The sequence below is a fragment of the Mangifera indica genome, chromosome 6 (genome assembly GCF_011075055.1).
Source record: "Mangifera indica cultivar Alphonso chromosome 6, CATAS_Mindica_2.1, whole genome shotgun sequence".
NCBI classification, from domain to species: Eukaryota; Viridiplantae; Streptophyta; class Magnoliopsida; order Sapindales; family Anacardiaceae; genus Mangifera; species Mangifera indica.
Genome location: NC_058142.1, coordinates 9,663,692 through 9,782,738, shown reverse-complemented (window position 1 = coordinate 9,782,738; position 119,047 = coordinate 9,663,692). Strand labels below are relative to the sequence as shown.

Below are 119,047 nucleotides of genomic sequence, written 5' to 3'. Positions count from 1 at the left end.
AATTAGATCTTCATATCAATCTCTGATCTCTAAAACCTTCATCAATAAGGTGAGAATTGCACCATCTTTTAGTAAGGATAATGAATTTTCAAATGTATGCATCCAACTTTCACTTTTGAATTTCAATTTTTAGTTTTCATATATAGTTGTTCCTCGTTTTCATGGCATTTACAAGCAAGGTTAATTTATAAAAGATAAAGCAGCTAAAGAAAAAGAGATGACATACTATAAATTCTTAAAATTCTATTTCTATGCTACTTTTTTAAATTGTATATAAAATTACTATTGCTATTATTATGTATTGATGTAATTCGAAGGGTTTAATGATTTCACTCTTGCTTATTCACAGGGAAAGATATTTTTTATAGGGAAAAAAACTATTTCCCACCTAAGATTTGCTGAAACAATAAAATCACATCCTTTAAGTTTAAAAAAATAAAAACCAGATTTTCACTCATTATCCATTTTCATTAGTGAGTTCCATTAAGCAAAAATGTAATAATACCATTTTGCACAATTTTTTTTTATTTTCTCTTTTTCTTTTTCTTTTTTCTATTTTCACTTTTTCCTCTTATTATTTTTATGGCCAAACAACTATTACCCACCCAAAGTATGCCCTTTTGTCAAGTTTCCTCCCATTAACTTTGAAAATACCATTTATTCACCCATGGGCTGTTAAATTTAACAAAACCCTAACCCCTAAAATTTTTTTCTCATTTTCCCCCCTAAAATTTTGAAAACTATCAATTTTTCCCAACCCAAGTTTTAAAAAATAGCATTTTTCCCCTTAGGGTTTTCAATTTTTCAGAGTTAGTTTTCTGGTGCCGTTTCTTTCTCTCTAGCAACTCCTCTTCCTCTCCGACGCGGCCTCCTTTCTATGATTATCCTAGGCATGGTCGTCGACTTGTCTTTGTCCAGAGACGAAAACTCGGTCTTCATCGACTATGAAGACTCTTCATCAACGAGGAGTCTTCATTGTCGATGAGGAGTCTTCGTCTTTGACAAAGACCTTATCTTCGTCTCAACGAAGATGAAGGTTTTCGTCTCGATGAAGATGAGTGGTCTTCATCTACCACAATTCTCAAGACAACCGTCGAAAGGAGGTTGCACTAGAGAGAAAGAGGAGCCGTCTGGAGGTCATTGAAGAGGAAGAAACGGTGCTAAAAAACTAACTTCAAAAATTGAAAACCTTAGGGGAGAAAATGTAATTTTTTAAAACTTGGGTTGGGAAAATTATTAGTTTTTAGGGCTTAGGGGAAAAAATAAAATCAAATTTAAGTTTATTTTTCATAATACAGACAAAATGACAATTTTATCCCTGAAATCGTTAATTTTAACCTGCCACAGGTGGGTAAATGGGATTTTCAAAGTTAATGGGGGAAAACTTGAGAAAACTGCATACCTTGGGTGGGAAATTATCCTTTGGCCTATTTTTATTTCCCTTCTTTTTTTTTATTTTTCCTTTTTAAAAGTTTTTAGTGAACCATAATTTTTTAATTTTAAGGGTGTTAATGAAATTTTTAGGGGAGTTTTGAAAATTCAAAAAAGTGTGAGGTGTTTTTTAAAATTTTAAAATTTTAACACATCTCTCTATAGTTTCAATAATGACAGTTATACCCCTAAAGAAAGGACCAAAAATAATATTTAAAAATCAGTTAGAATTATGATAATATTTAGGAGTTTAAGTGATAAATTTTTAAACTAGTAAGGATATATTGTATAACACTCACAGATAAGTTCAAAGGCATTTTAGTCTTTTTCTCTTAGTTTGTATGTTTTCAGAATTGTATAAATCAAGTTTTTGGCAGGGATAGTCGTATGCCACATCATGATGCGTATTTATGCCTTGAGAAGGGCATAAATGCCTTTTCACATTAAGTGTAGAGGGATGAATGTCCATGCATACAAGAGTGCATGTTTGTTTATTTGATGCATCAAATTTGAATTTGGATAAAATATATTTCTCGATGATTTTCGAATGTCTTTTAATGAGATAACGGTATGAATGACCATTTGTGGAGGATAAACGACTATTCATTGAGTTGGTTTGGCAAAATAAAAAAAGCAAAAAGAGGTACAAGGCCTAACGTTTTATTAATATGTGTATTCAATTTTAGTAGCCAAATAGTGCAAGTGAGAGCAATAGAAGGTGAACTTGAGAGGCAAGAAAAGGTCTTGGATCACCGAAATCATGTTGGTCATGCAAAGAATTAGCAATTGTTAAAGGAAAGGTAAGTAGATAACCTCTCTCTTTCTATTAAATGGTTTTTGTGAATTTTGGATGATCCGATTTAGTCTATAAACCTAGTATATGGAAAAGTGCATAATATGGATGACTTTTGATGTCATGATGTAGAATAAGATGAGTTTATATGAGAACTGCATATTGGTTTATGATATGCTTTATTATATTTTGAGGATCTGAGAATGATAATCATGTTTGTTAAATAAGAGTACTAGAATCATGTTTAGAGACAATTAGGAATTAATTGGCATGATTTAGAGAGTACAAATTGCGATGTCTTGCCTAGAAAACGTAGAAACTAGTAGGGTGCTCATTTCCCAAATGGTGACGAATGTTGATTCATGCAAGCATGAACACTCATTTATCTCTTTCGGTAAAAGATGAACTCCTTATTCACATGATGAATGCCCATTTCAAAGGTTTCAACTTTCATGATTGTTTAGTATTGTAACACTTCTTTTTGGGAACTTACCTCGATCTAAAATTTGCACCCCAAGAGACGATCAAACTTCTATAGTATGTTATTATAATCATTAAATGCAAAACATTCAAATCAGACTCATTATCCCAAAAGTGTACTAAAATATAGTACCATAATTCAAACATTACTTGGATAACATGAATGAAAACATCTAAACATAAGTTTGAGTTCATACAAATCAATCCAAAACAATGATAGTCAAATTCAAATGCATCAATACTTATAAAAAAAATCCATAAGAGTGTAATAAATGGTTTGTGAATGATAACGAAAAACATCCAAGTGCCTTTACCCTTATAAGTCATAACGAACCATACTACTATTCTCCCCGCTACTTTAAAACCTTACCTATAAAATCACATAGAAAACATGTGAGTGGATTTACACTCAATAAATAGCAAAAGTAATATATGTAGTGGTGTTACTTCCTTTTCTAAGAAAATCCATGGATGTACTCTCTAGCAACCTAGATACCCATCCGAATTATTTTGGTAGCTAGCACTCATATTCATATAATGGGGTGTCATCTCGAATGACTAACCCTTATAGTGTACATCGACATCCCAAACATCATGTGAAAGTTTATAACATCCTAAATGTCATTCTTATGTGCAATCATACATATATCCACTGGACTTGGGTTGTTGAAAAAATATTACTCATATAATGAGTCCCTGGACCTCTCCTGTCTTTGCACATGTATCCCAAATGCTATGACCCCTTCATCGATATGAAATCACATAGATTTATTAGCTTTGTTTCTTTCACTACCACTTTACACATAGTTTAATGGCCTATAACATTATTGTACACCTTCTTGGACTTTTCAATTTGAACAGGATTTAATCAAATATGTGTCATCATCCACATAATCAAGCACACCTTTATGAATTTTCATTACTAACGACTCTTATTAGGGTCTTATTATTAACTTTCTTCCATTAATATCCCTCATAGGGGTAAGTTTGTCATTTCTTTAATCTATATATTCAAGCAAAAGCTTCATACATTTTAGATCCATTTCAAGGAATTACATTTCCAAGTTTCCCTAAAACTAAACAGGTATGCATTCTTTACACAAGAGTGTGTATTACCCAATCTACACAACATATGACAGAAACATACAATAGTGTATTCTTAGTGTAAGGCACATGCCCATATGTCTCATACCACATGAACGTGTGTTCATTCCTAATTTCACACCCCTATACACCCAATCTTAGAGGGATGAATATTCCTAAATACATATGGATGTGTGTCTCAGACACACGAGCATGTGTTGTTGAAATTCCAAAATTTTTAGAATTCTTATTCTAAGTTTTTTACACTTTCACACTTTCAAATACTACTAAAACACTTTTAAGAGAGACATTTCATAACCACACCTTACCATTCAATCCTATTCTGCATTACACATATGAATAAATGAGTTACATGTTATTAACATGGTACAACACACACCCAATATGTCTATCGCACTTTACACTACACATCAAAGGTTTATTAATCCACATATGAATTTCAACGAATTTTTCATCCTTCTCCCAACCCAAATAGTCCATTAAAATTAAATTAAACATTCATACATAAATGAAATTATTACTAAACCAGAATAAAACAATTTTTAAAACATGACTCTAGCACTCTCTAATCCTCCCTTCTCTTCTGTTTGGCTAAAAGAATTTTAGAGAAAAAGTGAGTGTTGCATCTTCCATGATCGTTTTTTTTTTTTAAGATTAAATAGACATATACAAGTGTGTATGTTAAACACATAGGCAAGTGTGCTAGTTATGAGACATTAAAGTCATATCATGTGATTCCAATGAAATATATCCTTATCCCAAAATTCAAAATTCACTAACTAGACATGACCATGTATCCCACTTATACAAGCATGTATCCCACTTACACGAGTATGTATCTTGGCCAAATTTGATCAAATTATATAATATGCAAAAGACCATTTTGTCATCTCTGCCACATCATACACAAGGTTTAGGGTCTCATAATAGCTTCTCAAGCACAACTTCATATAGGAAAAAAATACTAAAAAAAATACTAAAAAATACTAAAATAACTTTAAGCATACCTACGGATGTTACAAGTATGAGATGAACATCCATTCATAATATTTTAGGATGACCAATGAAATTAAGAAAGGAAATAGCATTGACTTAACAATGTTAGTCAAACATTAATAGACTGTTAGTCAACAAAAGGGTGAACACATATTCACAGTAAGATGGATGTTTGTTCATGGGCTTAAAAAGATGAATGATGAGCAAGGGCTAATGACACATGGTCACTTGGATAAAAATGACTATTTTACCCTATATTGTGTGCTAAAGTGAGAAAAAAGTTAGAAAGGCCTTTAAGAGAAAAGATTAAGACAACTAGCTAATAGTAGGTGTCCAACTATATTGAAGATGACATAGACCTTGAGTGAGGTAGATTTAGGTTAAAAATAAAGAAAGTTAAGTAAAGTGGTGTACACCTAGATAACTATCAGTTATGCATAAAAATGGCAATACATGTGAAAACAATATAGTTATATGAGAGATAAATACTTATGAGATGAATTATGCAGTTAGCGTTAATGTGCATTAGCCATTTGTTTTTAGTTAAGGTGTGCATGATAAAGGATAGTGGTATCATTTAGTTTCCTCACATAGTCAGTAGGATACATCACATATGCTTTCATGGTAAAGGTCATCCAAGATGGTAATTCATATAATAGTCTCATAGCTATGCTATGTGGTAAAGAAAGGAGTGCAACTAGTTTTTTTGTATGACTAAGGCATCATTGTTAGTTAGCCTAAAAGATCAGTCAACATTATGCACAAGGCACATAATGAGTAAACATCTAAAATGTTGATTACTTTCACAAGAGTATCATATATGTCGAGTTCAATTTAAGCTTTAGTCCTTTGTGTGACGTTGCTATGTATTTAGGGCATAAGGGTGCTAAGAGTAGATCGATGGGTATAGGAGGTTGTCAGAAAACATCTAATTAACCATATAGTGACTTAGTGATAGAACATGATAGTTTATGAGTTTTATTGTGTGCAGGGTGTCGAAAGATTACCCACTTACTGAGTATTTTTCACTTACGTGTTTTTTTTCTGTGGTTTTATAAGTATAATCGAGCAGCGAAGCATATGAGAAAGCCAATGATCCAGCTTAGATCGTTGCATGAGGTTGAAAGCATTTTTGTCAGTTTAGCATAGATTATGTTTATGTATATATTTTATTTAGTTTTGAGACAATGTTCATGTTTATGCATATGTGTTCATTGTTATGGATTTAGACATAGTATTTTTTTATGTATAAGGCTCTTTAGATGTTTTAATTGCTCATTTTTGTATGCATTTAAGTTTGAGTATTTATTATGTAAGTTTGAGTGTTACTTATTGAATGTTTTTCATTGATGTGTTTCTTTCTGTCGTTTTGTAGGTATAGGTGAATGGCAGGGCATGCAAGAGAGCCAATGATTCAACTCAGATCATTACATGAGGTTGAGAGCATTTTTGTCAATTTAGCATAAATTGTGTTTGTGTATTTATTTTATTCAGTTTGAGATGATGTTGATTTTTATGTAATGCGTTCATTGTTATGGATTTCAGACATAGTGTTTATTTATGTATGAGGTTCTTCAAATGTTTTAATTACACCTTTTTGCATACATTTAAGTTTGAGTATTTATTATGTAAGTTTGAGTTTTACTTACGAAGTATTTTTCATCCACATGTTTTTTTTTGTGATTTTGCAAGTGTAGGTGAGTTAAGAGGCATGCGAGAGAGTCAATGGTCTAACTTAGATTGTTGCATGAGGTTGAGAGCATTTTCGTTAGTTTAGCATGGATTGTGTTTGCGTATTTATTTTATTTAGTTTGAGACAATGTTGATGTTTATTCATATGTCTTCCTTGTTATGGATTTCATACATAGTATTTATTTATGTATGAGGTTCTTCAAATGTTTTAATTGCACATTTTTGCATACATATAAGTTTGAGTATTTATTATCATATTGTAATTCTGTTAAGTCTGGGAAGAAAGTTAAGTTGTGCATGTTTTTTCAGATCATATTCTATGTAAGAATATATATCTAGAAATGGATGCTACATATTGGTCATTTGGTATTTATATCAAGTGTTAATAATGGTTTTGTACTTGTAATAAGAAGGGTAAAACAATCATTCCCAATGAAAACCAAACATATTCAATACAAGAAATGAATGATTAATGGGAATTTAGTTTTTTTAAAACTCAAAGGTAGAAAATTTTCATTTCATTAAACCTTGGGTGGAAAATAGTTAGTTAACCATTTTTATTTATGTTATTATAATAAATTTTTTTATGTTGCATAACAGGGTTTTATGAAGTTGATACAAATGGGTAGCAACAAGTTAGTAACCTTTCCAACTCTAAAACCCATGAAAGAAGATTGAAAAAAATGAGAAAAGAGACTAAATTATAAATAGGATGTAATTTGTTTGTACTATTGGAGTTGTAAATGATATTAATCCTATTATTTATTTTACAAAATTATAAAAGTACTACAATAAATGAGTGAAAATTTTAATTTTGTAAATTTAAAGGGTGAAAAATTCTTCTCATGAAAGTCCGGGTGACAAAAATCATTGAACTGAAATTGAAGTCTAAGTACATGAAAATTAACTAATTAATTAATTATTTTTGATGGCTCAAAATGAAGCCATATCAGCCGGAGCCCTGGCAATGACTTTAGCCACCAAAATTCAAGTTTTCAACCCTCTCCATCATCATCTATCTCTCTCTCTCTCTCTCTCTCTCTCTGAAACTCGTCTATAAAAAACTAAACCACCATTATTTTCTTAGCAAAGAAAGTGAGCTCTCTCTTCACATTCTCACATATCCATCTACTCTCTACGTTTCGCTCCCTTCTCTCTAAGTAACAGTCGTTTTGGGTCCATCAACAAACCACAAGAAAATAAATTAAAAAAAATTAGAACCAAAACCAAAGCCTGCCCATCGTCGGTTGTGACACAGAGAAGCTACATAATAATAATAATAATAATAATAATTTCGATACATATATATAGGAATCATGGGGTTTCTTCATAAGATCTGGGACGAAACGCTTGCCGGGCCTGCACCGGAAACGGGGCTTGGCAAACTTCGGAAGTACCATTCATTTTCCGGGACAAGATCTCAACTTTCACCGGCTGTTAATGGAGCCGATGATGTTGTGGTTACTAGGAGTATTATGATTCTTAAAAGTAACTCTAATTTTAGAAGCTTATCCTTGGATCCTGGTTCTGCTTCGGAGTCTCCCGCTGTTCCTCCCACTCCTAGGACTCCTTTGTCACGTAAGTTCTTTGCTTCTTTCTCCATCAACATGAAAATATCTGTTGTTTGTTTCCTAATAAGGAAAATAAAACTCCAAAGATCTCGGGATTTTTTTTTCTTTCTTATTTTCTTGGTAGTTTTGATTTGAATTCATGTGAGCGCCTTTTGCGTTCATGTCCATTGTTTCTTGTAATATAAACTATGAAATTAATGTTATTTGTGATGCATTTGTGCAGCCGGGACACTAGGCGGGGATTTCAAGAAATTTACGAGAAGAAGAACATCAACAGAGGCATTAGAACGCGAAGCTGAGCCTAGAAGTCCGACTATTTACGATTGGTTATTTCTCTTTTGTTGTTTTTTTTAATGAAAAGCAACTCATGATGAATCTCTTTATAAAGCAAACCCGATCTATGAAAACCGATAATATTATTTCACGTTCCTAATTAAAGACTATTTGTGGTATGATGTTTGTGTTGCAGGATCGTCATAAGTGCTTTGGATCGTTGAGGAGAGTTAAAAATGGCGATTTTGCAACAAAAGGATCGGCAGCAGCACACTCTTGTGCATAGAGAACCGTACCTTTGTGGAAATTACTATATATATTAGCAACTACATGAATAAGATAGTTCAGGCGAGAGGATCAGCCGTGGCAGAAGCCAGCCATCTGAACCAATCAACGGTGCTTCTTGGAGTTTCAGAGAGAGGGAATTCAGAGTTAATTTGATTCCTAATTAATTGGGAGTTTAGTTTTCTTTCTTTCTCTCTCTCTCTCTCTCCCTTTTGTATAAAATGTTGTGAGGTCTGGTGATTTGCAGTTTGGTTTTGGTTTTGGTTTTCTGTACGTATAGATTGTGTACTCTGAACCCTCTTTCTATGAGACTAGACTGAAGTTTAGTTGCATCTGAAATTAATTATTTGTGTGAAATTTGCCACTTGTTTTTCATGTATGAGTTATTCAGAGACCTAATTAGAATTCTCTTCGTGATCTTTGAGGATTTTAATACTCAAAAGCTTACTTGATAATTTAACGGGTTCCAGTTTAGGCTTCCTGCCATTCATCACTGTACTCGGAAATAGAGGGGTGGTAGGAATTAACAAAATACGATTAAAAATAACATGATATAAAATAGAATCAAGCAATTCTTCCATGTTCATCGCCATAAACAGACTTACTAGGAAGCTAACAACATAACAAAAATAAATGCGCTTACTTCTGTCCCCAGTGAGATGAAGTGCTATTATGGATCTTAGCAAGTAGCTGCAAGTCTAGTCCAAATATATAACACATAAATTAATTTTCTGATGTTGGAAATTAAACCGATGAGAAATATATTGAATAACGATGAAATTCAGTATAAGTTACAGTGAGTCATTTTGGATTGGGAGCAAGAAAATAGCTCGCTCAAGGATGGGATGTAGCCAGCAAATCCCACTCACGACTTCTGAACAGAGGTTGACTACTCTGCAGTAGAGCCAAAAGACTGTGGTTGACGCTTTGTAGCTTGAACTTGCTGCCAAGGAAGAGAGCACTCCAACCCAATAACCATGACATTTTTTTAAAATGAATTTTAGTGTTATTAATAAATGTTACTATTATTTTTAGCACTATGTAAACAAATGTTGTTGAATATTATGTCTATATAAGTTTTAACAGTAATTATTTGTAATATTAGTATAAATACAAAATAATTCTCCGTACAAGTTAGACAATAGAGATTTGTACGGTCTAATTTGATACAATTTAAAAAATTTTTTAAAGTAAATTAAAAATGTGGTGTGAGTAAATTTCAAACCAAATTATTTTAGTTTTCAAGTCAAACCAAACCAAACTTTAAAAAAAAAAAAATAGTTTGATTCAATTTATATTATAATTTAAACCTATTAAAAATCATTCATTTTCAAATATTTTTTACTTAATAAATAATATTGAATTATAGATATCTAGAACATAAAATAAATATGTAAAATAAAGATGAAATGTGTATATAATAAAAAATGTAATGAAAAATAACAAGAAAAATATAAAAAACAAATGATGTAAATCTCTAATTCATTACATTGTGTTCAATTTTTTGGGAGAGTAGCTATCATTTATTAAACCATTGAAAGACATATTAAAATTTTAAAAATTTAAAAACATTGACAAACTTGTTTTCAAATTTGCCAAAACCCTGAAAAAATTTATTAGCACCCTTAAAATTATAAAAAATTACAAAACATGTTCAAATGAAAATGGTTTAACTTGAGTTCGACACAAATGGAAAATGATTCAATTCAAGTTTGGTTTGTCAAGTCAAATTAAGGTTGGCTCGAGTTTGGTTCAAATAAAAATGATTCGATTTGACTAGGATGAGTTTGACTTGAATTTATGGATATAATTGATAGTTTAAATTTGTGGCTCAGTTTGATTTAAATTCACAGTTTAAATTAACTGTTCCAATTTGTTAATTAAATTCATAACTTGAGTTTGTAACTCATTGACTAAGAATGTGCATAATTTAGTTCAAACCGTAAAACTGAACCAAACTATTTAAAAATTATAATTTAGTTTGGTTTGATTTGTAAAATGATTTGGTTTAGGTTGAAATTTTTTAAACTATTTTTTTCAATTTTGACTATAGTTTGAATGATTTTCAATTCAAATTAAACCGTAAATCGTATTTTTTTAAAATACATATATATAACTATGTTTAACAGAATTGTTTAATAAGTAATTAAATTTATAATTTTTTTTTTCATATTTATTTGGTCACATATATATATATATATGACACAATAAATATCAGGGTATTGTTTAGATGATTTTAAAAGCACATCAGAGTATTGTTTCTCTCTTGATAGTGTAGTGTTCAGTTGGAACTTAAGAAAACAAGAGATGGTTGCACAATCTTCTACTGGGGCAGAATATATTGTTGTTGCAAGTGCAGCAAACCAAGCCATATGGTTGCAAAAACTCCTAAATGTGACTATTTTTGTGGATAACAAGGTTGCAATTGTCATCACTAAAAATCTTGTTCATCATGGAAGAACTAAACACATTAATGTGAAATTTCATGTCATTTGTGAAGCAGAGAGGGTTGGAGAAATCACTTTCGTGCATTATAACTCTAAAGATCAATTGGCTGATGTCATGACAAAGGCTATTGCTAAACTTCAATTTGAATCCTTAAGAATGAGACTTGGAGTTGTCAAAAAAATCTTGAAGGAGGAGTGTTAGTGACTTGAGGTTGTTTGTGTCTTTTAATATAATCCAAGTTAGCATAACTATTTTGTTAGTTCATGTTTTGTTTAAAATAGATGATGATCCATATTTTATAGTACTTTTGCTAATACAAGTATGGTTTGCCTTAATTCTTGACATGTGAATTTTTATTTTGATGTGTATAAATGACTTTATTTGGGAATGAAAATAGAACTCTTTTTACTCACTTAGCTCTCTGTTTTCTCCACACAAAAAAAAGCAATATTAGAAATCTGTTTTACATCCTCTTTTCATCCAAAAATTGTTAATCTTTTAGTCTAGCTAATTTTTCTAGGTTATGCAACAATAACAACCAATAGTTGAAAGGGGACCAGCATGTTAGAGGTGTTGGTTATATCACCAATAATATTATTTAATTGCACTGTTGTGTAAGTGTTATTAGTTGTACTTCAATTGTTGGGACTAGTTGGTTTTCATCAAAAAAACATGATTAGGTGACTCAATAGGAGATACATATGGATTAATTTCAATGACTTGAATAATTAAGGTGTTCTTTGATCATATTTTATGGGAGTCGTAAGTAGAAGATATTGATTGAGATTGATGGAAAGACAAACAAAGGCTTTCTTGTGTCTTCTTTTTCTTCCATAAGGGGCCATTGGAAAAGGGAATCGTTGAAGATAGGAGATCTTGTTGGAAAGTCAAGAAACCTTTCTCGGGAGCCTTCTTCTGACATTAAATTGTTGAAGTTACCAATGAGAAACACATTAAATAATGTTGAAATTCAGCAAGAGATTATGAACAATAAGTCATTTTTAATGTGGTTTAACTTGCTACTTGGAAGCTTACTTTCACAATTGTGTTATTAATATGTGTGTGTGTGTGTATAAAAGTAATTATTGACAAAGTTTCAATTTGAATGCTAAAAGTGTTGTCTTTAAGCCTTTATGGTCTTGAATTTATAAAGGAATAGACTATGGTTACATGTGTACAAAACAAAAATCTTAATATAATAAATCATGACATTTTTCATTATTATTGGATAATCATGTGCTCCCAAAACAGTAAGACGATGAATGCACTTCACTTGCACTATTGTGTCAGGTTTTGTTGGTTGTACTTCAATTATTGGGACTAGTTGGTTTTCTTAAGAAAAACATGATCAAGTGGCTCACCAAAAGATATACTTGGATTAATTTCAATGACTTGAATAATTGAGGTGTTCTTTGTTTGTATTTTATGGGAGTCATAAGTAAAAGATCTTGATTGAGATTGATAGAAGGACAAACAAAGGCTTTCCTATATCTTCGTTTTCTTCCATGAAAGGCCGTTGGAAAAAGGAATAGTTTAAGATAAGATATTTTGTTGGAAAGTCAAGAAACATTTCTCGAGAGCCTTCTTCTAACATCAAATTGTTGAGGCTACCAATGAGAAATACATTAAATAATGATGAAATTTAGTGCAAAAGATTATGAACAATAAGTTATTTTTAAGGTGGTTTAATTTGCTATTCGAAAGTCTACGTTCACAATTGTGTTATTAATGTATATATATAAGTAATTATTAACAAAGTTTTAATTTGAATGCTAGAAGTGTTGTCCTTAAGCCTTTATAGTATCTTGAGTTTATAAAGGAATACACTATGGTTACACTTACACATGTATGTAATTGAAAACAAAAATCATAATATAATGAATCATGACATTTTTTGTTATTATTGGATAATCATGTGCTATCAAAATGGTAAAATAGTGAATGCACTTCACATGTAACTTTTAGGATCATGGAAAATGATCTCGTGATAATAGAAACTAACAGTTGTATTTTAAAGAGATTGTGAGAACAATGATACCTGGTAAGTCTTGCTCTTGTCACCATTTTTGAATATGAAGGTTTTTATCTACACTTGAAGTCAACTTGCATACATGTAATACATCTCATCATTGATCATGTAGTTGATCACTGTCAGGGTGGTTTGTCAAATTTATAAGCATCGATTTATGAAATTGATCAAGAAGGAGTTTTACCATACAATAATTAAAAAAAATTCAAAGATGAGCTCACTATTCAAGCAATCTCAGACTATTTGTCTTCCACCTAAAAAGACACTACCAATAGATGCCCTAATCCAGGAAATCAATGTTTTCAATTGAATTCGGAAGTTTTGGTACGTAGTAGGCCCTTTGTCCCCTTTGCCAATTCAACTACTTCATCAACTCACTTACATTTTTGTACTAGCATTACAGCAAGAACATAATGTATTTTAGGGTTTGAACTCCTTATAAAAATTGTTCTGATAAATGTCATTTTTGGATGGCAATGGCCGTCCAGTCCATATAGATTTTCTATTATTAGCAATGGTAGATTTTCAATGTTTTCAACTCGACATATTAAGAACTCAAAAGATTAAGAACATATTAAGAACTCAAAAAAGAGTTTTAACATGAGGGATCCCAGAGAATTGAAACTCTTTAGTGATATTAAAATGGGATTGACAATTAATTGATTAACATATTGAAAAAGTAAGGTGCTGGATTGGTCATTAGTCACAAAGCAAGTCAATAATTTAAACAATGTGGGCAACAAAAATAGGGGTTTTAAAAGTAAAGAAGCTTTAGATTTTAGGAGGTACTTTAAGCTAAGTTTAAGGTAAGACAAGATAGATAAATTAGGTTTATCTCCTTTGTTTGTTGTTGAATGGCATTGGAAACAAATGCGAATCCAACTCAATCATCACTAAATGTTGTTACTTTTGATGAATGCATAGATAGTCAAACAAATTAATATATATGGTCTAAATCATGTTAAAAAAATGAAAGTTTAGAGGCCTTTGCACATTTTAATATTATTGTAAATTGGAAAGCATGGAAGATCTCAGACATCTTGAGCACAAAATCCATGTGGGTACTTGTAAAAGCCTTCCAAGTCCAAGTTGAATGATATCAAGTGATTGTCGGCAACATAAAGAAGGAAACCAAATTATGATTGCTTGAGAGCAAAAACAAATGAAAGTGAAAAAAAAAAATTTGGTACTTGGTGAGATAAAATTAAAAGTTAGTGTTATTTAAAATATAAATATATTAGGTATATATTATTGGATGGGATTCTAAAACCATTTAAGTTCAATGTAAATAATGATATAAATAAGACCAAATAGACCGTTTGAGTACCAAAATAAGAGATTTTATATATAAAAGAATATAAGTTCAAATCTTATTTAATGATGTATTAAAATCAAACTCTTAACTTACATAATTAAATAATTGTAGGATCATTTACTGAGCTTAAAATTTATCCTACTTGATATATTCGGTTCAATTATAAAAATAATGATTCGATTCGAATAAAATTTCTTGTTAAAAAAAAAAAACAATGATATGAATAAATTTATGTCATACCTTCTTCATTGAAAAGTGATTATATATATAAAGAAAATCTTGCAATGTAATGAGTTATCATTTCAAAAGTTTTGAAAACATATTTAAAAGAGATTTTGATATTTATAAAAAAAAAAAAAAACCCTCTGGAGAATCCTAGACAAACACAAACTTAACCATGACATGCAAGCCAAATTTAAAAAGTAGCATGATTTCAAGTTTTAATTTAATATGAAAAAATTCAAGAAAGTTTTTTTATATATATAAATGAATTTACTTGAGCAAGAAAAAATTCGTGATATTGAATCTGATGTGAGAGATAATACTAACTATTAAATTTAATTATGTAATTTTGTATATATTAAATGACATCGGTAGATATAATATCAAAATATTTGTGATACAAGTGTGAATCAAGAAATGTATTTTTATTCTAATTATGCATAATTATATTGACTACATTATTCTAATTTTACATTTTATTCTAATTATGTATAATTATATTGATTACATGATTTGTTTGAAACCTGAGCAATGTTGTACTTATTACAGTTTATGTTGTCTAATAAACCACAACCCAAATCTTTTTGTCACGTCTGTCAGTTCCAACCCGACCTTTTCTTCGTTTGTTTGTTTTCATCCTTCAATTTCCAATTTTTTTTTTTTTATAAATTAACGCTTTAAGATAGTTGATTAAAAGAGATTAAAAATTATTTTAATAATTTATTTTTTATTATTTATATTATTTTATTTATTTTATAAATAATAAAATATTTTAATAATTTTTTTATTATTAATGATAATATTATAAATAATATAAAGAATAATTTGATTATCATTTTTATCTTAGTTATTAAAATATTATTAAGGCAATTTTAATTTTATTATAACTATATCCTTATTTATTATTTTTTTATGGATAAAAATAATCATATTTTTAATTAATATAACAAATAATATAAAAATATTTTAGAATAATTATACTCAATGATATTTAAGTAAAATAATATAATAATATTATTTTATTATCTCTAACAAAATATAATAATTATTTATACCTATCAATTTTTATCAAATATAATAATAATTTATACTCAATAATTTTTAAAATAATTTATCTATAAAATAATTTTTCAATTTTAATAATAAAATATTTTTTAAATTAATCACTCCATTAAGTATTCCTCAAATATATCGAATTAGAAAAAAGTTTTTAATGAATTTATATGCCACCAATGATTTTTTTGTTAGAGTTGGATATATATATATATATATATATATATATATATGAAAACAAATATTTATTTTTTTAGATCATATCTTTGGGTCTTTTTCAATAAAAGAAGTTCATGATCAAGATTTTCAGGGTTTTCTCAATACGAATTATATAAATCATTTTGTTCATAATTAATAGTTTATTGGAAGGATATAAATAAGATCTTTAAAGTCTTATAACTTAATAGTTTCTCTTGAAAAATTCTGATCTGTTTTCAACAAATTTCTTCCTATTTTCTCTCTGTTCAGACACCCTAAAAGACCATTCATTATGAGGACTTAAATGAAACGTATGTTCACAAAGTGAAAAACATCCACGTGATGTGGCCAACCAACCCACTAATCATGTGGTGGACCATTCATCATGCAATTTAGACCCTCGGATCTTAAATCATTTTCCACGGCCCTACAATCGATTGACAATGCCTAGTGGTAGACACATAAGACAACGCACGTCTCTACCGATTGGTCTTGAATTTCTTCATGGTGGGGACCTCCTCATGTAATTTAACACCTTCCCTCAAATTGGATTAACATCAAAATCAAACCAAACGCTCTTGCTTCCCTAATTTTGTTACTAAAAATCATACATTTAAGTCTTAGATATTCATACGAAATCGCACGATCCATTCTTTCAAGGCTTATCCACTAAAACTAACATGGAACCTCTACAACCAAAAGCCCATTTATAAAATTGTCCTACGCAATTACATGAGTAGATGATATAATTATTTATATTTATCTTATATAAAGTATTAATGATTGATATAAATATAATAGTAAAGTAAAGTTGGTGAGCTCTGTCGAAGTTAAAATTCAATTTTAAAGTGACCAAGCTAAATTTTTATATAATAAAATTAAAAAAGAAAGTTAAATATGATGCTAATATATCAAAATTCATATATAAATGTATTTGTAAAAGTTAAAGGTTAAACCGAAAAAAGAAAAAAAACTTGAATGGTATGTTTTCAAATTGGATATAGAACAGTCGATTTATCTTCATATAGGCATAGCGTCATATAGTTGAACTTATCAATGAGGGATTCCATATTAAACTTCATCGTAATTTACTTTTCAATATATATGATTAGACTATCATTCAAAAGTTTATCTTTCATCTTGGTTTAAAGTTTTGTTTTAATTATTTTCATGATGGAAAATGTATATCCAATTGTTGTTATTGATACAAGAAAAGGTTTAGATTCAATTTGAGTAAGTTGGTCTTAAGAGCTGACTTAACTCCTTTTGATTTGGTTCGAATATATTTTATTCGAATTAGTTTGGTCTTAAGCTCATTATTCTAATTCCAAGAATGTCATGTCTTGAGATTGATGTTGAAAAAATAAAAATAAAGAGATAACAAGGTAAGAAAAACAAATGATATTACTAGATAGAGAAAAATCTTACCATGATGGAAATAGTTGAAATCAAGAGCTACAAAAATGTTGAAGATGTTTTATTGACACTGATAATGGATGTCTTTCATCTTGTTGATTCACATGTTTCTTCAAAATTAATAGTTGTTTTCATGGATCACTCTCCTAAAACGTAATATCAATTTGTTTCAATTCAATTTATTGAATATTTTGAGAATGATCAATAGTAGAGTTGGCAAACAAGCAAGCAGGTTAGATATAGATAAAACAGGTATTGATAAAAAATGGGTTGAGTTATACGGATAATAATTTTTGAAACTCGTACCTGACTTTACGAGTATGAGTTAACCCGTGGGTTACCCACTAATATTAATTTCATACTATTTTTATTTTGTTTTTATTATTGTAATATATTTTTTTTGTAATTTTTGATTTTTTTTAATTATATAAGTATTATGTGAAGGAACAAAAAATTATTTCAAATTATAAAAATGTTTTTTTAATAAATTTAAAGAATTTTAATTTTAAACATAGAATGAATATTTATAACAAAGTATTTAACTTTCATATTTTTTAATTTGTTTTCAACACAATAAATTCTTTTTATTTTTGGGTAAATTGGAATTGATTTCATGTCAAAAGAAAGGAAAATATGTGAAATTTTTGTTAAATGTGTTATAAGTTTGATATTGAAATAGAAAAAGAAAATGAATAGAAAAAAATAATGACGGACCTAAAAGTACCCACACGCATACCCAACTTGCTCATAAAAATTCATTGCCCGTAGGTCCGGGGTCTAAACATTTATAACCTATGTTTGTATTTAGATGAATTACCAATGGGTTATGTTGGTGATCTACCCATTTTGTCACCTCTACTCAGTAGTCATTTTAGAACCAATTTGAAATAGATGCTTAACTATCACGCGTGTTCATAATACAAAGTTAAAATATACAAATGCATTACTTAAAATTTCTATAATTTATTTCTAAAATAATAAGTAATAAATTTGGAAATGCACAATACAAACATATGTTAATTGAAGGCTCACTTACAAATGCCATTCATTAAAATCCAGGCAGAAATCACTGATCACCAATCATTTATAATGAAACAAAATAGTAATAAAGCAACAATAAACAATTGTCTATTAAACATTCCTAACTCTAATTTAGAAGTGAGCCTCTTTTTTTCACAAAATTGAAAAAAAGAATATAAATGTTTAATAAAGACAAGTCAAACACTATTATATTTTCTCTATTTGAAATTGTAATTAATTTAATAAATAAACAAATAAAATAACAAGCTAAAGTAAATAAATAAATATGGATTTAATTTTGAGTCCGCAATTATTTCTAATTAAAAAATAACATTGATTTTGGAGAAGAGCATATGGATTTTTTTCATTAGGGTTTTTTTTTTTTCTCGAGTTTTATTTATAACTCTACGATAAGAGTTTTAAAAATTATCAAACCTTGCCTTACAGATATTAATCCACCAACAAGTCACACAAGAAGTTTATAAATGTTAAAAGGGGTGTAACTTAGGAATGAGTACATTTACTTAGCTAATTATGTGAAAAAGATGAATCAAAATTAACATTAAAAAAGGAAGTCTAAATATGAACAAAGATAAAAAAAATAATGATTACAAGTCCCATAATTAGTTGTAAATAAATGAAGTAATTAATGCTCATAATAGAGACAATTTTTCTTTCTTTTGTATGCTCTTAAGTGTTGATGAGAAGATGTGAAATCTTGTTCTTTAGAGAAAACTACTTTGCCACCAAATTCATAACTACCCACCATTAAGTGTTTCTCTATTTTGGGAAGGAAGTTAAAATAAGAAAGAAAGAAAGCAAGCAAGTATAATTAATGAGAACATGATTTTTTATTTGCCCATGTAATGGGCTTTTCACTTTTATTTTTTGCAGAATTATTTGTCTCTGAATTTTCTAAGGTTTCAAAAAATATCAACATGACATTTAGGTTGCATTTGGTTAACAAAATATTTTGATAAATTTACTACTTATATTATTTTATTTAATTAATAAAATATTTATATAATCTTTTATTATTAATTATTTTATTTGGTTTGTTAAATAATAGAATATATAAAAGATTCTGATAATTATTTGTTATCAAAAGTAATGTGTGATAAGGATGATGTGACCGAAAATATTAAAAGATAATTTGATTACCATTTAAAATTATCGAGGTAATTTTGATATTATTATAATTATCTCTTTATTTATTAATTTTTAAGATAAAAATAACATCATTTTTAATTAATATAATAAGTAATATAAAAAAATATTTTTGAATAATTAAACAAAGGTATTTAATAAATATTATTTTGTTATCTCTAATTAAATACAATAATTATTTATATCTATTAATTTTTATCAAATTTTATTAAATATAGTAATAATTTATATCAGTAATTTTTTAATAATATATTTTTATGATAATTTTTTATTTTTTATAATAAAATATTACCCAAACTAAATATACCTTAAAATATAAGAAATTATCGAAAGCTCCTTTTAGATTTGACAAAACCATTGCTTACCAACCTTAAATAAGAAAAAATAATTGTCAAAGGTGATAAGATATTTTTTAATTCAAACATTAAAAGAATATATAAGAAATAAATAATCAAATTTATATAAAGTTGAGATTACAACTTTAACCTACAATTGGTGTGTAAGCGAGACATAACACAAGTATTGCCACTAATTAACCATTAACCAATTAGACTATAAAATAATGTGAACATATTCTTGAGCGCACATATAATAAATTATTATATAATTATGTATTATTTATATGATTTTAAATTAATAATAAAATAATACATAATTATATAATGATATGTTATATATATTAATATATTTAAAAATGTATATATATAATATTATTCTTAATTAAGAAATTCCATTTATTTTGAAGGGTTACTATGAATAGAATTGTCCATTTTGGCATAAAATCAACCTGGGAAAATAGACTTAAAATGGCACGATAAGAAGAAAGTCATGCACGAAATTCCATTTATTCTGAAGGGTTACTATGAATAGAATTGTCCAATTTGGCATAAAATCAACCTGGAAGAATAGACTTAAAATAGCATGACTAGAAGAAAGTCATGCACAAAATCCAATGGCACCTAGCATAATATGTGAACTTGACATGCACGTCACTCCATTCCATTCTATCAAATAAAAAAGCAAGTGATTTTGTTTCATTTCACTGTCAATCCACACTATAAATAATTATCAGGCGAAGGACTTGTTCCCACCCAAGGTTAACTGTAATTTCAAACTCCACCGCCTAAAGTTTTAAAAATTCAAAGATTAATTTGTCAACCAACTTCTGTTAAAATCTTTAGTCAAAATTAAGGGTAAAATCATTATTTAACATAAATATTTAAAAAAATAAAAGTTTATATCATTTTTTCTCTTGATTTGAAAAATAACACATTTTTTTATGATTAAGTTTTAAAAAATAACATTTTTCTCTTAGAATTTTAAAATTTTTTAACAAATGGCGATTGCTTTCTCTTCCTTCTGGTGATGTCTTTTCCTCCGATGTTTTATCTTTGTCTGAAGCCCTCTTCCTCTGGCAATGTCTACATGAAAAAATTCAGACAAAATCCAAGCCTTTGTTTGGACAATGACAACGCTTAAGGATTTTTCGTCTGGATGTTTGGAACGTGTCATTGTTGTCTAGATGTCTAAAATGTGTCGTCGTCATTTGGATGTCTGAAATGTGTTCCAAATGAATTGTCGATGCTTTATGACAAGTGAAATTAAGTTTGAATTTTTGAATGTTCCAAACGAAGATCGCTCATCATTAGAGGGAAAAAAAAAAACTTAGAGATTTAGAGGGGGAGAAATGGTCACTTTTCAAACTTTGAGTGAGAGAAAATTGTGTGATTTTTAAACTTATAAAGAAAAATATGATAAAACTTTTATTTTTTAAATTTTTTTAATAAATAATAATTTTATCCCTAATTCTAACTAAAATTTTTAATAAAAATTAGTTTCTAGATAAGTATTTGAGTTTTTAAAAGTTAGAGTACAACTTTGAGTTTTCAATAAATAATGTAAATTTATTTATACAAATAAAAATAATAATTTATAATTATATGATATGATTGTTTATTTTTTCTCTTACTTAAAAATTACTTAATCAAATTTTATCATTTTAATTTACATAAATATATTTATGTATTAATAGAAAGTCCTTCAAATTATATCACGATGTCATTAGCAAGTAAAGAATGCTTAAGCACAATTAGTCGTTGATCAATCCAAAATTACAAACAATGCCCACTGTCAAACCGCCAGCGCAGACAATTATCAAGAATCCCTCCAATATTATTTTAAATTCACCCCAGATCTTTTTCTTCCTCTACTTTAATCCTTTTATACAAAAAAAAACAAAAAAAGCTCAATACATGGTGGTAGGAGAAACATGTCAACTTTTTAGTGGACAAATCACAATAATACTACGTGGTGGACTTTTGTAGGAGGACAAACATGTAAAGTGATACCGTAACTTAAATTACAAGGCTATGGACTTTTTGCAAGTTCACTCCTTAAAACTTTAGATCCACTAAAATTTGAAACTAACACTTATACCCATATGTATCAACTGTCATCTATTTCAAAAACATTTATAAAAGTCTAAAATAAGCCTATTATGTTAATTTTTAATGTGAGTTACATTTATTATAAAATCTCATTAAAAAAAAAAAATAAAACAATTGTTAATTGATAAAGATCTTAGTATTACTTTTTAATTATACTGGATCTAATGTTATTATGCTAAAACTTAGGGACCAAAAGTATTTGACTGAAATTTAGGTCTATCTCTCACTTTCACTTCCAAAACTTCATATTATATTTTGTTCCGTTAAATTTAGAATATCTTATTAACAACTTAGACATTATGAAAATGTGGACATTTTACCACGCCCTAATTTTTATTTATAATACCCAAAATACCCTTATTGCTTCATGTGAAACGAAGTTAGAATGACAATAATACCCTCCAAGGAAGAACTTTTGTCATTCTTTAAGAAAGTAAAAAAAAAAAAAAAAACAATAATAAAGCATGGGGATTTTAAAACTTTCGGTTGGTCTTTGATTTTCTATAAAAAGTAATAAACTGGGATTGCAAGGTAATATTTTTATCTTAAAAACTATTTATTATTATTATTATTATTTTTTAGCGGTGGTTTGAATTTCAAAATCACTCATAAAAATAGATAAATGTATTAAGTTTAGGATCCTTTTTTATAGTCAAAGAGGTGCTTTCAAAATTTGAATTTAATATATATAATTTAAAAAAATAAAAAATTTTCAGTTAGAATCCATTTAATATTTTTAAAATTTATTTTAGGAATTAAATTTAAAAATAATATTTCACGACAAGGATATGATGGAGATTTGAAGCAAAGAGGAACCAAGGGCAAAGAGGTAAATTCATGGAAACTTTAGTTAGAAAACAAAAACAATCTCGTAATAATGATAATAACAATAATCATAATACCAGAAAACTTTCGTCTGAAACAAAACAAAATTCTCAAACCAAAACACACTCTCAGTCTCTCTCTACTGTGTCTTTAAGACAAGAGATAGAAAGATAGATTTGATAGAGAGAGAGAGAGAGGGGGGGTGACTCAAGGTTATGTAGAACTTAAAAGTGAGAGAGAGAGAGAGAGGGAGGAGTAAAGCAAAAACAATATTTTCATTGTTATAGGGTTTTGTTTTTTCATTTTTAATCTTCGATTTTCATTTTTTCAAACCCAAAAAACAAAACCCACAAGCACCAAAAACAAACTTTGTGCCAGTGGCATTTAAATACACAAAAAAAGAGTTAATGCAAGCTGACTGCTCAGATAGATCTTATTGATTCTCCTCGAAGGTGCGGTTTTTTTTCTACGATCCAACCTACATTTCTTGGAATTTTTGGTAAAGTTGTGATTTTTTGTGCACGTAATTTTTGTTCAATTATGTGGTTTTTGAATGGTGTGGTGTTGGATTATGGTTTTATTGGTGTAAATGCAAGTCGGGAGTTTGGTTTTTATGGAATCAGATCTGATTTAATTTTATGTAAGATGCTGGTTTCTATTTTTGTGCATTTTGTGTTTTGAGTTGGGGATTTGGCTTAAGATCCAAAATTGAATTTTGGTTTTCATTTGGTTGGAAAAGTAGTGGCTTTTTAGCTATTGATTATTCAGTCGTTTTTATGTGTACTTCTGTTAATGTAATCTAGTTCTGATTTGAAATGTGGGTTAATTCAGTATTGATTTCTTCATTTGATTGGGATAAATTTGTAATCTGTAATTAAAGTACTTAGTTTTAGGCGTAATTTTGGGACATTTTTGGTTTTATTTACTTTCTTCTTCAGAGTTTGCATTGTGACGTTAAGTTTATTTGATTTAAGTGTTGTTGCTTTTGGGAATTGATTTCTCAATAATTTGGAATCTGGGCTCCTTTGTGCACTGAAGTATATGTGGGTATATGAGGAGTTTAGGGAAGAAGTAGTGTAAATACGGTAGAGTTAGAGAAGAGAGAAAAAGATGAAGGCGGATATCCCTCTTGATTATGCGGTGTTCCAACTCTCACCAAGGTGCTCACGGTAAGGAAAATTTTTAATGAACATATATTTTAAAATTTCATGGTATTTAGCTTGGTATGTTTTACAATATTTATTACTTTCCCATTTGGGCAGATGTGAGTTGTTTGTATCTACTGGTGGGAACACCGAGAAGCTTGCCTCAGGGTTAGTGAAGCCATTTGTGACTCATTTAAAGGTTGCAGAGGAACAAGTTGCAAGGGCAGTTCAGTCAATTAAGCTTGAAGTTGGAAAACATGACAATGCCGAGACCTGGTTCACCAAAGGAACACTTGAAAGGTTACAATTGGTGCCAGCTTAGACATTTGTTGGTTGGTTGATGAATTGCTTGGATTCATATTTTAATTTGATTGACACTTCATATTTCTAGGTTTGTGCGGTTTGTTACTACTCCAGAGATCTTGGAGTTGGTCAATACATTTGATGCAGAGATGTCTCAATTGGAAGCAGCTAGGAAAATATATTCTCAGGTATTAATTGCCTGATTCTTCATTGAAGATATTAATTTAAAGTACCATTGCCTTCTATATACGCTGAATGTGGGTAATCTTGTATTTCAGGGTTCCAGGGACCAACTTTCTGGTGCAATAGGTATCTTTGTTTTTAGCTTTATCTGGTTAATCCTATCCATCCTTGTAGGATTAGTCTGACCACATTGCATCTTAAGCCTGTTATTTTTAACTGGCACAAATGATATAATATCTTAATATACTAACCAATGATATTCAATAGTTGTTTGGAATGTGATTGAAAAATGCCACTGTAACTAGCATTTTTAATAACCGAGGTTTCACTGCTTGTGATGATGTGATCAATCAGAAGATATCAACGGATTTCTAATATAGAGTTAGGCTATTGTTTGAATGTGATCATGCACTTAAAATGGAAATATCCATTCAAGGAAAAGTGAAATTTGTCATTGAGTTTCTAAGAATTTGTGTTGGACATTGTATAGCTATGATTTGTATAGAATTTGTGTTGTTTTAAAACATGATTTGAATTTGGTAACACATGCTGTATTTATAATGGCATGGTAATCTTGTCGAGAACATTTATCTATGGAAATAAGAAGAAATATATCTATGTACTATGAGTTAAATAAGAAGAAATATATCTATGTACTATGAGTTGCATGTAGTTTCTTTGAATTTGTACATTATTGGTAAACATATGTCCAATTCATAGTCATGTAGCAGCTGGGTAACTGGTCATGGATCACATTTTTTTTTTATCACATATTCTTGTTCCAAACTCTTAGTGAGAAATTTTCTTATATATTGTAATACCCAAGAGATTCCTATTTGAAATCTGTGACAGTAGCCAAATTGCTTGTGGTTATTTTATTGTCATTTTTCATATAGAGCTTGCTTTATCTCACTTTGTGTCATTTAAAGGTTCAGCTAGATTGAGCTCATATATAAATTCTACTTGCTTCTGGAATTTAATATGGCTAATTGTCTTTTTGCATACTAGTTTCTGTTTTCCATTTTTAGATATATAGCATATTTGGTGCTTAAATGCATTATAAATGATAAATTCAATGTTTTTATTTTGGTTAATGTCTTTAGTTCATGGATGATTTCTTTAAACCTTATGATCTTTGCCTTGATATATCAGGAAACCACTTGACACAAAAACCTAAACTAACAACTAAGGTCTCAATATAGTATTAAGCTCTCTAGCATGACCATGACATGATCTTTGATTTGTAAGAAAATCTATTTCCCCTAGCTGTGCTATCTTAACGTTAGGTGGTTTGGGGCATGGACTCCTTAAGAGCATAATGGATTTGCAGTTTGCTGTTTCTTCAGGAACATGGTGTGGTTGATTCAAAACCACTTGAAACAGTATTCTTAGCCTGGTACTGTCTACTGTGTAAAGTTTTTAAAGTTGCAAATTGTGCCTTTGTGGCCTATGCTGCTACATTTCATTATGCACTGACAATTAGATAGAGAGAAACTTGTTGAGTAATAGGAAGACTCAGGAAGACCATATTAATAGGACATCACAGAAAAAACATATGTCAACATAATTGAAATGTTCATTTTTGTAGATAGGTTATTTTTTTAGTATGATCCACTATTTTAGTTTTTTTTTTTAACAATAACGCACCTATCTAACTCTTAAAAAAATGTTATGAAGATTTTTCACTCTGTATGCCATTAATTAATTCTCTTAGTTGATAATAACTTGGAAATGTTCAAGGGTTCTCGGGATTAAAATTTTTTCACACCAAGCTTGGGGTGGGGCATGGTTTAGATTTGTAATTGTTAAAAAGAAATCCGTCATGAGTGAATTATTATCAATGAAAGTAAAATGAGGTTATGAAAAGTATTATTGTGAATTTTTTTTTATATGTTCAGAATGTGCTTGGGCAATGCTTGGTTGTTACTGTGTACAGCTGAAAGTTCATCCACAACTCTGACACACATGCAAAGAGTCAAAAGCTTTTGAGACATTCTGATAGGGAACCCAACCAGTTTCCAAAAAAAAAAACAGTAAGCAGACACAACAAATAAAAAAAACTATTTTGTTGATAAAAAAAGAATTACAATAGGATAAACTGACAATTCAAAGAGCTAGAGCCTTCCAATTCCGCCATTTAAGGCGCTAGAGATCTCCCAAATCAGCTCTAAGGCTATCCACAACTAAGCCACTTGTCTTTTTTCCTCAGTGTTACTGTTCCTTTTATTCTTCTCATATCATACTATCCTATTCTAATTCAAATCTTTAGTTCCTTATAATTAATTCCATCATTATCCATCATTCATTATTCAAATATTATCTAATTTTATTATTTTCCTTATTTTTATCTTAATTACATTAGTCAATATTATCTTAATTTTAATATCCATTATTTATATTATTATCCATCCTAGTCCTAGCATTATCTTCCCTCTGGGAATCACTTTGTTTTGAAGTTGGGAAATTTGGATTTTTTTTTGGTCTGGAATAGTTTATTTTTTCAATCACCAACTATCAAGAATTTTTTCTTTTCCTTCTCTTCCTTTTACACTTCTTCCAGTTTATGACTCAATTTCCACCAAGCCGTAACTCACAGTTACGGACCCACAGTGAAGCTGCTCAAAACTCTAATATTTATCTTCTCTTTTCCTCCCCTTTTAGTCTTCTCATAAAATAATATCCTATCTTAATTCCAATCCTTAATTCCTTATAATTAATTCAATCATTATCCATCTTTCATTATTCAAATATTATCCAATTTTATTATTTCTATTATTATCTTCATTTCTTATCCTAAAATAATTTCCATCATTTCCATGGTATCCTTATCTATCCTAACCCTTACACATCCACAGAGCTTGATTGGTACAGGTTACACCATTTAACTCAAGATTGGCTGAGAAATGATATAGAATGTTAGATTTTCCAATCAATGTTAATTCTGAGCATCATCTCTCTAGCATTCTTGGTGATTAGGATCCTCTGGAGTCTCTCTCATGTAGAGTGAGAGCATGAGAGACTGGGTATGCCTCTATGGATTAAGGTTAAGTTTCCTTGTTAACTAAGTAAGTACCTCCTTTTTTAATTGCTTCATAGTTCTAGCCATTCACTTCCTGGCTCAATGAGATGATTTACACATACAATGAGAAAATTTGCAAAGGAAAAGAACAAGAAAAGGGAAATCTTTGTTAGTAATAGCCAAAAAAGTAGTGTTCCAAGTAAATTTAATGGTTCAACTGTCAATTATAGGTCAATGTCCCAGAAAATTTCAAATCCTATTTTGATTTGTTAAAAGCCAGCTATTCTTTGATGTTGCCATTTTTAGGTATAATGTTGCTTCTTTCCTCTTTGCACCATGGCATATCATCTTTCTGAAACTGTTGATCCCAAATTCTCAGTACATCTCATTAGCTTTATTCTCATTGCTGCAGGAAATAACAAAGTTTTTTCTTGTTTTTAATTCTGAATGAAGTTACTATAATTACGCTGACGCAACATTTGCCAATTTGCTTTAGGGGGAGATGGCACTGGAAACACAGCAGCAGCTGATGCAACAAAGTAAAAGTTTCTCCTTTATCATTCAGTTATTTATGTTGAACCACTTTTTAAAATCTGATAATTTTATTGATCTGTGGCTTTTTTTTTATTTGCAGCAACAGTTACTTTTTCAGTTGTTATTTTCAATTTTTGTTTGCATGCTGGATCCATCTAATTGTTAACCATTGAAGGCATTGCTGTTGCGTAGTCTTATAAGGGCCGTTATCATCTTTTAAAATGATATCATATTTTAGGAATGTGAGTCTTGAACATGTTTTCTTATATATATATATATATATTAGGGACTTTCATATGTGTTTCTCATAAAAGATAGTAAGCAATTAATTGAATGAAAATAAAATGAAATCGCATAATTTGCATCCTGAGAAAGATTTGGTGGTGGAAACCTGTCATACATGAGGTCGACCATGTCTGGTTATGAAAATGGATTGATGTTTATAATTAAAGCTACTTGTCATGTAAACAAAGATTATAATTAATGTATATTGCATTAAATATTGAATTTAGACGTTCTCACTTTTTCTTGAAGTTGCTTCTAACTCATACCTTGTTTTCTTATCCCAATTTCTACAGGAAGGAGCTCTTGAGGGCAATTGATGTGCGTCTGGTTGCTGTTAGACAGGACTTAAACATGGCTTATGCTCATGCAGCAGCAGCTGGTTTCAACCCTGAAACTGTTTCTGAACTCCAGCACTTTGCTGATCAGTTTGGTGCCCATCGCTTGAAGTAAGAACTCTGGAAATTCTTTCTTCAATTATATTAACCATTAACTCAGAAAGCTTAAGGCGAGGGCAAGGAGCTTGAAATTTTAACATATCCCTTTCTTGAATAGCTAAATTCGTTAACAGACTTACGTGGATTAAAGGGTTTAAATACAATAACTTCGGTCAAATGAGCGCAGGTACTTGGCTGAGTTACTATTAACTCTTGAAAGTTTAAGCTCATGGGAAAATTCCCTAAAGAATAAAAACTATATTCTACAGGATATTCTTAGAAAATCAAATCCCCACTTCTGTGTTTGTGTGCACATATTTATGTCTGAAGGAAGCGAGAGAGCATGTTAATAATTTTGATGATTTTGATAACGGCTGCATCATATACAATAAAATATGTAATAATTCAAAATTGAAGTATCTCATTGTCATGCGATTTTCAAGTGGTCCTGGTGAGGTTTTGCTTCAGACACTAGTTGGCCTTGTCAAGCTGTTTTAGCTGTTAGAAATGGTTATAGGTCGCATCCACAGTGGTCTAAAACTATGCCTAACACATTACCATGTTATGAAGGACTAACTATTCAGAAAATGGGATTTACCTTGTACCTTAGATGGGTTGGCTAGACAAGGACTTGGGATCTATCATAGGGTGATTAATATTTTCAGTAGGAAAATAAGTAGGCTTCATGCTAGTTCAGTCAATGTCCATATACTTTTGTTTGATGCTGCATTGTGGTCCAGGACATTAATCAGATTCTATTTCAATGAAAGGTGCCATAATTTTTCTAGTGGTGGATTTAATTGTTGTTTCTGTCTAATTTTTTAGGCACTTGGATTTGACATATGGTTGAATGAGATCTATCATTTAATTAATCAATGAATGGCCTGCCAATTGTTGCACGTTGGTCCTTGTCATTTGGGAGATCAGTAATGTGCAAAATAGCTATATGACAAATCTTCCTTAATACTAAGTTCATGTCAATAATCATGGGTATCTATCTCAGTTACTGTTGGAATCTCTTATTTATGTTATTTACCACAGGTTTAAAACCTTTTGGATGCTTCTTAAAATAATTTTCAATAAAAATTCCTAATGTACATGTTAAAATAACCCCTTCTTTTTGTTGGTTTGTTAATTTTTCCGGTTTTGAGCATTGGGATTCCCACAGTGGGTCAATAGGGCCAATATCTGATTTGCTAGAGGACACCTGGGAAGACCCATTCATTATTGTGTCTTGTACTTACTATATTGAACAGTGGGCCCACAAATTATGTATATATGCTATTGTACATAAAAATCAAAATCTCTGCACTGTTTACTCACATGCTACCCAAATTCAGCTTGTGAGATGTACATGTTAATTGACTCTACTGTTTGTGGCAAATGGGTATTATCTTAATATAAAACCCACCAACCAATATCCTTATAGGAATCTTATGTTAAAGTCTAATATTATACATGTCACATCATGGCAGGTATAGCTGTTAGAAAGGTGCTTTCTTATTTTCAAAGATGCAAAATTTCAAGTTATTTTAACCTTTTTGTTGTTTTATATGAATTCTTAAGTATTTTCACAACTGGATGACAATTATGTTGCTGTGTTATTTCATTCGTTGTGTAGTGAAGCTTGCACCAAGTTTAGCTCAATTTGTCAAAGAAGACCAGATCTGATCAGCCTATGGAAGCCAGGTGTCAATGATCAAGCGGCCCGGGCCTCATGGGGATCTGACATGTCAATTGATGACCCCTCTGAAGAACAAAGTGGGCCCCATCAATTTTCTCAAAATAAATCCCAGAATCCATCTGGCCAAGACAAACAACAACAACAGCAACAAAGAACAATACAAACTCAAAACCACCTTAACCAATCAAAACCCTCCACATTTCAGCAACCCAAGTCCATTTTCCCAACACAACAGCAGCAGCAGCAAGGGAACTCAGAGGAAAAGAACAACAAAGAAGAGAAGAAGAAAGAAGAGGATGCTATAACTGAGTCATCAACAAGTCAACCTCCTTCTAGGCGACTCAGTGTGCTAGACAGAATCAACCTTTTTGAAAACAAACAGAAGGAAAGCTCATCAGGCTCTGGTGGCAAACCTGTTGTTGGAAAATCAGTGGATCTAAGGAGACCCTCATCTGATGTATCATCCTTATTTACAAATGCACTGACTGGCCCTGCTGAGAAGGCTGTGTTGCGAAGAGGGAGTGGTGCTAGTGACATGAGCATTGACTTAGGCAATGAAAGAAAGGAAAATAATTTCTCAGATAGTCCCTTGTGTACGCCATCTTCATTGTCTGTTTCTCAGTCCAAAAGTAATGTGTTTTCACATGTATTAGAGGATATTAAGGACCAGAAGGATCAAGAAGGTTTAATTGATTCAGCAAGTTCAAAGAAAGTTGGGTTTAAGAGTGATGGAGACAGAGTTTCTGATTCTGTCTGGAAAGATCCATGTGAGGGGCAAGTGAGGGTTGCAGGGTTTCCAGAGCAGGTGGGATTGAAGAGGGGCAAGAATTGGAAGGATCAAGTGGGTTCACAACTGAACCAATTAAAGTCTTTCACAGATAGGAATGATCAGGTTAGTGTGACTGATCGAGAGGTTTCTGAGAAGTTGAAGGGTTCTTTAGGTAGTGGAGAGAAGAGTGATCGATTTAAAGTTCAAGCCAGTTCTCAGGAGACTGTTGGGGTGAAGGACCAAACTGCTTTGCAAACCCAGACTGGAAATTCTGTGAGTAAAGTCGGGGATTTTACTTTTGATAGTGAATCTGGGAATAGAGTAGATGATGCTGAACTGATACATCCGCTAGAATCTCAACCGCGTTTTAGGAGCTCTCAAAGTCATACTCGGTCTCTCTCAAGACAGTTTGAAGGGGGTATTGGAGTAAAAGTCAGGGAAGCTCGGGATAAAATGTCTGCAGCTGATCAGTTGGCATTGCACCCCCAATGGAAATCTTTTACAGAAGTTGAAGAAGTAGGGACGAAGGACCTGGTGTTTGGAAGGGAACAAATAAAAACAGAAGATTCTGGAAGCCAGAGAATGAAGTTTCAAAAACAGGTTGCTGCAGGTCCTGAACAGATTGAGAATTTGCAGGGTAGGAGAGATGAAAGTGGGTTAATTTATGGAAATAGCAAGCCACTTTTATCTGGCAAAAAGGTTTCAGGGAGTCAAGAGGGTTTTGCTACTGCCCCAACACTGCCGGGTGAGCAAGTTCAGAGAACAAGGCAGTCAAAGGGAAATCAAGAACTCAATAATGAGCTGAAAATGAAGGCAAATGAGTTAGAAAAGCTTTTTGCGGAACACAAGCTCCGAGTTCCCGGGGATCAGTCCAGTTCAACAAGAAGCAAGCCTGCTGACACACAGATTGAGCAGACGGTAGGTTCACATTACAGGAAACCAACAGTGTCTGAAATATCTACTGCTCAATTTCCTGACAAAAGCACTGTGATTGAACCATCTGGGAGTTCCAGTAATATGGAAAACTTCAGTACTCCACCATTGAAGATACCTGACAATCAGGATTATGGTGATTCCCTGAGGCAGAATTTCTCTGAGCTTGGTTTGTCTGATGAGTCCAGAGGAAAATTTTATGAGAGTTATATGCAGAAAAGAGATGCAAAACTGAGAGAAGAGTGGAGTTCTAGAAGGGGAGAAAAGGAAGCCAAGTTAAAAGCCATGCAAGACAGTCTTGAGCGAAGCAGAGCTGAGATGAAGGCCAAATTTTCCAGTTCGTTAGACAGACAGGATTCAGTTTCTACTACTGCTCGCCGTGTGGAGAAACTCAGATCCTTCAATTTTCGATCAACTATGAAGACTGAGCAGGTATTTTTTGGATAGCAAGTGTTGAAGCAGAGTAAATCAATATTGTTGGAATATTGTGGCTTTTTCTTTATAAAGTTTCTTTATTCTTTTATATGTAAAGAATTTTGATGGAGTGAATCTTTTGACAGCATCCTGTAACTTCCATTCGAAGCGAAGAAGATGACGATCTTTCTGAAATTTTTGAGCAGAAATATTATGGACAAGATAGATCTATCATTGAGAATTCTTTTGGGGATTATGGTTCTAAAAGTTCTCAGGGTAAGAAGCTTTTGCCTAATAGAAGTATCTCTTCAACTACACCTCGCACTGCTGCCGCACCAATTCTGCGTTCATCAGGTAAAATTTCCAATTCTGGTTCTGGAAGGCGAAGACCCCAATCAGAAAATCCTCTGGCGCAGTCTGTTCCCAACTTTTCTGACTTAAGAAAAGAGAACACAAAGCCTTACTCTGGGATCAGCAAAGTGACAAGCCGTTCACAGGTGAGAAATTATGCTCGCAGCAAGAGTACTAGTGAAGAAGTAGCTCTTGTAAAGGAAGAAAAGCCTAGGCGGTCAAATTCCTTGAGAAAAAGCTCTGCTGGTCCTGTGGAGTTTTCTGATATGGCCCCTTTGAATTCTGATGGTGTTGTATTGGCACCTTTGAAATTTGATAAAGAGCAAAGTGACCAGAGCCTCCAAGAAAAATATTTGAGAAGTTCAGAGTCAAAGCCGTTCCTCAGGAAGGGTAATGGCATAGGTCCTGGTGCTGGAGCTAGTATTGCCAAGCGAAAAGCTTCAATGGCAGCAGAGGCTTTGAGAAATGAAGAAGAATATGTTGAGGCTTTTGAGGCAGAAGATTCAGCATATATGGCGAAAGAGGATTATGAAGAAGAAGAGCATGAAACCATAGAGGTTGAAAAATGTATTGACATAGATAACGAGAAATCAAGACTGAGCCAGGGATCAGACAAAGTGGGTAATTCTGGATCTGAAAATGGTGATTCCTTGCGATCTCTTTCTCAGGTTGACCCTAGCTCAGTTGTTGAGTTACCTACTTCCTTGCCATCTGCATTCCATGCATTAGGGTCTCTGCAAGACTCGCCAGGAGAAAGTCCTGTGTCATGGAATTCACGCATGCATCATCCATTTTCTTACCCTCATGAGACCTCAGATGTTGATGCCTCTGTGGACTCTCCAATTGGGAGTCCTGCATCGTGGAATTCTTATTCTCTTTCCCAAACAGAGGCTGATGCAGCTCGCATGAGGAAAAAATGGGGCAGTGCTCAGAAACTTTTCCTTGCTCCAAATTCTTCCAATAATCAGTCCCGGAAGGATGTGACTAAAGGGTTTAAAAGGTTATTGCAGTTTGGAAGGAAAAATCGTGGGACAGAAAGTTTGGGTGACTGGATTTCTGCTACAACTTCTGAAGGAGATGACGACACAGAGGATGGGAGGGATCCTGCCAATCGTTCTTCAGAAGACTTGAGGAAGTCCAGAATGCGGTTCGTGCGGGGCCATCCTTCGGATGATGGCTTCAATGAAAGTGAGCTATTCAATGAACAGGGTAACTTGATTTGTTAGTCATTTTGCAGTTATTTGATAGGCATAGTTATCAGATAAGTTCTTACATGTTATTGTAGGTTTTGAAATTATTATGTTTTAGAAGTTACTGTTCTCTATTTCTTCTGCCAGTATTACTATCATGGTTTGCCCATGCAGTGTATGTTAAAGTTCACGTAACACAACAGAGATGAATGCTGATGAGTATTCTCTGCACAATGAATGTTATTATTATTATGTATGTGTTTATATATATATATATATATAGTGTCAAACTACCTTTAACGGCCAAAACTTCAAAAACTCAATACTATAGTTTTTATTTCAGGGTCTTAAGCACTAGGATTTAATCTTTTGCTCTTTCTTTCATAGTTTTTCTGTTGGAGTTCAATATCTACTCTCTATATTTTAGTTGATCTAAGAGTAAAATTACCTTGATGGTTACTCTTGTTTGTTGCAGTTCAAGCCTTACATAGCTCTATCCCGGCACCTCCAGCAAACTTCACGCTGAGGGAGGACCATATATCAGGAAGCTCCATAAAAGGTGATTGATTTACATTTTTCTCAGTTTGCTGTAATCAATAAAAGCATTTTGTTCGGTGTGATTTCTAAAAACTTAATTTCAATAATTATGGTTTTGCTGACTCAATCACTATGATCCAACGGTTTTCTCCCTGCATTTACTGCAGTTTGAATCAAGGACACCTTTCAATAATACCAATATAGGGAATGAATCTTGTTATAACTTTTAAACCTGACACTCTAGAAGAGTCATTATGAGAATTTTGTTATCCTTCTTTAGGTTTTGAAATTCATCATAGGTTATTCGGTTCGCCTATGAACATAATTGATAATTTTGTGATTTAACTCCTGAAAATATCATGGAAAACATGTTTACTTAACATCTTTCTTTATATAATTCACGCTCACACCTCTATCTAAATTTTGCAGCACCTCGATCATTTTTCTCACTCTCAACATTTAGAAACAAGGGAAGTGACTCGAAGCCCCCATAAATTACCAGGTGAAGGCCTGGAGTGATTGGGATCATTGTTAAACAGTAGATTGTAAAGGATGATATAATATAAAATAGATACGCTTGAGGTAGGCACGACAGAGCCACTATATATGTTGTATATTGTATGGAACGGTGTACACGCCTATTGGCGTATTGCCATTGTGATTTTGGTAGGCCTGGTATTCAGTATTCTTTTGTGACTCCCAAACTCTTGTTAGAATCAATTTCGCCGGCAGTTAAGAAGAGTGATGTGATTATGCGGGGTATTAGCTTGTTAAACTCAATTATACTGTTGTTATATCTTCATTCCTTTTCCTTCCATTGCTATTGCTGTAATTCTATCTTGTATTGGAATAAACAGTTTTAGCCTTAATTACTTTATGAAGATTATGGCAATAACAATTTGGTACTACTATATTTCTTTAGCTGCTGGACTTTTGAATCATAGTATAGGATCATGATATGACTAGCTGGTTTAACCAGTTATACAATAGTCTTCAGCCCCAGGAATTTGGCCAAACGACAATTTCCCACTCAAGTTTAAGCGTTATCTTAAAATCACATCTGTGAGGTTTGAAAAACTTTAAATCTTATTTATTCGTTAAAAATCTCAGTTAAGGTTAAAGTTAAAACTGTCTTTTAACAAAAAAACTAAAGTTTTATTACGTTTGTTCTTCTTAATTTAAAAATCTCACAAATCCTCTTCATCTAAAGTTTAAAAAACAAAATTTTCCCACGAGGGTTTGCAAATTATCGTCGGACACAACGAACTTCGCCGTCTCTGGTGATGTCGGCTCTCCCTCTCAGCTTAGCTTTCCCTGCCAATCATTTCTCAGCTACGACTCTCCCTCATAGCTTAACTCTCCCTTCCAATCACTTCTCAGCCATCGGCTAAGCTGGGAGGGAGAGCTAATGCCATCGGAGACGACCATCTCTAGTGATGTTTGCAAACCCTAGAGGGGGAATTTTTATTTTTCAAAACTTCAAGTTGGGGGGGGGGGGGGGGGGGGGGAAGAATTGTGGGTTTTCAAGCTGAGTAGGGTAAATGTAATACAACTTTAAACTTTTAAATTTTTTTATTAAATAACTATTTTGCCCTAACTATAACTGAGATTTTTAATGGATTGATGAGATTTTGAGTTTTTCAAACCTCCTTGGTGTGACTTTGAGATAACACTTAAACTTGGAGTGAAATAGTCTTTTGGCCCTTGGAATTTCTATCTAGTAAGCACTTCTTTAAAGATCTAAGCCATCAAAGATTAGCGAACAAACATTACTTTAGCTTATTCTGATCTGACACCACTTAGCAAAAGACACCAATAGACTTTATAGCTCGAAGCTGAGAGAGGACTTATGCTTAACAAGAAATCTATATAGATACTTCTCTAGATATTATTTTTATTTCTCGTATGTGACAATAAAGGGAAACTATTCACATCTTCCCAATCATGATATTTCGGATATTGTAAATATTCTACAAATAAAGTATATTACATAGTTCGTTTTAAGGATTAAGGACTTATTTGTTAATTGACTTTTGACATTGAACATTTCCAAAATTCGTTCCATCAGGTAAAATGAATTTAATGATAGATGCCGGTTGACATTCCACATTCCTTGTTCTTTTAGGAGTTAATTGAAAGAAAATATCTAAATAAGTCAAACCGTTGCATGGATATCGTTTCTTCAAAACAAACAAATTTGAATTAGGCTTTATCAATTGGAATGTGTAGTATCTATATAATGGATTTTCCAATTGTGAAGATCTATCTATTTGAGGCAAAGGAAACGGTCAATCTATATTATATTTAGTTATTCACTTATATAAATGATTCCTTACCAAAGCGTATAGCAAGAACAATTTCTTTTCACATGAGTATTTTTTTATTTTCCAATAGATTTGCATATTTCTTTTTCATTAATGGAATTTTTTTTAATGTAGTTAATAATAGTGGTTTGTTGTTCAAGAATTTTTGTTTAAGTAATGCATATTATCCATACATAGTTTTTTTTATTTTTTAATCTAAGATTTAGTAGAATATTTTTCCATGGAGCTTAGGTCCAAAGCACAGAGGAAAAGTGTTTCCACAACTCTACCACCTGGTCAATTCTATCTTAATCCCTATTTCATGACCTCATATCTTTCCCATTGAGTAAAGACAAACCCTTTTTCTATTATATGAATCCAATTTTCATTTCATTTGGGAAAAACCATATTTTTGTCAATAATGTCTGTCATTTGATCCAATAGTAATCTATTAGATAGGAACAAATTAGATAAATTTTGATAACTCTCTATAGAGTATTAGAATGAAAAAAATCCATTAGATAGTTCAATTGAAATAGGAATCAATTCATATAATCATACTTGAATTAAAAATTTCCCGATGTAATTTCTCCTCATAAAAGAAAATTCAAAAGATAAGAAAGATGAGAGATTGTGACTAGAGATCCTATACTCTAAGACTAGCTACTATCTATAGAAAAATAAGAATATATATTGTTCATTGTAGACATCTTATATTGTATACACCTCAACTAATAATTGTATCGTGGATGTAGACATTCTAACTATCGAGTTAAACCACATTAATCATCTTATGTCTTGTTCTTTCTATTTTATATTTTTGTTCTTTTGTATTCATATCACACATTGGTACACATCAAAGTCTAATAAGATCTTAATTGCTACTACCATACCCTAATTTACGCAAGATTTTAAATAACGTACATTAATTGGTAATGAAAATTTACATCAACATGAGTAATTGTCATAGTGCTAATAATAATAATAATAATAACAATAATAATAATAATAAGGAAAATAAATTAAAATAACTTAATTTTAGCTGGTTTAAACAATATTAGCTAACGATATGGATTATATGGATACAACGATGCGTTGTGTTGAAATAGTCCAATTATATAAAGCTAGTGACCACTGTTGACTCAATTTAAAATGCCCGTCGCTCTTATCATAAATCTCCAACGCCAAAATCTTTGATTTTTCATCAATTTTCAATCACATTCATCCCCAAAATGAGTTATGCAATTAGAATTAATTGATTTATTTAATTTTTTAACATTTATTGTAATTATTTTCACTTTCATTCGAAATATCTAATTTTCATAATCAATATCGTGATTTGAACTTGCAATTAGTTGTTAGTTAATAGAAAATGTTTATTTGTTAGACTATGGAGTGATTTATGTGTTAAAACTATTTATTTTGCTAAAAGCGGTATATTTTTTATTGGTAGGAAGTTTAGGGTTTAGTTTTAAAATTTTAAAGTTTGATTAGTATATCAAAGACATTTTAAATTTAAATTGGTTGTTAGATGATGAAAATTTGTTTATCATAAATTTATTTTTTGATTTATTGAGTGAAACGATAAATTTAATTAGAGATGATTTTTCAACTATGGGACGTGAAAAAACCAACGGGCATGATTGCATCTAGTTATTGTTCATCATACCTAATTACTGTTCACAAAAAATAGGGGGGTAAATGAGTATGTCTTTTGGCCTTTTTATTTTTCACATATGTTTTTTGCTTTTTTTTATTTTTTTATTTCATAAAATACTTGTTATTTAAAATTTTTTTATATTTTATTTGTTTTAATAATTTATTTCCCTTAAACTACTATGAATTTTGTTTTTTTATTTCAGAGATCTAACTTTCAGAAAAGAGAAGGGTTAGGGTTTGTATATCTAATAATTTTTGAGCAAGAGAAATATACGTCTAATGGAGCATAATACATTAGGGTGTAGTTAATGGTAAGATGGCACAATTACAACACAGGAAAAATTCAAGAACACTTGAGTAGGACTTAAAGACGACTTTTTAGGTAGTTTATTGATATGAAGGAGAATATATTTAGTGTTACGCTCCTCCATTTGGTGCTTTTTAGGTAAATCAATCCTGGAGACCTCTTCCTAGAGTTTTGGTTTTGGCTAAATATAGAGGATGTCTTATTTAGCCCTTTGGAGTTTGCATTGGTGACCAGATAGGTTTTAGTCACTAGATCAATGTAAAACTATATGTGTTAGTCTCAAGGGTGAAATAATTAAAGTCAAGATATTTTCTCAAATATAGTTTAATTTGTTGTGGAGATTGCATATGATTTTTGAGGCACTAACCTGAGGAGATAACGATAAGGATGCCATCAAGTTAGTGGTTTTTTATTTTCTTCACCATGAGGTTAGGGGGCAAATAATTGAAAGGCAGTTTAAGACCACCTTCTAATTTTAGTGGATGATTTAGATGCATATAGCCGTTACTAATGATTTGCCATGGCTTGGAAATTGACAACTAATTTCATAAGGCAGGCTATACAGAAGAAGTTGAGGACATTGTCCATCGATATCCACCATTGTAGAGATCACCCAACGCTTGATTATGTTCTCATAAGTTTCTCTTCGACATTTTAGGTAAGCATTTTTTTTTTTTTGGTTATTTGTTAACTATTTCCTTTTATTATATTTGATTAACTAAGAACATTGATTTTCTTTTTATAGTTTTGAATTTATGAGACCTTGTAAAGCCTAGGGAATTTTGTTGAGAGCTTGGGATGTGGCAGGGTCTTCCTATGTTGAAATAAAGGACCAACAACAACACAATTTTGGAGGACAGGCCTACTATTTTGGCGTGGAGACCACACACATAACAATTGCTATCTTTCTTTTTCACCTATTAATTTTATTTTAATTAAAATATTATTTACCATTTTGTATGGAATTTATCATGATTTGTTAATGATCTTTTGCTTTTGACGAGCACAAAAAAGGAAATAAAGTGGTATTCATTTGTGATGGACATTTTAGGCTATAAGGATGTCAATACCACTCATCCATCCCTAAAGATTATGCGACGTGTTAGTCTAGCGAGGACATCATGTACTAAGGATGTACCCTATGAGGATGTCTTGCCAACTTGCCCACCCATTGCAATGTCCCCCCTTATTGTGGCCTTATCCTTTACTGTAGCTTCTCCCCTTACTTGGGCTTTTCCCCTTTGTAGCTTCGCCTCCTATTGAGGCTTTGTCCCTTGCTATGACTTTGCCCTCTATTGGGGCATTGACTTGTCTCCTTGATTCGAATTTCAAGATGATGTTTGAGGTTTATCTTGGTTGGTTTCAAGATATGTTTGCTCATAGTGAGAAAATGATATGCAACCTTATAATGACCGTTTAAAAGTTGCTTGATTGGTGTATAACTGTTGTTGAGATGACATTAATGAATATGCAACAACGATACGTCTACTGCAGAGGTAAAGAGAACATGTCCTTTATTAGTGTTTCATTTAGTTTATGTTCAATTATGTGGTTACTTGAATATAATGATTCAACTCTTATATTCACAAGATAAAGGTGGTGATATTTTCCTTTGGAGAATAGTACTTCTAGAAGGGGTATTACAACTTATGAAAGGAAGAGTTGCTCATGATTGGCCTAAGATGTGTTATGCATGAATGTGCATCAAGCATGCACGACTGTGCATCGCATGTCTAATGAGTATCATAATTTTAAGACATTAAACGAGAAGTATGCATAGTCCTATGACTTTGCAGGCACAACTCCAAAATGAATTTTGCATAAGTGTGCATCAATGGTGCACAATTATATATGATATGAAAATATGCATTTTTCAAATTTTGTTCAATGTGGTCATGACTTAAGTCATGTCTTGGATAAATTAAGGATTTCAAACTTGTCTTTGTTATTATCAAAACACTTAGAGATCTAACACTTTTGTTACAAGCCTTCAATAACATATTGCTAATTTTGGCTTAAGCCAAGATGTTAAGGTATAAGTGTAAAGGTGCATTTTTAAAAAGAACTCAAAAAGGCATTGTTTCAATTTAATACTCACATAAATAAAAATCCTTCTTCACTATTTCTAGATTGAGATAAATCGAAAAAGATTAAGGTTGTTTGGTTTTTATGTGCTCTATCTTCATTCAACAATAGCAGGAGATACATATGTTTTTCGTTTATTGGATGACCAAGATAAGTTCTAGATTATGTTGTACATGTCTCTATTTTAAGACTTAAAGGTGACTTACTTATTATACATTATTTTTGCATTAAGTGTTTGTAACTCCTTTTGAGACTTAAAATGGCCTAATTTTTATTAGACATTATGTCAATTTTTGTAACTCTCTTTTAAGAGTTAATGTTGGCTATTATGTTGATTTTTGTAATGCTCTTTTAAGAGTTAATGATGATTATTATGTTACTTTTGTAACTCTATTTTGACAATTAATGTTAACCATTTAATTAATTTTTGTAACTCTCTTTTGAGAGTTAATATTGACCAATTAATTTTTGTAGCTCTCCTTTGAGAGTTAATAATAAAAAATATTTCTTTATAACTCTTTTTTTGAAATTTAAAATGACCTTTATACTTATTCTTGAAACTGATAGTTAATTATCAGTTTGAAATTTAAAATGACCTTTATACTCATTTATTGTAGGAGTTATGTTTTCTTAATGGTAGAAAACGTTTTTTTGTTAATACATGAAAGACCCCTATCCTAATCAATATAAAAGGATTGTGACAGTACTATCATTGTACTGCTATTTTGCACTTTACTGTTATACGCTAAAAGACACTTAAAAGGAGAGGTGAGAGTTTACCTTTTATTATTTTACTTGAACAACAATAGCTGAAGCATTAAGTATGTTTCTTTCTATACATATTCAACAATAATATTTTCAATAGTGGTATTAGAGCCTTGCTTTTGCATGTTGTTTAGTATTTTGTTCATAACATTTTGGCTATTTGTTTTGCTTTATAAGATTAATCACATAATTTATGTGACTGATTCATATGATCCATTGAATTTTTGACTATAAATTTGATTTCTTTTTATGCATATATTTGTCTCAAGATCTACATATTTCAATGTTTTAGAGTATGAATTATTGTATGTGGATATAATCTAATTTAGCATGAATGTTTTTCTATTTTTATTATGAGTTCTTTATTCTTAATTGGATTGGAGATAAAAGCATAAATGTGCATAAAGAATTTTTTGTTATAACTTTTGATTGTTGGAGAGTTTAATGGACATAAACATACATACTATGGTATAAAGTTCTAGTCCTAGTTTTACGCACCATATATGCATGTATGTTAAATCTTTATTTTAATTTAAAAAAGTATTAAATATTTGGTTTCTTATTATTTGATATGGATTTCTATGAATGTCTCATGCCAAGTATTAGATTTCATATTGATGTCTTAGGATTGGCCACAACATCCTCAGTCATAAAGTATAACAATATGTATGTTTGGACAAAGATTATAGATATTTAAATTTTAAAATTGATTTATGGAATATAGTCACTTTACCCACAGGAAAGTGATTTTTTTTTTTTATAAATAAATTATGAAGTAGTGAATTTAAGATGCAAAACCAATATTCATATGCCCTTAGGTTTGAATTATTCTTTTTGTATTTGAATTTTACTAGTCTTAAAGTTAATTGATAAATTCATATTTAACACAAACCTTGCCTATAGGAAGGTTAGTCATTCTCAATATTTCATATTTATTTTTCTACTTTGTTACATAAAATTTACATGTTTCTTGGTTTATCGCAGTTTTTTGTACCTTTTTATTTAACAATACTTCTCATATTCTAATACTAAGTGGTGATAATTTTGTTGATAAGAAAGAACAAATCCTTTTAACACCTATGGATTTTAACCTGACGATCTTGTTGACTAAATGAGTTATTATTAGAAGTGTCGATGGGCCGGGCTGGGCCTAAAACCCAAACAGTGATGGGCTTTGGGGCCAGATCGACCCATTAATATATAAAGGCTCAAGGCTTGACCCATATAAAAATGAGCCTTAAATGGGTCGGGCTGGGCTTTAAATATTTTTTAAAAAATTATTTAAAATTTTTAAACATAAATTATTTTTCAAATTATAAAACATAAATAAATATATACTATGATAATATTCAAATGAATTGAATTCATTTGATACTTGATTTATTTATAATATTTTGTAATGATAAAATAAAAATAAAAATAAAATTATAAACACAAAGAATTATTATTTATGAATTCAGATATCTTCTGAAAGATAATTAATGAGAGAAAATGAGATCAAAAATATAATAAAATAATTGAAATTAGAGATTTGTAAATGAAAGTGAAAATGAAGAAAAATTAAATAGGTTTATATAAAAAAAAATAAATTAATTAAATTTTTTTTTTTAAAAATAAAGGCCAAGGCTTCTGCTACAAGGCAGAAGCCTTGTTTTCCTCTGCCAGCAAAAATTAAAAAAAAATATATATATCTAAATAGTATCGGGCTGGGCCGGGCCAGCCTATGGGCTTAATATTAAAGCCCGAGGCCTGGCCCAATAGGCCCATGGGCCTAACTCAACATGCTACAGTACTAGATTAGGCTTTCTCGTGCTGTGCTTTTTTTTTTCGTGCCTCGTGCTGGGCCTCCATTCAACTGGCCCAATTGACGTGTCTAGTCATTATGCTCTTATTTTGATGATAACAAACTAATATGTCCCTAAACATATTAACTAATGATTTTACTTGAGTGTGAGCTTAGATTGCAAGAATTTATCAAATACACTTGAGGGAGTTTCAAGATGGAAATGAAAGACAAGGCTCAAGCGAAGAATTCTTGAAGATTTGAAGTAAAACTCAAGTTTAGGTAGATATTTTTGTAATTTGGAGCATCGTTTTAATTAGAATATTTATTTGCATGGGATAACTCACTTGAAAACGCATTTTCATATCTTTCATAGTTTGGGTTAAAAGTCGTTTTTCAAACTTATTGGGTTAAGCCAATTTTTCACCAAAGTTTATTACTTCTATTAAAATGATGAAGTTTTGTGAACTATATTTTCATATCTTAAAGTTGGTTTTGAAAGAATTTTCAAAAATGGGTTAAATTGTCACTTTTCAAAGTTTTAGGGGTCAAATTTTAATTTTTGAAAATTCAGGGGGTAAAAGGCAATAAATTCGATCGACCGAATTTGACCGATCGAATCAGCTTCCGAATTGTCCAGAAGCCATATATTTGGCTTCCAAAAATTCGGTCAACCAAATTAAATTCGGTTGATCGAATTTTGGTTTGAATTTTTCAATAATTAGTGCCACGTAAGCTCCATAGAAGTGCCACGTCACATCCGATTGATCGAATTGTGCATTTTTTGGAAAACTAAAACGGCTATTCTTTATGCACAACGGTAACTTTCCTCATTTTCCCCTATATAAACCCAACCAAATTCATTCAAAAAAAACTTTTGCCACCAAAAACTTTCTTATATTTGAGAGCAAATTAGTTTTTTGAGCTATTCACTTGCAAATTCTTCTCTCTAATCAAAACCCTTGCTCATGCACTTTGTAATTTCATTTGCATTGGGTTGTATTAAGCTTTAACTTTCATATACACTCTTTGAAAGAGATCATATTTCAATTTCGTACTAAAATTCGTGCTATAAAAGAGTGAGGTTCACTCCTGGAGAGATTAAAAAATTTCTAGTGAGAGAAATTGAGCTTTAACATTTGTAAAGGTTAATAGCACTTTGGAAGCTATTTTGGTTGTGAAGAAAAGCTTGGTTGAGGTTTTGGTCAACTAAGGATTAGTGGAATACTCCAAGGGAGAAAGCTTAAAGGAGTGGACGTAGGCCGGGTTGAGTCGAACCACTATACATCGCGTGTTTGATTTTCTTTTCCCTTAAACTCATACTTTATATTATGTTATTTTGATTGTATTGATTATTTGAAACATTTTAATTATTCTCATAAATTTGATTAAAAATAGGCAATATTAATTGATTTGAATAAATTGCTTTAATTCTCAAATTTGGTAAAGAGTGTTTTAAAATTGTCTAATTCACCCCCCCTCTTAGGCCATTCGATCCTACAGATCTATGAGGAAGAACCTCTTGCTTTTACAGAACCAAACATGACACAACAAATTTCTCATTATGAACAAAGAGAAAAATCGAATTGCTTGAGCATGATGCTCATGAAGGCTTATGTGAGCAAGAGTATTAGGAGATCAGTCCCTGAATGTGAGAAAGTTAAGGATTTAATGAAAGCAATTGAAGAAAAATTTGTAACTTTTGATAAGACATTAGCAAACACCCTTATGAAGAAGCTTTCAAGAATGAAATTTGACAATTCTAAAGGAGTGCATGAACACATTATGGGGATGAGAGATATTGCTGCTAAACTTGAATCCTTCAACATTGATATTTTAGACTCTTTTCTTGCACACTTTGTCCTTAACACTTTGCCTATGAAGTATAGCCCTTTCAAGATTTCCTACAATACACATAAGGAAAATTGGTCAATCAATGAACTTTTGAACATGTGTGTACAAGAGAAAGAAAGATTGAAACATGAAAAACTTGATATGAAGCAAGAAAATGCTAATCTTGTGACTCATGGAAATAGGAATAAGAAAAATGGCAAAGCTATTCTCAAATGGAAGAAGGATGGAAAAGTGACAATAAAGAAAAATGGCAATAAAGATATATGCTTCTTTTGTAAGAAGAAGGGACACATGAAGAAGGATTGCACTAAGTACAAGAAATGGCTGGAAAAGAAAGATACTTTCTTATCCCTAGTGTGTTATAAATCCTTATTGGTTGATGTTTCCAACAATACTTGGTGGATTGATTTTGATTCTACAATTCACATTGTTAATACTATACAAAACTTTCTCAGCCAAAGAAAGCTGACAGGAAGTGAGCAAAATATCTATTTTGGCAATCAGATGCGTTCACAAGTTGAAGTTGTCGGGACTTTTCATTTAGTTTTAGAAAGTGGTTTTATTTTGGATATTGAAAATACCTTTTATGTTCTTTCATTTTCAGGAATTTCGTTTTTGTTTCAAGACTTGTTAAAGTTGGTTTTAATTTTCTTTTTGAAGACTTTATGTTTAGTATTCTTGAAAGGGTTTAGTATTGGTTTGCTAATTGATGGTTTATATAAATTTAATTTAGATCCTATTTATGAATGCAATTTTTCAGAGGTGCATGGTAAAAATATTGGCATAAAATGTAGTATTATTTATGAGAACTCGTATAATTTATAATATAAGAGATTAGGACACATTTCTATTGAGAGAATCAAAACACTTGTAAATGATAAAGTTATAAAAACCTCTGATTTTACTAATTTTAGTACTTGCTTAAGTTGCATAAAGGAAAAGTTAACCAACAAGACCACTAAAGGTGCCAAAGCAGTTTTAAAACGTTAGAAATAATACATACAAACATATGTAGACCATTTGATATTTCTTGCTTCAACGACAAAAAATATTTCATTTTATTTATTGATGACCATACTAGATATATGTATCTCTATCTTTTACATGATGAATCAGAGGCATTTGATGCCTTTAACATTTATAAAGTAGAAGTAAAGAAACAAAAAGAAAAGAAAATTAAGATAGTAAGGTTAGATAGAGGTAGAGAATACAATGGAAGGTACATAAAAAATGGACAAATGTTAGGTCCATTTGTTAAATTCCTTGAGGAAGAAGACATAATTGGTCAGTGTACTATGTCTGGTACACCACAAAAGAATGGTGTAGTAGAAAGAAGGAATTGCATGCTTATGGACATGGTGAGAAGCATGGTTAGTTACACTAATCTTCCAATGTCCCTTTGGAGTGAAACTTTAAAAGTTGTTGTATATATCCTAAATAAAGTTCCATCAAAAGGTATTTCTAAAACACTTCCTAAATTGTGGAAAGATTTAAAGCCTAGTTTGAATTATATGTGTTTGGGGATACCCAGTTGAAGTCAAGTTGTATAACCCAAACTTAAAGAAACTAGATCCAAGAACAATTAGTAGATATTTTATTGGTTATGTAGTAAACTCCAAATGACACAAATTTTATTAACCCAATCATTCTCTTATAATTGTTGACTCTAGAAATGCAAAAATTCTTGAGGATTTTGGGCATAATGGGAGTGAATTTCCTCGAAAAATACAATTTGAAGAAATAAAAGACCAAACTAAGAGTCCCATATTAGAACAACCAATTCAAGAACAAATATTCCATGAACATCAAGAACAAGTTCACAATGAACAAGAAATGCAAGAAATAATAGGAGCAAAAAGATCTTCCAGAGAAAGAAAGTAAACAATTTCTAATTATTATGTTGCATACCTATAAGACTCTAAATTTGTGTTGGACCTAAAGATGATTCTAAATCATTTTCATAAGCAATGAATTGTAGCAATTCCAAACTTTGGCTTAATGCCATGAAAGAAGAGATGAAATCAATGGCTAAAAATAAAGTTTGGGATCTCGTTGAATTACCAAAAGGAGAAACAGCCATTGGTTGTAAATGGTTTTATAAAATCAAAAGAGATTCCTTAGGTAATGTGGAACAATTTAAGGCTAAACTAGTAGTCAAAGGTTTCACTCAAAAGGAAGATATTGACTACCATGAAACCTTCTCTCTAGTTTCAAAGAAGGATTCATTTAGAATTATCATGATTTTAATGACTTCTTTTGACTTAGAGTTACATCAAATGGATGTGAAAACAATATTTTTGCATAAAAATCTTGAAGAAAAGGTATATATGATACAACCCAAAGGTTTCAATTTAAAGGGTCATTTGGTTTGCAAGTTAAGAAAATCAACATATGGGCTAAAACAAACATCCCACCAATGGTATATAAAATTTCATCATACTATATCCTTTTTTTGTTTATTAAAAATATTGTTGATCAATGTGTATACCTTAAGGTTCATGGGAGTAAAATCCTTTTTTTAGTCATATGTTGTTGTATACCTTAAGGTTTATCTCAAAAGGTTTACATTAATAATTTTTTAGAAAGATTCAAGATATAAAGTTATTCTTCTACTTTAACACTCATTGTTAAAGGGGACAAATTTAGTCATACTCAATGTCCACAAAGTGATTTGAAAAAGGAGAAAATGAAAGATGTACCTTATGCATATGTAGTAGGAAGCTTGATGTATGCACAAGTTTGTATAAGACATGATATTGCATTTGCAGTAGGAATGTTTAACAGATATCAAAGTAATCTAGGATTGAAACATTAGAAAGCTGCTAAAAAGGTTATGAGATATTTGAAAGGGACTAAGGAAAACATACTCAGTTATAGATATTCTGACAATTTGGAATTAGGTAGGTATACAAATTTAGATTTTGGTGGATGTATAGACACAAGAAAGTCCACTTTAGGTTATATTTTTCTTTTCGCTAAAAGACCTATATCTTAGGAAAGTGTCAAACAAACAATAATAGCTTCATCTACTATGGAAGTAGAATTCATTGCATGCTACTAAGCTACATTAGAGGCATTATGGTTGAGAAAATTTTGTTTCTGAATTAAAAGTTGTCAATTCAATAGACAAACTCTTAAAAATTTATTGTGACAACTTGATAGCAGTTTTTTCTTTAAAAAATGACGAAAGAGGAAGTCGCAACAAATATATTAATATAAAATATCTTGTTGTTAGAGAATATATTAAGAAACATGAATCTATATCCAACATATTAATACAAAACTAATGATTGCAGATCCTATGACTAAAGGATAGTTGACTAAACAACATAAAAATCATGTGAATCATATGAAACTTGTTAGTTTATTTAAGATTTGATTTTAATTTTGCTTTTTATTTAGATGTTTGGGTTAAGAATTTTTATAAAAACAAAATTTAAATAAAAGAAATATTATTTTATGCATGAAAGAATTTTTTTTTGTTTTTAGAATTTTGAATGGACCATTGAAGGACCATTTCATCATTATTACTAAAATTTGATTGATGGTTATAATAACTTTTAACTATCAGTTTGTTCAAGTACGCCAAGTGGAAGAATGTTAAAGTGACTTACTTATTAGACATTATTTTTGCATTAGGTGTTTGTAATTCCTTTTAAGACTAAAAATGACTTAATTATTAGATATTATGTCAATTTTTGTAATTCTCTTCTGAGAGTTAATGTTGACCATTGTATTGATTTTTATAACTCTCTTTTAAAAGTTAATGATGACTATTATGTTACTTTTGTAACTCTTTTTTGAGAGTTAATATTGACCAATTATTTATTTTTAGTAACTCTCTTTTAATAGTTAATGATAGTTATTATGTTACTTTTGTGACTCTTTTTTGAGAGTTAATGTTAGCCATTTAATTTTTGTAGCTCTCCTTTGAGAGTTAATAATAAAAAATTTTCTTTGTAATTCTTTTTTTGAAATTTAAAATGACCTTTACACTCATTTCTTAAAACATATAGTTAATTATAATTTATTACATGAGTTATGTTTTCTGAATGGTAGAAAACGCTTTTTTTGTTAATATATAAAATGTCCCTTGCTTAACTAATATAAAAAGTCTATGACAATATCATCATTGTATTTCTATTTTATATTTTACTAGTATAGACTAAAAAACAGGTAAAAAGAGAGAGATGAAAATTTATATTTTATTATTTTTCTTGATCATATGTTTCTTTTTAATGCATATTCAACAATATTACTTTCAGATAATGTTTATTTTGTAAGATTAGATGAACGACAAAGATGATAAATATCTTGTATTTTCACAAATCAAAATAACTAGAAGAGAAGTAGAGGAATTTTCAGTTATTTCTTTTTCCTTTTTAAAACTTTCGGTTCTTCGTTCTCGAGCTCATATTTACGCAAAACAATCACGATAAGTGTTAAAGTTTACAGAAGATAATGACTACTACATTTTTTTTTTTTCTCTCATTGTCGTTATCATCAAACCAGCATGCAAGTAATGTTCATTTTTGTAGTCTTTATCTCATCGAATCTTTTCTACATTGAAGTCTCTTGTATGGTAGGACGGCTAGAAGACACTAAAATATGTGAAGGCCACAAGATGAGAACTTCTTCAATGGACCAATGATAACTTTTCTTCAGTTTTTTATTAAACATAATAGCACTAATATCCCTCTCCAGCTGTTTTATTTAAACACCAAGAACCTCTTTTAAGTTCACCAAGATATAAAAATACTGTGCCTGGTCAAAGGGACCATCTTTAAGAAAAATAAATTGCAACAGACCCTTTTGAGCAAGCTTATTGATGACAGATGGAGAACTCATGTTATTAGATTCTATGGGGACATATACATAAAGAGTAATAAAGAGACAAAGACCATTTGTCATTTGTAAGAATGGGAAGAGTCAGAATTCTATAGGAAAAAGACATTTGCAAAAGTCACAGTCACTAAGGAACGAGATGATCATCAACAAAAGCGATTTTTTATCATAATTTGAAATATGATTATGAAATAACTCTTTTCTGACCATTAATCAATTTAGTCTTTATATGAGAATTATGATTATACTACAGAACAGAAAGTATAAATTTTCCATTGACTTAAACCAACCTCTTAGTGTGCAACTCCATATAAGTTTACCACTCTTGTTGTTCGTTTCTCTATCATCTCTATGTTACCATCTTTCCTTGTGCTTCACTTTCTTGCTTAAGAAATTCTCACATTCATGGCTGACTCTTCCTTCGAAATTGATTTCTCCTCTTACACCTATCGCCGCCAACGCCACAATACACCTGTCAGCTCACGCTATGTGTCACGTTCTACTTCACCATTCAGTTCTCACCACACGTCATCCACCAATCAAGCTCCACGTATAATCCACCCTCCTACTCCAGCCACACCTTTCGCCAGGGACGATGACATGTCCTGGCAAGGGGAGATTTCATGGCAATTTGCGCCATCTGGTTGGAACGATAGCAGAAACTTGGGTGCTGCTCTAAGCCCTTGGACAGCAACTACCACCCCAGTGAATATTAGACGATCAGCTGAAGACTTTTATCTTTCACGCACTTCTGGTGGATTTAGGAGCTTTGCAAATCCATATTATGATCCTTCTAGTTATAGTGCAGTGAAATCTGGGAGGCTTGAGCTTCAAAGCTTTGTAGCTAAGGATAACTCGCTTAGCAAGGAACGCAATTTGGGTGGTAATGGTAAGTCTCGTCAGGGAAAATCTAGATTGGAAATTATTAAGGAAGGAAGTTGTAGTAGACCTGTTAGTCCACTGGCTAATGAAGATGAACTTAGTGTGATTGATTATGACACAATGGATGATGTGGAGAGGCAGGCTCACTTGTCAAACACTGATCATCATCAACATAAACATAGTGATCCGCGCTGCCATTATCGTTCTCTCATGGAAGACGATGGATATAGTCTTGGTCATGTTGATCATCACGGTATTTCACATGGTGGGCACCATCAAATGAGGCACAAAATGGACAATTTTGAAGATAACTTGGAGCACAGGAATCATGGTCACACAGCTTGGCAATCAACTAGTCATCATTATGGAAATGGTAATGGTCGCTACAATAACGTTGAGGTGTTTTCAGTTGACGATGATGATGAAGATGGAGAGGAGGATGATCGAGAAGTAGCAAAGCCAGTTAGCTTGTTTAGCTTGTTTAAGTATTCAACAAAACTGGATATGGTTCTTGTGATACTGGGTTGCCTGGGGGCTCTAATTAATGGAGGATCTCTTCCTTGGTACTCTTTCCTTTTTGGAGATTTTGTGAATAAAATTGCTAAAGAATCACCTCAGCAGATGATGCAGGATATAGATAAGGTATGAATATCGAGATTTTCTTGCTGCTGAGGATGATAATGTATATTATGGAAGTGATAATAACTGAAAATAATTTCTGATGTTTTTACTCTTTCTGTTTGATCTTCAGATATGTTTACAAATGACTGGATTAGCAGCAATAGTGGTAGTGGGAGCTTACTTGGGTAAGGGAAAAGATTAGTTACCGAATCAACTATAATTTCACACAATTCTGTTCTTTTTATACACACGTTTGAAGTGCAATAGATGATTGTTCTGATCACTGAAATGGCAGAGATCACCTGCTGGCGGTTGGTGGGGGAACGATCAACTCAACGAATAAGAACCTTGTATCTAAGAGCAGTTCTGCGACAAGATATCGGTTTTTTTGACACTGAAGTCAGCACTAGCGAGATTATGCATGGAATTTCAAGTGATGTTGCGCAAATCCAAGAAGTAATGGGAGAAAAGGTAAAACCCCTTTAATTCTTCTCTGTTTTTGCTTACAAATATTCTCAATTGTGCTGTGGCACTTCTTGCCACAATTGAACTTCTTTATGAAGCAGTATCTTATCATTTGAATCCTGATTCCATTTGACCCTACTATTTGAAGATAAGTTTGTGTCCCCAATGAGTTCAAAAGGCATTGATGAGCTATGTAATATATTATCTTATGCAGATGGCACATTTCATTCACCATATCTTCACCTTCGTCTGCGGTTATACAGTTGGGTTCCTACGCTCATGGAAAATATCGCTTGCAGTTTTTGCAGTCACCCCATTAATGATGTTCTGTGGCCTTGCTTATAAGGCTGTATATGTTGGTCTATCTTCAAAGGAAGAGGTAAAAAGTACCATAGACTAACATATTTTCGAAGTCCATTACATCATGTTATTAGTTGCTATAAGTTTCATAACTTGGTTTGTTCTATTTTTGGATGACAAAATTGAAGGCTACATATCAAAAAGCTGGTTGCATGGCAGAGCAAGCAATTAGCCTAATCAGAACAGTATTTTCTTTTGTCGCAGAGGATCATTGGGGTTCAAGATATTCTGATTTATTATCAAAATCTTTACTATTTGGAATAAAGATAGGATTTGCTAAGGGTGCAGGAATGGGAGTTATCTATTTGGTTACTTATGCAACATGGGCATTGGCTTTCTGGTATGGATCTCTCTTAGTTGCTAGGAAAGAGATCACTGGAGGTGAAGCCATTGCTTGTTTCTTTGGTGTCAACATAGGGGGAAGGTAAACAACTTTTTGTTCTAACATTTCAATCTTTCATATAAGCAGCTGCGAGTTTTTGTTTCAAGATAAGATATGAAACATTGTCACATTAATTTCCAGGGGTTTGGCATTGTCGCTGTCATATTTTGCTCAATTTGCACAAGGCACTGTAGCAGCTAGTCGTGTGTTTGGAATCATAGACAGAGTTCCGGATATAGATCCTTACAACCCTTTTGGCAGGACAATATCAAGTGTCCACGAAAGGATTGAGTTCAATAGGGTTACTTTTGTATATCCATCTCGCTCGGATGCTGTAATTCTTCAGTCTCTCAACCTAGTTATACCTTCTTTGAAGACTCTTGCGCTTGTTGGGGCTAGTGGGGGTGGCAAGTCCACTATTTTTGCTCTCATAGAAAGGTTTTATGATCCTACTGAGGGTAAGCTTCACATCATCTTGAGTAAAAATGGTTCAAACTTGAACTGCATCATTTACTGTTCTAATGTGGTTAAGGTTTCTAACAATTTGGCAGGTGTGATCACTTTGGATGGCCATGATTTAAGGTCACTGCAAGTCAATTGGCTAAGAAGGCAGATTGGCATGGTTGGCCAGGAACCAGTTCTCTTTGCCACCAGCATATTGGAAAATGTTAAGATGGGTAAGGAGAATGCCACCACAAAAGAAGCAGTTGCTGCTTGCAAAGCTGCCAATGCCCACAAATTCATTTCTGAGCTCCCACAAGGCTATGAAACACAGGTCCAACAACTCTGGCATTCTTATAAACATAAATGAAAATTACATACAGTTGCATAATAACTCTTTTATAAATTACAAATGGCAAACAGGTTGGAGACAGAGGAACTCAGCTATCGGGGGGCCAAAAACAATGCATTGCGCTGGCTCGTGCCATGATCAAAGACCCTAGAATCCTTCTCTTAGATGAGCCAACTAGTGCCTTAGATGCAGAGTCTGAGTCCATTGTCCAAAAAGCCATCGACAAGATCTCTGCTGGAAAGACAACTATTGTCATTGCTCATAGGTTGGCAACAGTTAAAAATGCCAACACTATCGTTGTTCTTGATCATGGCTCTGTGGTTGAGATTGGTGATCATGGTCAACTAATGGAAAAGACTGGGGCCTATTATGATCTTGTCAAGCTTGCCGCTCAAGCAGTGGCAAAACCTTTATCAAAACAAAATTCTGCCAAGGGCATGGAGTTTTCCTTGTATGAGAAGTCAGTTAATGATGTATCAAGCTCAAAGTATGCAAATGAGATTTCAAGATCAAAGTACTTCAAATCTATCCAAGAAGAGAACCAACTAGAAGAGGAAGCAGAACAAAAACCAAGGCCTGGAAAATTCAAACTTTCAGAGATATGGAATCTCCAAAGACCTGAGGTTACCGTGCTTTTATTAGGATTTGTCTTTGGCATGCTTGCAGGTGCTATTCTCTCCATTTTCCCTTTGATTCTAGGCCAAGCTCTAGAGGTTTACTTCAATGATAGCACATTGAAGATGAAAAGAGAGGTTGGTTACCTCTCTTTAGCACTGCTGGGGCTGGGTTTTGGCTGCATAACTTTCATGACACTCCAGCAAGGTCTCTGTGGCTGGGCTGGAACAAGGCTCACGTTGAGAGTCAGAGACCTTTTGTTTCAATCAATACTGAAACAGGAACCTGGTTGGTTTGATTTTGAAGAGAATTCCAGTGGAGTTCTTGCTTCAAGGCTCTCAGTTGATTGCCTCAGTTTCAGGTCAGTCCTTGGTGATCGATTCTCAGTCTTGTTAATGGGCATAAGCTCAGCAGCTGTTGGCCTTGGAGTGTCATTTTTCCTTGACTGGAGACTCACACTTTTGGCTGCTGCTCTCACTCCTTTTACTCTTGGTGCAAGCTACTTGAGCTTGATCATAAACATTGGACCAAAACTAGATAACAATGCCTACGCCAAAGCTAGCAGCATTGCTTCTGGCGCAGTTTCAAATATAAGAACAGTAACAACATTTTCTGCTCAAGAACAGCTAGTTAACTCCTTTGATAGAGCTTTATCAGAACCAAGGAAAAAATCAGTAAAGAGGTCACAAATTTTAGGCCTAACACTTGGTTTCTCTCAAGGTGTTATGTATGGTGCATACACAATGACACTTTGGTTTGGAGCTTACCTCATGAAGAAAAACGAAGCAAACTTTGGGGATGTTTATAAAATCTTTCTCATTCTTGTGCTAAGTTCATTTTCTGTTGGACAATTAGCTGGTCTAGCACCAGATACTTCAATGGCAGCTACAGCTATTCCTTCTGTTCTTGACATCATTAAACGGACTCCATTGATCAGCAGTGATAGGGAAAGAGGTAAGAAAGTTGAAAGGTCAAAGCCATGGGAGGTTGAGTTCAAAATGGTAACTTTTGCATACCCATCTAGGCCTGATGTGTTGGTGCTAAAAGAATTTTGTTTAAAGGTCAAGGGTGGAAGCATGGTGGCATTAGTTGGAGGAAGTGGTTCAGGAAAATCAACTGTCATATGGCTAATTCAACGGTTTTATGATCCAAATCAAGGGAAGGTGATGATTGGAGGGGTGGATTTGAGGGAGATGAATGTTAAATGGTTGAGGAGGCAAACAGCTTTGGTTGGTCAAGAGCCTGCACTATTTGCAGGGACTATAAGAGAAAATATTGCACTTGGGAACCCAAATGCTTCATGGGCTGAAATTGAAGAGGCTGCCGAAGAAGCTTACATACACAAGTTCATCAGTAGCCTTCCTCAAGGCTATGAAACACAGGTTTGTCTGATTCTCAGTTAGTTGCTGTTCAAGTATAAGTATGCCATCAATCTGAGTTTTGTTTGTTATTATACAGGTTGGCGAGAGTGGAGTGCAGTTATCTGGTGGCCAAAAACAAAGGATTGCAATAGCAAGGGCTATACTAAAAAAATCAAGGGTTCTTCTACTAGATGAAGCAAGTAGTGCATTAGACTTGGAGTCAGAGAAGCATGTTCAAGATGCATTAAGGAAAGTGTCCAAGAGGGCCACAACCATTGTGGTGGCTCACCGCCTCTCGACCATCAGAGAAGCTGACAAGATCGCAGTCGTAAAAGATGGCGCCGTGGTGGAGTACGGCAGCCATGACGCCCTATTGGCCACTCACCTCAATGGTGTCTATGCTAGCTTGATCCGAGCTGAAATTGAAGCCACTGCATTTTCATGACTAACTAGTCTATCGTAAATGCGAAAACTTGTGAACTTGGTAACGAAAACAATTTTAACTAAACTTTCTATTTTGATTAATTTGCTGATATTCCTTGTAAATTGGATCAATTTTATTAATTATCTTAAAATAGTATTGGAAGGATAAAATTGAGATTTTGATTATCCTAATATCTTATCCAATTGAGTGGCCTGATTAAAATTGAAAACTATTCCATTATTAAGGAATCTTAATTTCGATGTGGATGGATAAAGCAGAACATATATAAAATGAAATCTCTCACAACACACGAATAAAATTTCTATCATATCTCTGAATTACAAATCATAGAGAGAAAGTGAGAGAAATTGAATTTTTCCTTTTCTTTATATCAATCTCAAGTTTTGCAAATTAATCATGATGCCATCGTCTTTAAGAATACCCACAATGGATAGAGATACATTAAATTGTTTTAAGAATATTTTGCGTTATATGGTAACTCCTAGCTTGTAAAATCTGTACTCGAGGCCTATTTTGAATAAGTTTAAAATGTCGAGACAAGTGAATAGACACTAATTAATGAACGATCGGGTGATATCACGACAACTTCTATTTGAATTTTGACAAGAGAAAAAAAGGTCTCCATAGGTCAAGATTGTAACCATATTTCTGCCAAAAGAGGAATTTGTCTAAGATTGACAAATATTTTGTTGGGAAATACCACGTACTCAAGATATCATACACACAATGGAAGCAAAAAATTAAAAAATTTCTAACAACGACATTCCTCTATAAACTACCACAAGATCCAAATATTGAACATACACATAAAAGCCATAGGGTATATATAGACGCACTTGCATTTGGAAGCTGCTTTTGCAACATCTTTCTCAAGAAGTCTTGCCCTACACAGAGAAGTGCTACTATCACTAGACTATTTTAACTTGATAACGAAAATTTATGAATTCAAACATTTCTTAATATACATAATTCCAAAATACTCTTACATTACATTATAAACAACAAAAATACGTCAAAAGATGTCATAATAAACCATAATGCTTAAGTGTGTGTATAAACAACAATGCATTAATAAAATCATAAACATCCTCTTACATAAATTATAAATCCACTATCATATATAGTATGTTCCTCTCATGTATCATAGCCTGTTGACTCACGGTTACGTAGCTATCATAATCATTTATCACTTGCAAAATATAAAAGGGAATGGACTAAATGATAAATCATTCAGTAAGTAGGAGTCTCTAATCAATATTCTTGTCACTTATTCCTTTCCACATCTCTAATCTCACATTCCTATTTATTTTCTCTCTCATCATCTGGAGTGCATCTCTAGACTCGAACTATGATAACATGAAATGCAAATTCATATACTCAATTGGTGAAAACTTTTTCAAAACCAATCTCATAAAATCATCAAAATTTTTATACTGATTTGACTAGGTTAAGGCAAGGATTTGACATTTGCCATATGACTCTATCTCTCAGGCTATTGCAATTCAAAGTATGTTATGAAATTGTCCAAACACCTCTTTTTGAGTGCAATATATAAACTTTTTCATAATGGCATTTTTTGGGTGAACACCCTGTGGGTGCATACAGTGAACATCACATCTTCTCAATGGGTATAACACCTCTCTATAAATACATAGGCTATGTCACAAGTGTACCTTCCAACAATCTTATAGAAAACATATCTCATAAAAATCATAGTGAGAAAAACACATTTTCATAGGTGACTCTAAATCTCTTTATTTACGAGATCTCTATGTCCTACACATATTTCAAGGGATCTTTGTGTTCTAAATGTGTTTAATAGGATTTTTGTGTCCCACACATGTTTTAGGGGACCTTTGTGTACCACATGTGTTCTACGAAATCTTTGAGTTTCAAATCTTATCACTCTAATGCATGAAAAACATGAAAAATTAGTTTATTAATTCATTTTTCAAAATTATCAAATCAGCTATATGTTTTCTAAAATCATAATCTCTAGCCCATTTAAACTTCATCTCAAGCTTAGTCTAGCTTTCACCTAACATGTACATGCTCATGACACTTATGCCTTATCTTATTCTTTATGGCACATCTAGTACTTCAACATGCCTTATCTTATCCTTTATGGACATCTAGTACTTCAACATGCCTTATCTTATCCTTTATGGCACATCTAGTACTTCAACATACTTTTATCATTGCTTAAATTCTAATGGATAACTCTATGAATGATATTTAATCTTCTGTGAATGTTCATTCAATTTCTTTCACACATATAATTATTCATCATTAGTGAAAGAGTGTTCATTCTTACTCAACATGAACATTCATTACCTTCTTCACGATCTTTCCTATCCTAGTCATCATATACAAATGTTCATGTCTTTAAGTGAGTGTTCATCCTTATGTCATGAACCACTCTCTTTTCTCACGTTCACAATCATGTCACCTTAAAGGTAATTTTGTTTTTACATCTATATGAACTATTCAAAATTTGGCTTCTCTCTCTAGTTTGCAAGGGTGTAGATTTTTTGTGGTTTCAAGGCACAACTTTATCCACATTAGAAGAATCAAGCAAAAATTAACAAATAAGTAGGTACTTTTGTCATACAATCGTATCATGTATGTTATGAACATGCATGTGCATGAAATTTCATTTTCTTTTCCTTGCAAACCTTCAACACGACTATTCACTAGCCTTTTCTTGTGGCATACTTGACTATTTTCCCATAGCATATTTATAATATCTCTAGTTCAATAGTTTGACTTATTATTAAGATATTGTCTATTTTGGATATACAATCTATCATCATTTTGCTTTTGAGCTTTACAATCCAAAACACATTTTGATAGCTTAAGGAGCTCACAGTCTATTTAACTAATCAAATCTTTCCATTTCTAATTGATGTGAGATGTATAGATAGACCCAACATTTCTCTTATGCTTTGTTAATGTGAGATTTGCCTAGAGGTGTCACAATCACCCCTTTTTATAAGAATTAGTATCCTTATTGAGGTTTGTCTCGCCATCTTTCAATAAGACATACAGAGTGACTTTGATACTATAATTATAACACCTCAAAACTAACATAAACGTACAATAGAAATTTATGAAACAAATAAAGTCTTGAATACACAGTTTTTTTTTTTCAAACTTCAAAACATTATGACAAAATAATTGTCTTCAGTAGAAAACATATAATCAAATGGATACTAATTTTTCTTCTATTTAGTCTCTTTAGTTGACCATTTTTATTATTTATTCCCCAATTGCTGAATAGTCACTTACACTCTATGTTTAAGCTCTAATTTGTAAAAAGTTAATGACAATGAGGTGAGTTGTTATCTCGATAAGCAAATTCTAAAACATGATATATGCATACAAAAACATTTCATTTAAATACTAACACAGAAAATGAAACAAAATAAGATAATTAAGCATATGAAACCATGTCCAAATACTAAAATGTATTTGAACTTTCCATATATCAATCTTAAGTCTGTTAAAATATTTTAAGAATCATGTCACGTAGTGTCACCTGTACTCCTAATAACCTAGCCAAAATTTCAAAATCATGCCACCTGTAGTCCCAATGACTTGATCAGAATTTCAGAGTTATATATCACCTGTAATTCCAATGACTTGATCAAAATTTCAAAATTATATGTCACTTGAAATCCTAGCGATCTGTCTAGAATTTCAAAATCATATGTCATCTATAATCTCGATGATCTGATCAAAATTCAAAAGTATGCACAATAGAATAGATAATCTAGTTAGACCAAACTTATAATTTCAATTCAGAGCAGATATTCAAAGATTATGAATAAGTCAAAACTTACATATATACAAAATTTCAGATCTTAAATAAAAAATAACTTTTTCTTTTCTTTTTGAAAGTGTATAAAATATAATTCTATTTTGGTCACAACAACATTAAATTTATAAATCAATATCTGATTAAGTAAAATTATGGTGAAATAAAAACATTTATATATATATTTTATAACTTACAAGAACATTATATATATATATATATATATATATATATATATATATATATATATATATATATATATATATATATGTATGTATATATATATGTATGTATGTATGTATAAAAGCAAAATGAAATATCTATATAACTTACAAAAACATCTATATATATAAGCGAAACAAAATATCTATATAGCTTACAAAAACAATTATGTATAAACAAAATGAAATATTTATATTACTTAAGAAAACATTTACATATAAACAAAATGACATATTTATATAACTTACGAAAACATTTATATATAACAAAATAAAATATTTATATAACTTATGAAAACATTTATATATAAATAAAACAAAATATTTATGTAAGTTACGAAAATATTTGTATAAATGTTTGACTTTAATAGAAAATGTGTGTAAAAATATTTTATAACTTATGAAAACCAAATTTTTCATATTTTACTATCATTTCCAAACATATAGGATCAAAACTCAAATGTTTATATGCATACAAAATAAATAGTTTCAACTTTCCTCTATTGAGAGCAAAAGTCAACACAAACTTTTACACATTCGAGCTACCACACAAGCACCTATTTGGATCCTAGCCATAATCAATAAATTTAATTTGTCTCAAGGAGCTCTTAGAAATATTCTTAATTTCTATTGAAAAGCCTCAATTCCAAAACTAATTTCACGAACTTTAAGAGTACCCAAATGAATAACTCTAGACCTAACTAACACATGTATACACTATACAACTTTTGTTCCATAAATTTTATAAAATTTTATACAAATTGAAATATTACGAAACTTAGTAGGGGCAAAGGAGACATAAATAGTTCACCAAAAAATATTCAGCTTAAAAAATATATGAAAATTCTCAAAATTTAATTCCTTCCATGACTTATGAACACAATCAACAATTTTCAGGTTTGATACCTCCAACTTCTAGTAATTTTGTAAAATTCAATATAACTCAAAAAGTTATGAAAATGTTCAAAATTAAACTTAACATATTCATGGTTCAAATAAAAAAGCATCAACCTGAAAATAATTTTAAAAATTATCAAAATGAATTTTTTTCACAAATCACTAACACTGCAAAAAATCTTTCAGATTAGATACACAATCTTGTAACAATTTTAATAAATAACATAAAATTTTTAAAATTGTGAAAATTTCCAAAATTAAACTAGACATGCCAATTTATTTATAGAAAAAAGTATTCAAGTAAAAAATAATTTAGAAAGCTTGAAAAACTAAATTTTTTTTATTTGATTTAAAATTTAGTTTTTCAACCTTTCTAAATTTAGAATAACTTTTTTATTTGATGTGCTGGTCCTAAAAGAATAACTTAAAAAATAATTTAGAAAGCTTGAAAAATAAAATTTGTACAACTTATAAAATCATAACAAATTCATAAAATGGTTAATAATACCCTGTAGCATCTTAAATCAAATATTCAAAATTTTTAAATGGCCACAACAATTTAAATTCACAAAGTCAATGCACAAACAAATTACTAAAAATTCCATGTTTTTTATGAAATTTAATTAATATATAAAATAAAATAGAATAAAATACATAAAAAAATTTTTATTAACAAGCATATACATTCAAGGGTAGCATAAATATTATAATTAAAAATAAAAAAATAATATATATATTTATATATTTTTAATTTTATAAACAAATAATGTACAATGCAAATTGGAATATCTTCTACTCTACAATAGTATAACTAAAAAAAAAAACCCTAGTCCTTGAATCATATATATATACATACATACACGAATAATGAATATATTGAGACTTACCTTAGTGTGAGATAGTATTCTTTTTTTTTTTCAAAAGGTAATACTCACAATCTCTCTTTGCTCTTTGAGAATGTTTGAGTTGGTTGAAAGAATTTTGTTTTTTCTACTTAAGTTTTCAAACGAGTCACACTTAATCTCTAATTTATGAGAAATATTAGTAAACTGACTCTTATCCTTATCTCTAAATAATTAAAATATCTTACAAAATTCAAACTTACCTTATCTTCCTTAAATTTCAAATCCTATCTCAAAAATAAAATTTATCCTATTCAAAATAATAATAACAACAACAACAACAACAATATTAGTACATACTTTAAACTTTAAAGAGTTGGGAATACTTCTTTATTTCAACCTCTTGTTCCCACATGGCCTTTTCTAATGAGTGATTTCTTTAATGCACCTTTACTAATTGGATAACTCTAGTCTTCAGAAATTACTCCTTTTCTATCAATGATTTTCAATGTTTGCTCTTCATACAACAAATCCTCTGAGATTTGGATTGGTTGTATTCTAAAATATAGGAAGGGTCAGACAAATATTTCTTAAACACCAAAATACGAAACATATTGTGAAGCCTTGGGAGACTTGGTGGCAAGGCCACATGATATGCAACTGCACCAATCATTTCCAAAATTTCAAATGGCCCTATAAACCTAAGCTTAGCTTCCCTCTCTTTCCAAATAGAAAAACTCCTTTCCAAGGTGATACCTTTAGAAAAACAAAATCCCCAACTTCAAACTCTAACTCTTGCTTTTTTGTCTACTTTGGGTCATGTGAAGCTTTTCTCTAATCAACTTAATTTTTTCGTATGTAATTTTATCAAGGTTTAGTCCTAGCAACTTCCTTTCTCCAACTTCATCCCAACAAATAGGTGATCTACACTCATGATCCTATAATGCTTTATAAGGTGCCATCTTAATACTAGAATGGAAACTGTTATTGTAAGCAAACCCTATTAATGGTAAATGGTCTTCCTAAGAACCACCCAAGTCTAACATATAATACTAGAGTTAAAATTTTTATTCTAAGCAAACTCTATCAACAGTAAGTGGTCTTCCAAAGACCATCCAATGATATCATTCTTCATGTTTCTCACCAAAAGTCATTCTTTAAATCATAATACCTTTTACTACTCCTTAGATGAATGTTATAAGGACACTCATAACCTTTACTTAAAATTTATTTTCCCAAATTTTCATTATTAGACATACATATTTATTTTTCAAACCTCAAAATATCATTATCAATAAAATTGAGTTTCATTTTGTTACCTTTCTTTACTTCTTCAACTATCTCTAAAGTCAATTTAGTTACCTTAATCAACGTCAATTGTACTTGCATATTGGCCAGAAAACCACTATGACTAGATAATACTATCATAACTTTATAGTTCCTCAAATCATCCAAAATATGCTTTTGAGTAGAAATCAAATGTGCTATACCTCATGATGATTTTCTACTAAGAGCATCAACGACCACATTCGCCTTCCCTAGATGATAATGAATATGACAATCGTAATCCTTCACAAGTTCCAACCATATCTTTTGTTTCAAATTCAATTCTTTTTGGGTAAACAAATACTACATGCTTTTATGATCAATGTAAATCTCACAAGTTTCCCCATCGAGATAATGTCTCTAAATTTTTAAGGTGAATATCATAACTGCCAACTCCATATCATGAGTTAGATAATTTTGTTCGTAATTCTTTAATTGCCTAGAAGTATAGGCCACCACCTTACCATGTTGCATTAACACACATCCTAAACCTTTTCTAGACGCATCACTATAAATGACAAAACCACCATCACTTGAAAGGATAGTGAGCACCAATGCAAAAACGAATCTCTTTTTTAGTTCTTGAAAACTCTTATCACGTTCCTCATCCATTGAAATTTGACATCTTTTCTTGATAACTAAGTCAAAGGGATGCAAGACTAGAGAATCCTTCCATAAATCGCCTATAGTAATCAACTAATTCTAGAAAACGTTTAACTTCTGTAACACTAGTAGGTTATTGCTAATTCACCATAACTTCAATCTTAGAAGGGTCAACACTAATTCCGTCTTTAGTTACCATATGACTAAAAAACACTACCTTGTCTATCCAAAACTCAAACTTCTTAGGTTTTACATAAAGTCTTTTTTCTTGTAGGGCCTGCAAAACAATCCCTAAATGTTCTTCATGTTCTTCCTTACTCATAAAGAAAACCAATATATCATTTATGAGCACAATAACAAATTGATCCAGATAACTTTGAAATACTTTATTCATCAATTCCATAAAAGTTGTTGGAACATTAGTTAACCCGAAAGACGTAACTAAAAATTCATAGTGCCCATAATGAGTATGAAAAGCTGTCTTTGGTATATCATGAAGCTTAATCTTCAATTGATGGTAGCCTAATCGTAGATCAATCTTTGAAAACACTGTTGCACCTTGTAACTGATCAAATAGGTCATCGATTTAAAGGAGAGGATACTTATTTTTTATAGTGACCTAGTTCAGTTGACGATAATCAATGCATAATCTCATAGGCCCATCATTTTTCTTCACAAACAATGCAAGAGCACCGCAAGGTGAAACACTAGGGCAGATGAATCCTTTCTCTAATAACTCTTGCAATCAAACCTTCAACTCTTTTAACTCCTAGGGTGCCATCCTATATGAAGCTTTATAAATTGGAGTAGTCCCAGGTAGTAAGTCAATTGTAAATTCAATCTCTCAATTAAAAGATAAACTAGGTATGTCTTACGAAAACACATGGACATTCTCTAACTATTGGAATATCCTCAAGTCTCACCTCTTCATTCTTATTAGCCATCACACAAGCCACAAATCCTCCACACCCTTTATTTATCATCTTTATAGCTCTAACTATAGAAATCAACATGTTATAAGAACTTTGTGCCCCTTGAAAGCAAAATTCTCTCTTTTGAAAAATGAAAAATAACCTCCTTGGTAAAATAATTAATATTTGCATGATACTTTGCTAACCAATTCATCCCTAGAATGACATCAAAGTCATACATCTCTAAGGGTAAAAGATCTACATGAAATTTTGTACCCCCAAGGAAAATTTCACAAGACTTATAAACAAAATCAATCCAAACACAAACACCTAAAGGAGTAACAATTAACAAATGGTATTTTAGTGGCTTAAAGGATTTCTCAAAATGACAAGTCAAAACACATGACACAAAAGAATGAATTGCACTTAAGTCAATTAAAGCTTTAGCTTTCTTAAAAAATAAAGATAATGTACCTAACACCACATCATTGGAAGCCTTAACATCTTACCTAGGCCTGACAAATACTTGTACTTGACTTGCTTCTTGTTTTGACCTTAAACATTTTGAACATCAAAAGTACCACATCTCTTCGGACAATCTCTAACCAAATGCCCTATTTGTCCATAGTTAAAACAAGCTTCAGTCTTTCTGTAACGTTCTCTTGGATTAATACATTTGTTAATTTTTAATCTAGATCAAAAACTTTCATCTTAAATTCATCACACAAACAAAAACACAAATTTGTCTTTAATTCACCGCACAAACAAGAATAAAAATTTTTATCAATAATTCATCACATAATTAAGGACGAACTTTTTTGTCTCTGATTTACCATACAATCAAAGACAAAAGAAAAAAAAATTATCTCTAACTCATTCCACAATTAAGGGCAAAATTTTATCTCCAATTTATTTCATAATCAAAGATGAAAAATTTTGTCCTTAATTTAACATACAATAAGAACGAAAAATTTTACTCTCAATTCACCACAAAAACAATGATTAAATATTTTAACACTAATTTTCTACACAAATAAGGACAAATTTTTTTGTCTAAAAAGTAGTCATTAGAGTAGATAAATATGCTATTTTTGGGGTGAAATATAGTTATCTGAGATAAAATCTAATTGGTTTATAGATAAAAATTCTCATCTCAAAATGTTTATCACTTTATAACAGAACAACATTTTGTTTATACTGACTTAAAATATTAAATTAATTGTTTATTCTTTGTCTGTGTTTGGTTAGTGAGAAATATCTGTCTTTCCCGCACATAAGTGCAATGATTAGAATAAAACCATGTCTATCCAAATAAATTATATAAGAAAATAACGTTTCATAAAATTTTCATTGAACGTACAATTGTAAGTTTTCGAAAAAGAACTATCCACTTGGACAAACATAACTCTCACCTTTGTCAATTGTTTACATGTTATCAACGAAGTATTTTGAACATTTTTCAGGGCCCCTGCATATGTACCAAAAATCAATTAATGGTTGACTTGTGATATGTTGATATAGAATTAAGGTGGTGGTATCATAGAAGCTATTTGTTTAAGCACATAAGACAAGATAGCATTAAGGAGAAAACATGAAATGTTGAACAGAAATTTTATTGAAATGATTTAAATTAAAACTAGAAATCAACAACAATCTCAAGCATACGTGCTTCAGAATCTCTTTATTTTACTGGGAAAATGAAATACTAGCATCACCCCTTTATTTAATTAGACCTATCCTGCATACGTTAATTAATATTCCTTATTGATTTAAAGATTAAACAGCATCTCAACATTGTAATGAGGTCCTGTGACATCTTTTGGTCCTCTCCACATTAGCTCCGCTAGTTGAAAGTTGGCTCTATCAGAAGTATGGCCTCCATCAAAAAACACATACTCATTCCTATCATCGCATAAATTGAAAGGTTCCTCTGTACTACTGCAACCATGTCCGTTCAGAGCTCCGGTGCCACAGCATGCAACATTCCCTACCTTGAAACCTGCGGATCAACAAAAGCAACAATAAATTTAGTAATCACGGCAGTAAATTAAAGATGATCAACTGAGATTTTTAGTTTTGTTTAAAAAATGAATAATTGATTACCGTATTCTGTGGGATGAAGAGTTCTATTACGAAGAGCATTATAGTAATCGAACAATGCATATTTGAAATCAGGGTGTTTATGCGCAAATTGCTCCAGGACAGTGGATAGGAAACTGTTGTGTAATGTTGCATGCCTCATGAATCTCTCAACACAATCAACCTCTATTTCATTGGTTCTCTCTCTCACATCTGGCATGCAACCCAATGGTCCAACATTTTGGAAGCCGATTTTCCTTGCTCCTAGATCATAAAATTCCTACATAAATCACAATATTTATATGTATTTGTTAGAAGTTAAATTTGTTCTCCACCGTCAAATTGTTGGATGGTTCTATATATATATTACTGGTTGCACGTAAACGTCCCACGCAGACCTATTTTTTAATTTGTACATAAGTTACACGTAACAAAGGGTTAGGGTACATCTTACTTCGAGTGCAGCTGTTAATTTACTGAGCACCTGTCCTGTTAAGACGTGATTCAAAGGATTGGGCAGATTTTATGCTTAGTTGTTTACAGTTTGTTTCAGTCAATTACATAGTGTGTGTTGTTGTTGATAATAATCTGGTAGTGGCTGTAGTGGACCTTTGTTAGTGACGGAGTGTTCCGAAAGTCTTGGTTTATTGTTTTAAGCTTTTATATATATATAGGCAGTTCACGTTTTTAGTTCAAGAATGTACCAGCTATTTTATTAATAAAAGCATCTGCTTCTTTTTATTGCTGCCTGCATTATTCCTGTTTTATTACTCTGTTTAATTTTATTTCCAACAAATTTGGTATCAGAGCAGGTTTGGTCTTTTGGGCAAAAGAGTAAAAATACGTGAGGCTTGGCTCTATTAGGCATTTGAGTTTGAAGAGTGATATAGAGAGATTAATGGCGGCAGCTGGGTTTTCTTCCTCTCAACCGCTTATACCGATTTTCAATGGTGAGAAGTATGAGTGGTGGAGCATTAAGATAAAGACATTGCTCAGATCGCAGGGGCTGTGGGACTTGGTGGAGTATGGGTTCATTGATATATTAGAACCTAATGAAGAAGAGGAGGAACGTCTGAAAGAAATCAAAGAGAGGGATGCCAAAGCACTGTTCATTATCCAGCAAGCAGTCCATGAGACTATTTTCTCACGGATTGCAGCGGCAACCACATCAAAGGAAGCATGGTCAATTCTGCAGAAGGAATTCCAAGGTGGTTCAAAAGTCATAGTAGTGAGATTGCAATCACTACGACGTGAATTTGAAACTTTGGTTATGAAGAATGATGAATCAGTTGCTGATTTTTTGTCAAGAGCAATGGCAATAGTCAGTCAAATGCGCTCTTACGGTGAGCGAATTTCAGATGAGACGATCGTTGCAAAAGTATTGAGAAGCTTGACTCCAAAATTTGACCATGTGGTAGCTACTATAGAAGAAGCTAAAGATTTGACAATTCTTTACGTTGATGAATTGATGGGATCTCTTCAAGCTCATGAGTCAAGAATCAATAGATCACTTGAAAAGAAAGAAGAGAAGGCATTTCAAGTGAAGGAAACAACCACCAAATATGGAGACAATGACTATTCAGCAAGCAGAGGTCGAGGAAGAGGCGGATATCGTGGTCGTGGTCGTGGTCGCTTTAACGGCAGAGGCAGAGGAAGGAATGAAGGGCAAAGACAGTCCAATGAGCAAGGAAACACAAAGCGTGACATTCAATGTTATCATTGCAAGGGATATGGGCATATAAAAGCTGATTGTTGGTACAAAAATCAGAAGATGAATTTTGCAGCAGAAAATGAAGAAGAAAATAATCTTTTTATGGCTTGTATTGATACTAACTATAAACCAAGTGATTTGTGTTTTGTAGACAGCAGTTGTTCGAACCATATGACAGGCACCAAATCTCTGTTCCAGGAGCTTGATGAGACGCAAAGGATAAAAGTGCAGCTTGGCAACAAAAAGGAGATGCAAGTTGCAGGAAAAGGCATGGTAGGAGTTGACACTAGCCATGACAAAGTAAAAGTGTTAAACAACGTTCAATTTGTACCTGATTTGGGATACAATTTATTGAGTGTTGGACAATTGATAGCAGGTGGATATTCTGTTTTATTTGATGACAATACATGTGTCATTAAAAATAAGAAATCAGGCCAAAAGGTTCAGATCATCATGACTTCAAACAAGATGTTCCCATTAGATGTTTCTAACATGGAGAATTTTGCTCTCGCTGCAAGTGCAAAGGATGACTCAAAGCTATGGCATTTGAGGTATGGGCATCTCAATATTAAGGGCCTGAAATTGTTAAGTGATAAAGGTATGGTTCATGGACTACCGAAAATTGGCTCAATTAATTTATGTGAAGGGTGCATTTATGGAAAACAAACTAGGAAGTCCTTTCCTATTGGAAAAGCTTGGAGAGCTTCAAAATGTCTAGAATTAATTCATGCAGATTTATGTGGGCCTATGCAAACTAAGTCCTTGGGTGGGAGTCGTTATTTCTTGCTATTTACTGATGATTTTAGTCGTATGAGTTGGGTTTATTTTTTGGAAAGCAAGTCAGAAACTTTTGAAAAGTTCCAAAAATTTAAGGTTATGGTGGAAAAGCAAAGTGACTGCCACATCAAAGTTCTTCGCACAAATAGAGGTGGAGAGTTCATGTCCAAAGAATTTAATTTGTTTTGTGAAGAAAATGGCATCCATAGGGAGTTAACAACTCCATACACTCCAGAGCAAAATGGTGTCGTTGAGTGAAAAAATCGAACCATTGTGGAGATGGCAAGAAGCATGTTACAAACAAGAGGACTTTCAAACCACTTTTGGGCAGAAGCTGTAGCAACATCTGTCTATGTGCTGAATCTCTCACCAACAAGGGCTGTCATGAATCAAACTCCATATGAAGCTTGGCGTAGAAGGAGACCAATTGTAAGTCATTTACGAGTCTTTGGGTGTGTTGCTTATGCTTTGATAAATTCTCAAGTTCGTCAAAAGCTTGATGAAAAATCTGAAAAATGCATTTTTATTGGTTATTGTACTCAATCCAAAGCATATAGATTGTATAACCCTCTTAGTGGCAAGATTTCAATTAGTAGGGATGTAGTATTTGATGAAAATGCAAGCTGGGATTGGAGTAAAGAACAAGTACAACAAGAGATTCCTATGTCTGTTGAAATCTCTTCAGATAAAAGACAAGAACCAATTCCTACAAATACACTCGCTACGGCATCAGCAAGCTCATCAACTTTAGCAACACCAAACAGAAATTTTCCATCCACAACTCTTGAAGAGTCTTCAGATGAGACACCACCAAGGAAGAATAGATCTTTGACTGATATATATGCATCTTGTCAGTTTGCTCTTACTGTTTCAGATCCTATAAATTATGAAGAAGCAGCTGAAAAAGAAGAGTGGCAGAAAGCAATGGTGGAAGAGATGAACGCTATTAAAAAAAATAAAACATGGGAGATGGTTGACTTACCGGAAGGCAAAAATGCAATTGGTTTGAAGTGGGTGTTCAAGACAAAATTTGTTGCAGATGGAAGTATACAAAAACACAAAGCTCGTCTTGTGGCGAAAGGATATGCGCAACAATATGGTGTTGATTTCGAAGAAACCTTTTCTCCGGTAGCTCGATTTGAAACGGTAAGACTTGTTCTAGCTTTGGCTGCACAACTACAATGGCCTGTTTATCAATTTGATGTCAAGTCGGCATTCCTTAATGGAGATTTACAAGAAGAGGTCTATGTAGCACAGCCTGAAGGTTTCATAAAGGAGGGCAATGCAACAAAGGTGTACAAGTTGAAAAAGGTGTTATATGGATTGAAGCAGGCTCCACGAGCTTGGTATAGCAAGATCGATGGATATTTTCAAAAAGAGGAGTACATGAGAAGTGAGAATGAGCCCACCTTGTATGTGAAAAAGGAAGGTAAAAATGATTTCATCATTGTTTGTCTTTATGTTGATGATATCATTTATACTAGTTCCTCTAGTTCTCTTGTGGATGAGTTTAAGTCTCAAATGATGAATAAATTTGAGATGTCGGATATGGGTTTATTGCATTATTTCCTTGGCCTTGAAGTCTATCAAGCTGAAGATGGAATTTTTATTTCACAAAGGAAATATGCCAGGGACCTCCTCAATAAATTTGGCATGCTTAATTGCAAGCTTGCAGCTACACCCATGAATATTAATGAAAAATTGCAGCATGAAGATGGAGTAGAAATGGCAGATGTTAGGAAATTCAGAAGCTTGGTTAGAGGCTTGATTTATTTAACGCACACCCGACCCGATATTGCATTTCCTGTTGGTGTTATTTCTAGGTTTATGCATCAACCTTCAAAGGTTCATTATGGAGCAGCAAAGCGGGTCTTGCGTTATATTGCTGGAACTATGGAGTATGGAATTTGGTACTTTAAAGCTTTCAATTTCAGATTATGCGGGTTCACGGATAGTGATTGGGCAAGTTCGTTGAATGATCGACGAAACATTTCGGCTAATGTTTTCACTCTAGGATCAGGAGTGATCACTTGGAGCTCAAAGAAGCAAGCAACGGTGGCGTTGTCGACCTCCGAAGCTGAGTATGTGGCAGCAACTTCAGCAGCTTGTCAAGCCATTTGGCTAAGGAGAGTGTTGGCTGAACTTCAACAAGAACAAGAAGGACCAACAGACATATTTTGTGACAACAAAGCAACGATCTCCATGACAAAGAATCCAACATTTCACAGCAGAACAAAGCATATCGAGCTACGTCACCATTTCATTCGTGACCTCGTTGCAAAGGAGGAGATAGTCATGAAGTACTGTAACACCGATGAGCAGTTGGCAGACATACTTACGAAGGCCTTATCACAGGAGAAATTCTACTACTTTAGAAGATTGCTTGGTGTATGCAACTTTGAATCAAGGGGGAGTGTTAAGACGTGATTCAAAGGATTGGGCAGATTTTATGCTTAGTTGTTTACAGTTTGTTTCAGTCAATTACATAGTGGGTGTTGTTGCTGCTAATAATCTGGTAGTGGCTGTAGTGGACCTTTGTTAGTGACGGAGTGTTCCGAAAGTCTTGGTTTATTGTTTTAAGCTTTTATATATATATAGGCAGTTCACGTTTTTAGTTCAAGAATGTACCAGCTATTTTATTAATAAAAGCATCTGCTTCTTTTTATTGCTGCCTGCATTATTCCTGTTTTATTACTCTGTTTAATTTTATTTCCAACATGTCCTACATGTTCAACCTGCTCGGAAAGAGACGGATCTCTTGTCATGTTATAAATGACGTAATCGTTTCCTCCGATGCTAAACAAGAACACCGATCTGTGCAGAAGACTTTCGGCTTCCTCGTGACCCAATTTCTGTTGTAGTTGTTTCGCGAAGGTCTTGAAATATTCTAGTTGCTCTTCAAGGTTAATCTGAAAAAGTACATCATTAAATATATATGCTGAAGTCATGCGCAATGAAGACGAAAAGAAGAAGACATTACCGCCTTTTTATTAAAGCCAAGAACACCAGATCCGGCTGAAGCAAAGTTGACGCCATCAACAAATTAACCCCCTTCCTCCAGGTATGGTACTGGTAGTCTCAATGTTGCATTAATTGCTGATGCAAATAATCAAAAGTCCAGATTCATTTTATTACATTAATGTCTTCCCAAAGGATTTTATGAAAAGTCGTCTTTTTTTCTAAATTTCTTAAATGCTTTATTACACATGTAAACAAAAATGCATGGCTTACGTACGCACCAATGAAGTCAGGGACTAGGCGGCCATCAGAGATTCTTCCTGTGGGCTTGTGAAAGAAGGTGATCCCGTAGGGCCAAACGCTCCCCGTAGTGTTTACCCCTTTATTCCAGGGAAGATATTGATTGTTGCCTGTATCAAAGAGTGAATCCCCAACGACAATCAAGAGCTTATGATTCTTAATATCATAGCATTGCATTGGGCTGAAAAGGGTTACATAAATTGTAACTGTTAAGTAGAGAACAAACTTGCTTCGAGTTGCCATGACTCAATACACAACTGAACACTTTGGTTAATTTTCTTGCTTTCATGCCTTCCTTCTTGCTAATATTTATAGTGCTGTTCTGCTGTTGAATCTTTCAAAAATAATCTCCGCAAAATCATCACGTGGTTTTTATGTTTGATAGCTAGGCTAGATTCCTGCCATAATTTAGGGTGCCAGAAAGGATTCTACATGTAAAATAGTCAAGGAAGACACCATTTTATTTTCTCAAGATTATGCAATTGGATTTTTAAGTATCATGCATATACAACTTGCTAAAAATAGTATTTCATTTGCATGTGCTCTTACGTTAATATTATCCTCTCTCTATATGATTGGTCGGTGAACACCAATGTTAAATTCATTTAACTAACTACTTGAAGGTGACCTTATGTATGTAAAATGAAGCAGAAAAAGGATTTGAATAAACATTTACCTGATGGCCAAGAATCATAGTTAATATTGTTTTTCATGTGTGTGTGTGTATATATATATATATATATATATATATATATATATATATATATTCGATTCTCTAATCAGAAAAGGATTTAAGCTGACATTTACTTCAATATGAATTGTTGTAATAACCTAACAAACTTTCTCCCGTTATCAATTTCTGCAGAGAATTCTTACTGGTTTTTGGTGCAGCCAATGTTATTGAACAAAGTAGCACGAGAATTTTTTTTTTTTTTTATGATGATCTTCACAGCTTCACTTTCAACATGGTCATTCAGTTGATCGCATTTGTCTTCCATATGGTGTTCCTATATCATGTTATAACAAGACCTTCTCCTTCACTATAAATTAAAATTAAATTTAAAGAAACAATAAGCATCAATATTTTGAGAGAATTTTAAACCGTGTTCTAAAATAGAAATGAGATTGAAAAGGAATGGAACAAAACTATCTATTCGATTGGTACAATGAATTATATTCATTCAAAGAACATGAGCAGATAGTTTCATTGATATATTCTGATTGTGAAAACAAACAAAATATGCTTGAACACGGAGTGATGATCTCACATTTCTTTACCGTTATGTTGGGCCACTGTTCATGGTTGACAACTTACGAATTAAATGTCTTCACACGGAGAGCAAGGTAGTATATTAAACTTATTTTCCCCGTGGGTGCTTACGATTACGAATTAACAATTTTAACTGTTGTTCTGACCTAACCGTCTTCTACTTTAACCACTATCTTTTATAAAATTATTATTATTATTATTTTTAAAAAGACTACTCATCATTAACATCGACTTTCTACCAAGTATTTTTTTTATTCGACCATATCAGTTCTAATCTAATATAATATAGTCTAATACCTCACGTTTTTCCTTCGAAAGTTGACTTTTTAATCAGTTTGAGTATAATGTGTGCCATGGTAATACGCTGATCAACCCAATAGTTAGAATTTTGAAATATGTAAGTTTAGACGTATATGCAAAGGCGGTCCCTTCACTGGCTAACATCTAATTGTCCAAGCATGGATGCTTGATAATTTATTTCCCCATATACCACGATGCTTTCAATAGGCAAGGCCGCAAGTCTGAACATTGGATTCACTTTTGAATCATGGATGCTTGTGAAAAGCATGCTGAAAACTAGGATGAAGAGCTGTTGGTGGTAAAAAATTTAGGTATTAACAATGTTTTCACCGTTATCCATGATCTTTGATAAATTTGTAGCTATTCTAATGAACATGATATTTGCAAAGTTTTGAATTGAATGACACTATGAACCAAAAGAGAAAATCAAAGGCAATAGTAATCAATCTCAAGACACACAATTTTTACGTGCTTTGGTAATGTGTCTATTGATGTCCACGAAAACATTGTTCTTTTGTTAAAATCAAAAGAAAATTAGTGTAAAAACTTTTATATAAGATAAAATAGGGTTTTTCTTTTATATTGGAACAAAAAATACAGTAATATCCCATCTTAAATTTTTCAATTCACTCGATAGAATGAATGTTCCTCTTGATAGAACACCCATTTTCCTTTGTCAACAATGCTCATTCTAAAACTTCTTCAATTAGGACACTTGTTCATGTATGATGGAACACTCGTGCCATCAATCCTAAAAGTTAAGTGAAACACTTTTGAGTATAAGCTATATTTTTAACAATATTCACCTTTGTGAATATTAATTACACCCTTAGAAGACTCGCTCAACCTTGAAAAACATGCACCTTCACCTAAATCTCCAACCTGTAACTACTTAGCAAGTGGTGACTTGGAGAAAGTTTAAACAATGCTTGAACTTCTCCAATGGTAGCACCTCTGTCAACATGCATATTGCATTGTCTTTGTTGTGCACCTTCAATAATAGAACTCACATGAAGAAATCAACTGTAGAACCTTATGATACTTCATAGCAATGTGTTTTGGTTCTTGCATGGTACACTTGATTCTTTTGATAACATTTTGGCACTATGATTGACATAGTGTAAATCAAAGGCTTGTTCATCAAATCCAAAATCTAACGTTAACCCCTTTAACTATAATGCTTCATTAGCTTCCTCTAGTACTACAATGTATTTAGCCTCTCAGAAAAACAGATCTCCAAATATTTGGACCATTTGCCGATGTAAATATATTGCCGATAGTAGATTTCCTATAGTTTATATTTTTACCATAACCTGAATTTACATATCAAACTACAGAACCTGCAATGCCAAATGTTCCAAAACAAATCTCATAATCAATCACACCTCACAAATATTAGGGAATCCTTTTAACTGCTTGCCAATGTTCCTTTCTCGAATTAGCCACAAACATTTTAACTACACTAACTATGTGTGTTGAATCTGGCTTGATGCAAACTATTATATGCATCAAACACCTATGTATTCTGAATGGTTGATGATGAATATATGATGATTTGTATTACAATAGCATTTTTATATAACACCCTTCTCTAGAAGTACTACCCTTTACAGAAAGATGTCACTACTTTGACTAATTGAGTATGCATTCATGTAAAACCTTATCATTCAAAATACATCAAACTAAAATTTGACTACATAAATAGAATGAAATCATCATTATAAAAATGCCATCAATTGCTCTATGCCTACTGACCATCGTTCACCCTATAACTATTGTGATCACTTGTACTTGCACACATAAAAGTCGAAGAGTAAGTGACAAAATACTTAATAAGTAATAATTCTACTGTTAATTTATATATAATCCTTAAAATGTCCTTGACTTGACCCATGCCATACCAACTGTTGGTCAAGCTTCATATTATCGGTTCCTCTAGTTTTGTGAAGGGTAATGTTACGTTTTGCTCGAAGTGCACATATCGACAAGTAGTATAATAGATACTGATTCCACAGGGATTGAGATATTGACTTCTAATTTGTTTTGAAGCTTATATTAACTAAGGAGACCATTCAAATAAAAGGCTTGTACTGTAAGAATACGTCTACTACTACTTCTTAAATTATTAGAACTAAATCTGCAATCAATTGAAGCAATAGGCAAAATACAACTATAACACTACTACTAAGTTCGTACAATAAGAGAAATCTAGGACTTCGGGTTTGACCAAGGATCTCGTATAAATCTGTAGATTGAATAAAACTATTAAAGTAATCATGATGTTTTTTTGATTGATTTTCCTTATTTTAGTTCAACATCAAATCCGCTTCTTTCTTGATTCTTTGATACAGATGGGGATTTGTTTTCTGTTCCTTTCGTATGTATCAACCTTCTCCTAATGTGATTGGGATATTTTTGTGATTTCTTTTGATTTCTTCTTTCCTCAAAAATCTTCCCTAATTTTCGTTCCCTTTTCATACAAACAAAAATAAAGCAATTAATAAAATATCTAGAAATATTAATATTAATTAATTAAAATCCTAAACTAATTTATTACTAAATACAAAAATTTATGTTTTTAGAAATTATATATGGACGTACGTTTTGACTATAACATATTCCCCTAAAGTTAAACTTTAGGACTTCAGGTTTGACTGATGATATTGTGTAAATTTGTAGATTGAGTAAAACTGTTAAAATAATCGTGATGTTTTTGTGATTGATTTTCCTTATTTCAATTCAACATCAAATCTGCTCCTTTCTTGATTCTTTGATACAGTTGGGGATTTGTTTTCCGTTCCTTTCTTACGTATCAACCTTCTCCTAATGCGGTTGGGATGTTTTTGTGATTTCTTTCAATTTCTTCTTCTTTCCTCAAAATTTTTTACTATTTTTTGTTTGTTCTTCCTACCAACGAAAATAAAACAATTAATAAAATATCTAGAAATATTAATATTAATTAATTAAAATCCTAAACTAATTTATTATTAAATACAAAAATTTATGCTTTTAGACACTGTATATGGGCATACATGTTAACAATAACAATTCCCCTAAAGTTAAACTTTTGCTTGTCCTTGAGTAAATCAAAACTTGTAAAATGTGGAGAATATTCAACTACATAGCTTTTGTCCCCCTTAAGCTCAGGTAATTGTACAACCAATGAAAATATAATTTTTTTAAGGCTTTTCCTGTAAAGGCTTAGACTCCCCAGCATGCGAATACAACTTGGTTTTCTGCTTAACTATCTTAACTGGTCCCAAGAATTTCCTTTACACAACCTCTATGTTCGGTTTTGTTCCACTACAGATTGAGTATATGTACAGCTTGTTCCCTATCATGACCTCTATGAGCTATTGCGACCTAGAACTCATAGGCAAGACTGCATTTCCAATTTGCACTATTGTAGGTTTATATTTCATGGAATCAATCAGGTCTTTTTGATGGTTGTAGCATGACTTGAAGGTGATTGACTTTTGAATGAGCTTGATAAGAGACTTTTATTTTTCAAACACATGGTTGTCTTCCGTTAGTCGGAATCCGGGCACTCATATTCTTGATTGTGAGGAATAGTTTCTTCTTTTGTAATAAAAATGTCTTTTTCTTTTCTGCCGTTCTTTAATCTCCTTCCCTACTTCTTTTTTTATTTTTTGAATCAGTTCCCCCAAAATTATTTTCTTCTCCGTATCACGGTATTTTTTGTATTGAAGCCTTTTTTTATTGTTCTTCATGTTGTACTCCTTTTTAACATATTATTAGGGTACAATGTCTTTCTTCTTTTCAAGGTTGACTCTTATGTGATCAGGGTATGATTTTAATTAGTCAAAGTAGGCAAATGAGGGTTATGAAAGAATCATCTATGCAACGTTTTTATGTGTAATTTATTAGGCTCAAAAGGGCTGGCAAGTGTTTATGTAAATATGGGAATAGTGGAAAATTACATAAGAACAAACTTTTTAGGCTTCGAAAAAAGGTGCCTGCATCATTTTCCTCTTGTTACAAATTCCTATGATTTCACCTCAAAAGGTTGTACAATCGAATTCTAAGACTTGTGGGGTTCTAGTTAGGGTACTTGACATGCATAAACTCTCTATAAGTAAGCATTCACATCCCTATCAGTCAGCCATATTCAAGTTGTCCTTAGTAGGAAATTACCAATCTTGCTTTCTTCTTTGTTAGTCTTTAACACTTTTGAAACTTATACCCTTTAGAAGCAAGAAAGCGTTTTCTCGAAAATTTTTGGCTGTAGTATTTTCCTGGCCTTAAGGTTCTTTGAACCCCTGTAGAAAACACTTTTATAATGATATGCAGGTTAGTGTAGAATTTGCAACCATATGTATACGCGTGTTAATTGTGGTCATGTGTTTCCTGTGCTCCTATCTAAAAACAAAACACACACACACAAACAGAGACACGCCTATTTGGTTATCCGTCTATGTTTGGTTAGTGAGAAATATCTGTTATCAACGTAGTATTTTGAACATTATTCATGGTCCCTGCATATGTACCAAAAATCAATTAATGGTTGACCTGTGATAGGTTGATATAGTATTAAGGTGGTGGTATCATAGAAACTATTTGTTTAAGCACATAAGACAAGATAGCATTAAGGAGAAAACTTGAAATGTTGAACAGAAATTTTATTGAAATGATTTAAACTAAAACTAGAAATCAACAACAATCTCAAGCATATGTGCTTCAGAATCTCTTTGTTTTTCTGGGAAAATGACATACTAGCATCACCCCTTTATTTAATTAGACCTATCCTGCATACATTAATTAATATTCCTTATTGATTTAAAGATTAAACAGCATCTCAACATTGTAATGAGGTCCTGTGACATCTTTTGGTCCTCTCCACATTAGCTCCGCTAGTTGAAAGTTTGCTCTATCAGAAGTATGGCCTCCATCAAAAAACACATACTCATTCCTATCATCGCATAAATTGAAAGGTTCCTCTGTACTACTGCAACCATGTCCGTTCAGAGCTCCGGTGCCACAGCATGCAACATTCCCTACCTTGAAACCTGCGGATCAACAAAAGCAACAACAAATTTAGTAATCACAGCAGTAAATTAAAGATGATCAACTGAGATTTTTAGTTTTGTTTAAAAATGAATAATTGATTACCGTATTCTGTGGGATGAAGAGTTCTATTACGAAGAGCATTATAGTAATCGAACAATGCATATTTGAAATCAGGGTGTTTATGAGCAAATTGCTCCAGGACAGTGGATAGGAAACTGTTGTGTAATGTTGCATGCCTCATGAATCTCTCAACACAATCAACCTCTATTTCATTGGTTCTCTCTCTCACATCTGGCATGCAACCCAATGGTCCGACATTTTGGAAGCCAATTTTCCTTGCCCCTAGAGCATAAAATTCCTACATAAATCACAATATATATATGTATTTGTTAGAAGTTAAATTTGTTCCCCATCGCCAAATTGTTGGATGGTTCTACATATATATTACTGGTTGCACGTAAACTTCCTACGTAGACCTATTTTTTAGTATGTACATAAGTTACACGTAACAAAGGGTTAGGATACATCTTACTTCGAGTGCAGCTGTTAAATTACCGAGCACCTGTCCTACATGTTCAACCTGCTCGGAAAGAGACGGATCTCTTCTCATGTTATAAATGACGTAATCGTTTCCTCCGGTGCTAAACAAGAACACCGATCTGTGCAGAAGACTTTCGGCTTCCTCGTGACCCAATTTCTGTTGTAGTTGTTTCGCGAAGGTCTTGAAATATTCTAGTTGCTCTTCAAGGTTAATCTGAAAAAGTACATTATTAAATATATATGCTGAAGTCATGCGCAATGAAGACGAAAAGAAGAAGACTTTACCGCCTTTTTATTAAAACCAAGAACACCAGATCCGGCTGAAGCAAAGTTGACGCCATCAACAAATTCACCCCCTTCCTCCAGGTATGGTACTGGTAGTCTCAATGTTGCATTAATTGCTGAAGCAAATAATCAAAAGTCCAGATTCATTTATTACATTAATGTCTTCCCAAAGGATTTTATGAAAAGTCGTCTTTTTTTCTAAATTTCTTAAATGCTTTATTGCACATGTAAACAAAAATGCATAGCTTACGTACGCACCAATGAAGTCAGGGACTAGGCGGCCATCAGAGATTCTTCCTGTGGGCTTGTGAAAGAAGGTGATCCCGTAGGGCCAAACACTCCCCGTAGTGTTTACCCCTTTATTCCAGGGAAGATATTGATTGTTGCCTGTATCAAAGAGTGAATCCCCAATGACAATCAAGAGCTTATGATTCTTAATATCATAGCATTGCATTGGGCTGAAAAGGGTTACATAAATTGTAACTGTTAAGTAGAGAACAAACTTGCTTCGAGTTGCCATGACTCAATACACAACTGAACACTTTGGTTAATTTTCTTGCTTTCTTGCCTTCCCTCTTGCTAGTATTTATAGTGCTGTTCTGCTGTTGAATCTTGCAAAAATAATCTCTGCAAAATCATCACGTGGTTTTTATGTTTGATAGCTAGGCTAGATTCCTGCCATAATTTAAGGTGCCAGAAAGGATTCTACATGTAAAATAGTCAAGGAAGACACCATTTTATTTCCTCAAGATTATGCAGTTGGATTTTTATGTATCATGCATATACAACTTGCTAAAAATAGTATTTCATTTGCATGTGCTCTTACGTTAATATTATCCTCTCTCTATATGATTGGTCGGTGAACACCAATGTTAAATTCATTTAACTAACTACTTGAAGGTGACCTTATGCATGTAAAATGAATCAGAAAAAGGGTTTGAATTGACGTTTACCTGATGGCCAAGAATCATAGTTAATATTGTTTTTCGTGTGTGTGTGTATATATATATATATATTTGATTCTCTAATCAAAAAAGGCTTTAAGTTGACATTTACTTCAATATGAATTGTTGTAATAACCTAAAAAACTTTCTCCCGTTATCAATTTCTGCGGATAATTTTTTTTTGGTATGATATTCTTCGCAGCTTCACTTTCAACATAGTCATACAATTGATCGCGTTTATTTTCCATATGGTGTTCCCATATCATGTTATAACAAAACTTTCTGCTTCACTATAAATTAAAATTAAATTTAAAGAAACAGTAATAATCATTATTTTTAGAGAATTTTAAACCGTGTTCTAAAATAGAAATGAGATTGAAAAGGAATGGAATAAAACTACCTATTGGTCTGTTTCATGTTGAGAATTCGATTGCTACAATGAATTATATTCATTCAAAGAACAACAGTAGATAGTTTCCTCGATATATTCTGATTGTGAAAACAAACAAAATATGCTTGAACACGGAGTGATGATCTCACATTTCTTTACCGTTATGTTGGGCCACTGTTCATGGTTGACAACTTATGAATTAAATGTCTTCACACGGAGAACAAAGATAATATATTAAACTCGTTTTCTTCGTGGGTGCTAACGATTACGAATTAACAATTTTAACTGTTGTTCTAACCTAACCTTCTTCTACTTTAATCACTATCTTTGATAAAATTAATTTAAAAAAAAAATAAAAGACTACTCATCAGTCCATCTCATCATTATCATCGACTTTCTACCAAGTATTTTTTTTATCCGATCATATCAATTCTAATCTAATATAATATAGCCTAGTACCTCACGTTTTTCCTTCGAAAGTTGACTTTTTAATCAGTTTGAGTATAATGTGTGCCATGGTAATACGCTGATCAACCTAGTAGTTAGAATTTTGAAATAAGGATCCAACATTAATATGTAAGTTTAGACGTATATGTATAGGCGGTCCCTTCACTGGCTTACATCTAATTGTCCAAGCATGGATGCTTGATAATTTATTTCCCCATCTACCACGATGCTTTCAACAGGCAAGGCCGCAAGTCTGAACATTGGATTCACTTTTAAATAATGCACGCTTGTGAAAAGCACGCTGAAAAGTAAGCACTACAAGAAAAGGAGCACCGAAGCAAGACTCGGTCAATTCAGTCATGTATGTCTAGCTTAATGACATCAACTGCAGTTTTATGGTTAGACTTCTTCTCTTTATGATGACCTCCTTACATGGCTAGACGGACGACCTTGCCATTGTCGTTGGATCGCACAAATAAATTGTCAGCATATTAGATTGTGCGCAAATTAACTGATCTCCTATTGCATTAACATCTTCTCTATGCACTTTTTGTAAATATTTTGTTGGGTAATATAAACTAGCCTATCTAAAACATTCTGAGAGGTTATCGAACCTTGTCACAGTCTCGACATGCATACATGAAATATGAGAAAGTTGAAATTTCTCATAGTCGTATGTCTAGTTCAAAATATCAACGAGGGACAACTGCTGTTGCAAATTATATACTTTGTATCTGTGGACGTTGATCGATTTAACTACCATATTGATAGATTTATGCATATGTCCAACAATCTTGTCCTCCACCCAATGTAATAAAAAATAAATAAAATAAAAACTAATTTTAGTCAAATATACCTGTCAGGTTTCACCTATTGTAAAATCAATGTTGTATTGTACTCATAAGAAACTTAACTAATATCGTGATAGGTAAATTACGAGTAGTCCTTGTCAAAGTATTTAAGGATTCAATAATATTGGTCGTCATAATGTTATACTGCCATCTTCCAAAGTAGGCGTGTGCCCATTTGTCATACCTAATATTGGCCAAATAGATTTTATTGTGACATTTACTTAGGTAATTCTACTTATGAGAAATTCAAAGTTAGTGATGTGATATGCCTTAATAACTGTCCAAAATAATTTTTCAATATGTTTGGTTATTTTGAACTCTGTACATATGTTATTTTTTATATAATAGTTACAAAAATCATGATGGACATGAGACATTAGGTTTACCACCAATGCAATGATTGAATGATGTCGATTAGAAATAATGGCCAAGTCTAAAACATTGTTAATGCATATACGTAGGCCCCTTGAGAACGAAGTCTACATCTCTATTCTCTCCTTGTGCTCAATATTAAAGGTCGATGGAAAAATTTGATTATTGTCATCTTTCGCAACAACAATTAAAAGAGACCTAAGGTACTTTTCCTTTAAATGTGAAGCGTTAATGTAAATTACTGGGCAACAAAATTGTTGGAACCCCTTTATCGATCAACCTAAAGCCATGAAGAAAAATTGAAACTTATTTTCCATATCGATATCAATATGTGTTATAACTCCTAGGTTCTTTAGCTTCAAATTGTAACAATACTCATGTGAGAGCATGAAAGACTCCTCTGGAGACCCTCGTAATGCATTTATTACATATGTTTTGACACGCCACGCTTGTGTGTATGAAATATCGATCTTGTACCTATCTGCCCTATTAAAAATAATTTTCTTTGGTCGATAGATGTGATCAACCACAAACTTTGATTTGAAAATGTTCCCCAATGACTCTGCATCTGTCTATCTATAATGTGGTAATATTTGATCCCGTAGACAAGTTTGTACGTCATCCATACACTGTAACACCCAGTAGTCTCCATTCTTCTCCTTTTTTGCTCGTGTTTGCCATTGGCATTATTCATGTACATATTGAATCTCATACAATGTCATATTAGAGTAACCAACTTTCTATTGAATACTTGCCTTTAACGTATATTTGTGAAATAATATTTTCAATTCTGCATTCGAATTACTTTTAAATGGTTGTCTCTTTGTGCTTTATGATTACTAATATCCACATTCACAACATTAACAAAGAACTCAGGAACCCACTAAAACGTATTGGAATTATGAATGTGACTTGTATATGTTCTAATATCTATAGAGCCATGACGTCTTACATTACACTCGACCTCGTTATTATAAGCATTGGTTTGACTTCTTCTAACATCTTGGCTTGGTACATAATACATGTCATCACCATCATCAAGCCTAAAAAATTCATCATTATCGTCATCATCATCATTCCCCTTAACATCATAATCCTCATCTACATAGTCATCACTATTATCATCATCACCATGATTCATACCATACTCTTGAAACTTTATGGTTGTGCCCAATTGTATGTCGGATGATCTTCCATTTCTTCCTCATGAAACTCTTCGTCTTGTTGATTGTGTCTCTTCCTTCAATAAGACTCTTGGTAACATAAATTTTTATCGATCTTTGTAAACTTCTTGCTACCATTATCACATACTTACGATCATCATCATCTACAATCTTAAATAGACCCACCAATGCATCACCAAAGATAAATATGTGGACTTTTAATTAAATTTGATCAATTCTAAGACGATAGCATATTTTCATCATAAATCGTTTGAAATCAACACTTATGTCAATGCAGATTAGTCTTTTATTCCCACCGACATATCTCATTACATTGTATTGCCCTCCAAAACGAATCTTAAATGTAGGTTTTTTCTTTTTTTGTTTAAAATAAGCTTGCAACGTAAAGTAAATAAACTTGGATGATAAATTGCAAATTCACATCGCAGAAAAAATGGGTAGGCGAGATTACAGGTTAACTCGTTCTTTAGTCAAGATTTAGATCTCAGTTATATTAACATAAATTTACCATAAATAATCTACTTTATCTAGTATACAATATTTGATTTTCAAATGTTAAACAAAAAATATGTAAGATAATATGTATGAATCAACACTGACCTAGATTAGGATGAGTTTTCAGTAAGATTTCTGAAAAAAAATTTGTTTTTTAGTGTTCAAATGGTCAACTCTTCCTTGTGTTTATAAGGTTGAAGACAAAGGTAGTTTAGTTATTCAACTAACTTTGTGATATAAATATTTAGTATGCAAAAAGTGTGGTAAATTTGTATAGGTGAGCCCTTTTTATGGCAAAATTTTCAATTTTCCCATTTTTAGTGTGAATACAAACGAAATACGCTTTAAAAGGGATTAGATGATTTGACATTTCTTAACTCTTATGTTAGGCCGCTTTTCATTAAAGGTAATTTCAAATTAAAAAGACAATACATGAATTAAATATCTTCACACATAGAATTAGTGGTGTTAATAGATCAGGGTTGATCATACCTTGTCAAGACAAGGCTCAATACAATGCAAATTTTGTGAGTTAGGTTGGCCCGCTATTTATTGAAGGCTTATGACATGACTCACACTTTAGCAACTTGTAATGTATTGGGTCCTTAACAAACCAGTTTAGTGGGTTGGCCTATTAATTAAATAATAAAAATATTTTTTATTAATAATTATATAAAATTAAATAAAATTCAAATTCAAATTAACATAATTAAAGATAGTACCTAAAACATTTTATTAATAATCTCTCACTTGTGACGAAGAAATACTGTAGGTATATGATGGAAAAAAGATTGAAGATAATACAAATTAGTTCATTTACATAATATACAAAAATAAGTTTGAATTATATAATTTTTAATCATCTTCAATGTCTAAATTCTTAAATTCTTCAAATATATCTTTTCTTATCTTATTCTATAATTTGAATTCAACTATCACTCAATCTTTCGTATATATAATCGTCTCAACTATGTTAGGGTGTAAGTTGGATTGTCTATCCTCCAACATGCTTCCAACTACACTGAAAGTTAATTTTGATGCTATAGTAGATACTCAAGGCATTAGTAAATCACATGTCATAGCATAGAACATTGGATAAGTGACTTGATGTGTTTTCTACCATGCAAAAATATTGAATGTCTCATATTCTCGATTCATTATTTCTAGAAAATGATCAATATTAATATATTTATTAAACTTACTATAATTTGAAATTTGACCTACCTATTGCTTACCTTTATGTAAGATAGACCATAAATGTGATTTACCTTTGGATTAACCACTTGAACTTACCTCTGGTTTAGGAGTATGTAATGTCCTTCCATATTTATTTTCGTAAATATTATGTATTTCAAGTAAAAAATTTTGAATCTTTTCTATTCTATGAGTGTCACATTCTAACAAATTTTCACTTATAATATTTAAACAATTTCGTAACCTAATATTTTGACCTTAAGATGGCAAACAGTGACTACAACCAAAAATAAAAGTGTTTCTTTCCAATGTTTTTAAATTTTTTCCTTCATTTGTCTTGAAATATCTTTAAAAACATTATGATACCTATATTCTTTAAAAATATCACTACAATATAAAATTAAACATGTGGTAAGATAATACACATTTGACCATTAATCGGTGGCTATTTTCAGGGGCTCTAACATGTTCATTAGAGCATTTAAAATGTCCCGATCATGTTTAGTGAAAAAAAAAAACTACGTTCTTATATTCTTTTGGTTTGTGTTGAAAAATTGTGTTATACCTTTTTCATATCCTTCAAATGTTTTCAACATAAAATATGTTGAATTTCACCTAATTCTAACATCAACTTTTAATTTTTTTTTGTTTTAGGCATATTTGTTTACAAATTTGATGATATGTTTGTATATATGATAGAGATAATGAAATGTAAGCGATGACATATTTAATTCTTTCTATTTGATCTTTTGGTAAGCTTAAACTATCTTGAGTCATTAAATTCATGATATGACATGCACACCTAATATGAAATAATCTTCCAACAAATGGTACATTTAAATGATGCAACATTAATTCAACTACTCTATTATTATTTTGACATAATTTGATGTAATTGTAAAAATAGAGTTAGTAATTTTATATTCATTAAAAATATTTACCAATGTTTGATAAATACATAAGAATGAGGATATTCTTATCTAAATGTATTAACATTTTTGCATAACTATCAATCAAAATTAATATAATTGATAGTTGCACAAAGGTATTTTATGTTTTGATTAGATGCAGTCCATAAATCAAAAGTAATTGAAATAATACCATTAAAATGACATAATTCTCTCATAATTTTTAATTTTATGAGTTCATAATTTCTAAGGATGTAAGACCTAAGAATTCTTCTAAATGTTGGTTGAACGTTGTTTTGCGTTATCCATTCTAAAATTTCATCTTTAGCATATGTAGAAAGTTGGTAAGAACCAACAACATACTTGAGCGTCATATAATCATGCATTTATTGTTGATTGTAGGTGAAATTCGTCATTTCTCCAATACCCCTAAATCACTTAGACTACCTACTATAGTGGAGGTAACAACCGATTATGATTTGGTGAAGGAAATTCTTTATTGCCCTCTCAAATGGTGTGGAATTTGTTTACAATATTCATAAATATGACGATGAAGATTATTGGTGCCATTCGAATTGGCACATGTTAAACATGAACCATAATGTTTGCACATTTCTAGTCGGATTAATTTACTTTCAATCGTTTCTTTTATTTCATTGAAATGCTCCCACATTTTTTATTTTTGTTTTTTTTTTCTTGTTAGGTGTGCCATATTTTCATGTGATAGTGCTCCAAATGCATCATCAACAACATTTTTGCTTCTAAAGTATTCAAACGGATTAAACTCATTCCATTTATAATTTTCTATTGAATGAAAAATAAAAGATTGACAAAATTGTTATATAAAATTAAAAATTAAATAAGACTTGAGAATGAGAGATTGATGAATGAAATTGTAGAGAAAATGAGAGATTGAGAATGAGAAATTATGGTTTTTAGGAGAGGGAAGGGGATTTATATAGGGAAAGAAGAAAATAAAAGAAATTTTAAGCTAATGGCTACTGGCCTAGTAGGCAGGTGCAGAAGGGCACCATATTGTTTTGCACCTACAAATATAAATTTTTTTTTTTTTATGACCTGCTTTAGTAATGGGCCATGTCAGGTCGACCTACAAGCTTGGTTTCTAAGTTTGGGCATAACATGGAAGGCCTGCAGGCCTAGCATTGCCCACTACATTTGCATGTTGTGCCTTTTAAGGTCAGCTTAGCGCCTTACATTACCTATGTCAAAGAAACAACATTTTAGTTCATTTATGCAACTAACATATCATTTTTTTTCTTATCATTTTAGACAAAAACGACATGTCATTTCTTAATTAAAAAAAATCATAGCCTCTTGTATGAAAAATCAACTAATTGTTTACTAGTTATTGACTACAGTATGATTTTAGTTGATATTGTAAAAATAATTCACTTATTTGTTTGGCCATTTAGGATGAATGTTTTGGGCTAAACTTTTGGGCATAAAGTTGCTTCAATTACAAATACAAACAGTGAAGCAGAAAAGATATATTATGTTGCATTGGAAAAAAAACAACATGATATGCTTAATGTTTTTGCAAATGGCAATTGCTAACACCATTAAGTGTACAATTCTACATATTGAAATTGTAAGGAATATATAAGTTTTATGGAAGAAAGGTTCTATTTTGTGGACAAGTCACTTGTTGGTACACTAATGGTTGATCTTACAACCATGAAGCACAGTGGGTTGCTAAGCATACAAGAACATAATTTTACGATGATGAATATTGTTGAAAGACTAACAAGCTTGTAGTTAGCAATAAACTACATATTTTGCTTCATTTTATTTTGAACTCCTTACTTCTTGAGTTTTGTCCTTTCAATATTATAAAGGATAAGTAGAACATCAAATGAATTGACTAGTAGGCTTTTATAAGAAGAAGTAAGACTTCAAAGTCAAGAGTCACAATGTCAACTTGGTAGAGAAAAGTGTTTACAAAAGAATCATATCCAGCTGAAAAAGGTTCAAGAAGAACATATAGTCTATTAATGATTTCTAAAAAAACAAGGACGAAGCAAAAGATAAAGTAGTACCAGTTTGCAAGAAAGTTGGTCACTATTAAAAAGACTGTAATAAATGAAAAGTTTGGCTCAAAAAGATATATTCTGAATACTTTTGCATGTTATGAATGTTCCTAATAATACCTTATAGCTAGATTCTAGTGTTACAACTCATATTATGAAGTCTTTGCATAAAATCTTTACAATCCAAGCCACAAATCCAATAAATGATTTTCTATTTATGGGGAATCACATGAAGGCTGAGAAACTTACCAATTGGTCTTTGACACTGTATATCAGTTGGACCTTTATGATACGCTCTTTGCACCTCTAATTTCGAGAGGTCTTATTTCTTTGGGAAAATTAGATAGTTGTGAATTTTATGTTAAATTTAATTCTGGAAGTTTGAATTTATATAAGCATTATGGTCTATGCGGATCATGTTTCCTTATTGTTGCTTTATAACTTTATATAAAATAAAATTTGATAATGTTTTTGTTGTATCCTTGCTTGTTGTGAATAGTTGTATTGGTTCAAAACACATAGCATGTTTAATGAAACTTTTACTTTTTGTGGCATAAATATTTGGGTCATATATCTAAAGAGAGGTTAGAAAGATTGAGATTGTACAAAATCTAAATTTTACTAATTTTGAAACATGCATGGATTTCATAAAGGGAAAACAAACCATGCATACTAAGAAAGGAGCCACAAGAAGCATAAAGTTGCTTGAAATAATACATGCTAATGTATGAAAATTTTTTGATGTTCCATTCTTTGGTGTGGAAAAGCATTTCATCACCTTCATTGATGATTATTTATGTTACAAATATGGTTATCTACTTAAGAACAAATCTCAACATGTGGATGTTATAGAAATATTCCTGATTGAGGTTGAGATACAATTAGATTAAAAAGTGAATCGTAAGATCAGATAAATGCAATGAACATACAAAGAATATGATGAATAAGGATAATGTCTTGATCTAATTGCTAAAGTCCTTGAAAAACATGATATATGTGCATAATATACTACGCTAGGTACTCCTCAGTATAATGGTTTAATAGAAATATGAAATCAGATTTTAATGGATATGGTTAGTATGATGACTAACTCTTCCTTACACAAATCCTTATGGATGCATGCACTAAAAATACAACTTATTTATTAAAAAGAGTTCCAATGAAAGCAATGTATAGTTTTTTATACATTATAATCACATAAAAATAAATAATGACAACGGAATTAAATTATTACACTTTGGTTCCTTGGTGTTGTAAAACACACTTTAGACCCGAAGACTTTCCAAGACTCGAAAGCCTTAACTAACTTTCGGACTAGATTCATTTCAGATAATTTTATACCACTAGAATTCAATCAACTCCTTTATGCATATGACCATAAACTCTTTATTGTATCGATAATGTCTAGATTCAGATCAAATTCAAACATAAACCAAGATTAGCCTCTAGCAAGACATTATGACCACCTAGTAAACAAAGTGTCAGCAAACAATTCTAAGCCTTGGCAACTTTATGGTTATGCACATTACGATCCTTTTGTCAACTGAAATCTTTGGAAGTCAAAACATAGATAACTATTTATCTCAGTGACTCCCCAATATGAATTGATATCCATCAATTAATCAAATGACTCAAGTTGGGCTCTAACCTTATCCCATTGCGGCCATATATTCGAATGGTCATTAATGTCTTCCAATATTCTCATTCGAGATATCTTCTCTTATGCTTGGGAGTGACAAATTCTTTATTGATCCACCATAGCTTCTATACAAATCTCAGTATGACTAATCAACACCTTTATGGTTACCTATTTTACGATGACATGTTAGGCGATGTTATATCATATCGATAATTGTACAAGACGATTTGATGACTTCAAGTCGAAGGACCACATGTACTTATGAGTTAGAGGATTTATTCCATAAAAATTGGAGCAACCATCCATATGAAAATCCTCAAGTTAGATCAATTCGATGAATACATCTATAACATACACCCAAGTGTTATACTAAGATGTCGGCTAATAGTTTTCACACACAAAAATTGTCGCCACTTTTTGATAAAGTTGCTCAACACTATAATAATGTTCGAATTACAAATATTTTAGAATGACCACCTAAATTAAAAAGGGTTTAAATTTCCCTTCAAAATGTTCAATGAAATCAATATATCAATACTAGCCAGAGTTCTCACTCTTCACTGAACAATCTTTGATCCATGATTTTCAATAATTTATGTACTAGTGTAAACACCATTAAATTTTTTATGAGATTTAGTATAAATATGAATGGATATATGGAAAATGTCTATCAAATTAATATTGTCCAGAATTTAATCAATTCACTGGACAAACTCCATTCCACAATATTTAATTATTTTTATCAATAAGATTTTGTGTACCAATTTTTGGCATATAATTCATGTTTATAAATGATATATTATTATGTGATTGGAGATTCATAAATTAAAAATAAAGTCAAACCTAATTACATAATGATACATTATCTGTATATATGAATTATGTACAAAAAATAAGTACACATAACACTACTCAATTTTTATACTTGTCCTAAATTCATGAAATTTTAATATAATTAAATAAACATATATCTAAATTTCTAGAAAAACTTGTTGGAATACCTCTTCAAAACGTCTGTCTACAATTTCAGTTTTTTTTTTTTTTTAAATGAAACAAGAAGAATTATATAGTATTTAGATCCTATAAAGATTAACCTAAAACATAATAATGGAAAACAAAATAACTAGGGCACAAACAACTGTACACTATTAAATTCAATCAAAATTAAAGTCAATCTAAAAAATTTAAAACTTATATATATATATATATATATATATATATATGTCACTATATAACTAATTGTCATTTATGTACAATCACATGGTGATATGTTATTTATGTACAAAGTTATACATATTATTTGTATACATAACACCACTCTAAGATAAATATAATGAAATATTTAAACTTATTGGAATTTTCTAAAGTAATCTTTATTCTACTCCAACCTCTTTAATTCTAGAAGCAACAAATATATGGTAAATCTTCTATTTAACATTTGGAAGAACATCCTTTGAAAGTGAGGATGAAAAGATAATTTACATAGTTGCTTTTAGGGTTAATTATTTCTTTCCTTAATTTGGTAGGTCAAATATTGAAATTCTCTTGGACCTCGAGGGAGGGGGAAATTTTGATTTTTTAAATAATGCAACTCATGGGAACTATTGGGGAGGGGAATATTGTGAGTTTTTTAAATAGTATTACCTGTGGGAGGGAGGAAATGTTGAGGGGCAAATTGATATTTTTTCTTTTCTAGAGTTTGTTGATGTGTGTAGCTTTCAAATTTTAGGTCGGTTTTTTTTTATTTTTCTCATTCTAGGGTTTTTCGACGTGTAGTTTTAAATTTCAAGTCAAATTTTTTTTAATTTCCCATTCTAGGGTTTTTAGATATGTAGTTTTTGAATTTCAAATCCCTCTTTTTTCCATTCAAGGTTTTTTTACGTGTAGTTTTCGAATTTAAGGTTGAATTTTTTGATTTTTTGCAATCTAGTTTTTTTATATGTACTTTTCAAATTTCAAGTTCGTTTTTCAATTTTTTCCATTATAATGGTTTTTCGACTTGCAATTTTTGAATTTGAGGTTCATTTTTTTCAATTATTATAGAAATTAATAGATTAGATATGCATTTCATATTAATTTTAGATTTTATATGTGTATTTTCAAAAATTCTTATCAAATTTGTTATGATAATAATTTCTATTTTATAGAAAGTTTCCCAAAAAAGAAAATGTGAGGACTCAAGGGGCAAATTAAGGATCCCTGATTAGTATGAGTGGCCAAAGCTCTTTACAAAGATGGTTGAGACGACTTATACAGTTGGATTATTTTACAAACCATGGAGGGTGATCAATAAGGTACTGTATCTATTATAATTTATTTATATATAACACGTCTTCATTAGAATTTTTCAATATTTGTAGGTTTTCATAGCTATAAACTTTGACTATGCTCATTAGGTCATTAGGGTTTTGGATCTACGAGAGTGGATGATCAGGATATACCAATTTCATCTTGGCATTACTATAGTCTACTAGTTATTGGCATTATTGTAGTCTATTGCAGCCCATTCCAACTCTATGATTAATTTGTCATTAGGTGTTTTTCAATTATATAAAATTTTATGTTTAATATGTTTTATTATAATATTTATGTTGTGTTGTTAATAATAACAATTTACCTGATACTTTATGAATAAGAACTCAAACAATTCGTGAAACGTAATAACTTATTAAAAGAAATTAAAAGATGTTTGAAACATAAATACTACTAATATAATATTTCATGGATTACATCTAATTTCAACAAGTATAATGACAAGTTAAACATAAATCAAACTAAAAAAAAGGTCAAGATTGTAAAAATTTCTCACCTTTATCTTTTCTCGATGAACCTGATGCAATGAAGCTTGGAACTGGTGGTGGGCACTTGCAGTTTGTTCATACATGCCCAGGTTGGTTATATCGACTGCAAACCTTTGGTAAAATGACCTCACCTTGTGAAGGATGTTGATTTCTATTTAAAGGATGACCAAATCAATAACGATCGATAAGGATGACAAAATAACTTGTTCCTTCTCGGCATGTAACCATTGTAATTGATTCTCAAGTGGACATAAAACTTTCACATACACTATATGGTAGAATTTGGTTGTGTAGGAAGGATGAACCCATGGATAGATATTGGTGAGCCTCAAGTACTTATGATAGTAGCGACATGTTTGCATGGAATATGTTACCGCTGAAACTTCATGCACTTATAATGACATGAAAAAGTACTAAAAGCGATGTTCCTTGCCTATTTGTATATACATCACAGTACCAGGATTAGCATGCTCTAAATTATAGCAACAATTTGGTAAGAGCATAAATGACTCTTTCGGTAAGCCCCCTCAATGACTGTAATGCCAATTTTTTACTTGTCAAGCCTGTAAATATGATATATCAATTTGATACCTATCAGCGATATCGATAATGATCTCCTTAGGCAAATAAATATGATAGACTAATATGAACTTGAATTCATTAATTGGCCTAAAGCTCTAGCCCCCAACTTGCCTATGATGTGACTTTATCTAATCTCTTGAATATGTGTGCATGAGATTCATAGAATAGATTTGGAATAAGTCAATGAGTTTAATCTATTAAGGTAGGTGTCCTAGAGCCAATCAAATTTGGTATTTATGGATGTAATTTTTTATTAATAATTAATAAAATGATTGATTGTTATTCAATTCATATGTTGACAGTTTATATGATTATACAAATAATATGCCTTTGAAAAGGTAAAACTATGATAAGGGTACCATGAAATATAGCTTACCAGCTGACACACTTAAATGTGCTAGTCGTGCAAGTGTTGAAGTTTGTTGGTTGGCACACTTAAGTGTGCTAGCCATGCAAGCAATTAAGCTTGTTGGTTGGCACTCTTCATGCAAGTGAAATATGCCAACTAGGCATTTTACATGCCAACCATGCATGTATGTTAAAAGTGTCGTCCATGTTTGAAATTCCAATTGTTCTTGGACACCTGCACATATAAAAAAAAAAGACATAAATTTTTCTCTAAATACATAATATACACAAAGTGGAACCCAACTGTCATTCCTTTGTTTTCTCTCATTTTCGTGAATAGTGAGAGTCAAGTCTAGAGCCCTAGCAGCCTTTTCACTTGAATTTCCTCTGCTTGTGTTTGTGCTTCATGTGTATACTAAGGTGTCATCTATCAAGGGTTGGATAACATTAAGTCTCAAACCATGTGAAGATTTGAAGGAGCCATCAACATAGGTATAAATCTAAAACACCCTATGGGGTTTTTTAAATATTCATGAATGTATGTTTAAAATGGTTATCCTGGTCAAGGTTTTTAGGTTTGTGTTATTTTAAAATTTTTAAACTCCACTAAGCTACCAGTTATTAGTGCCCTGAAAACTGTACAGTGGTATCAAAGCCATCGTTTAACATATATTCATGAAAATTATACTTAGTTATTGTTTTGATTAGTTTTATATGTTGATTGCATGTGATCGAATTAATCAAGGCTGTTAAAATTGGTACAGATGAATTAAAATCATGTTGTTGCATGATTTAATGAGCATCATGTACTACATAAACTATTTTAAATTATAGAGTTATGATTCTTGGATTTTTTTTTTTTAAGTTTTGATGACATATGCGGGTTTAATTGTTGGTTGAATGCCATAGGTTTCATGTTGTCGCACGAAATCCTCTTTGAATCTTACTGATTACATGATCTAATGGTTGTCACTAGAGTGAGTACAGTTTATGTGTTGTATTCCCTTGTCTTGATAATGGGCTTGCCATAAATTAGGAGGTTTTTTGGATTTTTTGTCACTGGAAAACTAGAAAAATTATGATTGGAGATTAAAGCATGATGGACAACTAGACCAAACTTTGGTCCAACTATGACTATTTCATGGTGCCTTAGCATCATGTGTGTGGCATGGTTGGACAAATTTTTGTCTAGCCATCTTTATCTCTTGGCGCCTTGGCACCATGTGATTTACATGGTTAGACAAATATTTGGTCCAACCATGCCTCTTTGTTGGTCCTTGCACCACATGGTTTGCATGACTGGACCAATTTTTATCTACTCGTGATCTATCATTGGTGCTAGCCATCTTAGTTTTTCTAGTCATGACTCTAGCCATACAACATCTTGGAATTTAATGAAAATTCTAGATGCATGACTGGATGTCATACTTGTATGTTCGATAAAGTTAAAAATTATGAATTAGTCTTGTTTTGTCAAATTTAGATTGAATTAAAATTTTCTTATGCTTTAGGGTTGGATTACAGTTTGGTAAAACTTTGAAGACCAAAATGTAATTTGAAACTTAGGATAATAATAATTATAATTAAAATTTTTATTTGATATGTGTATATATGAATGTATCTATGCATGGTGCCTATTATACAACCAAAGAACCTTGAGGATGTTTTATATCGTATTTTATTTTTCATTTTTGCAATTCTTAAATAGGGCATGTGTGCCCTACCTTTATCCCTTTTCTTCTTTTAGAATAAGTTATTTTTATTTTCTTAAAATTCTATAACTACGAAACCAAGTCATGTAATAACTGAATATTGGATACAAAAGGATAAGCGCGAAAACTTAAAGATGAAGATTCACCTAGGTTGACCACTCAAACTCTTCTTGGTTTATGAGATTTGACATTAGTTATGATTATGTGTTAGCATATTTTTATTTTACGTTTTAGAATGTATTTGTGGGTTTTATTTTTACAAATATCACCTACCATGCAACTAAAATCTGATAAGACTAAATAATAAAACTCTCAACTTAAATATCAAGTCTAAGACTTAATTGGTGTCTTCCAACATGACACCCTAATTAAACTCTTGTTCGTTGGAACTTTGTTCACCAAAGCGAAGGGTACACTTCTATCAAGTGGAATATTATGTGATGATCATGTTGGGTCTGGCTTAACTAATGTACTTTGTTTGTTTGCCAAAACAAAGGTGAAGTATGTACTTTGCTTGTTCACCTGAGCTTTAGAAACAACATGAGGAAATGGATGAGCAACCTATACTTGCATACTTTGAGAGTTATATGCCACTTGTGGCAGGGCTGAATAATATGAGGTGTTATATGTATTGTTTGATTACAAACTCTCTAAGGGAGGACAAGTTAGTCCTTATGTGGTCAAGATGATTTGGTTATATTAAGCATTTGGTAAGCTTAGGCTTCATCATAGATAATGAGCTCGCCATTGACCTAGTGTTGAAATCCCTTCCTAAATTATAAGCTAATTTCATTATAAATTTTAACCTAAATGAAAAGGAGAAAACCCTTGAAAAGTTGTTGTATATGCTTAAATAGGCTGAATAAGAGATATAAAAGGTAGTTTTGACAAGGCTAAGGCTAAACCCAAAGCGAAAAAGCAACCTGATATTACTACTTAGCCTATAAGTGGTATAGGGAAAGGAAATGTTGTCTGCTTCTACTATGGCAAGTTAGATCACTAAATGAGACATTACAAAACCTTTCTACAAAAAAAAGAAAAGAAAAAAGCAATTGAAACCTCTACTTCGGGTATGTTTGTTATTGAGATAAACTATTCTCCTTTTTATCTTAGGTTATAGATACAAGATGTGGTTCTCATATTTGTTTTAATATGTAGAGACTGAGCTAGTTTTAGAATTAAAACATTGATATCATGTTCCTTATGTTTCTATAAACTTAGTTTTTGTATCTGTTTTGGACAAAGAGAGATATTTATTTTCAATTTTTGGTGATATTATAAATATTAGCTTAAATAATATTCTCTATGAAACACCTGAATTGCATAATGGTTTATATATTTTAAAATTGGATAACGAAATTCTCAATGTGCAAAATAATAAACAATTGAAATTGAATGATCTGAATGCCACATATCTATGGCATTGTAAGCTAGGCCATATAGGACTAAACGTATATAAAGACTTCTTGAATAAAGAGTCTTACAATCATTTGACTTTTAGCCATATGATGAATACAAATTGTGTCTATTAGGTAAGATGGTCAAAACACCCTTTACTAGACACAATGAAAAGACGATTAAATTATTAGGGATCATACACAATGATGTGTGTGAGCCCATGATAATGTATAGTAAATATAAGAAGTCTACATCGTCACATTTATTGATGAACTTAGTAGATATAACTATGTGTTTTTGATTAAACACAAGTTTGAATGCTTTAACAAATTCAAAAAATTCAAGAACAAAGTAGAAAAATAATTTGGGAAACAAATTAAAATCTTCTAAAGTGATTGAAGGGGTGAATACTTAAGTTCTAAGTTCAGAGAATACCTAATGGAAAAAGGGATAGTATCTCAACTCACTCTTCCTAGTACTGTAAAACATAAAGGTGTATCTAAATGAAGGAATAGGATCTTGACGTAAATGATCAGGCCCATAATGGGTTTTACTGATCTACCCATGTCTTTCTAGGGTCATGCCTTAAAAACTATTACCGTTACACTGTATCATGTCCTATTTAAATATATGGATAAAATTCCATATGAATTATAGATTGGGAGAAAGATCAATCTAGATTAGTTAAGGATTTAGGGTTATAAAACTTATGTTAAGAAATTGACTTCGAACAAGTTAAGTGTTAAGTCTAAAAAATGTCTCTTTGTGCGGTCCCTAAAGGTTACTAAGGGACACTGCTTCTACCACTCAGAGAAGCAAAAAGTCTTTGTTACTCGTACTAATATGTTCCTTGAAAAAGAATTTATTCCTAATGGAACTAGTGAGAAAATGGTGGAACTCGATGAAGTCTTGAACCACAAGATACCATATTTATTAGATAGAATGATATGTCATCACAGATGGTTGAACATGATGAGAAAGTTCCTCAACTTTAGGTGGAACAACCTTAATACACACAAGAGCTATATAGATCTATACGAGTACATCATAAGCTATAAAAATTTGATTTTCACTTGGCTCAACACGGTGATGTACTAGTCATCAATGATTACAAACCTAAGACCTACGATGAGGCTATTTCAAGTCTAGATTCTAATAAATGGTTGGATGCCATGAAATCTGAAATAGACTCCATATACTAGAACCAAGTATGAACTCTAGTGGATACATTTGGAGGGGGTAAAATTTGTAAAATGCAAATGGTTTTCAAAAAGAAAACTAACATAGAAGGTAATATGCATACTTATAAAGCATGTTTGATTGCCAAAGTTTTCACTCAAAATTATAACATTGACTATGATAAAACCTTTTCGCTAAGTGTTATGCTTAAGTCTATTAGAATCATGCTTGCTATAGTTATACACTAAGACTATGAAATCTTTTATATGGATGTCAAAGTTGTTTTCTTGAATGGTAACCTTGTAAAGGACATATATATAACACAACATGATGGTTTCATTCTTGTTGGACAAGTGATGGACTTAAGTAAGCTTCAAGAAGCTAGAATATTTGTTTTGATAAAGTTGTTCATGAGTTCAGATTCATAAAAAATAAAGATAAACCATGTGTGTACAATAAGATTAATAGGAGTGTGATTGTATTTTTGGTATTATATGTCGATGATACCAAACTTATAACCGATAAAGACTTGGCTATCCAAGTGTTTCTTTATGAAAGACTTAGAAGAAATAACTTACATTTTTGGGATTAAAATTTACTGAGATAAGGAACATAGATTGTTGGGCTTAAGTCAAACATGTACATAGATAAGGTATTTACTAGATTTAATATGGAAGAATTCAAGAAAGGATTTCTGACAATGTCCCATGGTATATATATTTGAAAAATGATGTGTTTATATATACAATCTGAGAGAGATAAGATGAGTAAGATCTCATATGTTTTGACTATAAGATCAATCATATATGTTATGCTATGTATGAGGATTGATGTCTTATACGCCTTGAGCAGTTGTATTAGATATCAATCTGATCTGGGTGAAAAACGCTAAATGACTATCAAGAATATCTTAAAATACCTGAGAAATACAAAAGATGCATTCTTGGTTTATGAAGGGGAATCTGAACTCACTATAAAAGGCTACAGTGATGCAAGTTTTCAACTAATCGAGATGATTACAAATCCTAATCAAGATTTGTGTTTTGTTTGAATGGTGATACAGTTAACAGGAAAAGCTTCAAGCAAAAGTATAATGGTTGATTTTATAATAGAGTCTAATTACATTACCTTTTCAGACAAGGTAAAAGAGGTTGTATGGATCAAGAAGTTCATTACTAAATTTGGAGTGGTTCCAAGTATTACCTACTGATTGAACTCCATTGCGACAATAATAGAAATGAGCCATAATTTTATCAAAGGTCCAAACATATACTAAATTGATATCACCTAATCTAAGAGATTGTACAACAAGGTGACATAAACATAACGAGGATTGATACAGATAACAATTTGACTGATTTACTAACAAAACCTTTATCATAATAGAAGCATGATAGACATCTAACTGAGCTCGACATTAGATATATAACCAATTAGCTATAGTACAAGTGGAAGATTATTAGGTAGGTGCCCTATAGTCAATCGAATTTGGCATTTGTAGATGTAATTTTATATTAATAATTAATAAAAGGATTGATTGTTATTTAATTCATATATTGACAATTTATATGATTGTACAAATAACATGTCCTTAGAATGGTTACTGTGACAAAGAGATCAGAAGATTGATCGTGAAAACTCTATGTACATATTTAGTGGTCATTCTAGAAACATTTGTAATCTTAACATTACAATGAACAAGGTACATGTAATAATGATAAAATTATCATAGTGTTGAGTGATCACACTAAAAGTGGCGACAGTAATCACGAGTCGAAATTGTTATGGATAACTTAGTATAACACATGGGTACACATTGTAGACGTGTTGATCAAAATAGTTTGACCAAGGGATATCTATATAGATGGTTACTCTAGTGTCGATAGAATAAATCCTCTGAATATCACGGGTGCATGTGATCCTTTGACTTGAGGTTGTCAAACCATCTCATGTATGGATTAGTATAGTTTGACACTATCTAATGTGTCGTCATAGTTGAGGTAACTATAAAAGTAATAATCAACCATATTATGAGATACATGAAGGCTATAGTTGATCGATAAATGATTCATTACTTTTGAACATAGAAAAATATATTTCACATAAGAATACTGAAAAACACCTATGACTACTTTATTTTGTGGCCACAGTGGGATAAGGTTGTAGCCTAATCCATATTAGCCATTGATGTGTGTCAATTCATACTGAGGAATCACTGAGATAAACACATTTCCATGTCTCAGCCTCTAAAGATATTGGTTGATAAAAGGATTGAATTGCATATAACTATGATATGGTAAAAGCTTAAAAGATATTTGTTAACACTCTATTGTCTAAGTGGCCATAATGCTTTACTAGAGTCAATCTTGGTTTGTGTTCAAATTCACCATGAATTTAGACACTACTTGTTCAATAGAGAGCTTATTGGTCACACATATAAAAAAGTTGAATCAAACTCAGAGAAGTAGATTATTTGTTAATAATCTTAGTGTTCAGAGCCGAGAGAGAAATCGCAAATAAACTAGGTTTGTCCAATGGGTTGAAAGGACTTGGTTTTGATTATGCCTTGACTAAGTGCCACTTGTGCACTTGGTATGATGGTGTCGACCATGCAAATGCATGATATCGGCCAACACCATGAAATAAAGCTTAAGTGTCAAAGCTTGCCAGCTAGCACAGCTAAGTGTGCCAGCCGTGCAAGTGTTAAAGCTTACTGAGCAGTACACTTTAGTATGCTAGCCATGCAAGCAATTAAACTTGCCAATCTGCACACTTAAGTGTGCCAACTGTGCAAGTGAAACATGCCAATTGGGCAATTTACATGCTAATAATGCATATTTGTTAAGAATGTCATACATGCTTGGAATTTCATTCTTACTCAAACACCTACAAATATAAAATAAAAAACATAAATTTTTTGCTAAATACACAATATACACAGAGTGGAACCCAATCATTGTTCCTTTGTTTTCTTTTCTTTCTGTGAACATTGAGAGTTCAATCAAAAGCCCTAGTAGCCTCTTTGCCTGGATTTCCTCAACTTATGTTCGTGCTTTACATCGATACCAAGGTACTGCTTTTTGAGGGTTGGATAGCGTTTCGTCTCAAGCCACGTGAAGATTTGGAGAAACCATTAACACAAGTATAAATTTAAAACACATTATGATTGTTTTACATATTCATGAATGTATATTTGAAACGGGAATCTTGGTTAGGCTTTTCAGGTTTATATGATTTTTAAATTTTAAATTTCCATTGTGTTACTGGTTATCGGCACCTTAAAAACCTTACATAATCTTTTTCCTATTAGATACCATTCTTATTGCCAATCAATACACTTAATCTTCCATCTCACTGTGTTTAACTTGGCCATTCTACACTAGAATCATTTTTCCAACATAAATTGAGTTACTACATCTATCAAGTGTTTTTTTATTATTAAAAGCATCACTAATTTTTAACGTTAAATGTTGCAAAGAAAAATCAGGTAACCACTTAAATGGAATGAACATTCTCAAAAAATGGTCCAATATAATTCTTGTCACCTTGAAGAGAATCTGCAAGATAGAAACTACTTATATCATAGTTAACAGGTGACATTTTCTCAAAGTCTACTTATCAAAAGGAACATTAACTATCTCGTTTATATCAAAGTCACCTTAATTTGAAACCTTATCTTTGTCTTCACGAGCCAATTCTTTAGCAGTATACAATGCATTATTATGAAAATGTATAAGTTCTTCCCCATCAAATTCCTTTTTCAATTCACTATCATTGTTGCCACTATTTTCTTCTTCTCGTTATATTAAATGGGGGTATATGTAACAAAAACTGGAATGCATTCCTCGAAGTATTTAGACATGTGAATAAAACCCTCGATAACTTTATCATTTTTTTATTTTTATAAGGTAGTTTAGCTCAATACTTTTTGGTTTTATGCATAGCTGAATATAATTCTAGATCAAATCGATATCACACTTTTCACTCAACAATTTGATAAATCCCTCAAGTGTTGTTCCACATCGAATATTAGCCACTCTTTTTATGACTTCCTTTATATTTCATTATGTTTTGATCACTTTGAAGTCATTTTTCTTTGTAATGATCAACAACATAACCTGTCATTTTAATAATCAATCTTGCAATTAGCAATATTAGTAAAAAAATAATAAATATTTAGTAGAAAAATCCATATTAACACCCTATAAAATTCATATCAAAATGCCCCCTAAATTTTGACATATTTTTTAACACCCTCATATATTATCTGATATCAAAATACCCCTTATATTTTTTTAATATTTTATTAAACCCCTCCTATATTGTCAAATGTCAAAATGCTTCTATATTTTTCTAATATTCATTTTATGGCACAATTATATGTAAGTATATAAAATATAGGAACTTCATATTCATACCACATCAAAATACCTCCTAAATTTTATCGTATTTCATTTAACACTTTCATATTTTGTTTAATTTTAAAATACCCCTTATATTTTCTTGATTTTTCATTTAACACTCTTATACATAGTTTGATATCGAAACACCCTTATATTTTCTTACCATTTTATTTAATACTCTCATCATTGTCTAATACAACTGCCACTTATATTTTTCTATCATTTAATTTAAACCTCTCATATATTATTGAATATCAAAATACCCTCTATATTTTTCTAATATTTATTTTATGACATAATTCTATGTAAGTATATAACATATACGAATTTAATTTAATAAATACCTTATTATTATGAACTGATTTTTTCGATTTGAACTCAAAAACACAAATTTTCTTTCTTCTGAATGCACCCACAGTGTTAGATATTGAGTGAAATTGAAAATTTTAATAGTGTGAGAAAGGTATGAGGGTGAGAGTTTATATAAATTTGGTAAAGGGTATTTTTGGTATTAAAAAAGTAGGTCATTTTCGCTTAAGCCCTTGAAAAGAGGGTATATTTGCTTTTGCCCTTGAGAGATGGACATTTAATTTAATATCCCTTTATTTAAAGTAAGTTCCTTTATTAAATAAATTTTCTCATATATATTTTTTAAATTTCCACATTAAATTTCCTTTTCTAAATATAGGTCTTCCATGCATGGATATTATAATATCAACAAACTTTACGGTTTCAACAGAATCTTCATCATAATTTCTACTTATAAAGAAGAACCCTTATTAGTTCTCCTATGAATCTATATTCACTTAATTTTGAATGTTTAATTAGATATTTATATGATATCTAATTATATAATTGAATGATTTTAAATTATAAATAAAATAATACACAATCATATAATAATATATTATTTGAATATATAATTAGATTAAAAAAAACTTTAGTGCATGTAATACTGTTCATATAATTATACTTGATTAAGAGGCACATGCAAAAACTTAGGTCAAATCATAGACCGAATTTTAATGCAAGAAATTGACATTAGAATATCCTCACCTTTTCTTAAAACTCCATTTCCTCTAACTTAAAAGGGAAATGATACCAGAAAGTGACCCACAACAAAATGACTTAAACACCCATTGAACATAAAGGCAATCCTCTCAGATAATAATCTAACACATCGGCATATTTGTCACTTCATGTCACACAAAAATGGGTACATTCCCTTGGCTTTGAAGCTAAGAGAAGTTGATGCTAACTTGCCTGACATGCAAAGCATTGATTAATTCTCATTGCCAATCGTCACTTATTACAACTCCATGCATTTTACTTTCTGAAGCTGCCATTTTCACCATTTCTTGTGCTTCTGTTTGAGGTATAATAACTTGAACTCATATTATTCTAAGCTCTTCCAGATTAATGGCATCTCTTACACCTGGAACTCTGCTGAAGCTTCTGCAGAGTATGAATTCGAATGTAAAACTTCGTGGGGAGTATAGATCAGTGCTTCTGCAAGTTATCAGCATTGTGCCAGCCTTAACAGGATCAGAATTGTGGCCTAATCAGGGCTTTTTTATCAAAGTGTCGGACTCTTCACATTCAACTTATGTTTCACTATCAAAGGAAGACAACGAGCTTATATTGAACAATAAATTGCAACTTGGTCAGTTCTTTTATGTTGATAGAGTTGCAGCTGGGACACCGGTTCCTCTTCTAGTTGGCATTAGACCGGTGCCAGGGCGCAACCCTTTTGTGGGTAATCCAAAGGACTTGATGCAAATTCTAGAGCCATCAGAGAGTCCAGCTGCTGTTGATCAGAATGATGGACTTGTCAATGGTTCAAAAATGAAGGAGATGTCAGAAGCAAAAGAGGAGAGCCCAAGAAAACAAAAAATTGTGATTAAAGAAGAGAAGGCTGTTGTTTCATCTAGGTATATGCAGGGTGTTTTGACAGTGAATTCCAAGGCCAGTGGCTTGGTTTCAAATAGCAATGGAAAGAGTAATGAAAATAATAATGGTGGAGCTGGTAAGAAGGTCAAGCAGCAAGATCAGCTTAAAGGTCAGGTATGATTACAGCACAAATTATTAGCTCTAGGATTGCCAAATTTTGGTTCTCTCACTGCTTTATGTGCCTTACAAGTTTTGTCACCTTTTATATATGTTGAACATTCTAAAAGAACTTAACATTTCTAAGGAAAGGATGCCCTATTGTTAGATTGAAAAGGAAAAACCAGGTGATTGACAAGGCTTATTAGCTTTACAGGCACGCTCAGAGACTCCTTCTCAAAGTCGACTTAACGCAACTTCATTGAAGCCAGAGGGGGCTGTTTCTGACACTGAGGAGGCTATGGTGCCTTCCAAGAAACTGACTGCAAAGCACAACTCAGGTAGACAGGAAAACATGAACTTGAATTATCTGTCAAACAGGAAAGATAAAACTCATACTCCTGAGTTCATATCATGGGCCTCTTTGCCTGCCACACTCTTGAAGCAAGGAAAGGTATGTAACATATTCAATATTCTAAGGTTCTTGTTTGTAATTACATGATGTTTATTTACTCTTTTTTGTTGTCATCCATTTACAAGGGAATGCTTAGAAGGAGAAATGTAGCTTCAATGGTTGCTGCAGAAGCTCAAAAGGAGGCATCTACGTCAACAAATCTTGTCAAATGCCTTAGGTCGGTACATCTATATTTGTTTTTCTCCTTTGAATTAATCTGTATCTTGTGATATTGATTCTCTAACTTTTGTTAATTTCTTTCAGTCTGTTTGCTGATCTATGTTCCTCTGCCTCAGTAGAGCACCCTCACAGCTCTCTCACCAAATTTTTCACACTCCAGCAGTTCATTGATCAACCGAACGTCACAACCCCATTAAAGGATAAATCACTTCATTCATCTATGCACCATTCATCTCAAGAGACAGAAAAGTTTAGTAAAAAGGCAGGCCTTATTCATGGTAAGAGCACATTGAAGTATTTTGCCAAGCCTTCAATAGAGTTGAGTGGAAATGAGAAACTAGAATGGGCTAAAGGAGATAGTGCAAAAGAGATCAAAGAAATGAGAAATAACCTCATAAATGAAACAAGAAATTGGTTCTTGAAATTCTTGGAGGCAGCATTGGAAGCCGGTTTTCGAGGGGGAAATCAGGAGAAGAAAGGAAAATACAATGCAGGAAGATTGTTAATGGAGCCAGATAGCCACATTGCTGTCACATTATCACAACTGAAGCATGCGACTGAGTGGTTGGATAAACAAACTAGAAATTTGAGCTCAGACAATAATGCCTTAGTTGAAACAATTGAAGGGTTGAAGAAAAAGGTTTATGCCTGTTTGCTCCTTCATGTGGACTCAGCAGCCTCTGCTCTAGAGAACAAGTCTGATAGAACTTGATTCAACACAAATGGAACTCATTTTATTAAATTATGTGTGATATAATGCTGATGAATAACTTATATTATTTAAGATTAAGCTGATTGATAGTTTGGTCAATCATAGACAAAGCAATTCATGTATAAACTTATTTGGAACAATAAGGGCATTCAAGGTCCAGCTCTAGTAATGGTGTGACATTGATGTGCTACATTTTTAATTCAGTTGTAGATTTCTTCAATCAAGTTAAAGTATTAACTACTGAAAAATTGAACTTACCCCTTAATCTCAAGAACTTCCTCCATTTTTACAATTTCAAGCTGGAGAGCTAGAGCATATGCAAAATCCTAAAACTAACAAGTTTAACATGTGCCCTGATAGTCCAGCATGTTGGAGACTAAAGGTCTCACATCTAATAAAATCAATATAAGTGAATGACATATAAATGTGATAGATTAGACTTTAACAAAAGTGAATTGGTTTTGTGTAATATGGGTTTTAAACCTTTATACTTATAGCCCAATATATTTCAACATGATATCAGAGCCCAAAACCCAATGGATTGGCCTAATAGCCTAAAGTGATCCTAATACAAGTGGCAACACACCAAGTCAAAACGGTGGGCTTGACAGCCTAAACGCACCCAACCAAATAGTTTACCTAACAACCTTTGGTGGTTGTACTTGAGGGAGGGTATTGGAGACTAAAAATCTCACATAAAATAAAATCAATATAAGTAAATAGTATATAAGTGTGGTAGATTGAATTTTAATACAAGTCAATTAATTTTGTATAATATGAGTTTTGATCTTCATACTTAGAGGCTCAATATATTTTGACACAGCATGGTTTAAACTTTCCCCCTCTCCTTTCTTGAACATCATTAAATTTATGGTGAAACTTACAGATTAAACACTACTTTAACTAATGAAGGGTGGCTTAATATTAACTACACAAAGCCTGGGTAAATACGCAGAAAATAACAAAGGAAATGTGTGATAATGTAATAAACCTGTGAGTAACTGACATTAAATTTTTTAAGTTGTGAGGTCGAATGTCACTGATGATGACCTGGATCCCACAAATGAGATTGGCAAGAATGCGTTTTGTCGGCTGATGCGTTGTGTTTGATCATATGAGTTTTGCTTATAAAATAAGCATTTCTGAATGTATTGTTCTTTAAGCTTGTTAGATCAGGGATGTCACATTCACCCCTTTATTGGGGACATCCCACCATTGGTTAAAGGACACACAAAGTGGTCTTGGTTCAAATATTCTCGTTCACTATCAAAATATTATTTATTTTAGACACAATCTACGATAATTTTGTTTTTAACTTTATCGACATAAAATTTGCTAAGTATCACAAACATAGCCTATCAAATGCCTTTTTAAAGTAGATAACCTTTCCCAAGCTGTGGCAGACCACCCACCATGGTCTGCTGGTAGGAGAACTAAAATTAATAAAACTTTAAAAGAACCAAAGGCATGTAGATAAAAACATATATTTTACTCTATTCAGCTGTGGAATTGTATTTTTTAATACAGTGAATTTGCTTGTCACATGATGACATTCAAGCTGCAGATAATGTGATTATATTATATATAAAACTCTCTTCCTTGCCCATATTAACTTGTTACTATATGATATCTTTGGTTTCATAAAGTTTTCTTCGCTCAAATTTGCTCACAAGTATTTCAAAGCGTGATTCTAAAGTGTGATTCTTTCTATTTTTATCCAATTTGACTATTTGAAAAATAAAAAACCATAAAAAATTTAGGTGTTAATATGAATGGAACTTAGTGTCAGAATAATGTAGATAAACATTTGATTAAATTTTTTATTATTTAATAAGACCGGATAATGTGTAGTCCATAAAGTATTTATTTTATAGTTTCGATGTAGGGATGACAATGGAAAGGGGTGGGTAGGGATCTCAATCCCCGTCTCCATAAATTTTTTATTATTTAATAAGACCGGATAATGTGTAGTCGATAAAGTATTTATTTTATAGTTTCGATGTAGGGATGACAACGGAAAAGGGTGGGTAGGGATCTCAATCCCCGTCTCCATCTCTCGTCTGTCTCTGTTATGGAGATAAAAATGATTCTTTATCCTCTTCTTACAAAGAAAAACCTCTTCCACATTCCCTCCTCGTACCCGCAAGAAAAAATTTCATTTTTATATCCTCTAAACACAATATAAATATATTAAATAACAAAATTTAGTAAAATTAAAAATAACCCTCTATTCCAAATGTCACAAATATAATATATTAACCACTTTAATAGGTATAATAAAAACCTAAATAAATTTGAAAAACACAAATAATCTAACACTATAAAAATATGGTAGCATTTTAAATAAATACATTAATATAAAGGATAGAGATGATGGCAGGGTGGGGTGGGGACAAGATATACGTATCCCCGTCCCCGGCCTAACCTCGATTGCAAAGTTTTTTTTCATTTTTGTTTTTGTCCTTATCCCTTTCCTTGTTTCTATTGCGAAATCCCCTTCCTGTTAGGGTCGATGTGATCATTCAAAATTAGGCCAATATATTTCATATTATGGTTATTAAATTTAGATTATGAATGTAAGCTGATATATGTTGTTAGGCTTTTGATTCGAGATTTAATTTTAAATAAAAGAAAAGGGCCAAATCCCCTTCTCCAATTACGCGATTAAGCTTGAGAACCCTTTTGTGCATTGCAACATAGAAATTGGTAAGAAAGATTCACTCAAATGACTGATAATCAAGCCTTTCTGGATCAATTTTTGGTAACAAAATGACACAAACAGGTTTGTCTATGTCTCTAATCAATGCATTACAGTTTATAGTCTACTGTGATTAAATAAAAAATTTGAATAGAATCATTATGGTCTATAATTCTAAAATTGTGTTGTGTCATGATGATTTTGCTTATATTTGGTATCAAAGCCAATACATTTAGACTATAAAATATGTAAATTTCATGAAATTAGATTAATTTTGATCATAGCCTCCATGTATCTTACAATATGATCAATCATTACCTTTATGGTTATCTAAGTAATGACAACACGTTAGACAACATCAAATCATACCAATCCTTACACAAGACGGTATTGCAACTTTAAGTTAAAGGATCACATGCACCCGTGGTGTTCAGAGGATTTACTCTGTGTACACTAGAGCAACCGTTCATATGGATATTCTCTGGTCGGGTCAATTCGGTGAACACTTCTACAACATGTAGCAATATGTTACACTAAGTTATCAATAAACAGCTTCAACATATGAAAACTATCATCATCTTTCAGTGAAATCACTCAACACTGATAATTCCATCATCATTACTATTGCTTTTGGTCATTGTAATATCGAGATTACGAATGCTTTTAGAATAACTACGTAATAAGTGCATACCTACAATCGGTTGTCTGATTCGCTTATCACAGTTCTACCCTTCGAAGGGATACTATTCAACAATAATATAATTGAGACACGTGAATTAAATAATAATAAATCATTTATTAATAAATAATATAAAATTACAATTATAAATGTCATATATGATTAGCTCTAGGACACCTACCTTAAAAAAATCAACATATGTTCTACCTAGTTTACAAAATTTCTTTCCTATGTTGTAAAAGGAAAAAATGTATTTGGTTTTTCAGTCCCCCATATTCTCTTTCATGTGGGTGAATCCCTTCAACTACTTGGAAAGGTGCTTTGACAATAAGTAAAATGAAGCAACTTTGGAATCCTCTTTCACTAAGTACAAGTTTGCAACTTCTTTCACTATAGACTCTTCAACCCTAAAAAATGGTATGTAATCTAAAGCCCAAGGATACATTAGTATTCATTTGGAGATAACTGGAAAGGGGCAAGTCCCAACAAGTTAATAACCTCTTGGACAAAAGGGTGTAAAGGCAGTATCACCCCATATTTTAAAATGGCATTTGACAAAGTAGCTCATCCTTCAGGCAAGTCATATGGACATTCTCCCAATTTGTGAAATTTTATAAACAGACCATATCTTTCTTTGATATGAACTAGTTCTACTATTATATGAGAAGAAAGATCAATTTTTATGTTGGCCTCAAGAAGCTGCACTGGTGATACACCTTCCTTAACATGTCTTACTATTGGAACAAAAACAATCAACTAGGTTTTTGAAAAAGACCCTTAACCTTTGGTCTAGATGACTTCTTCCTCTTAATAATTCTCAATAGAGAGCCTATAAAAGTTAAACCATCTAGTTTGTCATAGCAATGAACTTTGTCATTGCTTGAATTCTTAGAAGACAGTAAAGAAATGCATGTCATTTTAAAGAAACGATATGCGAAATTACAAGAAAAGAAGAATGATAGTTCAAATGAAACTAAGAAGTGACAAATTTTTTAGGCATTTTAAAGATCATACAAAGGACTAAAATAAAAATTCAATGGAAAAGAGAGAGAATGTATGTTCTCCATATGTGAACACTTGTTTTATATCACAATAGACAAACGATCGCTATATAATGAATAACACCTATTCTAACAAGTTGTCCCATAAGTTTAAGAGACATTATGAGTATGTAGTAATATGAAATAGTTCTAAGAGGTGGAAGCAGTTAGCAAGCCAAAAGATAAGTTTAATAATGGTTTGAGTATAGGTTTATGTTTTTATGAAAACATATCAAGTTTTTCATGCATGAAATAAGATGACTAATTTTACATGTTTTCAAAGTTCACTAAGGTGTTTGAGCCATGAAAGACTTATTCCCGTAGTTTTGTATTTGGGACTTCATCCCATGAGTTCAATAGTTTTATGAATCACACACGAGAACATGATTTCTCATGAGTTTTTAAACGATATATTTTTTAGTTGGTTGTTGCAATAGGGCACTCATGAGATTCTTTATATACAAGCCCATAGAAGTGCACACCCCTAGTTGTGATGTTATGATAGTTTAATTATGTTTGTGTGTAGAGAAAGGGGGACTACAAGAGCTTATAATATTCACATGGTTGGTGCGCAAAATCTCTGCCTCAACCTAGCATGGTTGACACAATTAGTATAATTTTCATAAAAATAATGTTTTTTTATGTAATGTTTTCACCAAAGTTTTCTAATAAGTTGTATATCATGCATTACATTATCATTGATTTGGGTCCATAGGTATAACCTAGATGATGAATTCACAAGAGAGGGAATGTAAGATGTTAAGTCAAAAGTGAATTAAGAAAAAAAAAACATAAGACGAAGTGTTTCCTACTTGCTGAGTGATTATTATTCACTCTTTTCCTTTAATATTTTATAGGTAACATATGATGGATGACATGCGATGATGTGAGTCAGTAGAGGATTTACATAAAAGGATCTACCAATTAAGCTCTATATGTTTATAGTATATGTAATACATAGATTTAACAGTTCGTGTCATTAGATCGTGTTTATGTTATGTCAATTTAGATTTTATGTTAGAGACTTTCAACTTTAATCCGATTCGAATTAAAGTCATGTTGAAATTTTTTAACCCTAACCTAACTATATAATATTCAAGTTTATCTGACTTGACCTAGTTTAACCTAAAATTATCTATTGTTTTCACTCTTCAAAGTTTTTTTATCATTTAATTTCTTCACCAAATTACCTCAACATATTATTAATAAAACACACATTATAATATTTTGTCTTATTAAAAAATATTCTAAAAATTTACATACTAAAACTTTTAAAACAAGTTAATAATCTAATTAACCCAATCAAATTCTTACTATTTAATAATAAAATAACAATAAACAATAATATGAATAATTATAATTACATAAAGATACAACTATATGCGATCTATTAAAGTAATATTTTTCCAAAATATTTATATTGATTCGATCATATCCCATTACTTTCATGTAAACCGTAACACTACCTAATTTAATTTCAAGTTGTGTCGGGTTGACCCGAAATAAATTTCATGTCAAAAAATTCAAATTTAATCTGATATTTTTCGTATCGTGTCGTATCGGGTTAACAAGTTGTGTTGAAATTTGTCATCTCTAGTAATACACACACATTTTATGACTGTTTTTAATATTTGGGGCATTTTTTTTGCATGTTTTCGTTTATGAAAAATTTTATCATTATAGATATTGTGGTTTTTAAAAAATACCGCCTTTATCTCCGCAAATTAAGTTTTATTCCTACTTAATACTTAAAAGTAGATGATAATGGATATGGAAAGGAGTGTTATAGTACTCAATCTTCAAGTTACATTTTTTTAAATTTTTGGAAGGCAAATTTGGCTGCAGAATCCTTAGTTTCAGGCGACATGTGATACTATAAATACATAAAACAAAAATAAAATAGGAGTTTTGACGAATAAGGTAAAGCATCAAGATCAAACAAATGAGTTTGACTTTACTGTTGAGAGTGTCATCCGTTCACGGGACTAGCTTTGACTTGGCATATTGAAATTTGAGATTTTTGTCATTAACCCACTTGGGAGCTTATCGTAAGACACAATTTGTTCAAGGAAAATGTTGGTTTTTATCCCGACAATTGCACCGCTTATCTCATGAATTTGCCCTCGGTATCCAACTTTCTTCCACATTATGCGTCATGAAACTGTTTATGATGTTAACAAATTGCCCATTTATCTTAACATGTGGAGCTTGCTCAAAACATAGAGATTATAGTTTGCTATAAAAACGGTGTTATAGAAAGCTCCTTTTAGAACTACTGTGTTTAAACTTCTTGTAGCACTCATTTAGAACATCCTTTCTTTTCTTTTCTTTGAACACATAATGTCAGCATATTCAAAAGGGAGAGCTGAGATAACAAGCCCGGAGAGAACCAAAATATGGGTTGAACCAAAGTTGAAGAGTGAGCAAAAGGTTCCTGTTGTGTACTATCTTGCAAGAAATGGCCAGCTTGATCATCCTCATTTCATGGAGGTCACTCTTTCTTCTCCTCAAGGACTCTATCTTAGAGGTAAATAATATATACATACACAACAATTTGTAGATCCTAAAACTGAAAATTTTATCTGGGAACTAAAAATAATTGCTATTTAGATGTGACAAAGAGACTGAACTTTCTCAGAGGTCAAGGCATGGCAAACATGTACTTCTGGTCTTCAAAGAGGTAAAATTCTATGAAGACAATGCCACCTTCTTGTCTTTATGCCTAAAATTTTCAAGTATTGATTAATTTTCTATGCAGGAGCTACAAGAATGGGTATGTGTGGCAAGACTTATCTGAAAATGACTTTATATATCCTTGTCGTGGGAACGAATACATACTCAAGGGATCACAGCTTCTGGATAAGTCTATAAGCTTCAGATCCTATGAAACAGCGTTATCATCTGCCAACACAAATTCCTCAGAAACAAGCAGTAGTTCCAGTGAAGATTCCAATTTTCCTGCCATTGTTAGGAGAAAAAATCGCTCGTGGAGTTCACTGAATGAACTTAATGGACACGAAATCTACAAGGGTATGATAGGCATAAATGCATCAACACAGACAAATGATCATAAAAGAGAGAGAATAATAAACAGTGAAGAGGTTGGTTATAATAGAGATGGCATTGCAGATCTGAGTAGGGAACAAATTTCTCCACCGCAATCACGTTTGTGTGAACAAAGCATTGAGAGTTTGAAGGACTGTATTGAGGCTGATGCATCAGCAGATGTCCCACATCAGTCTGCTGGCAAAGATATCCCCAGCGGAAGGATGAAGGCAGCTCCAATTTTTATGCAGTTGATTGCATGTGGATCAAGGAGGATTAAAGATTTTTAGTAAATGAAAGTAACTGACACTCTGTGATTTATCAGTTAATAAGGTGAATCCAGAAAGATTGCTGCCCAATATATATGAAAGCCTATTAGTCAACGTATAATCAGTTATGATATTTCAGTAATTCTTTTGATAACATTCATTCACTATAGCGTCTTGTAAACTATAATTTCTCCTTGTTCAATTCTATAGAAGTTTACCCAGAAAAGGAAAATAAGAGACTCTTGTAAGTGTGATTACTTGGCAAATCAAAAACAAATTGCTCCAAACTCTTGTGCTCTATCAAAAAGAAAAAAAGAGGCTCTTGTGTCTAGATTTTGCACCAAAAACTAAAACATCTCCTGATTCTAAATTTACCTTCTGTGCCTCGTTAACATCCCTCTCATCACCATATAAAATTCAGCAGTATCACCAGCTGATAAGGATGTTGTGAAGAAGAGAAAAAAAAAAATATAAGCAAAGAGAGAAACTTAATGAAAGAAAATACTTGATGAGAAAATACTTGTTATTTTTCTTCATATCTAAATACAAAACCACTAGGATATTTATAGGTACAAGGATGACTCTTAAAAATTCTAAATACATTAACCTTGAACTTATACACAACATAAATTTGTGCATGAATCATGTGTATGCATGAACATGTAGAAACATTGAATATGAAATTGTGCTAACATTGAACTTGTGTTTTTATGAGATGTACCTAGACTAGTATTCATTGAACTTTGATACTCTTTGATCGAGGCAATTTGGTTTAGTGTTCTAACAATGCCTCCCCTAAACCAAACTTGCTTTTCACTCCTAGTTTTGCTGCAATATTTGTAAAAGTTTGAGCTCCAAATGGTTTAGTAAAAATGTCAGCCTTTTGTTCATCGGTCCTACAATACTCAATGTGTACAACCCCTTCTTTCACAAGTTCCCTCAAGAAATGATTCCGCATTCGAATGTGTTTTGTTTTTCCATGTAGAACTGGATCCTTTGAAATTGAAATAGTTGACCTGTTGTCACAAAACAAAGTTGTTGGACCTATTTGAACATGTTTGAGCTTTTCCAAAATACCGCGCAACCAAAGTAGATGACATCCTGCAAAAGAAGCAGCAATATATTCGGCTTCAGTGGTAGAGAGTGCGACCGTAGGTTGCTTCTTTGTACACCATGCTATTGCTCCACTTCCAATATCAAAAACATAACCTGAGGTGCTTTTGTTATCATCCACACTTCCTGCTAAGTCACTGTCTGTATAGCCAATAAGATTAATCGGCACATTTGCTTGATAAAAAATGCCATAATCAAGGGTTCCTTTCACATATCTCAAGACTCTTTTTGCTGCCTCCCGATGATTAGAAAATGGTTTCTCCATAAACCTGCTTATAAAACTTACAGCATACATAATATCAGGCCTTGTCGTTGTCAAATACATTAAGTTTCCAACCAAACTTCGAAACATAGTTGAATTAACCAACTTTCCCTCACCATCCTTACTTAATTTTAATCCTGTAATAGAAGGAGTTGAAACAGGATTTGCATTCTCCATTCTGAATTTTTTTAAAATCTCTTTTGCATAACTTTCCTGAGTAATGAAAATCCCATGTTTGGATCTAAGAACTTCAATCCCAAGAAAATGATGTAATTCACCCAAATCAGTCATTTCAAATTCATTCTTCATCGAGAGCTTAAAATCATTCAACAGCTTTAAATCATTACCAGTGAAGATAAGGTCATCAACATAAAGACTTACAAATATGAAACCTCCATGTGAATTGACTTTTGTGTAGAGAGTGTGCTCCAAAGGACATTTTTCAAAATCATTCTTCTCAAAATAAGAATTAATGCAGTTGTACCAAGCTCTTGGCGACTGCTTTAGCCCATATCTTAACTTGTAGACTTTATCTTCTTCTCCTTTTTTCACGAAGCCAGGAGGTTGTTCAACATAGACTTCTTCCTTAAGTACACCATTTAGAAATTCCGATTTCACGTCCATTTGAAAAATTCTCAAATTGTTTTGAGCTGCAAGAGAAACCATCAATCGAACTGTGTCGAATCTTGACACTAGAGCAAATACTTCTGTAAAATCTTTTCCTTCCTTTTGCTTGTATCCCTTTGCAACCAACCTTGCCTTATGCTTATTGATGGAGCCATCTGCATTCAATTTTTTTTTGTATACCCATTTAACACCAATGGGTTTTTTATTTGGAGGAAGATTAGTGAGCTCCCAAGTTTTATTTTTTTCAATAGCTGTTATTTCCTCCTTCATAGCTTTTTTCCATGCTTCTTCATTTTTTGCATTATCAAAGGAAATTGGATCTTCTCCTGCAAAAAAAGAAAAAAATATAGAATCATCATGTTCAATCAGTTCAGTTGAGTCTAGGAGTTCCTACACACTTCTCATTCTTCTTGGAGAACTTGAAGAAGACGTAGATGAAGAATCTGATAAAGTTCTTGGTAAATGAGAAAGATTTAAATCTTCTTCTCTATTTGAAGGAATATGCGGCTCAATTGTCTTGTCTTTAGTATCTTCAAAGGTTGACTTTTCATCAATGCAAACGTCACGACTTATTACAACTTTTTTCATCTTTGAATTATACAACTTGTAGGCTTTGCTTCTTTCACTGTATCCAACGAAAATGTATTTTTCAGATTTATCATCAAATTTATTTCTTTTTACCTACGGAATGAGTGAGTAAGCAATACTCCCAAACACTTTTAAATGTTGAACATCAGGCTTTCTTCTATACCATGCCTCATGTGGTATGCAATCTTTCAAACACTTTGTTGGAGAACGATTAATAAGATAACCTACACAAGAAACAGCCTCCGCCCAGAATTCATTTGGTAAGTTTTTTCTTTTCAGCATACATCTCATGTTTTCAACAATAGTTCTATTTTTTCTTTCACTTACACCATTTTGATGTGGTGTATAACTTGCTGTCAACTCATGCCTTGTTCTTTGAAATATTTTCTAGCTTCGTATGAAATATATTCGCCACCACGATCCGTTCTCAATGTTTTGATGCAAAGACCAGTATAATTTTCAACTTCAGCTTTAAAATCTTTGAAAGCTTGAAATGCTTGTGATTTTTCTTTAAGGAAATAAATCCACACCTTCCTTGTGAAATCATCAATGAAAGTAATGAAATACCAACTACCCCCAAGTGACTCGGTTGGCATATTTCCACACAGATCATAATGAATAAGTTCTAATGGCCTTGTTGCTCTCGAACAGGATTGTTGAGGAAATGGATCTCTGTGCTGCTTTCCAAGTTGACAAGCTTCACAAATCTCTTCAACTTTATCAATTTTAGGTAGCCCTCTAACCATCCCCTTTTTTGATAACAACACCAAACTTCCATAATTCAAATGCCCAAACCTGTCATGCCACAACTTGGCAACATTTTTGTTAATAGCAACAAAGCAAGATAAATTTATGGTCTCAAGTTTGAGAGGAAATAAGTTATTAGCGGCCACACCAATTTTGGCAATAACTTGATTTCCTTTTGATATAGTACAAGCATTATTATACATATGCAAATCATACCCTTTTTTCATAAGTTGACCAGCACTAAGCAAGTTACTTTTCAAACCAAGAACAAAATAAACTTCGGACATTTTCTCAACACTCCCAGATTTTGTTTTAAAAGAAATCTCACCAACAACTTTAATTTTATGAGTACTAGCCTCACCAATCATTACTTCACCATGATCAATTCCAGATAAATTCAAAAAATAAATTTTTGTTACCTGTCATGTGTTTGCTAGCACCACTATCAAGATACCATACTTCATCAAGTTGGCTATCATGAGAAGCAAGTAACATAGTCTTTTTATGCTCACTTTGGTGAATAAGGCCTGCTTCATTTTTCTTATCATCTGCTTGCTTATACCAACAATTTGCAATTTTGTGTCCAGGTTTATGGCAGTAGTCACACTCAACATAGCCACTTTTCTTGTTATTTGCCTGTTTGTGCCAACAATCTGCAACTTTATGTCCAGGTTTGTGACAAAAATTGCACTCAATATAGCCACGTCCTTGACCTCTTTGATAACCACGATCCCCTCCTCTGCTTTGAAACTTTCCATTGTTGGCATTCTGATGAGTATTATTGTTTCGACCATTTCTTTCTCTTCCCCGAGAAGTGGAATCACCACGTCCTTTGAAATTTGCACCCATAGTATGATTTGATGAATTGCGAGCTCCAGTCATGAGAGATTTAAGAGCTTGATCAGGTTGTTGTGATGAGGGAAACAACAAATTGATCCTCACTTCGTGGGCTTTTAAGATTCCTTGCAAATCTTCCAAAGTCAAACTCTTGAGATCTCTTGTCTATTCAATAATAGTTACCAAATTAAAATATTTTTCTAGAAGAGAATGTAGAATTTTTTGAACGATTCTGAGATCATCCAAAGCTTCACCATTCGAGACCATTTGATTCACAATAGAACCAACTTTTGTAAAATACTCTATAACTTTTTCATTTTCTTTCATTTCCAATTTTTCAAACTCTGATCTCAAAATCTGAAGTCGAACATTTCTAACTTGTTCATCGCCTTTGTAAGCCTTCTGTAGAATCTCCCAAGCCTGTTTTGATTTTTTTGCTTTGCTAATTCTTTCATACACCACTTTTTCTACGACAAGATTAATTTGATTAAGAGCGTTCGTGTCCTTCCTTCGATTTTCCACCAAAGTTTTTCTTTCAGCACTAGTCAATGTTTCTTCATTTTCAAGTTCAACATAGCCCTTATCGACTATATTCCATAAGTCGAATGCTTTTAACCAAACTTCAAATCTGCTGCTCCAATAATCATAATCTTCTCTATTGAATACATATGGAAATGGAGTGGTTATATTTCTTGTTGCCATTTTACTGACGAGGCTCTGATACCAATTTGTTGTGAATAAGAGAAAAAAAAATATAAGCAAAGAGAGAAACTTAGTGAAAGAAAATACTTGATGAGAAAATACTTATTATTTTTCTTCATATCTAAATACAAAACCACTAGGGTATTTATAAGTACAAGGATGACTCTTAAAAATTCTAAATACATTAACCTTGAACTTATACACAACATAAATGTA

At 31.9% G+C, this 119,047-nt stretch overlaps 7 protein-coding genes across 13 annotated transcripts; 5 read left to right on the top strand and 2 right to left on the bottom strand.

The window, feature by feature from the left end:
• Positions 1–7,535: 7,535 nt before the first annotated feature.
• On the top strand, positions 7,536–8,982 carry LOC123218112 (dormancy-associated protein homolog 4-like). 2 transcript variants are annotated; one of them, XM_044639339.1, is made up of 3 exons: positions 7,536–8,074; positions 8,291–8,374; positions 8,537–8,982. In XM_044639339.1, the coding sequence occupies exons 1-3, from the start codon at positions 7,813–7,815 to the stop codon at positions 8,545–8,547; spliced, it is 357 nt and encodes a 118-aa protein (XP_044495274.1). In that variant the 5' UTR covers positions 7,536–7,812; the 3' UTR covers positions 8,548–8,982. The 2 variants fall into 2 exon arrangements, with proteins under 2 accessions (XP_044495274.1, XP_044495273.1); XM_044639338.1 differs by having other exon boundaries at positions 8,291–8,393.
• A 13,867-nt stretch (positions 8,983–22,849) lies between these two features.
• Positions 22,850–35,467, top strand: LOC123218250 (COP1-interacting protein 7-like). 5 transcript variants are annotated; one of them, XM_044639550.1, is made up of 11 exons: positions 22,850–23,217; positions 23,830–23,934; positions 24,028–24,210; positions 24,302–24,401; positions 24,492–24,522; positions 27,912–27,954; positions 28,528–28,680; positions 30,290–32,486; positions 32,615–34,028; positions 34,485–34,568; positions 34,976–35,467. In XM_044639550.1, the coding sequence occupies exons 2-11, from the start codon at positions 23,876–23,878 to the stop codon at positions 35,038–35,040; spliced, it is 4,329 nt and encodes a 1,442-aa protein (XP_044495485.1). In that variant the 5' UTR covers positions 22,850–23,217; positions 23,830–23,875; the 3' UTR covers positions 35,041–35,467. The 5 variants fall into 5 exon arrangements, with proteins under 5 accessions (XP_044495485.1, XP_044495487.1, XP_044495486.1 ...); XM_044639552.1 differs by having other exon boundaries at positions 23,804–23,934; XM_044639551.1 differs by having other exon boundaries at positions 23,740–23,934.
• Positions 35,468–50,552: 15,085 nt separating this feature from the next.
• On the top strand, positions 50,553–56,101 carry LOC123219648 (ABC transporter B family member 19-like). Its single transcript, XM_044641650.1, has 9 exons — positions 50,553–51,671; positions 51,781–51,835; positions 51,946–52,121; positions 52,330–52,494; positions 52,604–52,899; positions 52,999–53,315; positions 53,409–53,632; positions 53,722–55,647; positions 55,724–56,101. Exons 1-9 carry the CDS (start codon positions 50,553–50,555, stop codon positions 56,069–56,071), a joined length of 4,626 nt encoding a protein of 1,541 aa, XP_044497585.1. The 3' UTR covers positions 56,072–56,101.
• Positions 56,102–66,457: 10,356 nt separating this feature from the next.
• On the bottom strand, positions 66,458–66,987 carry LOC123219647 (GDSL esterase/lipase 1-like). Its single transcript, XM_044641649.1, has 2 exons — positions 66,792–66,987; positions 66,458–66,687 (listed from the first exon to the last, which is right to left on the bottom strand). The coding sequence occupies exons 1-2, from the start codon at positions 66,985–66,987 to the stop codon at positions 66,458–66,460; spliced, it is 426 nt and encodes a 141-aa protein (XP_044497584.1).
• Positions 66,988–79,181: 12,194 nt separating this feature from the next.
• Positions 79,182–84,082, bottom strand: LOC123219646 (GDSL esterase/lipase 5-like). The gene is made up of 5 exons (XM_044641647.1): positions 83,899–84,082; positions 80,195–80,323; positions 79,937–80,052; positions 79,644–79,865; positions 79,182–79,469 (listed from the first exon to the last, which is right to left on the bottom strand). Exons 1-5 carry the CDS (start codon positions 84,080–84,082, stop codon positions 79,182–79,184), a joined length of 939 nt encoding a protein of 312 aa, XP_044497582.1.
• A 19,987-nt stretch (positions 84,083–104,069) lies between these two features.
• LOC123218642 lies at positions 104,070–106,427 on the top strand. 2 transcript variants are annotated; one of them, XM_044640153.1, is made up of 5 exons: positions 104,070–104,207; positions 104,285–104,896; positions 105,096–105,332; positions 105,419–105,510; positions 105,597–106,427. In XM_044640153.1, the coding sequence occupies exons 2-5, from the start codon at positions 104,297–104,299 to the stop codon at positions 106,222–106,224; spliced, it is 1,557 nt and encodes a 518-aa protein (XP_044496088.1). In that variant the 5' UTR covers positions 104,070–104,207; positions 104,285–104,296; the 3' UTR covers positions 106,225–106,427. The 2 variants fall into 2 exon arrangements, with proteins under 2 accessions (XP_044496088.1, XP_044496087.1); XM_044640152.1 differs by having other exon boundaries at positions 104,070–104,896.
• Positions 106,428–112,981: 6,554 nt separating this feature from the next.
• Positions 112,982–113,976, top strand: LOC123219645 (protein SOSEKI 5-like). Its single transcript, XM_044641646.1, has 3 exons — positions 112,982–113,168; positions 113,252–113,321; positions 113,400–113,976. Exons 1-3 carry the CDS (start codon positions 112,982–112,984, stop codon positions 113,974–113,976), a joined length of 834 nt encoding a protein of 277 aa, XP_044497581.1.
• Positions 113,977–119,047: the final 5,071 nt, after the last annotated feature.

Coding starts and splice junctions, on each gene's coding strand:
- LOC123219646 (XM_044641647.1), bottom strand. CDS start 84,082: ATGAATCATGGTGATGATGATAATAGTGATGACTATGTAGATGAGGAT. Junction 80,324..83,898: donor TTATAATAACGAGGTCGAGT/GTAATGTAAGAC, acceptor TCTTTGATACAG/GCAACAATCAATATCTTCCC. Junction 79,866..79,936: donor TTGGTTTTAATAAAAAGGCG/GTAAAGTCTTCT, acceptor GTACTTTTTCAG/ATTAACCTTGAAGAGCAACT.
- LOC123218642 (XM_044640152.1), top strand. CDS start 104,252: ATGGCATCTCTTACACCTGGAACTCTGCTGAAGCTTCTGCAGAGTATG. Junction 105,333..105,418: donor CACTCTTGAAGCAAGGAAAG/GTATGTAACATA, acceptor TCCATTTACAAG/GGAATGCTTAGAAGGAGAAA. Junction 105,511..105,596: donor AATCTTGTCAAATGCCTTAG/GTCGGTACATCT, acceptor AATTTCTTTCAG/TCTGTTTGCTGATCTATGTT.
- LOC123219647 (XM_044641649.1), bottom strand. CDS start 66,987: ATGCCAGATGTGAGAGAGAGAACCAATGAAATAGAGGTTGATTGTGTT. Junction 66,688..66,791: donor TCTTCATCCCACAGAATACG/GTAATCAATTAT, acceptor GTTGATCCGCAG/GTTTCAAGGTAGGGAATGTT.
- LOC123219648 (XM_044641650.1), top strand. CDS start 50,553: ATGGCTGACTCTTCCTTCGAAATTGATTTCTCCTCTTACACCTATCGC. Junction 52,495..52,603: donor GTCTATCTTCAAAGGAAGAG/GTAAAAAGTACC, acceptor ACAAAATTGAAG/GCTACATATCAAAAAGCTGG. Junction 53,633..53,721: donor CACAAGGCTATGAAACACAG/GTCCAACAACTC, acceptor AATGGCAAACAG/GTTGGAGACAGAGGAACTCA.
- LOC123219645 (XM_044641646.1), top strand. CDS start 112,982: ATGTCAGCATATTCAAAAGGGAGAGCTGAGATAACAAGCCCGGAGAGA. Junction 113,169..113,251: donor TCAAGGACTCTATCTTAGAG/GTAAATAATATA, acceptor ATTGCTATTTAG/ATGTGACAAAGAGACTGAAC. Junction 113,322..113,399: donor TACTTCTGGTCTTCAAAGAG/GTAAAATTCTAT, acceptor TTTTCTATGCAG/GAGCTACAAGAATGGGTATG.
- LOC123218112 (XM_044639338.1), top strand. CDS start 7,813: ATGGGGTTTCTTCATAAGATCTGGGACGAAACGCTTGCCGGGCCTGCA. Junction 8,075..8,290: donor TCCTAGGACTCCTTTGTCAC/GTAAGTTCTTTG, acceptor GCATTTGTGCAG/CCGGGACACTAGGCGGGGAT. Junction 8,394..8,536: donor AGTCCGACTATTTACGATTG/GTTATTTCTCTT, acceptor TTTGTGTTGCAG/GATCGTCATAAGTGCTTTGG.
- LOC123218250 (XM_044639550.1), top strand. CDS start 23,876: ATGAAGGCGGATATCCCTCTTGATTATGCGGTGTTCCAACTCTCACCA. Junction 28,681..30,289: donor TTTGGTGCCCATCGCTTGAA/GTAAGAACTCTG, acceptor TTCGTTGTGTAG/TGAAGCTTGCACCAAGTTTA. Junction 32,487..32,614: donor CAACTATGAAGACTGAGCAG/GTATTTTTTGGA, acceptor ATCTTTTGACAG/CATCCTGTAACTTCCATTCG.